This window comes from Amblyomma americanum, chromosome 7, assembly GCF_052857255.1.
Source record: "Amblyomma americanum isolate KBUSLIRL-KWMA chromosome 7, ASM5285725v1, whole genome shotgun sequence".
NCBI lineage: Eukaryota > Metazoa > Arthropoda > Arachnida > Ixodida > Ixodidae > Amblyomma > Amblyomma americanum.
The window spans coordinates 98744154-98859806 of record NC_135503.1 but is presented as its reverse complement, the minus strand read 5'-3'; the positions used below and the strand labels follow the sequence as shown (position 1 = coordinate 98859806).

Here is a 115653-nt window from a genome sequence, read left to right as displayed (position 1 = left end):
CCTAAGACGCGGCACCTTATAGCGCCTCCACTCCTGAGGCGTGGCCCTTGACGTACACCGCCGTGGCTGCGCGGCCTCGGCCTGTAGTGTTTCCACCCAGTCCGCCTGTCCTGCGACCGGCACCGGATGCCCCGCTTCATCCTCTCTCTTCGCCACATTACAACCCTTGGCGCACACCGGACAATCGTCCTACATGCTTTTCGTGCGGTTTCCACGGCCACGTGGCCAGCCTCTGTCGTCGCCGCATGGTCGCCCCTCCAGCGTTTGCGCCTTCTGCCGGCTCACCCCAGCTGCTTCGGGCTGCTCCACTTCCGGAAGCGTACGCCACCGACCAGCGTCTGTATATGACCCGTAGATCCCCGTCCCCACGTCGCCGTTCACTATCGCCTATACTCCGTCGCCCTACGTCCGCTGACGAGAAAAACTAAGTTCCGCTCTTCCAGAGGCAAGAACTGCGTGCTCTTCGAACAGTTAAAGGCCTCATTGTTCTCCCACAAGCATTCTAGTGGTGTCTGTCGACGTTCTGTCTGTGTCCCCAGAGAGGATCGCACCTTTGGCCACATGGACAGTGCGGTTTGTCATCGCTGACATTTCGTACAGTGTCAAATTCTTGGTCTTGCCGTCTTGTTCTCACGACGCGATTCTTGCGTGAGACTTCCCGTAAAAAAAAAAAAACGCCGTGATTGACTGCGCCCTCGGTGAGGCAGATTTTTCTGCATTGTGTGATGAACTGGCCGACGACCTCCATTTCGTGTGTCCGCAGAAGCTCACCGTTACTGATGACGTCCATATTGTTCCGGAGGCTTCACCACTTGTATCCCTCTCGTGTCCTGCCACGCCGGTCGTCACCGTTTTATTTACGCCGTCTTCTTCCTTTGTCCACCGCAAAAGCCTGCTGCTGCCGTCTTCTGTTCTCGAATTTCACGGAGTTTCACGATGTTTATCAACAATCCATCTCATTGCCCGCTTACCCTGCTACGTGCCGAATCTCCTCGTTCAATTCAACCTGCACACCTTCTCTCTGACCTGGATGCCCCCATGACCTCCCGCCGTTCCTCCATCAATGCTCTTCATTCCGATCCGGCACCTGATCCATTGCCCGACGCTGCTTTCCAAGCCACCATCGACGACGCTCTTCCTTCCAGCCACCGGATGCAGCTGTCAGCCCTTCTGCACACGTTTCGCTCCGCTTTCGACGTCGCCCACACTCCTCTAGGCCGGACTTCCACCGTCGCTCATCGCATAGAGACCGGTTCTCAACCGCCTTTTCGACAGCGGCCGTATCGTGTGCCAGCAGCAGAGCGCCGCGTGAATAGTGAACAAGCTGAGGACATGCTACACAGTGGTGTCATCTGTCCGTCTCACAGCTCTTGGTCTTCGTCGGTGGTACTTGTAGAAAAGAAAGATGGCTCAATCCGATTTTGTGTCGACTACCGCCGCCTCAACAAAATTACCCACAAGGACAAATACCCTCTTCCCCGCATCGACGACGCTCTTGCTTACCTCCGAGGCGTTGAGTACGTTTCTTCCCTTCACCTACGCTCCGGCTACTGGCAAGTACCGATGGCTGCTGCTGACAGAGAAAAGATAGCATTTGTTACACCCGACGGGCTCTACGAGTTGAACGTGATGCCGTTCGGTCTGTGCAACACGCCCGCCACATTCGAAAGGATCATGGATAACATCTTGCGGAAGTTCAAGTGGCAGATATGCCTCTGCTACTTGGACGACACTGTTGTCTTTTCCGCCGATTTCACAACGCACCTCGCACGCTTACGATAGGTTTTGACTTGCCTGACTGACGCCAGCCTGCATCTGAATCTCAAGAAGTGCCACTTCGCAGCTCGGAAGTTGATCATCTTGGGGCACGTCATCTCGAAGGAGGGCGTTCTCTCTGACCCAGGCAAGCTCCCTGCTGTGTCGCAATTTCCTAAACATATGTCGCTCAAGCAACTTCGAAGCTTGGTAGGTTTGTGTTCCTATTTCCGGCGCTTCGTACGCAATTTCGCGTCGATCATTGCGCCACTGACGAAGCTACTTGGCGGAAACAATGACATGTCTGTCTGGTCGGCCGAGTGCGACGAAGCGTTCACTACCCTGCGCCATCTTTTGACTTCTCCGCCAATACTCCAAAACTATGCCCCAGCAGCCCCTACCGAGTTCCATACTGATGCGACAGGCGTTGGCCTGGGAGCTGTCTTGGCTCAGCGAAAAGATGGGTTTGAAGAATACGTAAATGCGTATGCGAGTCCCGTGCTCACCAAAGCTGAATCCAACTATTCCGTCACGGAGAAGGAATGTTTAGCTATTGTATGGGCACTAACGAAATTCCGGCCCTATCTGTACGGTTGCCGGTTTGACGTCGTCACGGACCACCATGCGCTCTGCTGGTCATCGTCTATTAAATATTCATCCGGTCGCCTCGCTCGATGAGCTCTTCGCATTCAAGAGTTTGACATTCGCGTCATCTACCGTTCCGGCCGTAAGCACATGGACGCCGATGCTTTGTCTCGGTCTCCCATTCCCAGCGACGCTGCCTGCTCCTCGGCGACAGATCCCGTGCTTTCGTCTCTTACCATCGCTGATATGCCTGCGGAGAAGAGGAAAGACCCGTGGCTTGCTTCCCTAATAGACGCTGTGCATTCGTCACAAAACGTTGCGCCTTCAAGTACATCACGGCGTCAAGCTCCGCACTTTGCCCTCCGGGACGGTCTTCTATACCGCCGCAACTACATGCCTGATGGTCGGCGGTGGCTTCCTGCGATTCCCCGCCATTTACGATCTCAAATTTGCGCTTCTTGCCACACCGACCCTCAGTGTGCCCACACTGGTGTGCTGAAAACCTTCAAAAGACTTTCTCAACGTTACAATTGGTGCGGCATGTTCGCCTATGTTCGAAAATACATCCGATCCTGCATCGCCTGTCAGCGGCGGAGGACCTCCGCTCCTCGTGTGACCGGCCCATTGCAACCACTCCCTTGACCGGCACGTCATTTCGATCGCGTTGGCGTTGATCTTTACGTCCCGCTTCCCTGTACGGTCTCTGGGAACCGCTTGATTATCGTCGGCGTCGACCATCTCATCCGTTATGCGAGACAGCAGCCCTTCCTGCTGCTACTGCCCGCGAAGTTGCCATGTTCCTGCTGCATCATTTTGTTCCTCGCCACGTCGCGCCGCGCGAGATCCAAGGTGACAGAGGCCGCGTCCTTCTTTCCCACGTCATTGAAACTCCGCTTAACGAACGTCGCATGGTACATCGGATGACCACTGCCTACTATCCCTCTACTAACAGGCTAACCGAGCGCTTCAATCGTACTCTCGGAGACATGATCAAGATGTGCGTCGCAGCGGATGAGACCAACTGGGACGCTGTCCTTCCTTTCGTGACGTACGCGTACAACACCGCCACGCAGTCAACCACTGGTTTTACTCCTTTCTTCCTGTTGTATGGGCGTGAGCCGTCGTCCACGATGGATATCATCTTGCCATATACTCCTGACGCCTCCAAGTGGACGCCCCTCTCCGAAGTCGCAAAGCATGCGGAGGAATGCCTCCAGTTCGCGCGCTTTTACCTCGGCATCCCAAGGCCGCCAAAAGCATCGTCACGATAACGATAACAGGCAACACGTTTTTTTCATAGAATCTCTAGTTTCGCTCTGGGTTCCAGGCACACTGCAAGGATTATTGTCCAAAATCTGTGCCGAATACCACGGCCCTTATCGCGTCGTCCAGCAAACGTCGCCTGGGAATCACATCGTGAAGCCGCTCAACCCCTCTTCGGACTTGCGCCATCGCGGCCAAGAAACCGTCCACATCAGCCGCCTGAAGACCTACTACGACCCGCTCCTCTTGTCCTCGCCATAGGTCGCCAGGGTGGCTCCTCTTCGTTCCCGGGGCAGTTGTAGCGAACCATGACGGCTGCGCCTGATGCCGCATAGGCAGATCTCTGACCAAGCGCCGATGAAGACGAGGCACAGGTGAAAGACGAAGTTTCGCCGCGCTGCACGAGATCGCTTGGTTTTTGGACTGGCCGTCGGCGCTGCCCGCCGTCCTGCTCGCCGTTTTGTGTCGCCCGCCGTGAACTCTTTCCCCTGACCTACTTGTGCATAAACCCCCTTTCAGCTCCTTTGATATTCCGAAAAAGGAACTATTTTTGATGATTAATTTATTCCCTTTATTAGGGGGCTTTTGAAATAACCATGAAATTTAGTTCTTTTCGAACTATAATAAGATTTGGTGATGTTATTACAGCTGAGAGATTTGGAACAACAGGACTACTTCGAGCCGCCGTGATGGCTTAGAGGTTATGGTGCTCCGCTGCTGACCTGCAAGACGTGGGCCCGATCCAGGCCATGGCGGTGGCATTTAGATGGAAGTGAAATGCTAAAGGCCTGTGGTCTCTGCGTTGTCAGCGCAGGTTTTGGAAGTCCAAATTATCTGAGGCCATCCACTACGGCACCCCTCATAGCCTGCAGAGCTTCGGGATATTAAACCGTATAAAGCATAAAACCTGGAACTATTTCGTTCTGCCTTGTTGCGCTATTAGTTTCGCGTAATTTTTCCAAGTACTCCCAATCACGCATACCATGCAGCTCCAATGCACGGACACACAGCGTTTCAAGCCCGCGTTTGCTATATATCACCCTCCCCCCCCCCCCCCCCCACGGCTTCCTTTCTGGTGAGCTGGCGTATTTCTTCATACCAGCTTTGCAGATAATCGTTTAATACTCTCTAGCAGGCATCCTGCCTATACAAGATATCGACGTTCATGACCCACATTCTAGCCCTCTTTCCACATCACACCCTCCTCTCTTTCACCAGGTCTTATTTTTGGAATGAAGGCCGCATTTAATTTCACTATTGGTGAGCAATTTGCCCAGACGAAGATTAGTCCTTGCGTCATAACGTTGGTTAAGCACCTTGAAGCTCACACTACCTTGTTCACTTTGCTTCCTTCTTTTTATGTTGCCAAAAATACCATCTACCTGCCGCCTGTTTACCACTTTCTCTCGTAGTAGCTAGTTCCTTATTTCTATAGAGGGATGAGCGTCAAATGAGTATGGAAGCATTTTAAATATGTCTGTATAGCAGTAAGCACGAAAACATGAAATATCGTTTATAGCTAGGAAAATGTTAGAACAACTATGATTTAACAGACATGTAACTCCTAAATTATGTTAGCATTCAGTTTAGAGGGGCGGCATACGAAAGGGTATATGTGCTCATTACAGTAGAATTTTTCTTGACTACATATAAGGACAGTTCTTAAAGCACTATATGTCTATAACAGAGCACGGCGGAATTTCTCCACCAGGTATAAATATCACCTTCATTCAGCTTTATCATATTCAACAATTGTAGACAAAAGGTTATTTGAGCGGGAAACCTTTTATGAATGCAATTTTTTTATGTAATGTATGATTTGCTACAACATTCAATCTATCCGCAGATCTCCTGAGCAGAGTGATTCCCTTTTTTTTTCGATTAACGTTATTGCTAACGTCAGAAGAGTTCTGCTTTGATTTTCTATGGCAGCCTTAACTATAAGATGCGCTCGATGGATGCACTTTAAAAGAAAGATATTGCTACATATCAGAAGACTGGACCACTACCTCCAATATTTTCATAACAGTATTTTACAATTTTCAAGTTCTGAAAGATTTTGTTTGAGAACGTTAAACATGAAACATGGCTTGTGCATCGAAGCGCTTTGTTAAGAATTTGCTCACATGGAACAACTGTAATTTTTATTGATAGTCTCAACATTTAAATATACTCACATTTTAGACGGTAGGAAGTGAACAATGATCACTTCTTTACATAGCATAGTGCATTCCAAACAATAAAGAAGTAAAAAGAGACTAAGCTGTCCTCAAGCGCACTACCTATACGTGGCAGCGTACGCTGGCCAATCCCTCAGCTCGAGTTCCATCCATAAACATACGGAATGTTTAAGGTTGGAAATAAATGCAAATCACCTTTTTTAACACTTGCGAAGATCTTGCAATTAGTAAGATTTTAACCGAGATTTCAACCTCCTCTATTTGCTAACCTTGAGGCTTCCAGTTCCGCAATTGAAAGCCTTCTCCCAAAAATGCTAACTGCAAGTTACTATGCTTTTCAGTGGACATATACCTCCATTGCCAAAAGTAGGCATTCCGCATATTTAGTAATAAGAATTCTCTCCGGAACTTGGGCACCATACATGATTTCCCATGAAAGTGATGCCAGCTTACTCTCTTTGTCCTCGCATATAAGATTACTCGTCTTTAGAGTTTAGATGTTGGTGATTGATGGAGCAACTGTGTGGTGTCTACGTTGGAGGCTACTCCAAATTTTGGTTTTGCTAGAAATACCGTGACCAACGACGAAGTTGCTCCGATATATACAACATGGCTCATATAGTATACATCTAAGGATTGAGAGGTGAGATATAACTATTAGCATCAAGATCCTAACGTCGTTTGCGCTAGACTCACCCTTGCAAAAGGTATTATTAGCTGTCTCACACATTTTGAACTCCTCGGTGAAGGTATATTATACCCTCAACATTTAAATGAGTACTGCTATGTGTATAGACTCAGGGAACATTAAGCGAATATTAAAAAATGTGTCTACAACACAGCACGGCAATTTTTTTCCCGTGTTATAATTATTCATGCAGCTAGCGAAAACGCTCCTATCACACTGCGATGTGCATTGAACCACGTTTCATATCATTGAAGGTGTATTAAGGCTACTCTATTATCTACTAATTAGTCTACTTGGCTAAAAATAAATTATAAGCTATATTTAATATACAAGTTGGCTCTTCGTGCATCCCCGATGCGCGCCGTGAACGGTAAACGTCACGCACAACTTAACATATGACATGACATCCAATAAAATGGTTTCCTTTCGCGGAACTCAGCGATTCAAACTATAAGCCATATCTCAAATTCTTTCAAAACTGTACCTCAACATTACTTTGACATCGCCGCTCAGCATGCATTCTTCTTCAAAGCCTTTCGCCAAATGAAATGCGCATCAGAATGGCTTTAGGCAAAGACCATCCCTACTTATAGCTTAAAGTTTTACTGCACATCTGTTATGGCATGACGTGTTGCTGTGCCCCCGACTTGCATAATACAGTCGCTGTGAAGCCTTTAGAAAGCGCCACATCCATTAGGCTATCGGATCGCTTTTGCAAACATAAACAGTTGTCGATGGAACTGCGCCGGAAGGTAGATAATTTATTGACAAGTAACGAAGCATAGCTTACGTGCGTCACACCTGCCCTCCCTACCGAAAATTTCCATACAACGGAGAAAGCGGATCCATACGTACGGAATTATGGAACTACGGACTCCACAGTGTACGGGTATCCGCGTTCATCCGTACTTGACGGATTCTTATGGACCTCCGCCTGTTATGGACTCCGTACAGTTTAACTGAACGGACTCCACAGCAGTCCGTAAGCGGTGGACTCCACATATTTGTGCGGACTCCGCACTACCATGTGGAGGGCGATTCAGCCCGAATTACAAATGCACACTGTGGGAATGCAACAGCATGCATGCAGCTTTTAGCAATATGAGGCAACTATACAGTTCTATATTCGTATTGAATATTATTTGCAGAAGTAAAAATTCACAGTGAGACGGAAATATGTACAGTATATAGACAAAATTTTGTCGGATGCATATTCGAGAAAAAAAAATTATTTCTGCATGGTCTCAATATGCAGTCAGCTGGTATTTTTGCAAATGGAGCACGCATGTGCCCTCATGATCCAATGATTTTGATTGTCTTGCTTCGCCTAAAGAAATATTTTTCTGCAAACCCACATCATGCAAACGTTTCTCCATATATGACTCTACATGTATGTGTTGACATGCATGAACAGCACTCACTGCCAGTGTAAGTGCTGCTAAAATGTACAGCTAAGCAAAGTACTTTAAATATCTTTAATTCATATATGTAGCCACTCAATTTTTCAGCACTTTCAGCATGTCGCCAAGGGATCTATTTATGCTGCGCAAGCGCTCCTCCCTCGTTTTGATGCTGGGATGCTTTTCCATGTGCATCTCGAAGGCCGCTGAAAACAGTAAAAATAACTGAGTACACAAAGTTTTGGAAACTGATGCAATCTATGCGCTTTTTATGGTACTGAAAGATGAAAAAAATGGACCCTTATAATTACTTTCTACTATATTGATTCCGACTGTTTCTTGCACCATATGCTTTGAAAGGGTGACAAGTGTCGTCATCATAGCAGAGAAGGTTATTTCCCTCTGGTTAGTTACAGGTTTGTACCTACAATTATGGAATCCTCCAATAAACTTCGTATTATATGCAACTCCAAGGACCAAGTGTTAATGCATTACAGTCTCCAAAAATGTGAATGAGAAAAGAGTAACATGCAGAGAAATAATTTACAATGAATAACCTTACTTCGGAGAGCTTTGAGTTTTTCGGGCGTAAGAGCCCGCCTCTCTGGTAGCTCAGGAATTCCCTCTTTGTGCAGGAAACGGTGGCAGGGCCTACCGGTTATGCTCCTATTGTAGAGCTCTTTCATACCCCATAGAGCCTTTGCCATTTCCCGCACAAAGAGAGAGTCCTTGGGCTGTGTCTGCAGGTAAGCCCATTTCCCTCTAGGGAGGGTCACCCCACAGGCCAAGTGCACCTAAAAAAATTTTGAAGTAAGGTATGTCAGACACACTAAGAAAAAGCGCATCATCAAGTAAAATATTGGTTACTGATAATCAACAAAAACTGTTTTAATCTTCATACAGTGCTAATGCTAACCATAGTGCATGCAGCAGCTGGGCTACGATAAGGAATAAGAGGAAGTTATGACTTGTAGACCACAACAGTTCCGAAGCCTGAGGAAATGCAGGCCATCAGTGCAGCCCTAAGAATTTCCATTTTTTAATCTTGTTTACAGTTCCTCATCAGAACAGGTACAAAGTGCCTGTCTCTATGACTGCTTTCGAGCTTCTTTTACGAGTGATACGCTCATAAAAGTTCTATACAAGCACATCTCTCTTGTGAGCCATCTCCAGTTAACCCCCTAAACGAAATCAAGCGAAATATTTGTAATTCCCTGTTAGCTAGCCATAGAAGATAATGCAACAAAGTTCTTGCCACAAACAACCATTTTTCAGGCTTGTTTTCACTTCAACAAAATTTTTGTTCAGTGGAGCTGGGCTTGAAAATTCATTTTATGATAACATAGGCATAATTAACGCATACTGTAGTAACTTTTCGTACATCCACACCACTAACAACAACATATAAAATTAATGGGTGACGATTATCAGACCTGAATGTTCTTTCCAAGCTCATCCTGACTGTCAGGCTTTGTTAATTCACCTGATGGCCTGAACCTTATTCCATTCATTAAAGCTGCGAGTAAAAATGAAAATCTCCATTCTGTACCTCCTCGTTTTCTCTACCACCATTCTGTGTGTCGCCTCCTCTTGGGGCCCCTTGCCGCTCCTGGGCGATTACCGATGAAGTGGGCACATAAATCTGCGCCTGCAAAAATAAAATTGTCATTTCAGTTCCCAATTATTGTACACAGGTATTAATCAAGAACTCTGCAAGTAAAGTGCACTATTACCATTTATTTAAATTTTAATTAAAGTTCATCACGGTGTTAGGTTATTTGCTATGCAAGCAAGTTATGTGACAGCACCTTTGCAATAAGCAGACATGAGGGTTTCATATTGAGTAAAGAATGAAAAGGTAGTAGTCTAATACCCCTGCCACACTAACAAATTTCCCTTCAGTTTATTTTCATTAAAGATCCCAAATGGGGTGTTACATAAAGGGTGGGATAATGGTGCACCAGTGACAGCAGTCATAAACAATGATGGGCAAGTTATGGCAGCGATATGATAGGGAAGGCCGTCTACAGTCAGTAGCTACTCAATAAAATAATGAGTTGGTAAAGACGTTGGCACCGGCACACAGGTGCAGAACTTCGAAGAGGGTGATCGATGCGATGGGATCTGCGTGGTGGTGGTGCACAGATGTAGGGTTCTTGTCTTTAATGTCACTAAATTAATGTCATTCGGTCTCTTTTGGTCCTACATGGTAAAAAATAATGTCATTTGCAAATTATGGTAATGACAATTGGTGAAAAAAGTCTAATTAAAAGACATCAGCGCCCATAAAACGTGCTTGAAATTGTTGCGTACTGTTTCAAAAGCTGTTAAGAACATTTCTGGGCAATATTAAGGCTTCAAATATTATTTCTGGCAATTCTGCAGCACTTAAGTTTAGCCATCAAAGTCCAGCCAAGGACAGAGTCAACCGCAAATCTGAAAAATGTAAACAAACAAAATGGCTGGCATGACACGGTGGAGCGCAGATTGTTGAAATAACTTCCAAAAAAGTGAAGTGCTCAGTTACAGCTTTAAGTACTTCCCAGCCAAACGAACATCGAATGCTAGCCAACAATCTACAAAAATATCCCCATACAGAACTCGAGCATTGCTATTAGAATAACTTTTGAATTATTAGTAATAACCACTGCGGTAACAAATGTATTTTTGAGAAGATGCCAGCTATCCATCTCATCATTCTGTGTGGAGTAATTAAAAGGGTAACGTGCATCTTCTCGGGAAAACTAGTTACTGAGATAGATTACTCTATTCAAGCCCGTGACCGGCCAAAACAGAAAAAAAAATCCTTGCATGACTGCATATGTGGCTATTAAATACACAGCTCCTCATGGATTTAGATTTTCCCCTCAGAAAACAGTAGCGGTTCTGTTCTCTTTGAGACGAGGCCTACAGGCCAACCCCACAATATATCTAAACCAAACCCAATTACCTGTCAAACAAGAGCATAAATTTCTAGGGATAACTTTCGATAAAAAGCTCACTTTCTTGCCACATATAAACACCTTAAAGAAAAAAGCTTCCCAAGCCCTCAATGTGCTAAAACTACTGTCAAGAAAACGCTGGGGATCTGATAGGGCATGCCTATTACATATATATCGTTCTCTGGTTCGCTCTAAGTTAGACTATGGGTGCATAGTATATGGCTCAGCAAGACCGTCCTACATAAAACGACTAGATCCTATCCACAATCTTGGTTTAAGGTTGTCTTCTGGTGCTTACAGAACTTCACCAATAGCAAGTCTGTATGTGGAAACGAATGAACCTTCCTTAGAAGATCGAAGAACTGCACTAACTTGTACATACATCCTCAAAATCCTTTCTCACCCCAAACATCTCTGTTACTCAATCGTCACGAAATGCCCATCCAGAATACTCAACAACAAGCCTCACGCAATTAAGCCGTTGCTCTTGCGCTTCGAAGAAAAATGCCAAGCACTAAACATACTAAATGAAATTAAAAATATTGCCCCAAGATGCGAAGCGCTACCACCGTGGTACACTCTTCCCACAGTGTGTGACGTCACACTAACACGCCTCAGGAAAACTTGTACACCACACGACCAGATAATACAAGAATATCTAGCACTACAAGAAAAACACAGAAATTACACTCCATTTTATACTGACGGGTCAAAAACTCATGCTCATGTAGGAAGCGCAGTAATACAAGGAAAAAATGAAAATGCAGTACGACTTCCCTCATGTGCTATAGTTTTCACCGCGGAGTGTTATGCTATTAGTGTTGCGGTGCAGAAAATAACAAATGAAAACATCAAAAACAGCATCATCTATACAGATTCACTGAGCGTCCTTACAGCATTAAACTCTAAAAATGCCACGGAGCCACTGATTGGAAGCATCATGCATAATATAGTAAAGGTCACAACACAAAAACATGTTATAAAATTGTGCTGGGTTCCCAGTCACGTTGGCATTCAGGACAATGAGAGAGCCGACATGTGTGCTGCACAAACCAGAACCATGGAAATAAAACATGTGAATTTGCCTCCTAGGGATTACATGAAGTTAGTGCATAGCAGACTAAGAGACAAGTGGCAAGCTTCTTGGGAAAATGAAGGACACAACAAGCTGCATACCATAAAGCCCATTATAAAAGAATGGTAATCATGCCACCATAAAGAGCGTTTTATCGAAGTAATTTTATGTCGTTTACGCATAGGTCACACACACATCACCCATAACTTCTTATTAACAAAAAAAGACAAACCTGTGTGTGAAATGTGTGGTGAAGAGCTCACAGTAAATCACATTTCAATTTCTTGTTCGCATCTCGAAGAACTTAGACAAAAAGTTTTTACGGTATTTTACAATGAACACATTCCATTTCATCCCGCATTGCTTTTAGGCGAGCAAACACTCGTCGAATTTTCACTTGTTTGTAAGTTTCTAAAGAAAGCCAGTGTTTTAAATCTATTATAATGTAACCTCTGTACACTTGACATAGCATCATCTAACCTTGTGTTTGGCGCATGATAGCCATAGTTGCATATGCGCCATAAAACCCCATACAACAACAACAAGAACGACACAAGGATGACACAAACGATAAGAAAGACTGGAAAATTTTAATTATATTCGAGAAGTAACAGATCAACAGCAAAATCAATTATCCCACACAAGGCATTAACACACCTTGCATGGGAAGTGCAGCCCAGAAATAATAACTAATAAGAGGATTTTTCACCACTGCAGTGAAAGACAGGACATATTTGACAGGGCACAAAGAATGTCCTGCCAAATGGCAAATTAAATTTGGAAAGTGATACGCTACATGCCATCTTGTTTTCTAAAAACGCAACAAAAAATAATCAACACCAACCAAAAGAATGACGAACTAGATATTTCAGCTACCACACAGGAGCTTTGTTCACAATGAGGGCTGAACGAAGAACGAACACAATGCTCCGCACCAACCGTGCACGCGGCAGTCTTGCAGCAGACAACGGCACTGTCGGTTTATGACATAGCTCAGGCTGCTTCAATATGGCTGTTGCTGTCAGGGGGAGGGGCTTAGAGCTGATAGCTTTAATTGAAATTGCCACTTGAAAAGCGCAAGTCCAGCTCCGCATCTTTTTTAGGCATGCATAACAATGTTGTGGCTAGTACCTGCAATGTAAAACCACGATTTGTTGGTAGACCATGTCATGACCCCTTTAAGACGTCGACTCTACCTTTTGCCCTCACTGTGAACAAGGCTGCCGCGTGGAAGGCGAAATGTAGTTGTCTTCGCTCTTTTGGTCGGCATCATATATTTTTTGTCATGCATCATCCCGACCAGATGGGTTTCCGTCAAACTGTTGACTTCAATATATTCTAAAAACACACTGCCAATGTATGTTTCCACGAACTATAGTTAGGGCCAGTAGTTTTCTTTCGTTAAAAATATTGATTTAAATAAGAACTTGTTTCCCAACACAATCAGGCTTACTTATAACAGCCATATAGTTATAATGAACACTCAGTTATGATAAAACAACGAAAATATTACTCAGGGCAAATGGGCTGATCTTCTACCCATCACACTGGAAGACTTGTCCTACTAACTGAACAACATTCAGTGCACCAAATACCATTACCTCTCTTTTGGCACTACAAGGTAATAATGGTCGTTAACTGTATATATCATGTGTGCCACTCACTTGCACTGGTAGCCCCTGCTGTGCTGGGCTCGGACTGCTGGAGGCAGCAGCCTCTACTGCAGTTGGTGCAGCTGCAGTCAGCTCTGCCAGCCCTTCACCTGGCACGTCTCGTGCCCCAAGTGATTCTGAGCCTAGCTCAGGCTCCCTCGTGGCCGGTATGTCTGAGTTGCACACCTACAAGACAAATTAAAAATGCCCTTGTATATGCCAGTATTGAATCTCACTACACTTCACATACCTGTTGCTGTTCACTGCACTGGCAGGTTTTTCTTTTCTTCAGGTGTTCTTGCAGCTCTCCTGCACGATGAAAGCACTTTTATTCATGCCAAACAGATAGCTTCAACACCCCGTCACAAGTGAAAACAGAATAATGATGAAAACAAAACCGCAAAATCTGGAGACAAAAAATGCGATTTCTGCAACATGTTAAACTGAGTGTTCACATAATGAATACTTCTCAATTTCTGCCATTACAGATGGCCTTTGTAATCTTTTTTTTTGCACCCATAAGCAGAGACACTGTACATACCGCTTGTGTGCAACATAAGAAACAAGCCTGTTTCCAATTAAAAAAAATCCAAGAAGGCCATGAAAATAACATTTCTTCAAGCCAGTAAGTTTTCTGCTTATTTTTATCCAATTTCATACTTCAATATACACTGTATCGCATACGAATGCACTCAGCAAGACTGCATAACTGGGGTGCATAGCAGGGGAGGTGTGAAAACCGGCCAGGCAAAACTGGCCCTTGAATGCATGAATGACCTGACAAGGGAACAGAGCAGCTTAAGGTCTTCAAACCTTTTTACAAATTAACTATTGCGACTGCGCATTTCACACATCACGGGGCTTTATTTTTCTTTGAGCTCAGTTCGAGATTAAGCTCACATAGGAGAGAAATCCCTGTAGAGCAGAAAAATATGGCCGCTCATTGCGTTGGTAGTGTGCATGGTCATCTGCATTATACTGAATTAACTCTCAAGATGTCTGAACTCAAGTTGCTGTCCTAAAGGATGCCACATTAATCCCAGAGCACTTAACACTGTGCCAAAATTTCTTTTCATCTGCTGTACTGTGCTTTTTTTTTACTTCTGTGCTTATGTGACCTGCCTATAGAAAAGAAATACCCACATCAAGACTGCATGCAGTTCCCAATTACTTTATTTTAAACATTGCAAGAATTGCAGCACAGCATGGGTAATTATAATTCATTTCAGGAGCATTCACTTTATTTAGATTAAATATAAACATGTTGAAACTGCACCTTTCATGAATGAGAGAGTTCTCTTCCTGACACTCGTCTCCTTTAGGGTACTTGTGTGTAAACATAGCAACCCTATCTTTTTAGACAGGTGCGACGAAGAGAAAAACTTTTGTAATGTAAAGTTCGAAATCGCAACCTTATACAGAGCGACATTGTCAAATCCCTCAATGGCGAGAGGCGCCACTCGGCTCTTCAAGGTGCCGAGTGTCATGCATTTTATCGAGCAAAATCACTGTCATGTTCTTATACTCATGAATCACCATATCACAATCCTACATGAGATACCTACATCGCCAACTTAACCAAGTGTGCACACATGCTGTTCATACTTCCAAGCTGCCTCCCCGCTAGCGTGGTGCCAGCGCCCTAGATGGCAGCTCTTGATTTTGCCCTAGTGACATTCATGTGCAAGCAGGCTACTCCTCTCAATGGTGAATGTACTGCACTTTTCACACCTCCCATTCTAAGCACACCTTAGCATATCTGTTTGACCAGTGGGGTGAATGACAAATTACGACACAGTGCTATTCGTGAAGCTCCAATTCAACAACAAGCAGTCTTAAGGGCGACCCACATGGAGCATTTTTCTTGCAAAAAACTGGCGTCCGGCGGGGCGGCCGTTCGCAGCTGATCAAGCCGGGCTAGATATATCCGCCCGGCAGTCAGCCGCTCGCCGGAAGCGGCCAACGTGGGCTGTCAGCGCGGACCAATCAGGGTGCGACCGCGTCAGACTTCCGTCCGCTTCTACAACATGGCCGCACCTGCCGAAGCGGCCTCTCGCTTCACCACGAACTCGTCGTTACCGCTACACTGTGCCTCAGGTTCACGGCAAACAAAAGTCGCACGAAGCTTTCGCTTTGTCAGAAGGTGCCCGCAGCACAAAATTTTTGCTATGAAACGCGCCAGATTTTCAGAATTCTGGATTTGCAAAGCTGCTAGGCTTAGCCACTACACGTCGGTTGATGTCAGGAAGTGCAAGAGGTTCAAATAGGTTAACTATTTTGGTTCAGTAAGGGGTCACAAAGAATAATTCGTCCTCTTTGTCATCATGGAATCAATAGGTTAATTGTAAATGCACACCTGTTCTTTTCAGCATTTTACTAAGCATATGGAATCACGCCGTTTTTAAATCCTTGCAGCAGCGGTCTGGTGGCAGCCACCCATTTTCCGCCGCTTGTGGTGTTGCACGGCGGAAGAGCGTTGGCGTTCTGCAGTGCAAGTTCGCTCCATGTGGGTCCCCCTTTAAAAACGAGCAATGAAGTAGACCTCAGGCAAAGACAATGCCAGCACCAAACTTGATGCCCGTTTGGAAATGAGGCAAAATAGATATGTCATGTTATCTTGATTGCATCATCATTGGCTGGAAGCCGTCACTCATTCTTCTGTGCACTACACACCACCACTCATTCCACTATACACCTGCACTCATATACTACTCAAAAAGATAAAACGGAATTTCTCACAGCAAATACCGCCACAACGTTTTGAATTTTACCCACCAGAAAGTCAGCAATGAAAATATTATCAAGACCCTGAGGCAAAGAACTCAATTTCACAAGGCTCACCACCTCATTTATGATAGGGCATCTTAGTCAAAGCATGCATTGCCCCTGCCTAATGTTCTCTAAAAGCCCAAATACATGCTTGCTAAGAATAGTTGCTATAAACGTGGAACTAACAGCAGCCACGCTGACAAAGAAACACCTCAGCAAACAATGTTGGCACTGCATCTCTCATGCACCAATTTTGTTCTTGAGATGCAAACAGTTATGTGCCTCACCAATTCCTTTTATGACCACTTCTTGCAGGTCATAGTTTCGTTGGCGTTCCTGTGACAGCTTTTTTCTAAGGGACCTAATTTCCAATTGTAGGTTTTCTATTTCTTTTTTTTTTCCATCCAGTGCCCTCTTCTCCATGAGGTCTTCATCTAAAGAAGAGCTTTCTTCAAAAGAAAAGCTCAGCTTTTTGTGGCAAGCCTCCTTTTTCTGGGCCTTTTTTTGTTTTTGGCTCATAACCTGCTGAAATGAAAAGGAACATATACATCTTATTACTATCATTCTAAAGCACATTCATGGGCAAATTTCCAGTCCCATAAAAAACTAACTTCTAAGAACGAGATAAAATGGAAGAATAACCATAATTATGGTGCAATTTCTTGCTTTCAGCACACATACCATGGGGCCCACTAGAAGTACTTTCCAAACAGCATAACCAACTTGCAAGTAGTCTGCAATTGTCTGACTACAAAAAACAAGAAGTGTTGCCCAACCAACTCTGTGCATCATCCTACGCAAGGCTTTTATGCGAATGAGGTGAAGAAAATTTCTGTGACCATTTTGACTCCACATGGTTGCATCTCGACAAAACAGATAATAACATTTTAATGCCATAAACTCATTATCAACCAGTGAAGAATTTCAATTTGTGGATGATTTTGCTATTAAGAAGCAAATCAACAGGTGATGTCACTATATTTAAACACATAACTGCCTTTTAATGTCACTATTAAAGGGAAACCAGATGGGAACATTAAGTTCTGATAGATTGATAGATTAACATCTCAGGATGATGACAGTCAGAAAATTGCCTCCAAGTGAAGCACCTGTGGTAACACCCCATGCAGATTCAAGAAACTGAAGCTCGTGGCGTGCCTGCTTCGCCAGTAACAATTGGTTGAGTGGTTCGACGCACGGCCAAGCAGTCAAGAATGTGAAATACATAAAAACAGCGCAAACCAGATGATGGACAGAAAGGTGAGACAGGAATGTCACTACAGAGACTTTTACCTTGCATTCTGTGCATCCACCCTGTGTGCAGCCATGCTATGAGCATGTTTAGAATGGTATGCTTGCAACAGATTTACACTCCGTTTTGTTTGCTCGGCAGACAGTCAAGCGGTTCAGTTCTCGGTTAAGCCTTTGAACAGGCTTCTTTCCGCGCGCTTGTGGCATTCTCAAATTATAAAATGTATTGTTTTCTCCTGTACGGGCATGCTATGAAGGATAAAATCCTCACCATTGAAAAGGTGGTACGTATGCATAAACAACCAAACTCGCGAGTCTGTGATGAACCAGCGCCGGAGTCCCTCGAATACTTGAATTAGGCAGTTTCCTGAATATGCTTGGTCAAATCATTATGCTCACTCTCATGAAATGTGGAGAGGTAACATTAAATGAAAAAAACATAAAGGATGCTGTACTCACTGCCTCATTTGTAGATAAATACCTGAACCGAGCATTCAGAGAAAGGTCAGCATGTTTTGGCAGAGCTGAAATGCCACAGTCTCGTCTGCACAAGGCCAAGCGTTAATAATTGTAACGCAGTTATTCTTCATTCTTCGGTATAGGGTCCGGTTACACTAGGCCGATGCTACGGCGATCGGTTGGCTGGTCGGTATGCAAATGCCATCGCTGACGCACTAGTCTGTCAAGCTATACCGACGACGACGCCAGCAGGACCAATGACCCCGTATCGCAGTAATGTAAAAAGAGTGAACGTAGTAGGAACTGGCAGAGTGTGGTGGGGCTAGTTGATATGACATATTTTACTAAACTTAAGAACTTTAAATCTTATTGGACCTGATGCTAGCCACGGCGACATACGCGCGATGTTCGTGCACGAGCGAAGATGTGCTTTTATTCGGTGCCTGCGCATAGAACCTATCAGCGAGGCAAGCGACACGGACAGAAAAAGCCGCACGACGGTGCCACTAATCGCCGTCGCCTAGGCTTGTGCGGCCGAGCGAAAGCTTCACACCCGGTGAATAGACGGCCCGAAAGACAGCGCTTGTGTACCTTATCCACATCGAAAAAAGCAAACCGAGCGGTTGCATTTCATAACTTCACACTTTATTACTAATCAGTAAGGAACTTTCGCCATAATCTTGAATTTCGGTCAACGGTGGACCGCCGGCCCGTTTCGTGACGAGGCCTAGCGAGTACGCAGGATTCGTGTGTGCGATTTCGGCGATTGCAAAGAGCGAATTCGCGAGTTTTAGCACCTTAAATAGCTGTTGAGCTTAACTTTGGCTACAGTGCCCTCAAAGCGACGACTGCCTACATCGCAGGGTGCGAGTACAATAAAGGGGAAGTGTCGATATGTGACCCGGTGTTCACAGCATGTGCTGAAGGCAGCCGGCAGCAGCAGTCGGCGTCGACTGTGGACAACAAATCTGGTAGTTTTCATTATTTCAAGTAATGTCCAAACTTATCTTTAGCTCAAGCGCTTTAAAATCAAATACTGATGACATAAGAGGAAGCAGATGCATTCAGCGGGAAGCGCCAGTCCTATGCGAGGCGTTTCCCAAGCAGGCGACATAGCATCAGCGGTGCTTATTGCAGTGTTATCATAGTGTGTAGACGAGGAAAGCTACAATTTGCGAGCAATACTACGTAATATTTAAGATAAGGAGAGCCAACTTTGAGTTTTATGCCAAGCAGTACTGTTTGCGCACAGCTATGTAAACAATCCCAGCGCGGGGCTACATGTTGTTGTGATCATCGCATTCCTAGGCAGCAATGCGCACGCACAGTAAACGCTAAATGATGTGCTATCATTTTCAAGCACTCATCTAGACGGCGGCGACCATTCATCGGTGTGGGCAGTGAAAACATTCGAGTCGCGTAGGGATTTGCAAGCGGCTTGGTTCCTGCAAAAGGCTTCTATGAGCCGAAGGGAATGTATGTTACAAATGCACACATGCAGCGGGAAGCCGTCTCATTCGGCATTTTTCTCTGCTCCTTTCGTGCCTCAAGGTTACTCCAGTGCCACCTTGTGATAGTTTGAGTTTAATTATCAAGCCGATGAATAGCGGACAACAAACTGGTATCCAGCTACAAAACGACGCGGCTTTCACGGCGCACATCGGCGAAGGCATGCAATGCACGGCACGTGCCGCTTTTCGCATACAAAAGCACTCGACTGCTCAAAAGAAACCACACTCATAACATAAAAATAACTTGTTTATGAGCGTAAATAATAAAGCAGGGGTCCATCGATTTCTGTTTCCTCAACAATCAGAAAAGGGGTGCCACAAGCAAGTCTGCTTTCCTAAGGATTTCTCAGCTAGCGTACTAAGCTGACGGCTTCCGAAAAGAAAACACTGAAAATGTATTTTATTTGGATAAGCTCAAAAAAAAAAAGAAAAGTTTTCGAGCGACCGCCGTCTATGACGTGCATGCAAGCACCTCAACAGCGCGCAGCAGACAACGCGGGGTGCGCATGCCCTTCTAACGTCAGCGATCAGAGGTTGTTGCCAGACCAGCAAGCAGTTCGCAGAAGAAACAGAAAAAAATCATTTTCAAAATATTTGCCGCACAGAATCAACTGAAAGTTGGGGGAATTTTAATTAAACGAGTTGAGAATTAAATGCGATAAGCAGGGTATGCGTGAAAATAGGCTGTCAAGGCCCCTTTTTCTTAGTATTCCCATTCAGTGTCTCTTTACAGACAGCTTGTGCACACTGAGTATAACTCTATTATTTTCCCTGAATTCTCAAATAATTGCTGGTCTTCCAAATGTAATCTGCAACAAGAGTTGAACTCACAGATTACTGTTACATACAAGGTCTTTAATGGTCAAGGATTGATAAAACTGCCAAAGCTAGCACTAGTTCGTCGGCCAGGCTTCAGGTACCCGATTTATTCTTAGGCTACAAAGGACATTATTGTCAGGAAGGCCTGATAAGCCTCCCACCGAGGTTTGACTGGAGCCCATTAGAATAAATTACGAATACTGATCATACACAGGCTGCTTCCTTTCCTTTGCGCATCTCCCCACTCGCTTGTACTTCAATCTTTCAATCCACAATGGAGCACACAGCTAAAATAGGCAAGCAAATACATAAGATGCACTACGAAATATTCGAAAGCGAAGAACAGAGGAAAGAGCTGCTGCTAATGACACTTTTCCTGATGCAAGGTCGGCTTTGGCCAAACAGTGCCATGCTACAAAGTTGTTTCGCTTAATGAAAGTGACTGTTTACTCAAAGTGGGAAGCCCCCGGCCAGAGGAAAGCTTTTACCCACTGTATCAACAACAGGTTCCCGGCATCACTAAGAATTGAATGCCACACTTCCCACATGTGAAGCAGATGCTCCAATAACTTGGCCACTGAAGTATTGCAAATTGACAGACGGATACCTGAGCACTTTGCTGAGCAGCTTCATGAGCAGCATCATCAAACACATGCTTCGGCCACCGGATACTTCGCTTGTTCAGTTTTTTTGCCAGTTCTTCTGCCGTTGCTGCATTATAGACATCTCAATTAAACATAATACTCATGAAACTATACAACATATGAACAAAGCAGTGTACAATTAGCAGAACAATTTCAAATATTATTGTCAGCCGTGGATTTATGTAATACATGCTGGAGCAGCTTGCCATTCTATACATGAGTGATGCAAGGTTAATCTCTACCTTGAAGAAATAATTTGTGCCTATTAAGAGCTGTCCAACACCAGAATTGTGCATGCTTGAAGTGGTAATTAACATGACAAAGCTGTGATTATTTTGTTACCATGTCTTTTGTTACCATGACTATGGTGTCAGCCGACGCTTCCTTCACTGACGGCTCGTGCACCCAGTCGCTCATTACAAGTTGTAGGCCTCAGCGCCTTCCACAACTTCAGTTGTTTATGAGTAATGAAGCTTTTTCTTGACATTCAGAATTAGTGGATGCCTGAAGCAACCACGCATGGCCACAAGTCAATGTCCTGGATGCAGCTGCTTGCCCGCAGTGCGAAAGGGTCCAGCTGTTTGTTTTCTCCTCATAACGCTGCCTATCATATTTGGATAGAGTCGCTGTGTAATCTCCAGGAACCAAAGCCATTCTCTTTGCAAACAGTTAGGCTACTTGAGCACGTCACTTACAAGTAGGGGTTCGACATTTCAGATAAAACCAAAATAAACCGATAAAAGTATGCCGATTTCAGTTTTCGAAAAACGTCAGTATTCTCGGCATGCAAGGCAAAGATAGCTGGCTGTTGAAAGCGAGTTACACTCTGCCAAAGCTGAAATTAAGTAAGCAGGAAGCCAGGGGCATGATGCAACAATGACGTTGATCCCTTTGTCCTTGCCCATGGGGGACGAAATTTCCTCAATGCGTTCTGGTTCGGCATAGCAGTGGGTTTGAGACCCCTGCTAGAAGTGAAGGGAGGACAGGAACATAGAATATTTGTTTGTTAGTGGTATCTGACATTGTGCGCTTATTGTCACAATATGGTTTATGGTTTATCAGGGTTTAACATCCCAAAGCGACTCAGGCTATGAGAGACGCCGTAGTGAAGAGCTCCGGAAATTTCGACCACCTGGATTCTTTAACGTGCACTGACATCGCACAGCACACGGGCCTCTAGAATTTCGCCTCCATCGAAATTCGACCGCCGCGGCCGGGATCGAACCCGCGTCTTTCGGGCCAGCAGCCGAGCACCATAACCACTCAGCCGACGCGGCGGCTTGTGTTGTCACAATACGCGCAATGCGCCCTCCCTGATGTGTTAGCTTGTCCACTCACGCATGTTATATCTATGAGTATCGTAAGTAATCATGGCTCAACACTGCACATTTGTTGATCACGTGTTTCTTCTTATGTCTCTAGAGTAGACGAGTACAATAGGCTGACTCAGCAACGTGCGCAGTCGGGTGGGAATGACTACCGGAAAGTTGAAGTCGCGCAAGACCTGCAAGCAAAGCTGTACCCCGATAGCGACTTGTGATGAAGTCACAAAACCGCTGTCATCATGAATGCTAGCGACAGTCTGTTGCGGGTTTTCTCCAGAAAAAGCCCTGCCCAACGAAACTGCGAGGGCAAACAGCCTAGCATTTCCTGGTCTCTCCAGTTCTTGTCACGCCCGCCTGCACTCGCGAGGGGTACCCTCAAAGGCAGCTGTACCGCATGCACTAGCGTCACGCGCGCTGCGATAGTTTATAAATTTGCACACCTCCTACAAGCGTAGCAACGCGACTGCTTTCCGGATTTCTTAGTGTGGACAAAAATACTGTTGTCACTTACCAGCCAGTTCTTCTATATCGCCAGGATAATAATCTTCATCACCGCCATCCGGAGCGTCTTTGTCCCGCCAGTAGACCAACTTGTTTTTCGCCAAGTCCTTTGTAGATTTTGGGCAATAATCTTTAATTAGGCTGACTGGCACGACGGCCTTTTCACCGTCTTTATACAGCACGTATGCGAGCAACGGCTCCATAATAAAGAAATATTTGCGTAGGCTAACAAAGCAGCGCAGCTAGGGACCCCAAAAAATTGCACCTAATACCTAACACAGCTACGATGGCTAGAACCTTTGGATACTTTTGGCTTGTTATGGCCATGCTTTGAAAAGGCAATTTTTTCTAGCGCGCACGCGGAGCATATTTTAATGAATACTTATAAACTTTACAGTTCTTTTTTGCGTAGAACAAAGCCGACTGCAGGTACCCAGTGGACTTCAAATTGCTACAGTGTTTTGCACAGCGCATTTCGCGGTTGTATCCGGAGGGCGAAAGTCAAGACAATCAAGACTTCAAGAGTCAAGACCGGTCAAGTCCGATAGAGCAGTGGTCACTTTGTTGTCACCTTCTGCTGCTATTTTGTTCAATTTCTCCCATTCTAGTTTGGTATTTTTTGCCTGCCTGTTTCATTTAGTTTTTCTTAGACTACTATGGATGGGGACGTGACCAAGAAACGACGGAAGCGTTATTTCTACAAAGACGAACCGTTTGTTGTCCCGAAGACCACACTTTACAGGAGGCAGCAAGAAGTGCGGCTTCGCGCTCAGCATTGTGCCTCATCGACGTCAGCTGCCAACGACGGAGATGTCAACGGCGGAGGCGTTGTGGGCGATTTGCTGAACCTTCCAAGTGGCGAGCAACCAGCAGCAGAACAAGCGGCGCAGCCAGCCTCGCCTACTTTGAGTGCCCACGATGAGCAGGCAGGCGGCACCTCGCATGACGATGACGAAGATTTGTTCCAAACAGACGACTTTGACCGGCTTGGCGAAACACCCGAAGACAGCAGTTCTACGTCGGGAGAAACCGAAAACGACGACGGCGAACGCGAGTTTCTGGCATCGGACTTTGTCGAGCTTGAGGCAGCAGTAATTCCGGGCTCCACAACGACAAAGGCAGCCGCGATAATAATGATAATGGCGTTTGTCGTCACTCATGGACTCACTTGGGAGGCCCTGAATGATCTGCTGCGCCTCATAGATGGTCTGTTTGGCTTTAAAGGTGATGTACTTCCTCGGTCAAAGTTTGTGTTCCGAAAGCTTTGGTCGTCGCGCAAGGAAAGGCTGGTGAAGCGGATTTTTTATTGTGACACCTGTGGCAGTGTGCTTGTATCAGTGCCCGGAATGTCATCAATGAGGTGCCCGGACTGCGAGGTTAGCACGGAACTTTGTGTTCTAAAAGCTAGGGGACATTTTTTCATCATTTTAGATTTGAAAGAACAGATGAAATCTTTGCTTGCAAAATCAAAGGCTGCATTGTTTGAAAGACTTGTGAACTTAAAGGCAGTCATTCAGCAAGGAGGAGCCGCACTGTTGCAGGACATCACAAGTGGATCTATGGCCGAGGAGTTGAGGAAGAGCGGCAAAATTGGCTGGATGGATCTTACCATCACTATCAACACAGATGGAAGCCCCGTATTCAAGTCATCGTCATCATCTGTGTGGCCAATCCAGTTTTTGATTAACGAGCTGCCACCTTGCGACAGGCTAAAGAACTGCTTGATAGGTGGGCTGTGGTTCGGCCAGCACCCGTACATGAGAACCTTCTTAACCAAATTTGTTGAAGAGATCAATCAGTTTGGCAAGATCACTTGGAAGGCAGGTCATACATTGCTGTCATCAGGACTTCATGTACTGTGCTGCTGCGTGGATGCGCCAGCCCGAGCATCTGTGATCAACATGGTCCAGTTCAATGGTCTCTTCGGCTGCCCTTGGTGCTACAATTGTGCCGAGTTTCACGAAGGTATGGTTGATCAAATTTGTCATTGCATCTGGCTGAACACTTGTGCATGTATGTTAACTTAGTGGATATGCTTAATAATTTCATATCTTAATTTTGAACAGCTTGTAACATGCCCTGAAATGCATTTAGAGTGTTCTGTCTGAGCTGGCTATGACCAAAAAATGGATAAGTTGAAGCGGTGTTCAAATACTGCTAAGGAAAAACGTTGCATTTGCAGCGGTCAGTTTGTATCAAAGTTGTCAGTGCACTTTATGAAAGCTCTGGCTGCTGAAAAATTTGCCATTAGAAACATGTGATATAGATCATGTGCCACACTTCTCCGTGACAGCAGATATGAGGTGCAAAGTATTGAAGGCGGGCCTAAAATTCCCCATCTAGATACGTCATGCGAATGTCACGTGAGAGACTTATACCCAGCAAGAGTACTGTCATAAGCAAAAGTAAGGGCTTTCAGTCTGCACTCCAAACCAAACTGCACTGTATACATGTGGATGCTACCTGACGAAGTGCTCCTAGTGTCAAGATTGGCACACTGCGACGTTTTCAACAACATGAGCGTTTCGTCAGGCAGCGCCAGCATGCAGCGTGGAATATGGTTCGCACCATGGACAGTTGGATCGATTACTTTTGCTCATAATAGTTTAGTGCATAAAACATATGCAGGCATTGCTTAATTCCTGTAGATTCTGCTTTCTGCAGGCAAATAATCGAGCATGCACACTATTTCTCTCCTTTCAACAGGGGCCCAAAGGTACATGAGTGTTACAGTCGGTGAGGAGCGGACCCCAGGGGAGATGTCGAAAGACATGGAGTTTGCGGAGAAGATCAAAGATGCTGTGAATGGGCTTAAAGGGCAGTCACCACTGAATCACCTGAAACACTTTAACATTGTGTTTGGCCACACAGTGGAGTATATGCATTGTGTGCTCATTGGGGTCACGAAATGCCTTACTGACCAGTGGTTTGATTCAGCAAACTCTCAGCAACCGTTCTACATTGGTAAGTAGCGGAGAAAGTAAAAAGGCTACACTTCTACTCATTATAGCACTAAGTAACCTTAAAATTTTTTCTAATACTCTGTACTACATTGCTGAAGGGTACATTGACCTAAATTAAGCATAGGAAAAAAGAGATAACAAAGGTTGTTACTGGCTGGTACTCCTTAACCCATTCCGGTCATACCTCGGGCATCACCCGACAGTGGAAAAGTGTGCGTGTGGTTGGTATAGTCCGGCATGGCTCGGCACAGGGCTTTAAATAAATGTTTATAACCAAGCCATGATGTGGCACTCCCTTTCATTGCGAGGAGCTGGAAAGACCAAAAGAATGCTGACCATTGCAGGAGTCAGTGGGGAAGCTATACCTGACCAGAAAGGGTTAATTAACTGTTGCCGTCTAGTTCAGCTGCTGACACGATGGAGCTTAGCTTTGATGTTCAAGTTGCAGTGCTCATTCAGCTGGCTCCTCAAACAAGGTGTGGTCCTATGTCCTGCTATCAAAATTAGACATGAAAAATAACTAACTTACGGAAAAGCACTAAGGGACTTATGAGCATGAGGAGGTTCATAGTTTCACAAACAATAAAGAACAGTCTGGCATGCTTGAGTGCTCAGAAAGTTGGGTAAGCTGCATTTGTGCAGCTCGAAAAAAGGAACCTGGATATGATTTGCATGACAGCCACGCAGTGCCACTGAACGCCAGTAGGGGTTCATATTATTTGCATTGGTTGTAAGCAATCACCAACAGCTTGCAGAATGCAACTTTGGCAAAAATTTCAATTTCTTAGCATCTTGTTCATATCACTTTAAGTTTAATGCTGCACCTTCTAATTTAAACATTTCAGGCTGCATGCAAAAACAGCAGTGCAATTAATTTCTCTATCTGATATTGCATTCCATAAACATCAAAATTGGCTTTTGAGGAAAGGAAATGGCGCAGAAACTATGGGAGTGAAAGAAAGGAAGAAAGAGGGCTCCTAGTGTAGGGCTGGGGAATAATTTCGACCACCTGGGGATCTTTAACGTGCACTGATGTCGCACAGTACACGGGCGCATTTTTGCATTTCACCTCCATCGATGCGAAACGTGGCCGCCGTGGTTGGATTCGAACATGGGAACTCCGGCTCAGTAGCCGAGCACCTTAACCACTGAGACACCACGGCGGGTCTCCATAAACTTATGACAGTGGATCCAGAAAAAATTCATTTATAGAGCTTGAATTATGAGTCAAAACAAAGTGGTGTCATAATTTTCACCTTGGAATTGTGAGCTGTGCGACATAACATCTTGGTATGTTGTGCCATGCTGGAACGTAACCTAATCCAACGCCTTTCACGTTGGTTCACTTATGTTCTAATTCTGCGTCACAGCAGCCAGTGGCATCTTCTCAGCCAGTTTGTGTGAGTTTGTCTGCAGCATGTGAAGACAAAGGCAGAGATTTTTTGTTCTGTTACCCTTCTCAATGTTTTCTATGCAACGTAAGTGCCTGACGTCATTTCAGTGCCCTTTTTTTTTACAAGATGTCCTGCTGCTATGTTGAGATTTAATGCTTAAAAGGGCCCACAAAATTTGTGCATGCAGCTTCAGCTGCTATGGTTAGAAAGCTGCTTTTTAGACTAGAACAGTAAACAGTGATAAGCCATTGCCCTTGTTACGTGCACACCAGCGCCAAGTGCACAACATTTTTATTTGTGCAGGGCGCCCCGTAACAATGGCCAAAGTGGACAGAAGGCTGCTGGCAATAAAGCCACCTCATTCATTCACCCGTCTGCCACGTTCGCTCAAGGACAAGTGCCACTGGAAAGCCAGCGAATGGCGGCATTGGTTGCTTTTTTATGCCCTGCCCTGCTGCTTGGGCATACTACCTCAGCGCTACCTGAACCACTTTGCATTGCTGGTTGAAGCCATATTCACCCTACTGCTGGAAGAGCTGACATTGCAGCAAATAAATCATGCAGGTGAGGCCCAGCTGTATAATGCAGTATTAGAAGCTAGGCACCAAAAGTACTTATTGGTAGTTCAGGGAAAAAATGGGGCATCTCAAAGCAAGGAGAGCCTTGTGCTTATGGTCTGCAGGTGTTTGTCATGAACAGTTTATTGTGGTTTGTAGTATTTGTGCTGCTTCTGATTCTTTTATTCTTTGCTCTATAGATTGTGTCGTTCTTGAATATTTCACTAAAGTGGTGCCACTGCAGGATGTACTAATGTAGTCTGATATAGCTTAAGGACGAACCTGCAAATGAGACGATTCAAATTCATGACGACTCGACTGGAAAGGACTCTGCGGTCACTGCATGAAGCGCAAATGGCAATGTCAACTAGGGATATGCGAGTGAAAACTGCCTACATATCATTGCAGTTATCATCTGACAACGACTGATGGTGGTGATATCTGCATTTAATTTTGTGATGTTTTCTAGTTCATAAGATTTCCCATTGCATTTTTATTAGGCTGCTTTAATCTATACAGGCCTACTTCATTTGTCACTCAGTGTCCCTTTAAAAGTTGAGTGTTTGCATGTTGTTGCCCACTTGAGGGGTACTGAAAGCTTAATTAAATAGTCTCTTTGCTGAAAAAAAGTGCATTTTTGTTAGCCATTGATAGATACAGCCTCTAGTCTTGTGTGTGCTGTGCTTAGTGGTGGTCTTTCTCTAAGAGTTGATGTGACAGCACTCTGCAGCTGCTCAGTTTTTTTTAGGAGCATTCAGGATTGTCTATCTTAGGGTGCCTCAATGACTAGCGCTGCTTTCAGCGTGCAGTTTAGTCCAGTCTATTGACCACGATACTCTACATTTCAATTACTTTTCTGACAATCAGGATTAGTAGTTTCCAGCTGCAGTTGCATATTCTCTAAAGAATGCCGTTTAGACAGCTTGTTGTTCACCATGAGAGGTTCCCCTCTCTCTCTGTGTTCTCTCTGTTCATTGTTCTATGGCCATCCATCATTCGTTCACATTCTGCTCACGCCAAGCATGAGCCAAGTAATGCTATGCTTAAAAGGACGTTTAGAAGCTCATGGTTTCATGAGCGCCGCATAGCAGTGGGCTCAATCCTTTTTTTTTTCCAAAGTTATCTCATGTTTGTTTTTATTATTAAATACTGTTTTTCTGTTTCGAGCCTGACTCGGCCGTATGAGCTTGCATTTCCTGTAGTATGTTCCCACAGTGTTCAACATCCCTTCGCTGGTTATCAGCGTATTCTAGAAAGTACTTATCAGTTGTCCTCTTGTGGTTCACGTAATTACTTTCTTTATCTGATATTACTAATGGAACGCACCTAAATTACACGTTACATTTTTGGTATCACTAGATATTTTTACAGTGAGATGTTGGTACTATCTTGGTGCAGGCCGCCTACTAGAGGACTTCGTTTCACGGATGCCAGCACTGTATGGAGCGCGGCTGATGACATTCAACGTCCACCAGCTTCTCCACCTGGCGAAGGCTGCTAAGAACTTCGGGCCACTGTGGGCACATTCGGCATTTGTTTTTGAAACTGGGAATGGTAGGGTGCTTAGAGCAATAACATCAGCAAATGGGGCACCTGACCAGGTCATTGAAAGAATGATTATGCTGCAGCAAGTGGATTTGGCTATGGCACTTTGCACTGTTCAGGAGCAAGCCAGAAATTTCATATGCACAATGCTGGGGCACCCACTCACTCTGAATGCCACACGTGTGGGTAACTCTTATATGTTTGGAGCTTGTGATCCATTTCCCGTGCTTTCAACAGAAGAAAAAAACAGCCTTATGTTGAGCTTTGGATGCGTTCCTTCTCTTGAGGAGCATTTTCGGTTTAGTTTCCGCTCCACTGTGCTGCACAGCACAAGGTATGAGAGGGCAAAGAAGAGCAACAGTACAGCTATTTGCACAACAGAGAATGATTTCTTTGTTATAAACCGCATTTTTCAGGTTACCGAAAATGAAACCAGAGAATGCATTTTGTTGTGCACTAAGGTTGTTTGCATGGAAAGCCAGCACAAGCTACCTCCGCACATCATGGAATGCTTTCGATCTCTTTCAGGTGTTATTACTGTATTGAAACTGAAAGATATCCATGCGCCATGTGTGTTGATTGAATTTGCGGAAGAAGAGGGGCTGTACATTTGCAAGCTGCCAAACTTCATTGAGCGTGATTAAAGGCACAGTAAAGAATCTGAAGTCGTCTTTTTACCACGGGAACTGTATCTACACATTCCGGGCATTGTTAAAAACTTCGAATTATTGTCCTGTGAGGCCGATTGCCCTAATTAAATCGGATGAAACGTCCTGGCTCCCACCTTCTTTTTTTCTTAACTCAACATGGCAGGTAGGAGGAGTCAACTAAAGAGTCGGGCAGTCCCATGGCGGCTTGCCGCTCTGTCATTGGCGAAGTGACACGTAAATCAAAGAGTCCACATGCATTTTTATTTCTATGGGCATAACCTGTGCCTGTATTGTCTGTGACTGAAGCTGTTTATTCACAGAAACTTAAAAATAAGCGAAAGTGAAGCCGCCACTGGGCTGGCTAAAGGCACTTCACACGTTGGTTGACTCCGCTTACCTACAGCGTTGAGTTCAAGCAAAAGGCGGGAGCCGGGATGTTTAATCCGGTATAATTAGGGCAATCAGCCACACAGGACCATAATTCGAAGTTTCCAAGAACGCCCGGATTGTGTAGATTGAGTTCCCACAGTAAATTTAGATTCCTCTTTAGTGCACGGTGAAAATTTAAAGTAAACTGTACAGCATGGTCGAACGTTCCAAAGCAATACCTGGGCTATGAGAGGTGCTGTACAGTGTAATCCACTTATAATGATACCAGATATAACGATATATCGCTTATAACTATCAAATTCTTTAGATTTCTGAATTCTCCCATTGCCACTATATGAAAATAAACCGTATATAACGATAGAATTATTGGTGAAATAGCAGATACAATGATAGGATTCTAACCACCCAGATGGTATTTACAGTCAAACTTTTTCTGAAAGCTTGATAAAAAACAAAATCCTTTGAAGTGAACGAGGTAAAAACTCCGAACGGACTGGCATGGCGAAATCCGTGGGGGAGCGTTGCCTACGGCCTCGAGAACCAAGCACTATCGTTGACACAATAGCTGGAGGGAGGAGCTTGCTTGGCCGCTGCCGCGCAACATTGACTAAAAAATTAGTTTCCGCCCAATGTGGTTGAGAATTTACTTTTTTTTAAGTGTTCCCTTTTCTTGCACGTTCCCCGTTTTGCGCTGTCTGCATCACAGTCCTTGGCAGTGCACCAAGATGCTCTATGATGATTATGCCGATAACATTACTGCCTGTTTATCTTTTGACGGGAGCTCCGGAGGGGGTGGGGTGGCTCGCTCGGCTAACTTGGCAGAGTGCCAAGACGCTGTGCGCCCTTACATTTATGGGGTAATGCCTACATGCATGGGGGAATACATGGATGTGTTTTTTTTGCCAGTCCAGATATAACGTTAATTGGTTATAACCATCAAATTTTCTGGTTTTTCTAAATGTCGTTATAAGTGGATTGCATTGAAGTAAAGGGCACCAGAATTATTCAAGCTGTATAAAGGAAGCACCACACCCGACTTCAGTCAGTGGGCACGGCGAAGTGGCCAGGCGACGATCGCTAACTATGCGGCTTGTTTTCATCGTACAGGTCAGTTATAGCTTCTCAATCCGTAGTGATGATAGATTTTTGATTATTCTGCCGTGCCCTCACACCTGTTTAGAAATTGCATATGAGTGTTTTTGTTCTTGTAGACTTGTTCTGTGTGGGGATGTTGAGGAAAACCCGGGACCATCTGTCGAGGAAATGCTTCAGACGCTAGTGAATGGCCAACAGGCCATCAGAACTGATATTGCTGACATGATAACTCGCCTTGAAACCACAGAAAAGAGGGTTACGAGCATTGAGGTTAGGCTGGCTAGTCTGGAACAGAAATCCGAAATTATTCCTAACACGACCAGCACCACTTCTGATGTCCAAATTATTATTGATAAAATGAAAGAAGCTCAACAGATAGAACACAAAAAGCTGGTCGACTTGGAAAATCGTAGCCGGAAGCCTAACCTTATTGTTTTTGGCGTTGAAGGCAGTTCAGATGAATCAGAATCGTCCTTGCGCAGTAAGGTTATGGAAGAAATATTCGAAGATAAACTCAATGTAACGTGCATGTCCATTAGCCGCATATACAGATTTGGGAAACTTTCACCCAAAAGACCGATTAGTAAGCGCTTTGAAGATTACAGAGAAAAAGAGGCTGTTCAACGTAATGCTCGAAAGCTAAAGGGATCAGGCATGTCGGTCCAAAATGACTACTGCACAGAGACGCTCCGAAAGCGGAAGCTTCTCTGGGAAAGCGCCAAGAGCGAAAAAGATGAAGGGAAGAAAGTGAACCTATTTTATGATAAACTTCGCGTTGACGACGTCTTCTATGTATGGGATGACAACACGATGTCCCGCCTGGCACTACCGAAGAAAGCAGTTGCCTTGCCTGATAGCTAGCAAACAAAGTTGAGTGAGTTACGCATGGTTTCTTTGAACGCTAGAAGCATAGCAAATAAAACAGACGCTTTGGAGACACTTCTCATTTCGTACGATCCCCATATTTGCGTGATCACTGAGACTTGGCTGCACGACGATATAAATGATGATGAAATCGTACCACCGGGGTATCACCTGTATCGGCGTGATAGAGGCGCACGTGGTGGCGGTGTAGCAGTTGTTACGAAGGAATATGTTGATGTTACTGTCTGTGAACAAATTGCTGCGCACGAAAGTCTCTTGTTGAAACTTTGCCTTTTCGGAGTGAATTTTTTTCTGTGTGCGGTATATCGTGCTCCGGACGCTGATGACTTTTTCTTGGACCATTTATACGACCACCTCCAAGGGTTTGGCGGAAGGAATGTTGTCATCACGGGGGATTTTAACCTACCATCGATTCACTGGAGCTCCTTGAATTATGAAATTTCTAGATCACTAGATGCAGTGCTAGATATGATGTTTTATTTGAACTTAGAACAGCGTGTTCGTGAATTCACTCGTGGCACTGCGATTCTCGATCTTTTATTCACCACTGAGTTCTTTCATAGTTCTGAGGTTTCTGTAGAAGAAGGAATTTCTGACCACAAGTTGGTATTTTTGAGGTGGCTATCGCAAAACCACACTAGGCAGAAAAAAATACAAAGAGTAGTAAAAGATTTTTCCAGGGCTGATGATGTTACAATCATTGACTACTTGGATATCCTGTTTGACAACGTGGTCAATAATGTTGAAATTTCCTGGAAAAAGTTTTGCGGCGCCATCAAATTTTGTGTTAATAACTGTGTACCCTCAAGGAATCTTCGTAGCCGACGCTTCACTCCCTGGATTACCCGTGACATTATCCATACCAAACGTAAGATGAAGCGACTAAGGAGGCACCACAACACGACAACTACACGCTTCCATGAACTAAGGCAAGAGTTATTGGCAAAGGTTAGGGAATCTAGAAGTAATTACTTTGGTCATCGTCTTACTGCCTTCATAAAGAGCGATGCCAGAAAATTCTGGCGTCACCTAAATGGAAGCAAAAAGGAAATTAAGAAAATCGGAGATGCAACAATATCTGATCCCCCTGATATCGCCGAACATTTCAACGGTTACTTCCAGAGTGTATTCACTGCCGCAGAAGAATTCAGGGTTCACAGTACACACTCAGCAGGCGCGGATGATCTCGTGGTTTCTAGGGAAGGGGTCACAGCTATGCTTTTAAAACTCGATGCTAAAAAACCTTCTGGTCCTGACGATATACCGAATTCTTTTCTGCGACGGTACGCGGAACAACTATCTCCATTCTTAACAGATATCTTCAACTTATCACTTGCCACAGGGGAAATACCACATGACTGGAGGAAAGCACGTGTGGTTCCCATTTACAAAAATGGTGATCGTTTATCTGTGTCAAATTACCGCCCCATTTCAATCACGAGTACGTGCTGTAAGCTCTTTGAACACGTCATTGCCACCTACATCAGAGATTTCCTAGAAAGTCGCAACTTTCTATCACAGTATCAGCACGGTTTTAGGAAGCACATGTCAACTGTTACCCAACTTGTTTGTACTGTTCATGATTTCGCACAAGCTCTTGACATGAATGGCCAGCTGGATGCGCTGTTTTTAGACTTTTCGAAGGCCTTCGATAAAGTGCCGCATGGAAAGTTGCTGTACAAATTGGAATGCACTGGTCTTCCTTCCTGCGTTTTGCAGTGGATAAGGGCGTACCTTAGAGATAGGCAGCAGTTCGTTGAAATTATGAATTTCTCGTCAAAAACGCTTTCTGTGACTTCTGGTGTCCCCCAAGGTAGCGTCTTGGGGCCGCTATTGTTTTTGATATACATCAATGATTTGTCTGATGTCGTTCATGGTGGCGTTGCTATCCGATTGTTCGCGGATGATTGTGTGCTTTTTAAGAACATCACAGCACCAAATGACCATACAATATTGCAAGCAAACCTAGAGGCTATTCATGAGTGGTGCATTCGATGGGGAATGCAACTAAATGCACAAAAAACAGTTCTGTTGCGAGTTACAAGGAAGAAAAATATCAGCACCTATTCTTACTTGCTTAACAACAATATTATAACAGAAGTAGACACGCATAAATATCTTGGTGTGACGCTAACAAATAAACTAACTTGGTCTCCGCACATATCCGCCATTTGTTCTTCCGCTATTAGTAAGCTGTGGTCCCTAAAGAGGAAACTTAAAGGTGCACCTGTCGAAGTTAAGCTATTAGCTTAGAATGCCTGCATTAGAGCCAAGCTCGAATATGCCTCCATTGTATGGGATCCGCACAATAAGAAGGACATATTGCAGCTCGAGCGAGTCCAAAGGAAGGCTGTCCGGTTTATTTTTAGCAAATATAAAAGGCACGATTCTCCTTCCTTATTGATGCGGCAACATAGTATAGGAACATTGGAATCCCGTCGAAAAATTAGTCGGCTCGCTTTTTTGCATAACTGCGTCTCAGGTACGCTGAGGTTAAACATGCCAGACTGTGTTAAGCCACATTGCACCAGGAAAACTCGACACACACACCCTCACTCCTTGGCCCCAATTTTTGCACGAACCAATACCTATAAGCATAGTTTTTTTCCCAGGACTACCAGTGAATGGAATTCCCTGCCTTCGCACACTTTCGCAGCCTGTGACTTTGTTAAAGAACTGGAGCGTCAATTTTTGCGCTGTTAATTGTAGTTCGCTCGTTATGAATTTTTTGTGTGAAATTTGTTTCTGAACAGCTGTATGCTTGTTATATGTGTACTCATGTTATTGCCGCGGATGCCCCTCCTGCCTGTGCCATGTATATGTATGGTCTGCAGTATCTGAAAATAAATAAATAAATAAAAATAGTTTTCTTTAACACGTGCTGACAACGCATAGCACACCGCTTTTTGCACTCCACCTTCATTGGAATACGGCTGCTGCTATCAGATGAGCACTGCATGGTCGGCTCGGCTACTTATGATTTTCAGCAGTTTTACTTGCAGCTCCTAAACCGCATTGTAAACATGAGAAATATTGGTTTTGAAGTGCATATATCAGTTGTATTCAATAAACCGATCATTATGTGTATGAGTATACATTGCAAGTATATGCTTCATTTGTGTTACTTAATTGTGGTTTATGGGGTGTTTAATGGGCCATATATGAGGGATGCCATAGTGAAGGTCTCCGGAAATTTCGACCACCTGGGATTCTTTAACATGCACTGACATATAGCACAGTGCATGAGCCTCTAGCATTTTGCCTCCATCGAAATGCGACCGCCGCAGCTGGGATCAAACCCGCATCTTTCGGGTCAGCAGTCAAGCGCCTTAACCACTGCACCACCGCGGCGGCTATAAAATTAAATTGATTATATCTGGTACTAATATACTGCCATTGGAGGCTGTGGTCATTGTGCATACCTGGTCGTATGCCTTTTGCAGGAATTGCAAGCTTCAATTGTGTTCTCAACCCACTTCCACACTGTCCGTCAGTTTCCATACATAATTGACGGACTCCGCGTCGAGATTTTATGGATTCCTGTGGTCCACAAAGTCTCTCCATAACACCCATCCATAAAACTCCATCACCCGTAAAGTCATTGTCCACATGTGTCCGCAACCACCCCACGCACTCCGCAAAATCCATAACTTTCCACAGACAGTTTTGTGGAAAAATATGTGGACTCCATAAGTCCATACAGCATCCATACAAATTTTTGTGGAAATATGTGGAATCCATAAGTTTTCCATAAGGCTTCTTACGGAAATTTTCGGCAGGGTGCTGTGGCAAGAAAAGTCTATATTTCGATTAGAGTTTTGCTTTGTTGGCTGCTGCTCGATCGAACAGTGTGCTCATTTCTTGTCTCCAACGCCTGCGGCGCTGGCACAACACAGGCGTTGGCGCAATACAAATGTTTCATTAAAAAGTTTAGTGCCGAAGCTTGAAGCAGTAAGTAATATCAGGCTCAGCATATAAGCCTCAAACATGAAAGTTTAATTACGAATGAAACCGCTCACTTCGCTACTACTAAGCCCCTACACGTGTTCGGAGAGATAATGGTGCTTTTCCAACCGAAAGGAAATGTTGCAGCTCGCTCGACCTTACATTGGGCACAAAGTTGTTGAGTAGCGCAAAGTACCCGGAATGAGGCTACAAGCGTCTTAGAGGTAGAATGTGTTCACTCAATAGAGCGTAAGTGGGCTCTCCGGTTGGTATATTGCCGTTTCCCGCGAGGTATATTGTTTATGGCGCTACGACTGAACAAGCCGAATGAGATAATGAGGACAGTGGTTTATTGTTCTAAGCTGGGTACTTTTCGTTGCAGGTGGTTAAAAACCTGCTGTCTGCGTCTCTCCGCTTCATTGGAGGAAATTATTTGCTCAATAAAAGCATTCAATGCCGCTCATGCCTACATGAGCGGCCCGTAAAAAGATTCACCCCAGCGAAAGTCCTCAAGGAGCCAGAGAACGCTGCAATGCAGAGTCCTAAGACGACTCCAGTTTTGTTAACGACCGAAATATGCAGAGCCCCGCGGCATGGAAATACTTCTGCTGCTGCCGCGAAAGCTTTATGGGTATGTGAAGGCAGAAAAAAGTCGCTCACAGAAACAGACGCTCATCATTAGTTCACAATTGTGCATCTGTGAATATATCCTCAGTTGAATTCGACACAGGCGAGACCGAACTTCTTCGAACCCGAGTGCCTTAGAAAATGCTTGCGCTTCGCCGAAGTATAGCCATTCTGCTTTCGGCCTGATCAAGTAAAAGAGGAAATTTGAAGCTGTGCGGCTTGACTGCTTGTAACGGCTGGAAGTGAGTAAAAAAATTCTAGGGGAGACTTAAGCTCCACCTTAAGGATATGATGCGATAGCGTAATAAGTTAATTCCAATATATGCAAAACCAGTACCACTCCTGGCGCAGTGGTGCAGTAGTTAAGCGATGACTACTGCCCTGAGATTGCAGGTGTCGCCAGCGATGGGCCTTTTGCAACCCTGGTTGCTCCCGCCCGTTGACCAATTATTAATTTCACTGCCACCTGCCAAGGCACGTAGTTTGATCACAATCCGGTAGGCAGGTTGAGATGATGCCGCAAGGTTACGTGACCTAGGTGGCTCAGCTGCCTCCTGGGTTGCTTTTCTGGTGTTTTTCGCGCATGCTCAACGACGCCGGGTTTTCTGCGATACGAGCTCCTTAACGCTATCGTGTGAAAATAGCTGACGATTTAGCACGGCTAAGCTCGCAATATCGTGCAGTAGCACTAGTTGCTGAGGGCACTTAAGGTGCTTACATGGTAAAGCCAATGCACTGGAGACAATTATCATAACGCCTTTACCCGAAAGGTATTTGTCATGAAGACATTCACCCTTAAGCCTTTTACCAAAAGCCTTTGCAATAAAGGCATTTGGGTAAAGACCTTGGTATAGACCTAAAGGTCTCCACCAAGGTGAAGGCCTGCCAGGTGGAGACCCGGAAGACAATTAGCATGAAGGCCTTTGATTTAAGACTTTGTTAAAGGCCTAAAGGCATTCACTCAGTTGACGGTCTGTCAGCCGCGTATACCTGGCAGGTTGCCCACAACCCGGTGGCAGGTTAGCCGCTCCTGCCACAAACCAGGCTGCAGGGACGTACGTATGCACCTATGCACGTACTTATGCACGATATCGGAAAATGCGCCTAGTACGGTTTCCGCACTAAAATGGAGCTGACAGCGTTTCGCCTTGACTGCTCCTGTCAATGCTCTAGGTGCAGAGCAGATTGCTTTCAGCAATTAATGAACGCGTTCAGCTCAGGATTTTTACAGTACTGTTGCAAAAACTCTTGTGAAGTTCTTAATTAAAGGAAATAAGAGTGATGTTGCTTCAAATGAGAAAGGCAGGCACTCTTGGAGTGTTATGAAACAAAAAAGCGCGACTTTTTTGTCTGTGCGCTATCGCGTTCCATCATGTCATCGTTACAAATTTTTAAGCCTGAATTGATTAAATTCTCTCGGACTGATACTAATTGCAACTTTCGACAAAGGTATACATAAAAAAGAAGTTTAAAGTGTATCAAATGGTATCATAACTGCATGGTCTAATGTTTGGAGCAATGTACAAAGTATCAGTGAGAAATAAATCAGGCAGCACTGCTTTTGCTTGTATGATCTTTCCTCACTGAAAAAAAAAAAACTTGTTTGCGGCAAGTAAAAATTAACTAGATGAGACGTCTGTGATGAATGAGCCGTTTTACGTAATGAAGTGCATTTATTTAATTTTTGCCCTAATGAATATTGTTTTCTTTATGTCTAGCCTTAGGTGGCGTGCGTCACGAGCCCCCCTGGTCTTCCCTTCCTTCTCAGCACTGCCGCAGTAAAAGTCGGAGGAAAATTTGCTTATAGCATCACGGGCAAACCAAACGCCACGTATACAACGCATGCACAATTACGTTGCTTCAGCGCTGAGCGAAACTTTTGGAGCTGTTCGATTCATTCCTTTCCACATTGGTCGAGATGGAAAAACTAAAAACAAATTGCTTTATTGCTCAAGACAATATCGCATATATTGAACAAATAGGATTATTCCGCGAAAACCCACTGGTACGTCAGCCACGCATAGCTATGCCAAGCACTGAAGAATGGGTGAGGTACGTAAGGTAAATAAAGTTATTTGACAGCGGCTTTAAGGCATATATATGCTCCAAATCTGCATGGCCGTAGGAAAGCTGCAAAGATACGCCATGAGGTTCTGTCGGAAAAGCAGCTCCTCTATGGATCGTTATTTTGTGGCAGTACATCTTGTGAAGAACGTATTCCTTTCATGGTTTGGGAAAGGTCTTTCTGACCTCCCTTATTTTCCTATAAATTTCGATTAGCAGAGTAAAGAATCTTTTGTAGTTTCAGCTCATTAAATATTAGGTGAAAAAGGTAGTCATGAAGAGTCAGTGCTTCCGGTACTGACTGAAAAAGGCAATAAAGATCCGACTACGGGGCACTTAACGAGTCATGTGGCACGTTGTTTACAGAAAACATGACAGAAGAGACAAATATACAGTGCTTTTAACCCTGATAAGGGCGTGAGCAACGCTTCACAGATGACGCCAGGAGGCGGCGAAGAAAAGGGAGGTATATCCGGGTGGGAATAATAGAGTGGCAAACTGCTGCACTATTCTGCGGCCAAGGATCACTTGTATCTTAACGACTTTTTTGTTGTTACGAAACGTGCTTTCGGCCACACTATACGATGCGTACATATAAGAGTTTACTTCGAAATGAGGGGAATTCATATACCAAAACTAAACGAGCTTTCATTCTAATAGAAAGCTCAGTCATGGATCTTCCTTTTGCAAAAGCTGTGAAAAAGAAAAGTTCCAACTAGCGTATAAACCCTAGTGCGCAAAACCAATGTCAGATAAAAAAAATTAACACTGATTCTCCTGATGCATGGATGAAAATGAGCTCTATCCACTAGCGAGAGCCTTCTATTTCAAATTGAGCCTCATATAGAATCATATTAGATTGGACTGCTTCGAGCGAAGTTTCATTTATTCTTCCCCAGCGCTACTGTCTGATTAACTGGAAAGGATAGGAAGAGATCGGCGGAACATATTAAGCTGAGAGACCACGATAAGAATGTTTTCTTTAGCCCTGTCGCCGATGAAACAAGGGTGTCCCTGTGCTACAATGGAGGCCAATAACAACCACAACAACGTTAATAGGTTCAGCTTGGTAAAGTTTGCGGTGGCTCTCTCAATTCAGTGTTACAAGCGAAACAGCAGACAGAGAGGAAACAAATGTAGCCGTTGTCGTGTTGTTTTGCGCCCTATACCGCGTCAACCATTTCACTACTAATAATAAATTATGAAAACTACAGTGAAGTAAAAGATATACTAGGTCCCGTACATTCCATCAAGTGTTAACGCTTTGGAAAGAAGGCTGTCAGGTGAGTGCTTGTGGCAGAAGCCTGCTTTTCAATTTACAGGCTTGTGTTGACGCACACGTGTGTCCCTGAGTGCACACAAAGAATGTACTCATTCTTTTTTTTTGCTTTATTTCAAGGATGACCATTTTTAAGCATTATTTTATCAACAGAGCTTAAACATCACTCTAGGAATGAAGTTTTCCGAACGAAACAAGATCAATTTCAAATTTTAACATCCAATACCGTTGAATCCAAAATTTGTATGCTGATAATGACTAAATTGAGTGCACAATTTTTATTCAGTCACGGTCTAGATTTGCTGTAACGTGCTAAGTATATCACCACTCAATTTGGATAACGCTGTGGATTGGATTGAATTAGATAGCGCTTTGGAGCGCAGCCACCACTGTTTTTCTCATGTGCATCTATGCGATGTAGTAGGAGATAGGGCTATTCTAACATATGAACATATGTATTTCTGAGATGGCGCATTATGCGTAAGGCATCTGGTTCGCAATGAAGCGTACCGCCTGTTGCATTTATTCGCCAATAATGTTCAGAGATGTAGAAAAAGTGGTCGGGCGAGAAATTTATGCGAATCTCGACGGTGTCAAATGCACCGACTAAAAATACAGAATGCAGAAGCGGCGCTTGGAATGCTGGCAAGACTGACCGCCTGCATCCACCTGTTTTACACATTAAAGCCATTTATATGACCGTCCGTTGCTACGATCATTCATTTTCGTCTTGCTGATGCTTCAGTGAAAAACAAAAATATATCTTTTTAAGCACAAAATCCTGTCGAAATACAGATAAAATGCAACACCAGATAGGTTCCAAAAAGCACATTGTGTAGAGAATATTTCCAGCGTTCATGCCGTCCATTCGGGCCAAGATTTCTCAACCGACTCTTTCTTGAAAATTCAGTTAACACGTTCTGTAACGATGTTACTCTTCCTTAATACAGTCTCACTTCTATTCTAGCAGAGTACGCTGCTATTGTAGCAATGACATTATGCCTCCTAATGCGCTGAAAGTGAAAGCTCTAAAGAGATTTCGACTAAATTAGGAAAACTTTGCCCTTAAAGAACGCGGGCAATTGTTTACATAGGAGAGTGAATAACTCAATGGTTCTTCTGCAGTATTTCTTCTTGAAATTGTTCTTTTCTGTCTGTATTTCAGCAAAACTGCGGGAAAAGGCGAGGCCACAGCGACCGGGTTGTCAGATAGATGCGACTGCACTGTAACATTCGTTTTTAGCATGTAGTAAAGACGGCTAGAACTGTATGACGAATTCGGACGTTCCTGCTCTGGAAGACATAAGCGTGTTTACCCATCAATTAGGGAAACATTCCCAAATACTGCGAATGAACAAGTAACCAAGTCCACAAAACCTTAAGAAGGCGATAAGTTCAGCAACGAAATGTCATTGCATAACATATGATATACGGACTTATATATAGACTAAGTACTGTACACATAACTATTAATATATTATTTTCTTTCCAAAAGAACACTTCTGCAAATCTTGAATGCTATAAGGGTCCTGGCACTGGTACCGGTGATCTGAAACAGTCGAAGATGTCGCGGTTTATCCAGAAACGCTACAGACTCTCAATCATTTCGAAGGCGAAGAACACTTGAGAAAAGGTTCCTTATATTTCAAAAACCAGAAAAATACCCATAATAATTCACTTTTGTTTAGTCGTCATTCGAATGCAGTGCACGCATCAATACAGAACATTTTGTTAGAAAGCCGGGTGCCCTGACCACGCAAGCACAAGCAAAAATTGATGCGGTCCGATCAACATCAATGACGACAAAGTGACAAATAGGCCTTTCATGAAACGGGCAGCAGTAAATCGATAACTGCTACTTTAAATGAAAGAAATAACTTAAAGTACGGCCTACGCCGATTAGATAATGATGAAAGTGGTTCAGTTATATGAATAAATCAATCCTCACGTCGAATAACAGTGTTTCGTATTGAAGCCTTCAAAAGTAAGCAGAAAGTTTTGAGGAATGAAGGTGTATTGAGGAAGGAAATCAGTCAGTTGGAAAGCCTCCGGGAAAAGTCAGGAAGCGGGATTACTACAGTGCACCCCTTTACACCAATACCGCAGTGGTCTGCCCCTTCGCGTCATTAAAATTATGCTCAGAGATAGCAGCAGTCTGTCCAAAGATCCCGAGTTCAAGGTCTTTTTTACAAGATGCTAAAGAAGCTGATATTTTTTAAGCACCCGTTAACTGCACAGTACTGTGAAGGGAAAAAAATATGAGCAATATCTGCAAACGTTTTATCGTACCCTTTACATCCTGCGTTCCAAGAGATTTCCGGCCTCCGAACCAGACACCATAATTTACAGACCCTACTCTGCCTCCCTTGTAGTCCACCTGGCTCGATTCTACAAAAAAATAATTTGCCGGCTTGTCTGCATCTGGTATACGGTCGCAGTTTCAACCTGCTGTAATACGTGCATTGTGAACGAATATCTCAAATTTGTGTCAACTGCTTGCAGCACATGCATTTTGTTAGAGAGGTGCCTAGATAAGCGACGGGTAATATTTCCAGTCAAGTCAGGCAAATAACATTCTTTGAAATCAAAATTCTAGGAGCCGCCTGTAACCCCACGTAGCGCCAGTTCACCCTGCGTAATGGCAACGGAATCATTTTGAACGTAATACTGTAAGAAAACAAAGAACTGGCATGGTTTTAGAGTGGTTAGACCGAGTAGGACGTCCGAAAGCACTTGAGGCAATACCGCCTCAAAGAGAACCGCATGCAAGTTCTTATCGTCAGCCGCTCTCCGCATCCGCGCACGGGAAGTTTATGGGGAAGGGAGGGGGGGAGGAAGCGGCTCCATGCGTGGATGGAGCAGCTGCGCAAGGCCTCCGCCGCTGGCGCTCCGTCAAAAGCGAAATGTTCATGCTGCACACATGCCTCTGCTTCCTCAGCTTTGCTAGTGAAGTAGCGGTTTTGCGGTAAAAGATGGTGGCAGAGAGAGTCAGATTTAACGAGACATGTTATCGCACAACATAGCGAACTGGGCGAGTTGGTAACGCACACAAAAAATGACAACAGCGCAAGAAACTTCTCTTCTGTCCCGTTCTTTGTCCTGTGCTCATTTTTCGGGCTGTTTCAGTTTTTGCGCTAAGTTATCATAGCTAATTTCGTAAACAAATATACTCTAATATAGCATAAGTAGATAGTCCGCTGGTCAAAAAAACTAACTTTTATACATGTATAGGCCGCAAACGGCATTTCGGCAAGCACAGGTTTGTATAAAATTTACTTTTCACTTCATCCCGTACACTTTCAACACTACGTTAATTACGCACTGTTCTGAGCGTTAAATGCAACCGTTCTTATCTATTCAAAATTCTTAAGTGTCTCCGCTAAGCGAACAAAAAACAAATTTGGTGGTTTAGGTGTTTCACAAAACGACTTCGTTTTGTTGCTCGTTTTTCCCACCGATCTTCAGTACAGTCGTCTCCAACAGCAGGGAAGAGAGCAACGCGACATAGAAGAATTTATTTTTCACGCGCGTACATTGCACCAGAAGGGAAAAACGCTAGACTTTAGCAGTGATAACATAGATCTTGAGCATCAATTTCTGCTCAGTTACTTCACTTGCAGAATGCTCTACGATCTCTTACCATGTTTTCACGTGGGGGGAGCGTATATGTTGCCATGCATTCCCTTTAATTGGGAAGTTTTACCTTTCTTTCTGCTAATGGTGGCTCAAGACAAAACAATTAACTGATTACTTTTGTATGCCATAATTGGCATACAGGTCTGATAACGGGTGGAAGACGATGCCTCCAGAAAAGGCATCATTCATTTCTCTTGTATCAAAAGAGCATATTTATGCTAAAAATGAAAAATTATGGCACCCAACATTGATCTAAGCCGGAAACATGAATTGATACACCACTGTACTACAATGGAAACAGGACATCCTTTATCGTTGAATTTGCTGCCTAGTTCCGCAGTTATTCGCCACTTGCGCTACTGATTTAAAAAATGTATGATTGTCTGGCGTTATCTCGTTCCCGTGCTTCGGAATTACACGCGTGGAAATAAGGAAGTAACCGCATCGGTAGCACTGCATAGAAGACAGGACTGCAGCAAAAATATTTACCACATTATGGCGATTATCCCACAAACACCAGTGCTGGAAAACACTCTTCGGGTACACATCATTCTTACCACAAAAATGGAGTCGATGGAGTGTCAGTGGATAGGGAGGCATAGATCCAGAATTGAAAGCTTAATCACCACTCATAGGCCTGCTCGTAACTCTAGTGCGGCTACACATTCGTCAAATCAGATTCTAGTGCAACTGGTAGGGATCTAGCACTGGTGAAAAAGAATACTTCCGAAGGTACTGCTTCCTTTGCCTCTCTGCGTTTTGTAAGCTACCCACAATACTGCGAAAAACGCTACGGAACCACCTCATTTCTCTTACTCCTGCCGTCTCCCCGCCCCCCTTTGAAAAAGAAAAAAATAGAACGACGTGTCTTCCAAGCACCTACAGTGGAGACACGAGAACGGCCTGTTTCTCACATTTAGTTCAAGCCTCCTTTAAAAGGTGCAGTTCTTTTACTGTGTCTCGTGGCACAAGTGGGAGATTGGCACAGAGTGGAACAAGTGGGAACCTGGAGAAGAGGTCCGATACTTTTGCCCGCAATGGTACGCTGTTGTGCGAGTTGGTAACTGAACATTTATTTCTTCTGCGCAGCTTCTGGGAAAGCCTCTTCATATGTATTTATACGCTCGCGCAATAAATGCGTCCAGTTCCTAGTCAGCACTCCTGTGTGTCTGTTCTCTCTTTTATTCTGTGTTCCTGCATAGTACGAGCAACATAAGACAAACAAAATTCCATCGCCTAACCCAGCTTGCCGGACACAGCATTATCCCTGAAATCGCTCTGTTCATAAATAGGCGGACTCTTTTTCAGGGCTCTTTATATTGCTCGAGGTTTTACATATCTTTCTGCAGCACCGAGCCGCAAAAAGAAAAAAGAGCTTCAGCTGTGAAACAGCTCATTCTTAATACATGCGCGTAGGAAAAGGGAATTAATAAATTTAATAGAAAGAAGCCCGCCGCCTTCAATTTCCATCGTGATAAAAGAAAGTAAGGGCCGGATGGCTGTGCAATGAATTTCCCGCAGTGCAACCAATAGCATATGCCACGTGCACAAACTGTCGCTCGTAGCTTTTCTATCGATGCTGGTCCCTCTACCTGCCTCTTTTGTTCTCAACCCTGTACGTTCGGGGAAATTTCAAGAAGAGTGAAGGCATGTAAAAACTCTGGCTCTACTTTATCGAAGAATACCAAGGATAGGTTCAAAACTCACCCAAAAATTTTATTAGCATGAACCTGAAGCATCACAAACATGTGATCCCGGACAAGTGTTCGAAGAAGGGCTAAGTGCGAAGGCTCTTTATGAAAAGGCAATTAGAGAGCAAAGATATACGTGCTCACTCCATGAGAAAAATGAGCGTTGAATTTCTAGGGACATTACAGAATCACTGCGAAGTCACTTATTAACGTCTATCACAAATACAAGCTTAGGCGAGACTATTGTTCACTGAAGAATAAGGTTTCCCTATGTCATTATCATCAGCCACTTAGATGATTTTCTCGCGATAACCACCTTGCAGTTGTGCCTGTAAATATTCAGATATGTAATTTCACACAACTCATTTCATGCCATTACAAACCATCTGTTGTGTTCTCTTTATGCATTCCTTTGTGACATCCCCTAAGAAAGCCATGAAAGAACTGGAACAAGGACGGAACGGTTTGAGCGGGCGCTGAAATCTTCTGAAAAAATGCCGGTAGCCTCGAAAGAGAGACGTGAGGCATCGAGTTAGTGCAGATTTATGCGAGAAATATTTTTTCTTGAGATTCAAATGATATTTCAGGAAAAATTTGAAGTATTTTGTATATTTTTATATTATTTATTTATTGCAGTTCCCACAGCGCCAATAACATGTTTGAGCAGCCATTACCTGTGACTTTTCGGGGGTGCAGTCTACATAGCGTTCGTGTAGTTCAAATCAGTCACTGTCGGAAATGTTACACCCAAAGGTGAAAGCAGGAATTCGGGTGGTCATGGGCGGTGTGAAATATGGTCTATGCACTGAGATACAAGGATACACAACTAAATGTAATACGTTCTCCCAATCGCAGGTTACGTATAGCGCATCATACAAGGACCATAAGCGGGCGCTCTATTTGTGATCCTTCTTTAGCTGCGAATAATGCTTCAAAAATGACCAGAACACGAAAAAAAATTGGCTGTGGTTTAGCTCTGGTTAAACCTGGAGTGACGCGAGAGCTACATCTGGCCGAGTGTAACTCGCTCAGTCCAGTTGGAAAGTCAGCCTTTCGCAGCTCCGTTTCGCTGGGCGTTCCTTCTTCATCTTCGTCTCTGAACGTGGATTCATGCTCTCCCCTTCTCCGCTCCCTCCCCCCCACTCGGTTTCTCCGGCGCGCCGCGCAGCCGGCACCAGCAGCTGCCCCGCTCCACGTGACCAACAACGTGACGAACCACATGACCAGCCACGGCGCCGCCACGGAGCTCAAGGGGTGCCACGCTGAAGGCTCGAAATGCTAGCGTAGTGTAGCTCTCGCTAAAAAATCTGGAGACCAAGCGTTTAACTTTTGAGAAAAAGAAAATAAAGACAGCAGCCTCTGTTTCACAATACATGTACCGTGGTTCTTTCCCTTCCCACTGTCGAAGCTGTGGATCTTCGTAAGTATGTTTACATTTCTAGATTGATAAGTTTGCCATGACATTTGCCCATCGCTGCCAAGTCAAGAGGTTGTGAAGCTACCTGGCGAATAATCTCAGAAAATTTTACTCAGAAACCCTATGTATACAAGGAATTAAAAATGCTAAGAGAGCAGGGTGGACTGGCGGTTTTTGAGACGCGCAAATTTTCAGGGGGTTGAAATGGCTAGTGCACCACACGTTAAGACACAGCAGTTTACCACTGCAGTCGAACCAAACCTCGAAGTATCTATCACATTATTTTGTTTTACTAGTAAGCATTTGCCACTTGTTTCAGAGAGGGTGCCTTAAGTTTCTAATTGCAATAAGGTGCCTATCGGTAATGGCTAAACGGTTTACTATTAGAATTTAGTTAACTACTTTACGAGTTAACATGATCAGCCTGTTTTTTTTTATATGTTCGCCAACCCTGGTATGACTATGCCGGAAAAACCTTCACTTTACGTGAAAAACTCTGTTTCGAAAAATTAATAATCACCCTTCCTGAAACACCTGGTAGTTGCGCTCCTTTTCTGCTCATTTAGAGAGACGTTGTAGGGGAAGGCTCCCGAAAATGTCGACCAACTGGGGTTTCTTAACGTGTACCGAAATCTCACAACACGCGGGCCTCTAGCTTTTCACCTGCAACCAAATGTGACCACCGCGTTCGGGATCAAACGCTCGTCTTTTGAGTCAGCAGCAGAATTCCATAACAACTGAGCAACCAAGGTTGTTAAAGAGCTAGGTATAAATGCAACCACACATTTCATGCCAAATAAGTAGGTAGACACGTAACTCGCGCCCTGGTGTAGTGGCTGGTGCGATGGTCTAGACGTATGGAGGTCACTGTTTTGAGCCCCGGTAATAGCTGCTCTTGATTTTTGCGTCCATGGCATCAGCCGTTATACCGAGTCTACCCTGGGCATTCGCGCTACTGAGGTCCGCTGAGTTTGGCAGGTCAACGTAGGTGCATCCAAAACAAAGTGCTCGTAGGAGGCACCTTCCGGCCCGTAGGGTGCCCGGAACTTGCCCCAATCCTCTGCTATACATTAAGGGCGCTGCTGGATGGCGCCTTTGCTCACACACGCCCACGCACAAACGCACACAGAGACACACGCAGAGATACACCTCGGCTTCTTCGCTGAAAGAGGATTACGATGCTAGCGCAGTAAAAAGAGAATAGAAATTAAAGCAAGAGGAAAGCAGAAAAAAAAAAGAAATCCAGAAGTATGGCCGACTCGTGGGGAGCGCCGTCACTGTCGAGGTACCGCGAGCGACGAAAGCAGCGAAGCACACAGAGTGGGGCCAGCGATGAATCGAAGGAGATGGAATTGCAACTCTCATCTCAGGCGCGATTCATCCTAGGAAGGCCGTGCAGCAGTTATATTGCAGGGGACTCGGTGCTAAACAGCCCTCGCCTCCGCTTGAGATTTGCGACCAAGACCGCTCTCGCCGAATCTTTTAATAAGCCACTGCCCTTTTTGGCTGATTTTACTTGTGTTTTGCCCCTAATTTTTTTGTAAAGATATGATTACGTGGCGTTGTGCAACGACCGGTGTATATCACAGAGACAATGATCACAGAACATCGATCGATAGCACTTTGTCCTTTTTGTCGTGGAAGATGAGGCCATTTCTTCGCCTCAACAGCTGAAATATCACCTAAACTCAAAAACATGTTGAGAACCTAATACCGAGAAAGGAACTTCGAACGGAGGCCTCAAGATTGTGTCTTTCAACGCTGTTCTTTTTAGTTAAAGTGCTACTTACAACAAATTTAGAAAAGATATTACCTGGACCCTGTGCACGAATGTCAAGGGGCTGTGGCTAGTATTTGCATAAATACAAATAAAATGCCAGTCACAGCGCGGTTCAGCTTTCATGCCTCTTTGAAGCTCACTTTGTAGGTATCGGTGGAATGTTTGCAGTCTTCATTTAAGAGGCTGCCAACATCCTGAAAGTTAGGTAGCAATTGCACACAAAAGCAAATCGCAGATCAGCTGTCACAGGTGAAGTGTGTCTGCGTCGAATTCCATGAAAGACGTCCATTCAAATCTGTTTCGTATATATCTTCTGTCGGGAGCTGCAGAGACCCTCCTATTTACTCGAAAACAGTCTGCGCACTTAAGAGGCCGACAACAGAGCTAATTCACTCTGCCACAGCTGATGGAAATATGCGCAACTCCATCTTCGAAGCCCATTTCTCGCTCATCCTACAATACGGCGCAAATGTGTGATAAAGCCACCTACCCACAGTCCTGTACACATCCACAGTTGTAAACGCAGATTCGAATGCCTGCACATACTCTCACACAAGTAGGGTGAAACGATAATAAATTCTTAAGGATAATAGCTTGAGAATTTTGTTCAAAACACTGTTTTTATGAACTCGGTAGCTTTTAAAAGACAATAAAGCAGCGCGAAACATCCCCCATTATGGACTCGATTGGCGGATCACGCAATTAGCGTCGAAATTTTCAAAATCAGCTGAGCAGCCGATGAGTACTACAATAATTATTTACTTTGCTGCTCTCGTGTGCCGCATCGGTTTAATGTGGGTAAATTTGCTCCAGGATAAATATTTCTCACTTTATATTGTACTAGTTTTTATATGATTACGCGAATAGCTCTTCTCAAAGTGGAAACAATGATCAGCACTCGTATTTGAAACAGGCGATGAAGCACGAGTTGGCTCACGACAGGATAAAGCAAAAAAGAGGATCCTATTTGCACCTGCGCTACATAGCAAAAACCAACTATTTTTATGCGCTTCCCGAGTGACAGGGTCTTTTCCGCGAGCGTGATGAATTTTGTTCAAGCATTAGGGCATGCGATCCTAGCTATCGATGGCTGAGGGATTTTCAATTTCATTCTGGTGATCTGGTTTGGCTTCTGAATCCTAGGCATTTGCCTAAAGACCTGGTACGGCACCCAAGAGGGCTAGGTCACTTTTAAAAGGATTAGAAATAGAGCTCTGTTACAGAACGCAGATAATATTGAACGATTCATTCGGGATTTTAGTGTTCGTGCAAACCGTCGAAAGTAGCGGCGACCGCTTACTTTGGTGAACTCGCTTTGCACACGATAAGCTGCGGACGGCGACCTAGGTGGCTGGAGATGGTGCGGTGCTACTGGCGCCATATGCAGTGGAAATCTTTCGTTACTACACGCAAGTGTTCTAAGAGCTTAATGTTTTGCAAGCCATTTTGGTTACAAACTGCAGCTTCATTCCTTTCAGAGGGCACAAAGAAAATACTGGTGGAATGCCGCAGCCGCTCAAATATCTACCTGAGTAAATACATTGCCAATCACGCGCGCGAAATTCGCCAATATATTGCTTTAGGATTTTGCTTAACGACCGCGTTTTAACTTTGAAAACAGCGCCTAACGCGCAATTTTAATTATTTATTTTTTCTGCGAATGCGAAAACAGCAGGCATTATTTTCATAGAGCCATGCAGCCACTACAACACAAAACGCTTATCAGCTCCGTATTCAGGCATGCTCTATCAGCCAATATTTAAGGAGCATTGGACTTGGACAGTATTGCACCGAATTATGGCGGCCCGAATGAAGCTTTCTCCTACATCGGCATCTTGCAAGTGTCACTGAAAGGTGTAATTGGCTCACCAATTTTCTAACGGTCTTTACAAAAATATCCGTCTTCAGTAATCCTCGCAATTTCATCAAAGATTACAAAGCAGCCTTACAGCACGCTCTGTATAATAATATATGATGAAGGTATACACTAAGTAGTGACAATGAGAACGTCTTTCCTTTAACTGGCCCGATCTTGACCAAAGCAATTCGCTCTCCTTCTTACAAGTGAAGTTCCTGCCGGTCAGAAATCCTGATTTTCATTGCTGTCGGCACACCACGCTGTGGAAGTGCCTGGACAACGGCACGGCGCTCGCAGCTACGGACTTCCTTTTTCTGTCTCCATTTTTTTATCGCGAGGAATGTGTAAAGATTTTTTTGCCCCCTTTCGCACTTCCTTCATGACTCCCAGTTCTATGAGGACATCGTACGGAATTAGGTAATTCTGGTGGCAACGTTCAGCCCGCAGAGAGCTCTGCCAGGTCATCGATTGAGAGCTCGCTGTCTATTCACTCAAAAAGCACCCAGTCTCCTTCTTCGGAATCATTAATTTGCTTTAGAGGTCCTTCAAACTGTGAATTGGACTCCAAGCGGTAGCCAGCATCATTATGTCTGTGTAGCGGTGTTATCTGTGTGCTGAAAAATTCAACTCTCTCGCGACGAGCTGTTTTCAGTATATTGCCCACACGTGGCTTCTTTCATTCAAAGCTTGCGCTAGTACGTCCTGGGCTTCAGATGCTGAGTTATTTTTTAGCCTTTGTCAGTGATCGACGTGTAAGTTTTGTGGTGATAATTTGCCGTCCTTCATATATGACATCAAATAACGATCACGAAACACAGACACTGGAAAGCACTTATGCGCGGATTAGCTGGGTCTCTTGCTTATTTGGCATGTATGGTCTCGCGAACTGTTTTTACTGAAACAATGAGCGCATTGGCGTCACAAATGTTGCTGGGCCATTTCCAGACCATACTGCGATGATGCACACGCCACCTCACCCCAGAGTCGTTGTGACTACAGTCGACCCGAAGCCAATAATGAGCATCCAGATATATTAAGAGGCACAGCTTTGAGAACGAGACGTCGGACTACTTCCAGCTCAGTCAATGCATCTCGTCGACCGGGCGTACCGACAGCAGTCTTTAGCTCATTTTTATTTTCACTATCCGCAAGAAAAACAACTTCTTGACGTAACCATATATATTGGACGCCAATGTAGCTGAAAGCATGGTTTTTGAGGCATATTTCTCGTCAGATAGAGTGCAAAGATCTATTCAAGGCACTAGAGCTACAGCTGAACTGACAGCTGACCGGCTTCCTTAGTCGGTATTGACGATCCGCTTATCATTACTTGAGTACTATAAAACACTTTCCCTTCTAAGTATGCAGCAATTTGGTACCGAATGCACTGCACTATGTCCTTTTGTTCTTTATGATTTGTGCCTATTCATCTCCTAAACAGCGAACTAATATTTTCTGGCAATGCAAGCTTGCAAAATAGTGTGTGTAGTGACCAATGCACATATTTATTCATATATAAGTTCCAACAAGAGCTGTGAGAAGGCAGTGCACTAAGAAAGGGCGTAAATACAGATTAAAGCTTCGGCGGGCAGATTTTAGGGCACCAGAGAAAATTTTAATGAGGATGCATATGTATTGAGAATTTTGTGCTCATCATACTAAATCTCTTTTGGTGCACATGAGGACCTCCTGCGAGCCTTAATTAACTCCAGCATTTCAAAAATCTGATACGGCAGCGTCTAATGACAACAACCAAACACACGGGACGATTCCGAGCATGGCGAGCGTCTATCGACGATGGCGCTCTGAAACCACTTTGACGGCCTCATTTCGGAGGGAAAGCCGATCCCGGCTATCGGGCGGGCGAATTACGCTTCCAAAGTGCCGGTCTAATGACAGGCAGGAAGCGTGGGAGATCAAACGTCTTACCAAAATGGCGAATGACGCTGCTGGAGTGCAGCCTGCCGTGTGCCAAAGCTCCTCACAGAGGATGTATTTTTCGAGGGATCTTTGCTAATGATACCAGCCAAGAGGATGCAAAATGGATGTCCTTTTAACGGCGGCTCATCTAAGCGTCTTCAGCTGTGGCGTACGGAAACGTGCCGCAGATTTCTCAGAATGAGTGCATGGTTTGCTTTCTTTGGCGCACCCAATTCCTAACCTGGCGCTGGCGTGCGTGTACTGCATCTAAGATGAGCCCGTCTTCAGGCTTGGCTCTCCGGTTTCCGATCGCGCATAAGTTACGGATTACTGTTTGGACACGGCGGCTCTTCTTCCGTTGATAATAATTGGTTTTTGGGGAAAGGAAATGGCGCAGTATCTGTCTCATATATCGTTGGACACCTGAACCGCGCCGTAAGGGAAGGGACAAGGGAGGGAGTGAAAGAAGAAAGGAAGAAGGAGGTGCCGTAGTGGAGGGCTCCGGAATAATTTCGACCACCTGGGGATCATTAACGTGCACTGACATCGCACAGCAAACGGGCGCCTTGGCGTTTTTCCTCCATAAAAACGCAGCCGCCGCGGTCGGGTTCGAACCCGGGAACTCCGGATCAGTAGTCGAGCGCCCTAACCACTGAGCCACCGCGGCGGGGCTTCTTCCGTTGATTCATTTTGCTTTCTGGAGGAGGAAAGGTGGACAGTTTAACCGGCAGATGAAACCAGTTTGCTACCATGCAACGAAGGTAAGGGATGAGGGGATATAAAGGTGAGGGAGGACAGGGAGTCTAAGGGAAAGTAAAAAGAGAAAAGGCTTCGGCAAAGTCACAGCCTGTCGTGCAGGCTCGATACTCTTTAGCACCGCAGGAGGGCCTGGCAGGCCCTCACCGCTGATGATCGCCGCGGCCAGCGTCCAAAAATCTTGAACTCCGTTAGCCATCATAGGCAAGGCAAAAAACTCGCTAGCAAAATTTAAAAAAGTAGGTTACAAGACAAAGAAAACTAGCTTCTAGTCGGAAATAACCAGATCGTAAGGTGTTCTAGCACAAAATTTCAGTTATCAATATATCTGTAAGAGAACTGTATTTCACCCTTTATTCTCGCGCACTCTTTGAAGAGACGTTGCCCTAGAGCTTACCATTAGTCCTCTAGTAATGCATTAACCAATGCCGCTACAAGAAAACTTTTTTTTATTACCTGCACTGAGTTGATAAAGGTTCTTTCTTATTTTCAGCAGGTACACCCGAATGAAACACCCACCGTGTTAGCAAAGGCAGTGCTGTAAACTCAAAAGCACAGGGGACGTATTAAGGTTTTATATGACAAAACTGTTAGTGCACGTGGTCTTCGCATCATCTAACGCTATTTATCAACAATCGCACATGCTGCGTTGTCACAGAGAGAGAACGACAGTTGGATATACTATTGCGATAAAGCATCCATGCTGCATTTGATACAGAGAAAATGCAATATTGGTAAAACCTGCAGCTCGAAACATGTGCAACAGATTGAGAGCAAGGTACTAAGAAACGGTAGCGCTTGTGAAAGATTGGTTGGTTTATGGGGTTAATTGTCCCAAAGCGACTCAGGCCGGGGAGTGCACCGCATAATTTTGGCCACCTCGAGTTCTTTTAGGTGCACTGATATCGCATAGTGTACGGGCCTCAAACATTTCAAATGCAACCGCCGCGGCCGCGACCGAACCCGCGTCTTTCCGGTAAGCCGCCGAGCACCGTAACCACTGACCCGCCGCGGCGGCGAGCTGCTAAAATGAATGGACACCGGTGGCTACAACTGCTCTATTACGCATAGGACATATCGCGCCTTCGCCCTGTGCGACAGATAGTATTTTTCTCACTTGCAAAACTGTATTTATGTACGCTTAGTTTTTCACGCAAATGACTAAGTCGATCACTGAAAATGTCAAACGTGTTATACGTGTTATACGTGTTCAGCGCCAATGCCTTAACGTCCGATCCTGCTCGTGCCTCTCTGTGCGACCACTTAGTGCTTGCCATGCCGGAGAGGGAACGCAACCAGATGGCCATCACGTAATGGCTTAGCTTCAGGCGTAGGTCCTGCAAAGTGGTGACTAGACTGCCGACTACACTAGCATTGGTTGGTGGGCTTCCTTGCATGAAGAGACTGAGCAGAAATACATTATTATTGGCACTACATTGTGGTTCCCGTGATCGTGTCAAGGTACTGAGCTCACGCATTGCTTCGTTTCCACGCGGTTTCCTTGTCATCTGGCAAGCTGTGTGAAAGTTTGGTGTCTGGCATTTGCAATATACTAGACAATTGGCCGCACGACGAATGACATGAAACTAAGCTCGATGCAATTAATATCACAATCAATGACACATTTAATTCCAAGCTTCGGCGTAATTTCGCTCATCATCGTTGACGCCACAGGTCACGTGGATGAAGATGCTTTAATTCGGGAATGCTGTTGTCTCGTCGACTCAGCTTAGAAGATAATCAGTGCCGCGACGTGCAATGAGCCCCAAATGGTGATCGCGGGATCGGGAAGATTTATAGACTCCTTCTTGAATGCGACCTAATGGCTCACGAGGTACGGTTTTTGTTGGCTACTTCGGTTATTATATATATATATATTTTTAACAAGCTGGAGAATAAATCCCCGTTATTAAAAACAGGATGTTGTAACAAATGAAACCCGTGAAAAATGTTTTCGTTACTCACAGAGTGACCTTTTAGCTGCATTTTTCAGAGATGGTGGTGCGCAGGCAGAGTTAGCCCAAAGCGCGCGCCTTAACATGCCAATCATTTTATAACATCATAAGCAGAGCAGCCTCAGGCAATCTTCACGCGAAGCGTATCGTCTGGAAAAGCGCCACGCAATTTTGCGCAAACTGTAGCAACAGTGAATTTCCGCAATCTTTGCCCCTGCTTCGAGCTGGAACTGGACCACATCTGTTACTACTCCACGCCATTACGTATTTTCTCCTCTCTGGTCCACACACAGAAGGACAACAATCAAGCAGAATTATTTGTTTCCGTTCATACCTCTCTGTTGTGATAGTGTTACATGTTCCAGTAACCAACCCTTCCTCCGGATGCTTCGCCCTATGTAAACCTATTCATATTTAAGAACCGTTTTAATCGTCATACCTATAGTTCAACAAGAAAGCAGGGTTCCGAATGCATTACAAGGTATTGCACGTGCTCACAAAGGGCACTTTGCCAGAAATCGTTTTCAGGCATTGCTCAGCCATGAAAACAGCGTTTTGCCATTCGCATTCTTATCTGCACCGTGTTAGGAGAATGCACATGAAGTTATGTAGATAATTGACGTGGCAGCACTTTCTCTGTAAAGAAACCTCTTTGCAAGAGACACCGCATAGACGACACTTCCGGTACATTTGAGCAACACTGCGATTTTCGTCAAGGGCTTTGGGAGGCTTGAAAAGCCAACATCTTTTTCACCCTTTATTGGTTGAATCCATGCCAATACCTGACCACCTTTTGTTCTTACCTTGCGGCAATAAAAGCAACCCAACAGCATTCATAACTGCCAGCAACTCGTTTCCACGTTCTCGCAGCTTGGTGTGAAAGAAAAGACAATGCTTTTACTAAACCAATTCAGTGGTGTGCACCGATAACGATAATTACGACTTTATAACATCATTTGAGAGCAATTTTTTAGTGAAAATACTGGCACCTTATACACGCTGACAACTCCATCTTGCATACGCACACGTTTGGTTTTTGAAAAGCAGCTCGAACTCTCATTGTTTCTCAGTCATGCCAATTCATTGACGAAAAAGATAATATAGGTTCCATGTGACAGTTATCAGAGTGCATTTAGAATTAAGTGAAAGCACTGTCGAAAAAGGATAGCATTCTTCAGTGTAATAGCGGACTGCGTTTGCCATGTCTTAGTAAACATTTGCTCCTCGCTGGCGGCCACAGACGATATATTCCCGCCTAAAACCCCTTTTGGTATTCTAGAACCTGAGTGCATACTAATAGCCACACACATTCTATACATAATCATTGGTATTCTGGGGGAGTCACGAAGTCAAAGCCAGCGTCTGCTCAATTGTGAATGGTGTCACTTTATAACCTCAAGGAGAGACATTCGGAATAAAAAATAAATTCAAAGAAGTTTATAGGCGCTAGAATTTTGTCACAGATATTGACTGCAAGGCGGCTGAGGAATGCTCGGCAAAAGAGCGAAAAGACGCAAGCGGAATAGAGGCACGTTGGTTTTCGAACATCCTAATGCTTGAAATGCTTTCCGTTAAATGCAGTGTCAAGAAAGCAGAAGCGGCACTGTTCCCTGCAGCTGCGGTTCAGATATGAAATAGAGGTTGTCCTGTGACAAACCTGAGATGCATCACAATAAAATATATAATGAGGAATTCCTTGTGCCGGGAACATGAGGTGCTTTGGTTTGAGGCGCGCTTGGCACCCTCACTGCGCGTCTGTAAATATCGGAGAAGAAAATCGATACTGCTTGAAAGCCTGCTATGCTCTTGATGTCCTGAGGTTGCAAAGTACTTGAAGTAACGACAAGAAACTGCAAGTTAAACCGATAAAAGTAGCCGCAGATTCTTTGGAAGGCTGAGCAGTGAGGAACGCCGCCGTGTTCTATTATGAGAAATTTAATTTCGGCTCTTCGGTTAGGGACGAGCTGTAGAAGCGCAGGGTAGACTCCTCTCTTACTGGCTACAAAACGCGGCGCTAGCATGGACGCCTGAGGAACTGAGAAAGCCGCAAGACAGGTACCGAGTTTTTTCTTTTTTTGATATCAGTCCTACTAAAAATCACTTAATAGGAACTCTAGGGGGAAGAAGTTTATTCTATATGATAGATATATACAATTTAACTATGGCCTTCTTTGCAATAAATTAGTTTTCAAACTATAGCAGCTTCAAAATCTTGAGTAGAAGAAAACTGGAAGCGGAAGTTAAAACAAGGGTGGTGGCTGAAAATGAAGCTTCACATTACCTGATGCTGTTTATGCAACTTTTCTGGCTATACTGATGCATGCAGTACGACCTTTAGTGACCAAATGAAACAGTACCCAGTACGAAGAGTAATGACATGAAGTGAAGTCGACCCCTACTGTACAGTATTATTCGCTAACATAACTTTACAAGGACGCTGAACTGGGCAAGTTGGAGAGGATGAATGTTTGTAAAAAACCAGCCCTAAAGAAGAAAGGGACGGAAGCAAGGAGACCGAAACAAGCGCTTATCCGAGTTCCCTTGCTTTCGTCCCGTTCTTACTTTGAGCTGGTTTTTTACAAGCCTGAAGGTTACATTGAAAAGATACAAGCTGTCAGGGGCCAGTTCCAGAAAGAAACGCGGCCATAAACAGCCGCGAAAATGTCGGGTTGGAAATACAAGGGCATAAAAGGCATCATTACAGCACACCTTAGTAAGGCGCCTATGTGAGCTCTTACTTACAGGTTGCGATATTGCTGCCTTTGGCACAATTTTTGTTTCACTCATTGCAAGCGAGCTAAAAAAATGCAAACTACAATGAAACCACTGAGAGCCCATTGCAGACAGAATTTGGGTTCTGCTCGTAAAAAGAAATAAAACCAAACGGCACTGCAAACGAAACTGAATATTTTAGGCAATGCTCGCGGCCCCTCTGAAAGACACACAACTCACGAATTGGAGCTCTTAGTTATGACCAGACCTTAAAAGCCATATTGCGTTACCCAGAATTAACTGACCAACAAGGTTTGCTGATCAGACATATTACTGGAACCATTACGGTATCATTAAGGATGCAACGGTCTCGAAAGGTGAGGGCAAGGGTTCTCCTTACGCATGTATAGAGCCTCTGAAGTGCTATAATTACGGCGCTAAACGTCTGATCAACAAACCCCGCTGATAGGTTACGTTTGAGAAAAATCCGGATGTGTATACCCACGATCGGGATGCAGCATAAACTCCTTTCTGTGTTATAAGTATATTCTATCTTAATGCGAGCTGAAATCACGACGCTATACACGCCATTTATTAGATAGGCAAATGTCTTCTACACCAGTTCCAATGGCTTGATTGTTTGTGTGCACCATTGAATACGAGAGATTTTATTCTGGCGGCCAACTGAAGGGCAGATAGTTTAGGAAGTAATTTGGAAGTTCAGATTTTTGGAAACGCGCGAAACACGACGGACAGAGCAGAAAGAAGATGACGCCGCTGTCAACTGAATAATGTATTTAGTTAAACCGATGTTCAGTCTTGCTCTTTATTCAAATAAAGTAACCCACCGGTGTGCCTTGCATTTCATAAACGCCATGTCATGCTACTTTCCTTATACTTTCTTTAAAATGCACATTTTAAGTGTCTCAATTGGAAGAAGGTCAACGTTTGTTGTTCAATTGCTATTTTTCCCCGTCTCTCTGCACTTATTCTCTTTTTATGTTCCTTTGAATTAGACAGCGATGTCTTGCCTTGCGTGCTCCCGTTATAACAAATTACTAAATACTGCTACGAAATATGTATAACACCTGGTCGGCAGTGCGAACAGAAACAGGTTGCGTGAACATTTGCAGTGTGGAGCAGGTAACGTGGTCTGTTCCGCTGCTTTCTACCTCATCTGCTTTCACTACAGTCCGTATTGCATGCTGGAACATTAAAGAAACAAAATTGTTTTATATTTTTCTGCCCTTGCAATAAAGAAAAAAAATCCTGCAAACTTTCCGTCATCCACGCGCGAAAGGCACAGAATATCATTTGGCGAGCCCACTCAGTCTTATACCTGCGGCATCCTGTAAATCCTGCACTGTTTTGATCTTTGTGGTATATCTGGAAGACACTGTATTAATTTCTTAATTGACATACATTTTTCAAGCAAAGGCAGGGATCAATACATCTAATTGAAGCCTCTCTCTATAATCGTTGTGGCCGCACTTTTATCAACGTCGTTAGCTCTAAATATTTAGAAGCACTTTCAATTGAACATTTTTTTCTTACTCAAGTCTCACAGATTTCTCCTCCAAAGCAGCGGTAGACAGTACGCGGTAGTGGTTCCAAATGCAATTGATCCGAGGAAGGGTTGTTATTTCTTCTGAACGTTAGTAACTGCGACCATTGACACCCCGGCAAGTAACGACTGAGCCGCACTAATTAAAGCCAAACTGCACGTAAGACTCGTTCGGGCGGCGGGGCCGCGCGCACGGGAGCCTCACAAAAAACGACGCTCTCTCGGTGGCTTTCACTTTCACACTGACTTTATTTACACGGGTCGAAGTTTGACACAAAACACATGAATACAAAAGGGAACAGTGGGAAGGGGAGAAAAGAAGGCATCTCGAGCGGTTGGCCTCGGGCAGTCGGGAGAAAGAGAGATAGAGAGAGCCACTTGTGACCTTGCTCAGACCCGGCGCGAGGGCAGGTGTCGCGTTGCCCCACGTTGAGCGTCTTCCCGTTCCGTCCCTTCGGGGCCGTCTCCTATTTTCCACATCCTCCCCCGCAATGAGCTATTTCGGCTCATTGTGCACTATGTGACACGTCCCAACCTTGAAGTTCGAGAGGGAAAAGGGCTTGCACTGGTCGACGCATCTCCCCTCTGTTTGGGAGCACAATCTTGCAACCGCGCACATTACCGTCCCTTCATGGGAAGGTCTCCTTGACTCTCGCCATCGGCCACAACTGGCGGGGCGTCCGTTCGTCGCAGAGCAGCACAATAGCGCCTTCCTGTATGCTTCGCTGCTGTGTAGGCCTGGTGAAATGAGCGGACCTCAGTTCTAAGAGACACTCCCGCCTCCACCGTTTCCAAAACAAATCCACAAGTGCGACGCGGTACTTCCATTTTCTTTGCAGCGTTCCACGCGTCGACTTCGTAGAAGTGGCCGCACTCGTGAACGGCAAAGCTGTTAGCCGTCGTCCAACAAAGAAATGAGCGGGTGTTAGAGGAGCTGGCTCCCCCGCATCCGAGTGGACATATGTGAGGGGACGGGAATTTACGACCGCCTCGACCTCAGTGAGAACTGTGTGGAGGCTGTCGAAATCCAGGCTGCTTCTGCCGAGTGTTTTGCGAAGGCACGTTTTCACGGTCCGAACCATTCTTTCCCAGAAGCCGCCCCAGCAGGCCGCTCTTTCCACAATGAATCTCCAGGACATTCGGTGTTCGCTGAGATATGCCTGGACCTCTGTTCCCCTCGATGCCCGAAACATCACTGCAATGTCTTTTGACGCTCTTTTAAAGGTCAGAGCGTTATAAGAATAGATTACTTTGCACATCCCGCGTCTAGAAACAAACCTTCTGAGAGCCTTCAGGAAAGAGTTAGATGTGAGGTCTCTCACGAGCTCGAGATGGACTGCTCTGGTTGTCGCGCATGTAAAGAGAGCGATGTACGCCTTGCGAGTCACTCCATTTTCACTGCAGAATAGCGGCCCCGCGAAGTCGACACCTGCGATCTGGAAGGGGTCAGCCTTGGTGACGCGTTCAGGTGGAAGAGGGGCTACGGGTTCAGCTGCGGGACGGCAACTTTGTCTCTGGTATGGAACGCAGCGCCTGATTACCGACTTTATTGCTTGTCTTCCTCTCAGCACCCAGTAGCGCTCACGGAGGTGGCATAGGGTGTCTCGCACTCCAGCATGCAGCAAGCGCATGTGCTCGCGAGCGATGAGCAATAATGCGAACCGGTGTGCGCAAGAGATTACTACTGGATGTTTTGTTTCTTCCTCTTCGGCGCTATATTGGAGTCTACCGCCAACCCTGAGTAAACCATCAGCATCGAAATAGGGGTTGAGAGCAAGGATGGGCGATCTGTTGTCGAGTGGAGTTGGCGACTGAAGTGCGCCTATTTCCTTCGAGAAGCTTGTCATTTGTGACAGTCGAAGCCAGTAGTTCTCGGCCTCCGCCAGTTCTGGTGCTGTTAACTCTCCTTCTCGTTTCAGTGAGGGGTTCCGAGAGTTATGCAGAAAGCGCCGAATCCAGGCTGTTACGCGAATGACTCTGGTCAAGGAGCTGCTGTTTTCAATATCTGGCAAAGGCTCCGATGCTCTGCAGCTCACTGTATTGAGCACTTGCACGACTCGTTCCTCCTCTGCGCAAATCATGTTATCGATCTGTGGCAGAACAGTGGGGTACACTGTTGAAGTCTTCAGCCAATCTGGTCCGGTCCACCAGGTTTTACTGTCAATCAAGCTGGATGGCATTATGCCCCTTGTCAACAAGTCCGCGGGGTTTTCCTTTCGAGGGCAATGCCTCCAGGCTAAAGGATCCGTCAGAGATTAAATCTCTTGCACTCGGTTGGCAATGAAAGGTTTCCACCACAGAGCAGAGCTCTTTATCCAGTTCAGAGCAACAGTCGAGTCACTCCAGCAGTGGACTGAAAGAGCTGTCACATTCATCTGATGAATAAGTGTTTTGGCCAACCGAGCACCAATTAGAGCCCCCATTAGCTTCAACCGCGGCAACGACAAGCGTTTTAACGGAGCCACCCTTGACTTTGCCATCAAAAGGGATACAGTGAAGCTCCCGTCTTCATTTTTTGTCTTCACGTAAGCTACGGCACCGTAAGCTTTCGGGCTGGCATCACAGGAAACATGTAGCTCCGGCTCGGCATGTTCTCCCTTCAAGGCGACTTTGCGAGGTACTGAAATGCAGCGAAGCTCAGTAAGCTGCTGGCACCAACTGTTCCATTTCTCTAATAAGTCTGTTGGCAGCTTCTCATCCCAGTCTGTACCGCGCTCCCAAAGGGTTTGAAAGAAAATCTTCCCTGTAGTGGAGATCGGGGCGAGGAATCCGAAAGGGTCGAAAATACGCGCTGACGCTTGCAGCAACAATCTCTTAGTATCTTGCCGCGTTCTCAAGGAATCTATTAGGGTGTTCATCTCAAACACGAAGTCGTCAGCGTGAGGCCTCCATTCGACACCGAGGATCTTTGTCGTCGTGAGCTCCGGCAAGCTGCCTCGTGCGTTATCACTTTCGAATATCATCGTTGCAAGCTCTGCCGCATTCGATCGCCACTTGCGCAGATGCATGCCGGCCTTGTTCATAATGCACTGCGATTCTTCACAGATCCGCTTCGCCTCCTCTATAGTGTCAGCGCCCGTCACTAGATCGTCCACATATAGGTCATTTTTGAGTGCATTCGCAGTGCTCCGATAAATGTCCTGCATGGACCCTATATGATGTTTGAGAGTTGCCGCAAGCAAAAAGGGACTCGATGTTGCTCCGAACGGCTCTCTCGTCATACGGTACTCTTTGACAGGGGGCAGAGGTTCCGAATGCTTGGGCGCTCGTTCATACCACAGAAAACGCAGGGCGTCGCGGTCACTTTCGGCGAGCTGCACCTGGAGGATTGCCTTTTCTATGTCTGCCATGATAGCGATGCTGTGGGTTCGGATCCTGATTAGGATGTCTGAGAGATTTGGGTTCCAATTTGGTCCCGCAAACAGAACATCAATGAGCGAGAGCTGACCTTGTGCGCTCGAGGACGCGTCGAAAACAACTCTCAGCCTGGTTGTTTCACTTGTCGGTCTGACAACGCCTCGATGCGGGAGGTAATAAATAGGTCCCTTTAGGGACTCACCATTTCTGTTGACCTCCTCGGCGTGTCCGGAAACCAGGTATTCTCGCAGCGCTTGGTCGTAAGCTTGCATGATGTCGTCACTTCTCAGCAGCTTGGCCGTTAATGATCTAAGCCTCGGCGCAGCTACCCCTTTATTGTCAGCTAAATCTGAAGCATTGTGTTTCCAGGGCAGGGCCACCTGATAACGACCATCTCTGTAAGTGACGGTTTCTTGGAAGTCTTTAACAACTTCGTCTTCCTTGTTTGTGGCTTCTCTGTCGACTATCCCAAGGTGTTCCAGCTCCCAAAATGATTTCAGCTGTCTGGATAGGACGTCGTTGTCCTGTTGGGTGGTCACCAAGATGCGCATGACTCCGGTGCTTGTCGTCAAATATTTAGAAACTATACCTTGCAATGTCCCCCCAAAGATGGTCTCCACGGCAACGAGCTTGTCGCTGACACGCTTGACTTTTCCGGTGGTGACGTCCTAGTATCGGTCAGCGCCAATCAGGATACAGACGCTGGTGTTCTGTCTATGGTCGCCAGGAGCCAGATCAGCAAGCTGCAGCCCTTGGTCTGCAGCCAGGCTGGTAGCGGAGGCGTCCGGTGGTTGTAGAAAATCCCCGGAAATCTCAGGAACCTCTAGGGCCTCGACTCGAATTATGTTGTCGTTATGCCGGCTTCGTAGCCATAACTCGACTCTGTTTGCACGTTTTGATGCTTGGCTTCGTGGTCCCAAAGGTGTGAATGGCGAGACGTTCTTCGCCCACCACTCGAAGCTTAAGACGCCGGGAAACTTCTTCTTTTACGAAAGTTCTTTGGCTGCCACCGTCGAGCAGTATTCTAACCAAGGCGCGATTCTGTTTCGCTTCTGCCCAGGCTTGCGCTGTCTGCAGGAGCACACTCGGAGTGGATTTAGTCTGTGCCATCTGTAACGATGACTGCACGGTAGTCTCAAGAGGTGCAGGGACGTTTCTTGCATGAGAAGGTGTCGGCCTGTTTAACTAGCAGACGCCTGTAGCGTGCCGGGCGGAGCATTTCGCGCACTTAAGCCACTTGGCTGGTCGGCATTCTGTTGCCCTATGGTTCTTTTTCGCGCATTTAAAGCACTTGCTCTCTTTGGCCATAATTTTCCTTCTTCATTTCTAGCGGAACGCTGATCACACAGTCCTGTGGAAGGTGATTTTCTGCACCCCAAAATGAGCACTGCGACCCTCTGCCTTTTACAGCGAAGACTGCTGCGGAAGGCGTCTTTCCCGTTAAGCTTGAATCCCTCGGTTTGAGAACCATGCTCTGCGACTGGCGTCGGCTGTACTGTGCTCGTTCTCTGCTCTCCACTTCCATTCTTAAGAAATCTAGGAAATCTTGGAGTTCGTCTTGGGGACTGGCTTTAGCTGTAGCTTTCTTCCGGCAATATTCAAGCACAGCTGATCAGGAATGCTTTTCCTTAAGACAGTCAGCAACAGCACGCCGTACGTACTCGATGTCACTGCCAGTGCCTCGAGGCTTCGGACTCCCGACTGGATTTCATCATAAAGGGTCCTAAGCCTTTCCGTGTCGTGGAGGTTGTGTACCGGGCGAACACCGAGCAACCGTGACATGTGTTCTTCGATTATGACGTCTTCTTTCCCGAATCTTTCCGTCAGGGTCTTGATCGCTACTGCGTAGTTTTCATTGCTTAGGGGATAGCCCTTTGATAGCCGCGGCCGCCTTCCTGTGAGGTAACTCGTCAAGTACTGGAATTTAGCGACTGCTGAAAGAACTTCATTCTTGTGAATTGCTGATTCGAACTGATTCCAAAATCTCTGCCATGATCGCAAGTCTCTGCTGAACTTAGCGATTTCCAGCTTCGGAAGTTTGGTAGTTGCTGACGGTAGCTGGCTCGTGGTGATGCCGGTGTTCACTAAAGACTGCGAATTAGGCTCGGGAAGAGCCCCGTTACTGACGGAGTTGTCGATCTATCTTCGCTCGAGGTTTGGTTACATAGGGCTCTTTTGATGCGTGTTTTCGTGACGCTGATTTTCTCACTGAAGACAGATACGGCTGCCAATTCGGCGTCGAGTTCCTGCAGGTCTACCCTCTTCTCGATGCTCTCATTAACTGCTTTAAGCTCTTCTGATCGCTCGACAAGGAGGTAAAATTGTTCTTCCAGGTCACCGCTCTGGACTGCAGGCTATTGTAGGAGTGTGGTGGCTGCTGTGATGATCCTGTCGATCGCTTGTCGTAGCGCGGCTTGCTTCTTCTGGAGTCGTTCCATGGCGTTCTCGATCACTGTTAACTAAGTTTCCCGGGTTTCGGCACCAAAAATGTTATTTCTTCTGACCGTTAGTAACTGCGACCGTTGACACCCCGGAAATAACGACTGAGCCGCACTAATTAAAGCCAAACTGCGCGTAAGACTCGTTCAGGCGGCGGGGCCACGCGCGCGGGGAGCCTCACAAAGACGACGCTCTCTCGGTGGCTTTCACTTTCACACTGACTTTATTTACACGGGTCGAAGTTTGACACAAAACACATGAATACAAAAGGGAACAGTTGGAAGGGGAGAAAAGAAGGCATCTCGAGCGGTGTTGGCCTCGGGCAGTCGGGAGAAAGAGAGATAGAGAGAGCCACTTGTGACCTTGCTCAGACCCGGCGCGAGGGCAGGTGTCGCGTTGCCCCACGTTGAGCGTCTTCCCGTTCCGTCCCTTCGGGGCCCGTCTCCTATTTTCCACATCACGCGACACCTGCCCTCGCGCCGGGTCTGAGCAAGGTCACAAGTGGCTCTCTCTATCTCTCTTTCTCCCGAGTTCCCGAGACCAACCGCTCAAGATGCCTTCTTTTCTCCCCTTCCTACTGTTCCCTTTTGTATTCATGTGTTTTTGTGTCAAACTTCGACCCCTGTAAATAAAGTCAGTGTGAAAGTGAAAGCCACCGAGAGAGCGTCGTCTTTGTGAGGCTCACGCGCGCGCGGCCCCCGCCGCCCGAACGAGTCTTACGCGCAGTTTGGCTTTAATTAGTGCGGCCCAGTCGTTACTTGCCGGGGTGTCAACGGTCGCAGTTACTAACGTTCAGAAGAAAGAACAAGGGTGATATTATCAGAACGTGCTTTTGGAACATGAGGCACTAATGTGTAAGATTTTGAGGATTTATTTTATTAAAGGAATAAATTCTGCGAACGCACTCTCCACCTGGCCATAATAACAAAAAACAATATGGCGAATGTGCAGAGAAGCTTGTCCGTCTCTGGCGCTGTTTGCTGTCGCTTTTCGACTGTCAGGATGCGGAAAGTGAGTGAAAAGATGAAGCTTTCCTCTTCCATATGCAGTTTCCCATAACGAGCGCTAGCACTGAAGTATATATAAATTGGAGTGCTCGTGTAATCTAGTGGTTTTTTGCCACTTTAGCGAGCTGTGGATTATTATGACTTTTCTTCATTTAGCATTTCAAGTTAGCCCTGCACCCATAGGACGGTGATCTTAAATGATGCTTCCCGCTGGCTTTACTTATTTTTCCAAAAGAAGAAAACAAAACAAAAAAGCTGTGTGCTCTTAAGTCGCCCTAATGGCGGAATGCGAAAACATTAAATTTCACATTTATCGCAGCTTCTGTTGCAACTTCTATGCGTGTTAACGTCTGTTTCTTTGCAACCCTGCTAAAATCGCAACTACGGGATTGCAGTATCAATAAATAAAAAATTGTTGTTCCATCGACCGCCATGTTCGGACGGCCAGCTGCGGAAGCAGGTATCCGCTATGCTGTGGCGGTGCCGGCATTAGCAATTATCACTTTTTTATCTTACAGGTAAGACCTCTATCTACGTTTTTACCTAGAAATTAGGTTGCTGAGAACCCGGTGGGGCAGTTAGTGATGGTGGCATAAGCTCACATATTCTCTCTCGACGAATCAGTCAAATTCAAGACACCGAACATCGGCTTGGGGAGGGGGGCAGGCAGCTCAAATACCGCTGGTCAGTTTGCCACCTGCTACAGTGGGCTGGTTCTGATAACATCAGAAGATCATGCGACCTCTCGCCCGATCGGCTAATATCGTGACGCTCGACGTCAAGCTGGATTTTGGTCTGAAAAATTGTAATGCTACAGCAATAAAACTTTTTTTCAAGTGACATGCGTAAAATCCGACAGACACTAAATGCATATATTATGAATACACCGTTATGAACGCCCATGGGCGAGAAATGGAATGGTTAGAAAAAAGCAGACCTTTTTTTTACACGTTTGGTTGGAAGAATGGCCAGTGAGAATAGGCGGGCGAAAGTTGGGCTTTATGATCATTCGCCCTAGGCCAGTGTGGAACAGGGCAGAGTGTGACCAGCCTTTGGCGCAAGACTGAATATACCACAATCTATTCTTCAAGATTGGTTTTGAGAAGAAAAAACGTTTAGCTGTCATTGCCGTTAATTGGAGCATAAGATCGTTGAAAAATCACTCCGGCGTTTACGCCTAACCCTACAGTGGTAAATTGGTCAGAATTGTGTTGTCGCAAGTTTAGTAGGAAAGAGGATATGTGTAATTAAGTATAATTGTGTGACTCTATACGATATTTTCGCCCCAAACCGAATGGCGCTAACTTTTCTAGAGTGGCGATTAACCAGCTAGCCTAGCGGCAGCCATTAGTGAAACAAAACCTAGTATAACTCACTGTACGAAATGACTGTCTTGCTTACTTAGTGTGCGTACGCGACGTGCACGAGCAAGTCCTGCTCCCATAGGAGCCCCAGCCCGGCCTGTTCAAAATATAATTCTGCTCTGCAAGGAGCTCCTGGCACAGCTTCGTGTTCGTACGCACCAATGCATTACAAAGCGGCATGCTCCGCTCGCCACCACCTGTATTCACACCAGTTAACGACGTGAGATTGCGTCTGACAGTATAGGTAGCTTCGCTCTTCTCAGTGACTTCGGCCCACGGCGACCGAGAATAGGCCGTATGCACTTTCTACATATGATTCCCGCATTTCGCTTTCGTGCACAATGCTTTGAGGCCAGGACGGGAGTTTTGCGGACTAAGACATATAGAGTCAGGTACCACGAGATAGACACGTTGTGCGTTACGTGCGGAGAGGAGGAGGAAACAGCTGAACATTTGATACTTATCTGTAAAGGGCTTCACCCTACAGTGTAAAGCAGCGGGGATGATTTATCCAAGGCATTGTGGTTTAGGGATGGTGAAGGGAAAGTAGATTTTAAGCGGGTAGAGGCAACCAAGCGAAGGTCATCTGATTGGCGGCTAAAATCAAGACAAGAGTAAAATTTCTTTAGTCATGGCTAGGTAGCTTGAGCCACCGCCCTGAAAGTCCTGGGGCCAATACCCCGCACCTTCGAATGAACTTTCATTTTTCTTTCATACTATGGTGACGTCCTCTGAGGTTCTTGGGACTACTGCTGCTGGTCAATGCTGACAAAGGGTTTCGTTGTCTATGAGCTATACAATGCTTTTCCATTAAAAAAAATGCCATGCTGCCAGGAAGCCGGAATTGGCACGTGCTAGCATTCCAACTGCGGTCACATGACATCGAAACCAGAAGCAGCCATCTGGCATCCCCGCCAACCGGTTGGTTCTCTACAGTAATTTCGTCCACTGCGCCTCAGTAGAAGTGTGCGCTCTTGAACAATTACTTTACCTATACCTTTCAGGCGCTTTGTACACAATTGTGTACACAGCAAATTCATTGCTTTTTTTTTCTGAGAGCGTGCTGCACCTAGCAGTGATTTCATTACGTCAGTTTAAGTTCACATCTTTCTTGTCGCAAAATGTTCGATTTTTGTGCGATATAACGTACGCAGTACTCAATTCACAAGAGTGAGCGGGGCAGGACGCCACCCGCCATTTTTATGCGCACAGGTTTTCCCGCCAGTGATCGCATCGATTGTTATTGCTCAATGTCGAACACATAATTATCTTCAAAAACCAATGGTGTCAAACGCTCTGTCCCGTGCTTACTTTCCAAATCCAGGCATTTTGATGTTACTTTTTTTTACCATCCTTACTCATAGTACGAAATTTTGCACAAACTTACCGCGAAGGATAGAGCTTCAGAGGGTGTCGATCCGGTTCACTCGGGGGTCCCCGGAAACGATGCTCGCGATAAAGTGGCCCGAGGTTTGACTTCCAGGGCTGAGGACAGAAACGCTGCGGGCTTCTTGAGGGAGAGGGCGCACACTTTTGCAGAGCTCACACAAATACCTAGTTTGGACCGCCGCACTTACCCCCTCTCTCACCCCTTTTTTACCCACTCTCAAAAGATCCGCCCTCCCTCCGCATGCTTCCTATGCGGCCACCTTCGCGCCTCACTTCCTCAGATGATTTTCGGCTGCCCTGCTGATTTTGGCCCGTAGGAACCGCCAGCCAACTGGGAGGACTGGGAGACCCCTCTCGTCTGCAGACCCGACCTCCCAGCTTGCTGCTGTGACTCTGGCTGCCGACGTCATGACGAAAAGGGGCATGAACCTCACGGAATGGTATGGGACCGAGCGGTGGTCCAGGGTCCAAGAGGGGTCCAAACTCTCATACCTCATCAAAGATTTTCTGGCTGTCTGTCCTTGTAAAATTACCCGCTGGTCTTTCGCTCTGGAACACTGACAAATTTTCTTTCTTGAGTCACGCATATACTATTTAGATCGATTTAAAATTACTTTTGATCAAAACAAGAAACGGTGCTTGAAAGAGCTACGGCTAAACACGCAGGATGTTCGGCTACGGATATTGGCGTAGTCGCCTACTTTCACCAGCAATGCTGATCTCTTCGCGCTGTCGCAAGGTGGAATCCCACTCGCGGTGATCATTTGTTTATTTTATTTACTTCGCCCTCCGCATGCTTGACACTCTCAAGCCCCCTCGTTTGCCTTCTCCACTAGCGATGTCGAACGGCCGCAGCCTACCATCTCCTAAAGTTCCGACGGATTTGGAAATTTATTGCCGCTACATAATTGGCTCATTCGTGTCACGTGAGCTTGATGACAGCACAACTTTCTCGACCCCCACTGAATTACATAACAGAGAATGCCAGGGTTCTGCCTCGACGACAGCTTAAATACCACCGTGCAAGTATAAAGGCAACGTGTCTACGTTGTAGAGGGTATTACAACGACAGCGATTGCACTTTGGTGCACTCCGTACGAACAGGTGGGACCTCACGAAATTGCAGCCCGTGCATGTATTTCACTGAAATCGTGTTCACAAGTTAAAAAGTGTTAAAAAAAATCTCGAAATTCAAACAACCAAAGACTCCTGTAATTTTCGTCGTAGCGGCTCCTAATTACAACTGCCAATGTCTTAACTGCCGCTAACGGTTCCACTAACTGTATTCGGCAAGGTTGGATAATTGCTTATGGTAGGCAGAAATATTCTAAGAGCTCGCGTGGTTCTTTGCAGCGGGTGCTGTCGCACAACTTTGCACCACGGTACACGCACAACATGACGCTCGTTTTCACTTGCCGCTTTCAAATAGTACGCTTACGATACGGGGTAGTTTGGACGTCTGCTCCACACTCTGCTTTCATTTCTTTCTCAGCCAGCCATCCAAAAGGCTGGGAGGAGGTGACGTGTTACGTGACAGCGTAAATATGTTACGTGCCACTTTGACAGCGTAAGCTGCATTAGCTTTGTATAAGCCATTTGGGGCTACAACGGCCGCAGTAACGCATTACGCGTATCGCTAATTAAGTTGAGGTGTCCACCATAAAGCGAGGCAGTTATTGCATTCTTCCTTTCCTCAAAACTAACAGCGGATCACCACCGCTATTCAATCTGTCCTGTCGAATGTAGAGAGTGCAAGTATACGGGCGCCTTTGGCTCCATTGAAACGCTGCTGAAGAAGGGTACTGCAGCTCAGTATCCAAGCGCGCTTACCATTGAGCTGCCGGACCGGGCGAGATCTACTGGTACTGCATTGCGTAATTAGCAAACATTGCCATTAGCAGGCGCCTTCTATACAGTGACGAGCTTAGAAAGCCTCGGGTCTTGCCTCTTGGAACCGCTACAGGTTTGCCGTTTATTCTCAGTGTCCGTTCACGTTATCACTGAAGTTAGCTTTGCCAACTACGCGTACGTTGAATGCCGTTTATAACAACCACATTGCAAAACCAGGCACACAAAGAACAAGTTTTGCGAACTCTTCCTTTCTTCTTTCATTCCCTTCTTTATCCCTTCTCTTATGTCGCGGTTCAGGTGTCCGCTGATGTGTGAGACATATACTGCACCTTTCCTATCCCCAAAAACCAATTTCATATAACTGCAGTGCTGGTCATAAATCGGCGCATTTCTACTGCGAATGAAAAACTTTATTCTTAAGGATGATTCTGGCGGTGTAGATGGGTCCCTCAGTCCAGGGCCCCAGTGGCCTTTGGAGTTTTGCGAGCCCTGTCAATCAGCTTGAGCTGTTCTTCAGGTTTCGAGCAGGCTAGCGCAGCCTCCCACTGCTCCAGTGTTTTCGTGTTGTTTATTGGCACTGCCTGCGTTTTCTGACAAGCCCGTGTAACGTAATAAAGCGTTGAGTGTTCTTCACAGAGCGAGCATTTGCTGTCACTTGTTGAAGGATAGCTTTTGATTAGTAAAGTAAGATTGGCGTATGCATTAGTCGGCAGTTGTCTCTAGGCAACCGACTGCTTTCTACTAAGGTTTCTGTGGGGAGGGGGGTAGGTCCTCCTGTGGCTCGTTGGTGTTCCACGATGGCTCCATACCGTCTAGTGACTGCGTCTAGTTCACCTTCCGTGTGCGGCTCCCGGTGGGCGTATGATCGGCCATTAGCGTTAGCACGTTGATTTCCTTTGACAACCCATTGCGAAACCTGCTTTTGACTGCACACTAAGGAGCTGCATGAGGAAAACGCTTGCTATGGCGAGAGAGAGACACAAAAAGTAAATTAATGAAAAGAAAGGTGGAGAGATCGGCCGCCGGTAAGGTTACCCTGTCCTGCTGCTCCACACTAGGTAAGATGGAAAGGAAAAGTAAGAAGCAGATGTGTTTCTCAGCGGCATTCACAATAGACTGCGCCAGGGTGGCAAAACCATGATGAAAGGAAAAAATGTTTGTGCAATACACTATTTCGGCTACCCGGTTCTTCCCGCACAGTGGTATTGTCCGCATGCGAGCAGTTACAATGAACTCTCACTTAACTATTCCTGGTGCATTGCTGTGAGAACACTCTCGGCCAGCTTTCAGTGTCTCCCAATAGTTGCTCATTGCCCCCATTCATAGCTGGCCATCATAGCAGCGCGAGTGCTGCCCAGACGTCTGGATGTCCCTGTTACCAATGTATTGCCATTCTACGATGCGGGAAAAACATTTATATCCTTTTCTATGGGACATGCTTTAGCTTCTTCGTCCTTAGATAGTATTGTAATGACTCTCTTAAGCATAAGAAGGTGGGCAAGAATCAGGCTGGCAACCAGGCGATAGGCGACTAAGGTGTATGTTCTAGGAATAGCAGGGGAAAGCTATTAGTGGAGTTCGCAGAGAGAAATAATTTAAGGATGATGAATACCTTCTTCAGCAAACGAGATAACAGGAAGTGGACCTGAAAGAGCCCCAATTATGAGGCTAAGAATGAAACTGACTTCATACTATGCGCTCAACCTGGCATCGTTCAGAATGTAGACGTCCTCGAAAACGCGTGCTGTAGCGACCACAGAATGGTAAGGTGACGAATTAGCTCGTACTTGAAGAGGGAGCCGAAGAAGCTAGTAAAGAAGAAGTTCATTAACGAGTTAGCAGTAAGAGGGAAAATAGAGGAATTCAGGATATCGCTGCAGAACAGCTATTTAGCTTTAACTGAGGAACCCGATATTAATGTTCTTACAAATAACAATAATCTGGCAGATATCATTACGGAGTGCGCAGTGAAAGTAGGCGGTAGGACAGTTCGACAGGATACCGGCAAGCTATCTCAGCAGACGAAAGATCTGATTAAGAAACGTGAAACCATGAGAGCGTCTAAACCGACAGACAGAATAGAACTAGCAAAGCTATCGACCCTAATGAATAAGCACAATGTAGCCGGCATAAAGAATATTACTATGGAGAGAATCGAGCATGCTCTAAAGAAAAGAGGTAGCCTAAAAGCGGTGGAAAAGAAACTAGACATAGGTAAAAACCAGATGTATGCCTTAAGAGACAAGCAGGCAATGTAATTGGCAATATGGGTAAGATAGGTAAAGTAGCCGAAGAGGTCTACACAAAACTGTACAGTAACCAATGTAATCAGAACGTTAAAGAGAGAAACAGTAGCGCACAGTAATGCGTCATCCCGCCAGTAGTGAAAGAGGAAGTAAAGAAAGCCTTAGGAGAAATGCAAAGGGGAAAAGTGGCTGATGAGGATCAGGCAAAAGCAGATCTGTTGAAGGATGGAAGGAAGATCCTACTAGAAAAACTAGCCACCCTCTATACGCAATGCCTTATGATCTCGGCGGTACCAGAAGCTTGGAAGGACGCTATGGTTATTTTAATTCATAAGAAGGGAGAAGATAAGGAATTTAAAATTATAGACCGGTCAGCTTACTGTCCGTTCCCTGCAAGGTATTTATTAAGCTAACCGCGAATAGAGTCAGGGCAACCTTAGAATTTAATCAACCAAATAATCAGGCAGGCGTTCGCAAAGAATATTCCACAACAGATCATATTCACACTATCAATCAGGTAATAGAGAAATGCTCATAATATAACCAACCTCTATATGCAGCCTTCACTGATTACGAGAAAGCATTTAACGTCAGTGGAAACATCAACAGTCAAACAGGCATTGCGGAATCAGGGTGTAGATGATCCTTATGTCAAAATAATGGAAGATATATGTTGTCAGGACTCGGTAGAACCCCGAGGAGAGCTGAAGGTAAAACGGTTTACTGGTTAACCAGAAAAAGCCCCTGCGCACTTCAGCTTCTTCTTCTTCTTGCCTCGCGCTCGTAGACCAAGTCTTCATCTTTGGCGTCTTCTTGCATGCGGCATTTGCCCCCCTCCTCAGGAAGCATCGTCTCGATGGTAACAAACGGAAGTAGGAGGTGAAGATCGGTCCGAGTAGTATGGCTTCATACGTACAACATGGACGACGTCGACTTGTTGCTGGCGTCACTTGGATGTCGATAACCCGTCCGGCACCACCTCATACGTGACGTCGGATAAACGTCGCAGCACAACATAGGGCCCGAAGTACCGCCGTAATAATTTTTCGGAGAGTCCACGACGGCGAATAGGCTTCCAGACCCACACTTTGTCGCCAGGTTCATACTTGACATATCTTTGGCGAAGATTGTAGCGTCGTACGTCAGCCTCCTGCTGAGTTCTGATGCGCATACGCGCTAGTTGGCGAGCTTCCTCTGCGCGCTGTGCGAATTCCTCGGCGTCCTGATCGACATCGTCGCCGTCGGCATTCGGGAGCAGCATGGCATCTAGCCTAGTTGTCACTGGTCGGCAATGAAGAAGGTTGAAAGGCGTCATGCGAGTGGTGTCTTGTTGTGCCGTTTTGTACGCGAACGTGGCGTAGGGAAGAATTTCGTCCCAATTCTTGTGGTCTACGTCCACGTACATACAGAGCATGTCGGCGATTGTCTTATTGAGGCGTTCCGTCCATCCATTGGTATGGGGGTGATAGTCCGTAGCTTTACGATGACTGGTACCGCTGAGGCGGAGAACGGTTTCCAAAAGCTCGGCCGTAAAGGCAGTTCCTCGGTCAGTTATAATGAGTGCCGGAGCGCCATGCCTGAGAACAATGTTCTCAACGAAAAACCGATCTGCATCGGCGGCGGTACCCCTGGGCAGAGCCTTTGTCTCCGCGTAGCCAGTTAGATAATCAGTGGCGAAAATTATCCATTTATTCCCAACAGTAGACGTCTTAAATGGTCCCAGGAGGTCCATGCAAGTTTGCTTGAAAGGTATCTTTGGCACTTGAAGAGGGTGGAGTAGACCGGCAGGTTTTTTGAGGGGGTGATTTACGACGTTGGCGGTCGACGCACGTCCGTGCATAGTGCTTCACTGTCGCCGGTAGTTTCGGCCAGTAGTATCCGCGCTGTATTCTACCCAACTTGCGGGTGTAGCCTAGGTGGCCGGCGGTTGACTCGTCGTGACACGCTTGCAAAATTTCCGTGCGAAGAGCTGTTGGGAGGACGAGTAGATGACTGTTCCCCTCAGGACGGAAGTTCTTCTTGTAAATTACGTTGTTGCGAAGAAAGAATGACGAGAGGCTGCGGGCGAAAATCTTAGGCACATCCGTAGCTCGCTTCTCCAAGAAACCAATAAGAGGGTGCAATTCCTGGTCCTCTCTCTGTTGTTGGGCAAGAGTTACGTTATCTATGACTCCTAAAAAAGCAGTGTCTTCATCGGTCATTGTGGAGGGTCCGACTGGTGCTCGCGAAAGGCAGTCAGCATCCGCATGCTTCTTTCTGGATTTGTAAATAACCGTCATGTCGAACTTTTGAAACCGAAAGCTCCAACGCGCGAGTCTCCCTGAAGGGTCCTTTAAGTTCGTCAGCCAACAGAGAGAGTGATGGTCGCTAACGACTTGAAAGGGGCGAGCGTACAAGTAAGGGCGGAATTTCATAACCGCCCATACAACTGCAAGGCATTCTTTTTCTGTTGCCGAGTAGTTCGCTTCAGCTTTAGAGAGTCCTGCTGGCATAAGCAATCACTTTTTCCACACCGTCCTGGCGCTGCACCAATACAGCACCTAAACCCACATTGCTTGCATCGGTATGAAGCAGGGTAGGGACGTCGTCATCAAAGTGCGCCAGGACAGGTGGCGTCTGTAGGCGTCTCCGGAGTTCATTAAAAGCTTGGTGCTCTTCTTCGCCCAAGTGAAAGACAGCGTTGTCGCATGTCAGTGACGTTAATGGCCAGGCAACTCGTGAGAAGCCAGCAATAAATCGACGGTAATAGGCGCAGAGCCCCAGGAAGCGCCTAAGCGTCTTTTTGTCATTAGGTGTTGGGAACTTGGCGACAGCGGAGAGCTTTTCGGGGTCAGGCCGGACACCTTCTTGGCTAACAACGTGTCCTAAGATTTGCAGCTCCTCGTAACCAAAGTGGCACTTCTCGGGTTTTAGTGTGAGGCTCGCAGATCGTATGGCCTGAAAAACAGCTACCAAACGGCGTAGATGCTCCTCGAAGGTTGCCGAAAACACGATCAGGTCGTCAAGATACACCACGCATGTTTTCCACTTGAGTCCTGAGAGCACAGTGTCCATCAGCCTCTGAAATGTGCGCTGGTGCCGAGCATAAACCGAATGGAAGAACCTTAAACTCATACAATCCGTCAGGAGAGATGAATGCGGTCTTCTCCCGATCCCTCTTTTCTACTTCAATTTGCCAATATCCACTTTTCAAATCCATTGAAGAGAGGTAACGTGCATTTCGTAGCCGATCAAGGGAATCATCGATGCGAGGGAGGGGGTACACGTCTTTTTTGGTCACTTGATTTAGCTTGTGGTAGTCAATGCGAAATCATAAGCTGACGTCCTTTTTCTAGCAAGTACCACGGGGGAAGCCCAGAGACTCTGTGACGGCTGGATAACGTCGTCTCGAAGCATTTCGGCCTCACGCTATTTCGGAGCCACACGGTAAGGATTTTGTCGAATCGGGCGAATCGCGTCATCCGTGATAATGCGATGTTTGATCAAAGGTGTTTGGCCAACCAGCGATTCTGAAGCAAAACAGTCTCAAAAGTGATCTATGAGATCCAAAAGACGTTCCCGTTTTGAAGATGACAGATTTGGGCTCACATCGACTATGGGTTCGGGCGCCTTGCTCACTGATTCTTCCAATTGCAGCGCGAAATAGCCTTGGTCACTTGGGACGCTATCGAAGAAGGCCACAGTTGTGCCTTTCGGAATTTGCCAACGCTCGTCGCTGAAGTTTGTCAGCAGCACTTCGGCGTGCCCATTGGCCAAACTCACTAGTCCTCGAGCTATAGAAACACCTCGGCTGAGTATCAGGGTGACGGCCCGTTCGGCGACGCCATCGCCGGTATGCGCCACGTCGCGCTTCACTTTAACAAGCGAGCACGATCGCGGAGGTATTGTCATCCCCTGATTGGCAACTCGTAAGGGCATCAGTGGTACTTGCGCATAACCAAGGTCTCCATAATTTTTAGTGAAGGCAACGACGTTGTCCCGAAAGCTGATCACAGCACCATGAAGGCGCAGAAAGTCCACGCCCAAGATGAGGTCTTTGCAACAGTCTGAGAGGACAACGAAGCTGCCAACGAACACTGAGTTTTCAATTCCTATGCGGGCAGTGAACTTCCCAGTCGGTGCCAGTAGCTGACCCCCAGCACTTCTTTTTACTGGCCCAGTCCATTCGGTTTTCACTTTGCGCAGATTGTCAGCCAGGTTTTGACTAATGATTGAAAAATTCGCCCTGGTATCCACCAGAGCGTGTACCTCCAGCAGATCAATGCAAACGGCGAGGTCAGCGCTAACAACGTCGTCTGGATTGCTCGTCTCTCTCGGCATTTGCGGCGGAAGTGCGGTAAGGTCGGCGCTGTCATTTTTGTCGTCTGGGCTGCTTATCTGGTTCGGCATGTTCGGCGCTAATGTAGGCGGTATTTTCGGTGGTAGTGCCGCAGCGTCAATGTGAACAGAGGCGTCACAGTCATAGGTAGCGGTCGGCAGTTGCGGCGGTAGTGAGGGCTTTGAAACTTTTCGACTGGTTGCAACCTCCCCTCGCGTGGTTGCGGCGGTTAGTTTCCCCGGCGAGGGCTCGTGGTCCGCCGTCCGCTAACGTCAGCATCGCTACGACGCGTCGGTGAAGAATAACGCCGTGGAGATGGGGAGCGGCGGTGGAAGCCCGGTGAGTCGGCTTCCCTGCTGAGCGGCGGGTCCTCGAGTTGGGCACGGCCAGCGTCGAAATGGTGTCAAGCAGAACCAGACGGAAAGGCCTGCCCCTCTTGGCCGTAGCGGCAGTACCGAAACACATGGCCAGGTTGTCCGCAGAAGAAGCAGAGTGGTCGGCTGTCAAAAAGCGCCACAGGTCAGTTCGGCGCGTCTGAGGGCGGCCTGGACATGCCCACTGAGGCTCCTGGAAGAACCGCGTCTGCTGACGGCTCGCTGGGCTCGGTGGGGCGTGGTCTGGTGGCGGACGACGAAGGACTTCCGCATAGCTCGCGGGTTGCGGCTCCGGCTCATAGTAAGGCGCCGTGTTGACGGCCGTGCTGCTGTTGGGTTTTGGCACGTGGTATGGTTCGCAAACGGCTGCCGCGCTGTCAACTGGATGATGTTGTAAACTTGGAAGCGCAAAAAACCGGACGACGGACAGAGTAAGGGAACACAAAAAAAAAACAGGTTCATGAGCCCTACTACCAACTGTTTATTCATGCTGAGGTACAGAAGTTATATAGGAACAGAATTGTCGAGCATGCGCGTGGAAAAGGCACACAAACCGCACAATCACACAAACCGCACATCAGACATGCGCACAAGTTAATCAAAAAAAGAATCTAAAAAGGCACATTCCGATAAAAAAACGTGTACTAACGTGTCACTGACACAACGATCGGACAGCTTTCGGATATAAAAAGCCTCTAGAACGAGCCTAGCCTTATCATTGCCGCTCTTGCCTAGAACCGTGGTTTTCTCCAACCTTGCCCTACACGTGCACGAAGCAATGTGACGCACGATATTAGCACTAGTGTCTTTGTTTTCTATGTTTGTGGCATGCTCCCGTAGCCGGTCATTAATACAGCGGCCAGTTTGGCCAACGTATGAAGCTCCACATGAGAGGGGAATGCAGTACACCACTCCTATTGCACATTTGGTGTAGGCGATCCCATGTTTTTTGTGCAGCCCCTGCCGGCACAACCCATGATGCGGGAACATAGCTTAGATAGCTTATTGGGTGCTGAGAACACCAAAGGCACACGGTGCCTGCCAGCCACTTTTTTTAGGTTGTGCGTGAGTTGGTGTACGTAAGGAACCACCACCGGCGTCGAAGAAGGGGGCTCAGACCTTTTTTGTGCGCCTTTGTGCTTCTGCAGGAGGGTTTCAGCAACAGCTGAAATGACCGGGCCAGGGAAGCCTGCAGATAGAAGTCGCTCAACCTGATCATTGACACTCTGTTGCATTTTATGGGGCAAGATTTTTGAAGCGCAGACTCCAGGCAAAGCGACGCAATACCTCGTTTAACCACCTTGGAATGAGCTGAGTCTTAGCTGAGGAGCTCTTTGTTGGCTCGGGGGGAGTACATCCAGCAAATATGGTCTCGGCTGGAAATTTGCGGGATGTACTCCCCCCGAGCCAACAAAGAGCTCCTCAGCTACGACTCGGCTCATTCCAAGGTGGTTAAACGAGGTATTGCGTCGCTTTGCCTGGAGTCTGCGCTTCAAAAATCTTGCCCCCATAAAAAGCAACAGAGTGTCAATGATCATGTTGAGCGACTTCTATCTGCAGGCTTCCCTGGCCCGGTCATTTCAGCTGTTGCTGAAACCCTCCTGCAGAAGCACAAAGGCGCCCAAAAAAGGTCTGAGCCCTCTTCTTCGACGCCGGTGGTGGTTCCTTACGTACACCAACTCACGCACAACCTAAAAAAAGTGGCTGGCAGGCACCGTGTGCCTTTGGTGTTCTCAGCACCCAATAAGCTATCTAAGCTATGTCCCCGCATCATGGGTTGTGCCGGCAGGGGCTGCACAAAAAACATGGGATCGCCTACACCAAATGTGCAATAGGAGTGGTGTACTGCATTCCCCTCTCATGTGGGGCTTCATACGTTGGCCAAGCTGGCCGCTGTATTAATGACCGGCTACGGGAGCATGCCAAAAACATAGAAAACAAAGACACTAGTGCTAATATCGTGCGTCACATTGTTTCGTGCACGTGTAGGGCAAGGTTGAAGAAAACCACGGTTCTAGGCAAGAGCGGCAATGATAAGGCTAGGCTCGTTCTAGAGGCTTATTATATCCGAAAGCTGTCCGATCGTTGTGTCAGTGACACGTCATTACACGTTTTTTTATCGGAATGTGCCTTTTTAGATTCTTTTTTTGATTAACTTGTGCGCATGTCTGATGTGCGGTTTGTGTGATTGTGCGGTTTGTGTGCCTTTTCCACGCGCATGCTCGACAATTTTGTTCCTATATAACTTCTGTACCTCAGCATTAATAAACAGTTGGTAGTAGCGCTCGTGAACCTGTTTTTTTGTGTTCCCTTACTCTGTCCGTCGTCCGGTTTTTTGCGCTTCCAAGTTTACAACATGCATCACCAACTAGCCCGGCAGCTTGCTCTCCTCAACTGGATGAGACTCGTGGTATGGTGCAGACGGTGACAGAGCATGCCGGAGCTCTTTCCTAACGGCTGCTGCGACGGCCTCTGGTGACTGAACGCTCGCAGCAGTAATTCGCTGCAGCTCCTCAAGGACAATTTCTCTAATGAGGTCTCGAAGAGTGTTCCCATCGGTTGCCGTGAGTGCCGCCGTAGTCGGTGGAACATCGGTGAAGGGTCGGTCGTATTGGCGGCACCGTTCTTGGAGGGCTCGCTCTATAGCAGTAGCGTCCTTGACAAACTCATTGACGGATTGAAGCGGGTTGCGCACCAAGCCGTCAAACACCTGCTCCTTGACGCCATGCATGAGATGTCGTAGCTTCCTTTGCTCAGTCATATCGGGGTCGGCACGGCGAAAACGTCGAGCCATGTCTTCCGCAAACACAGCTACGCTTTCATTTGGCTTCTGGATGCGCACTTCAAGCAGGCGCAGTGCATTCTCTCGTCGATCAGTAGTGGCAAAAGTGTCCACCAGCTGGCGGCGGAAGCCATTACATGTGGACAAGCTGGCCTCGTGGTTTTCATAACAAGTTCTAGCAGTATCCTGAAGTGCAAAATAAACATTGCAAAGCTTCTGGTCCGCGCTCCACTGGTTGAACTTGGCCACTCGTTCAAACAGGTCGATCCAGTCTTCCACATCTTCTAACGCGTTCCCGCGGAAGCACTCCGGTACCTTGGTGTTGTGAAGAGTCACCGACGTAGGGTGGGAGGTGCCATGGCTTGGAAGACCCGGCGAACTTTGACATTTGAAGAGCCACCCGGTAGATGGTTGTACTCCGGGGAAAGGCCTAGACGTCGGCGGCTAGCGCGATGGGCAGGCGTGCCGATGTCCGGGACTCGCTGTGGACTGCCGGAAGGAGTCCTGTGCATTCCCAGCACCTCCACCAGTGTCAGGACTCGGTAGAACCCCAAGGAAAGCTGAGGGTAAAAACGGTTTACTGGTTAACCAGAAAAACTCCCTGCGCACTTCAGCTTCTTCTTCTTGCCTCGCGATCGTAGACCAAGTCTTCATCTTTGGCGTCTTCTTGCATGCGGCAATATAGAAACTGTACAGCTACGATAGTCCTCCATAAAGTCAGCAATAAAATTCGAATATGGAAGGGCGTCAGGAAAGGAGACACAATCTGGCCAATGCTCTTCAACGCCTGTTTACAGGAGGTATTCCGAGGACTGAATTAGGAACAGTTTAGGATAAGTGGTAATGAAGAAAACCTAAAGAATCTGCTTTTCGCTGATGACATTGCCTTGCTGAGTAACTCACAGGAGAGCGGTGGGTCTAAAAACTAACATGCAGAAAAATAATGTTCAATAGTCTAGCAATAGAACTGCAGTTCACAATTGTTGCTTGAAGTGGTAAAGAAATATGTCTACTTGGGACAGGCAGTGGCAGCTGATCCGGATCATGAAAGCGAAATAGCTAGAAGAATGGGGTGGAGCGCATATGGCAGGTTCTCTCAGATCATGAATAGCAGTTTACCAGTACCCCTCAAGAGAAAAGTGTACAACATCTGTATCTTACGGGCACTCATCTACGGGGCAGAAACGTGGAGTCTAACGAAAAGGGTTAACCTTAAGCTAAGGACAACGCAGCGAGCCATGGAAGGAAAATGGTTAATAATAATTGGTTTTTGGGGAAGAGAAATGGTGCAGTATGTATCTCATATACCGGCGGACACCTGAACCGCCCCGTATTGGAAGGGATAAAGAAGATAGTGAAATAAGAAAGGAAGAAAGATCTGCCGTAGTGGAGGGCTCCGGGGGAATTTTGACCACCTGGGGATCTTTAACGTGCACTGACAGCGCACAGCACACGGGCGCCTTAGCGTTTGGCCTCCATAAAAACGCAGCCGCCGCGATCGGGTTCGAACGCGGGAACTCCGGATCAGTAGCCGAGCGCCCTAACCACTGAGCCACCGCGGCGGGTTCTTGGTGTAAGTTTAAGAGACCGGAAACGGGCAGAGTGGGTGAAGAAAGAAACGCGTGTTAATGATATCCTAGTCGAAATTAAGAAGAAGAAATGGACTTAGTCAGGGCATGTGATGCGAAGTCGACAACCGCTGGTCCTTCAGGGTAACCGAGTGGATTCCAAGAAAAAGCGAGCTAAGTAAGAGGCGGCAGAAGGTTAGGCGGGTGAATGAGATTAGGATGTTGGCAGGCATACTGTGGGCGCAGCTGGCAGAGGACAGGGTTTAATTGGTTTTGGGGGAAAGGAAGGAAATGGCGCAGTATCTGTGTCATATATCGTTGGACACCTGAACCGCGCCGTAAGGGAAGGGGAAAGGAGGGAGTGAAAGAAGAAAAGAAGAAAGAGGTGCCGTAGTGGAGGGCTCCGAAATAATTTCGACCACCTGGGGATCTTTAACGTGCACTGACATCGCACAGCACACGGACGCCTTAGAGTTTTCCTCCATAAAAACGCAGCCGCCGCAGAGGAAACAAGCATCGCATAGCCCAAGTGCTCCTTAGCGTTTTTCCTCTATAAAAACGCAGCCGCCGCGCAGGAAACAGATTTAATTCGAGAGACATGGGAGAGGCTATTAGCCTGCAGTGGGTGTAGTCGGGCTGTTGTTGATGATGATCTTAAGCTGAAGTGATTATTCCAGCGCTGAGGTCAGTTGGAGAGACTGCTATACATACCTGAGAGTGATTCAGCTCAATCGGAATTGTTCAGTGAGTGCTCGGTTGCCTACGCTGTGCTTGAGAGAGGGTGCTGTCAGAAGACGGAGCCAGGTGCTGTGAGCAGAAATAACTACCTTCTTCATGCAGCGGGGGACACTGCAACGTCAGGCCTTTTGTTCCTTAAAGCATGACGATGGTTCTATGTGCATCATCATGATATCTCTAGGCTTTGTCTGGTACTAGAAAGATATCCAATAGAGCTATGGTGAGAATTGCGACAGATGACCGCAACAATGGCACCTTCCGTTTCTGAGAAGATAAAAATGCACACTTCATGAACAATGCTGGGTCTATTGAAGAGATGATGCGAGGACCTCGATGGCAGCTTTCAACATGGATTCGCCTACTTTTGGGGACAAACATAGGGACGGAAAAAAAAAATTTCATCCGGATCTTTTGCCCTTCGGCATTGGGCTACCTCACAGCGGGCATCTCATAATTATTTCTGTGATACGATGATTTAGATACAGGAGAAATAAAATCACAACCTTGACTTTGTACTGTGCTCTAATCCAAAGCCGGCCGGCGGGCTGGGATCGTTTCTTCGAGTTCGTGCTTCCAGAACACAAAAATAGTAAGTGTATGGAAACATGAAACAGAAACGAGCAAAAATAAACTGAAATATGTTTATATGGAGCATGATTTTTCTTGTCAAGAATTGTATTCGTGTTCATCTCCTGGACCTGTTGCTTAGCCATGGTTTTCATAACAAGGTTGAACCTCCAACTAGGGCGACTGATTTTTCTGAGAGACTCATTGAAGTATGTATGTGCAACTTTGGCGGTTCTGGTGTAATTTCTGGTGTCCTGACTGTTGGTCTCAGTAATCACATGCCCTTTTATAGCCTGATCTCACACCTTACTGAATATAAAGATAATAAAGATAAAAACAGCAAGAAAACACTTATCGGAGGATTAATAACGAAAATGTAGCCAATTTCAGGAGTCTAGCTATGAACGCGGATTGGAGTGCCGTCCTATCAGAAAGCGATTCATGCTTTGCGTATGCAACTTTTCAAACTATTGTTCAGTCGCTTTACAATAAGGATTTTCCGCGGCGGCCTACAACGAAACATAGAAAGTCCAGGAAACCATGCATCTCAAAAGGACGCTATTACCGCACACTAAAAAAAACGCATATTCTCAGTTTTAATTCGAAATTTCAAGAAAATCAAGAACAAGCTAGGGGCCGACATAAAGAAGGCTGGACAACAATATTATCTAAACAAGTTCTCCACCACTACATCTTCAAAGCAGAATTGGGCTCTCGTAAACGATATCCTCGGAAAAAAGTCAGTGTCCTCTCTTCCCTCAACATTAACGACATAGAATACACGGGGCAACATACTTGGCAAATAAATTAACCGAGCATTTCCTTACAGCTGGTGCAATAGAAAATGTAGATCAATTTCGTAAAGAGCCTACAAGTTACATAAAGAGGAGATACACAAATTGAATTTTCCTGGAACCATGTACTGATAATGTGATGGTAGACATAATCAACTCACTCCGAAAAAGTAGTGCCCAGGGAATGGATTACATCCTAACACGGCCAATTAAATTTGTTGCATATATTTTAGCTGCCCCACTAGCACATATCTGTAGCATCATTCTTAACTCTGGTTGGTTCCCAGAGTTGATGAAAGTCGCGCATGTAGCTATATTACAAGTGCGGTGACACCAACCTCAATTACAGACCGATTTCAGTTCTCTCTTCTTTTGCGAAGGTTTCTGAACATGTAATAAATATTCGTCTGTATAATTATCTGCCACTACATGAAATTATTGCGAAAGAGAAATATTGTTTCCAGAAAATAAAACAACAGAATCTGCTTTGCTTAATACAAAGGGACAGGTAATTGATAATATGCAAAGAACACTAGTAACAATAGGAATTTTTATCCATTTAGAGAAAGCCTTCGACTCGGCAAAACATGATATCCTTCTTCAAAAGCTAGAACGGTACGGGGTAAGAAGTCTTTCTCTTGAGATTCGCACCAGTTATTTAAAAAAATCATTTTGAAATACCACAATAAAAGCCGTATCATCCACATCAGGTGAAATTGTAGTTGGTGTACCACAGGACTCTATTTTATTACCGATACTGTTCTTTATCTATAATAACGGCATAGTGAGCATACCGCAGACTAAGAATATTATTATTTACGCACATGATACTAATGTGTTCATTTCACGAAATATTATGGTTATATTAGAAAAAGAGGCAACCGTATGGCTACAAGAACTTTTTTCATGACTGGAATCTAACCTATTGAAACTAAATGTTAAAGGGACTAAATATCTAGTATGTAGAGGCAAAAACAAGACCATTACTGAAGACTTTCAACCAATATGTCCAAATTCAATTCTAGTTCGTGAAAAGTTAATAAAATATTTAGGAATAATTTTCTAGCAGCACCTACAGTGGAATGACCATTCAGGTTATTTGGGAAGGTAAGTATCGCGGTCAGTGGGCACAATAACCCGACTACGAACACTTCTTGTTCTTGTCAGATGGAAACTACAGCTATTCTACTATATAGTGCCCTCTAATATACATTACGGGCTACATGTGTCGTGAAAAACAACACTTACTAATATAGCAAAATTATTTTCTCTGCAAAAGAGGGCAATCAGACATATGTTAAATCTTGCACACAGCCAAGACACAGGGGAGACTTTTAGAAAACATAGCTACTTAAAATACAAACAATGTATGACAAAAAAAACTGGCTATATGCATAAAGAATCAAATAAAATACAATAAACAACGCTTCAGAACACATATCTGCACACGCCTGAACAATATAACTTCCGAGCAGCTATTTTCCCTGTTTCAAAGCCCCGTATAAATTATGGGCACCAAATTTTATTTGTGATACCACTAGTTCTAAATGCTTACTCCCCGCTACTTTCTATGGCAATAAAAAAACGAAGCGACCAAAGTTATAAAAGAGCCGTGCATGATATGCCACTTTTGTCACAATGTTGTATAAATAAAGAGCTTTATTTCTTTTTTGGTAAACAATTCTCTAAAGTACTGCCAATTTCACATGCGTTTTCTTTTCTAAGTTGGTTGCTGTGAAATGCTGTGAATGTTTGTTTTATTGTGTTGTTTGTTTCTGCATAGGAGGGCAAGCGTTAGTCAGGTGTTGTATAACGCCTTTTGCCTGCTCGTCCTTGGTGTAAATATGCGTTGTAAACCAAAAAATAAACCAATAAAAAATTAAGAAGACATGGCGAGCTGTGGCAGGAGGAGTCTAATCCCTTACTTTTTCTCCCACCACTTCTTCTAGGGAAATTTCACTTGATAGAATATTGAACTGCAGTCGTAAATTGTGCCGAAGGCTGCTGATGGGAACGTTTTTCTTGTTTCAGAAATATATAAACTTTCACTCTCATGACGAAAGGTAAAGCTGGCAAAAAAGGCCCGAAGTGAATCCCAACACGAAAACTTAAGCACAGAAGCACTTAAAACGCATTTATAAAACGGAAGGACAAGTAAATAATGGCCGGCGGCGCACTATTCCTACTGGCTGCGTAATACTGCCAGCGGCAGTTTCCAGCAATCACCTCATTCATTTTCTTAAAGCTGCGCCGACAGAAACCCATGACCTTTTTTTTAGTTTTTCACGTACTTCTCTACGGTTTTTTAGTAATCATAAAGAAGCGCGGCTTCCAGCCCCTAGTGGTTACTGCGAGTGTACATTTTTTCATCCTTCTGTATTTCCAAGGGCACCCGCACTTATTCTCTTTAAGGTTGATGTCTTTACACAGGTGCAGTTTTGCTGAAGTAGACTTCTCTCGGCAGAATCATCACACGTTCTGCTGCCTTTGATATAAAATATGTATGTTGGGTCAGACCCGTGGGCACCCCTCATCCAATCTCGATAGGCACTTCGTACATATTTTGCATCGGGAAAGCCCGCAGTTCGGAATACTCGTTTGCTGACCGCAAATAGCCGGAAGCACCACTCAGGAGGTCGTTCAAACTAAGAATCATATTAGGCGAGTAAAACATCCAGTAAAATGGCAAATAGAGAGGAAAGGGAAGCAACGGTGGCGTGATGAAATATTTTCCTGAATTACTGGCTGTCCCGCATCTTGTGCGCATCTGTTTCTATGTCGCTTTTCACTTCCCACTAATGTGGCCCTCTCATGCTTAATATACATGTTTTGCTTAGCACTATGCAATTAGGTTTCCAAACACTTCAGGGTCAACGCAAAATATAATAAAACAAATGGAAAAACCGCGAGATACATTGCATATAATAAGGTATCTTACATATCAGAATCTTACGACTACAGAAAGGTGTTTCGCAAAAGCTTAATTACAAACTAGCGTGGTGACTGAACTTACACAATGGACATGTTGGCGCTGCATATGATTTCTTAGTAACTAAGATATTACAACCGCAACATATTATTCAGGGTTGTTTTTTTGGGGGAAATAAATTATAACCTTATGGCATTTTTGAATGTCTCTGTTGTGTTATGGGCGCTGTGTACTATGCGTAACCTCGTGGGTAACCTCCTGCTGACAGGGCATCGTTTTCTTTAGACAGTCAATAGTCTAAGCAACATTTATGTTCAGCAAAGGCATCCTCTCCTACTTCACCTCGTCTGACTTGAGTGTGAACGTAACTTAAGGTGCGCCTTACATTCAGAAGAAACAAGAGGCCTCAGTAGACACCTATACGCTCCTTTATGTCCAGTATCGACACAGGGTCTTCCTTTTTCTGTTTGGTATAATTTTTTCACGATCCTTTGTCTTAGACCGAGTTTAGCCCAACTGAGATTGTCTAATGCTTGCAACCGTTCCCAGGTAGTTTTTAGCCGGAAATGGCTACAGGCATCGCGTTATAAAGCTAATGCCTTTCGCTTCACAGAAGCACATCGTCTGTTGCTGCGCAGCGTTTTTTAATTATAATTTCATTTATTTCCTTTATCATTGAGGTACGACAAGAGGCTGGGGATAAACGCATATGAATGCACGACAGAAGTCCCCAGTTCTCTCGCGCAATAATGAAGAACACAAACTCTATATTTAACACATTCACAGTAAGCAATTTATTCACACAAAAATCCTGTCTAAAGAGGGAGGCACAAGTAAATACGCAGAAAGCACTGAAATTATAGTTAAGATCCCTTGGCAGATAAAAATAATGATTAGCGTACTTATGCAATAAAAGAAAGTTGATGGTGCTGAAATATACAAAGATAAATAAAATCATAAAGCAGCACATGCAATAGAACAACATACACAAATATCAAAAATAAGTAAAAACTTTGATTCTACAAGAAAACTTGAAGTAGACAAAATGCAACACACAAAATGTGCAAGTCTAGCCGTGGAGTGAAATATTTTGACTCAACAATAATTTATTCTCTTTAGAACGCCTTTTTAGAGGACATATTTAACTCCTGGTAATTTCCATCTCAGGAAAGAAAAGGTACAAATGAGGTGTCTCAACGATGAGCAAAGCCTAACAGGAGCACGATGATCAGTTAGGGTGAAAAGTTAGGCTCTTCTCTGCGTCCTTTCCTCCAGTCCAGTAAACCTCAACCCATGTGCGAATGCCTTTGACTGAGACAAAGAAAAAAGGAAAGCGCAATGTGCCCAATCGCATGGACATAGTTACGAAGTGCAAGTAAGGAAGGGTAAGAGCTACGGAAAACTTAATATGTAGAACAAACCCCGAGTTTGGGTTTAGCTAAGTTTAAAAAAAACTTCGTTTTTGGCGTTGGCAGTGGCGCTCGCTAAAAGTGGTGTGTTGTAGTTCTATCCCACAGAATTAGAGGAATGCAATGAAAATCCGCTGCGGCGGCTGAGTGGCCATGAATTCAGTTCCTGGCTTTGTTGGTGGCCACAGAGGCGGGATTCTTATGACGTCTCAAAGCGAGGAAATCTTTTTACTGAGGCTTCGGCTGGCGTACTCTTAAGAATTCCAGGTAGTTTAAATCAGTCATTTATAACATTTTACTGTTATACTTAAAATGGTATGACTTACGTAGCACTTCAGAATGGTTGAACGGGTAAATCTGGCTCCTAATAGGTTACTCGGCAGCTTTGATATGGCATATATGATACGATAACCCTCTCCTTTTTTTTGCCGTAAGCAGTTCTGGGCCCAATTGTTCCGGGTTATTTTTTTTTTCCTTTTCATGAAGATGCTTGTTAATTTCATTATTTTATGCAATTTTTTAAGCCCTTTCAGGCGATATTTCGATCCTTAGCATATATTTACTCTTTTAGAATGTTTCATTCTGCTTAGTTTTATTATTTCAGACTTTAAGCCCTGTATCCCCGTTTAGTTTATATCGTCTAGTTCGCCATGAATGACTGTTCAAAAAGACATTTTGCTTCAAGACACATTTGTAGTTTTACGAATGAAAATTTAACCAAAATGTTTCAACTGATTGAAAGAATTGTGCCGAAGCCATTATTCCTGTATAATTCGTTTTAGCATTGCAACTTGTTTGGCAATTGATCTCCCAACTGCTTGTTCCCTCCTCGAACATTTAGGTCACCGCAGTCAGTTTGGCTTCGGGGGAGAAACCAAAAGAGCCGTCAAATGTTTTGGCCAAAGCACCATCAAAGTGGAGGCCAGCGTGGAACTCAAAGTTAGTTCTTAATTAAGTTACGCCCGACTGCGTTTCCGAACTCTTTAGAACTCATTAGAGAAAGTTCACAAGTTGAAGTCGGTGAGACAATGGGGATGGGGATCAGGCACGGTGGAAAACGTACAGACATGACTGGATGCCTGCAAAGGAAAACACAACTGCTGCCACCTTGTTCTCTGCAAGAAGGGAAGTTGTGCCATGATCGACACAATGTGTGTTTTGTCTTCATTTGGATGGCTCGAACTTTTCTTTTTTTGCTCCGAAAATGCTTAGCCTCAAGGAACAGCACACGCCGCCTGCTGTTCCGCTTGGTCGGGTGATTGAAGTTCGTGCGAGAGCGAAAGTGTTAATATACAATGAACTTAACGTTGCCTGGGCAATCGCAGAGAGATCGCGCTGATAATTATTTAGAAAAGTATTTACCTTTTCAAAACCACGCCTTATTATGCTCTATAACGAATGACAACATATGAAGGATCGGTTTTTAATGTTTTATGGAATATATACATGTTCAGGATGTGCAACGCCCGCACCACCGCAATGAACGAAATACAAGCACTGGTCGCAGATCAGATGTATGAGAGGCCCCAGCGTGAGACCGTTCGCAGCACAAAAACCTACATTCGTTTCCTTGCAGTGACTTTAATCATAAAGTATTAACAGCATTTCTATTGGCATCAAACGTGCTCGTAATCCGTCTGCATTAGCAAGGGACACTCCTTTAGAAACACCTCCAAGAATTAGTTTGCGCACGTGATTTTATATTGAACCGTATGTAACGCTTCCAGCCTCTGCACCGCATTATTTGGCTAATCTTCCGCCTCCCACCAATGCGCGCACAAAGGCAGAATAAAATGTGCTTCGAAATTGGGTGTTTGGGGGGGGGGGGTGAAAAAGAAAAACATAAAATCGTTTTCTATTAGCATTGAGGTTACAACAAAACAAGCAGAAGGTAGATGAGCGTGTGGAAACCTTCAGCTCATAAAAATACAATTAGAAGGCGCTGCCGCGTGTTAAGTTGCCTATAGGCGGTGGCACTTTGTTTTGCACGCAGCGCAACGCAGCTCTGCATCAGCATGCAGGATGTTAATTCTATCGTTGCGTACACGCGTGGACGCGCCATATTTGATAGCGGTATTATAGCAGAGATTATTTATTACTTTGAGTGATGGTTTCAGCCAGTTATTTCTAGCACCCCAGATAGGCTGCCCGTGCTTAACATTGTTCGTTTCTTCTAAAATAACATTACCCGGCGTGGGCTGAATGTCGTATAAAATATTTTATATATTCATTTTCCTGTATCTGCGGGCTGTGCAACATTGAAATTTGGAACTGATAGTATGGTGCGCTAGTTTAGAAAAAAGAGTACTTGTTCATAATATAGCACACTTGTTATCTAACGCATAATTATACATGGGATAAAAACAGTTAGGAGACGAAACGCTATCCCTGCGTTCGCTATTATTTAGAGTACTACCTAAGCTAACATTATTTTTTCTGGTGATGATTAGTGGGAGAACAACATTTCAATTAATCTGTCGGTTAAAGAAAGCTGCTTACGAAGCAGCAGAAAAACAACCATGCCACCGGTGGGATCCGAACCCACGACCTCCGAATATCGCGTCCGGTGCTCTACCAACTGAGCTACTTGACGGCTGTCCAATCTGCTGCTCTCGTGGGTATTACAGGGTAAAACAGAAAATAAACGAAACCTGAGCAAAGTGTCGCAACCCAAGCACGTGACGACACTAATACGTTTGCGTTGCCGTGTATATTAGGGTTTAAGCCGCACACTGTGCACAATGTCAGAGTTGGGCTGTTGGCGTCGAGGCTGCGCGGCATCGTCCGGAAGGACTTCACATTTACCATCACTAACACGACTTAGCACTTTGTAAGGGTCCAAATAGATGCAGAGTAGTTTCTCACACATGCCTCGGCGGCGGACAGCAGCCCATACCCAGGTTTGGTCACCGGGTTTATGTCAGCCTGTCGGTGCGAAGGTTGTAGCGGCGTGTATCCGTGCTCTGCTGTTGCCCGATGTGCCCGCTCCCCAGCTCACAGGCTTCTTCAGCACGTTGGGCAAATTGTTGGGCGTCTGGGAGAGTTTGTCATCATCTGGGCACAAGAGCATGGCATCAAGCATGCTCTGGAATTCACGTCCGCACACAAGGCGAAACGGGTGAAGTGCGCCGTTCCTAGCAGGGCGGTGTTGTAGGCGAAAGTGGCATACAGCAGGACCTCAACCCAAGTTTTGTCCTGGACATCTATGTACATTGACGTCATGTCCGCAATAATCCTGTTCAATCGTTCAGTCAAGCCTTTGCTCTGCGGATGGTATGCTGTGGTCTAGTGGTGCGTTGTGCAGCTCAACCGAAAAATATGCTTCATTAACTGCGCTCTAAACGCCGTTCCTCAGACGGTAATCACGTACGAAGGGGCGCCATTTCGCAAGACTGTGTTGTGCCGAAAAACCTCCGCAACTTCGGATCTAATGTCACGAGGGATAACCTTAGTATCGGTGCAGCGAGTCAGTCTGTAGCAACTATTGTCTACTTATTGCCGCCCTGCGACAAAGGGAAAGAGCGGAGTACGTCCACTCCTATATAGTCGAGCGGAGCGCGAGGAACTTTAATGTGTTTGACAAACCCCGCCGGCTTCAGGGGTGGCGTCTTCCGGTGGTGGCAAACGAGTCGGCGACTGCAGCAGCATGCACGGGTGCGTTGTAAGTCGCAGAACGCTGCTGAAGGACCTCTTCCATTGTTGTGGCCTCGGCAAGGAAAGCAGCGACGGTCGATGGTGGGCTGCGCACGAGGCCGTCCAACAGCTGTTCTTTGACAGCACGCATCAAGTGCCGGAGTTTTGTTTCTTCGGACATGGCCGGATCTGCTTTCCAGAAGAGGCACGTCGTGTCCTCGACGTACTTCTGAACGCTTTCGTTCGGCAGCTGGATGATAGATTGTAATGCATGCTCAGGTCGTTCGCGGCAATTCACGCTGGTGTCGGTCACCAGCACGTGATGAAGGAACTCTTGCCACGAGCTTAAAACGTCTTCTCGATTTTCAAACCAGATGCCAGCACCATCTTCGAAGCTGAACTAAAGGTTGCAGAGTTTGGCTGCGCCGTCCCACTGGTTAAAAGCAGCTAAGCGTTCAAAGTTAAGGAACCAGTCCTCCACATCCTCAAAATGGTTCCCCCGGAAGGTCTTGGGAACCCGCGGAATCTGCAAGGTGTGTGCTGGCGTGGCACCGCTGATTTGTAGAGGAGTAGGAACGGCAGTCGTCAAGGCGCCACTCTATGACGGTCCAAGCTCCAGAGGCAGTCGATGGAGCCTCCTACTGAAGCGATGTACCGAAGTATCAAGCGGTACAGGCGCTACTGGCGTGACGGCTGCCTGGAGAAGTTTTTTGCATAGGCTAACGGGTACCCAGCACACACTACGAGACTTTAAAGTACTTGTTGACGAAGGGTGCTTCAATACCAGGGAGGAAGAGAGTACCCAATGTGTGTCACATAGAATAAAAGGAGAAAAAAATTCGTTGCAGGCACTTAGATATCTCTTAACTTCGGGAAGGCGAAAGCCGTTCGTGACTCATTGCACTGATTTGAATTTGAGCGGTGACGTCATGCTGCGCATGCGCACTTGTTGCTTTCCAGCAGATCACACCACCCGTCCAGCGGGCAGTTTGCTCACAGTCAAGTTGGCAGGTTGTGATCACGTGACAAGGTCACGTGTCCTAGGATGTAACGGACGGACAAGGTCACGCGACTCAAAATGTAATGGACGGACAAGGTTGCGTGACCTACAATGTAACAGACGGAGGAGAGTTGAGCCAATAAAGGTTATCGCCTTATTATGATACATTCATAAAATGGCAGAGAGTGGCTGCTGTGCTTCAACTCTGTTGTCGGGTGGACAGAGTGCCTCGTTAGCGCATGGTTTATGAAAGGCTGAACCTCCAACAGACTGGAAATATCCTAGAGGCGGCCTACCTATTCAAAACCTGGGGTTTGACATGAGCCTATACAGCGCGGTAGAGAATATTCTATGCTTTCGTCTCTCTTTACCCCCCCCCCCCCTGATGCTAGCGTACACCATAGAGCATTTGTTACGGCCGCAAACGCCCACAAACGTAGGTCCAGCGCTTGACACGGCAAGCGAGCAGGCTCAGTGAGCAGGGCATTATTCTGCCTTACAAACCGAGAACAGACAGAAGGTTCTTTTTTATCCGATAGGTCTTTTTTTTGTCTTTGCCCACCATTTCACTCTCCCCTGAATTCCGTAGCCTAGAATAGTGCCCAACCATGGATATAGGCGGAGGCCTACACAATAGGAATTCTTCGAGCTTTTGTTTAAGCTACATCTAGAAAAAATAAAGCAGTGACCTCAAGCGTTCTTCTCCGTTGCTTACTTACCTTTCTGCCTGCTTTCCAGTTCCGGTGGCGTAGTTTTCTTTCTGCGTGCTTTGCGTGGTTTGTAATTTTTCTGATACACAACTTTTTTTTACACTTTCGTCTGTCTTTACCCCAATTTTGCGTACGTCTTAGAATGGCGAGCAAAGTCACTCTTGTTTATTGAAGCCATTATTCTTCTCGCTTGCTTTACCAGAAAGCGATGATTGTTCCCTGCTGTCGAGGCTAGCAATGCCTTCCTTGCTTAGTAAACCATCTCTTCAGAAACGTCGCCTTCCTTTTGCACTCCAGTATATAGATAGTTCACTTCTACATCTTAATCGTTAGTCGAATAATTCGCCGCAGTGATAAGATTAAAGACAATAGAGAAGAAGCCCCATTTGAATAAGAGTTTATTTCCTTAATTTTTCTGCGCAGGTTGTGTGGACTGTGTTGCTCACATTTCTATTAAATGAAATATCTCTATTTTCTGACACATCCCTTACTTCACATTGCACGGTTAATTCTATATAAATGCAATCCCTTCGTCTATGGCTTAAAATGTAATCATGAAAGCAGGTGAAAGAATGTTTACGTCCATTCGGAAGCCTTGATGCGACGTTTTAAAATTTTTCAACGGTAAACTGTGAACTCGCTTCTCGAAATCTCAATTTTGCCTCGTTCGATCTCCGCTTCGAGACAGAGTATATTTCCCAATTGATTTTATTTAGTGTGATTTTGTAGCTAGTTTCTTTATTTATTGGTCTCATGACGTCTTTTCTGTGATTTCAAAACACGGACTCAATATGCATTTTTGAGTGAACTTTGCCGAGTTAGCAGATTGCATCAATTCAAATAATTTCTTTCTCTTTTAACTTTCGCACAATTCTGTAAGAAACATGTAAAAAAATAAACTTTTGTAACGGCAACAACATAGGCAAGCTATCAGCTGGGATGCAATAAGTGACGGAAGGAGTAAGCAAAGATAAGATGTCAACTTTGTGTTCGGGCGACGGCCCAGGTTTATTAGGAAAGGATTTCATCAGGACGAGAAGTGCAAGCCGAAGAACTGTACACAATTAGAACTTGGCTTGAAGGGCCTGAAGAGTGGCGGTCGTGGCGAGCAAAGGCAGCTGCGATATAGCCTACTTTGCTATTTGTTTATCATTATTCACTAATTGTGTGCGGCATTGCTGGCGTGGTCGTCGTCATCGTCTCCATGACCGCTATTACAAAAGAGGAAAAGTTCGGTATAAGAATAAAGCAACGGACAACATAGGAGCGAACACCTTTCTAGAACTAGAGGCGGAAAAGGTTATTGCGGATAAAAATGTTGCGCAAGAAGGAACACATAATAGTGATAAATTAGGGGGGAAAGGAACAGAGGCACTAGGGCGAGATGAGGGCCTCATAATGAATACCTCATTCGTTAGCACAACGCAAAGATCAGCACAAATAAAGGTGTCCTCTGATGCTCGATACGAATTCACAAAACTCAAATTTTGCGGAGGGAAGTACAACGCACCAATCTCTGTGTAAACGGCTCGTGTCTCAAGCAGGCGTTTCTAGTAGAAAAGTGAGCTGTTGTGTTTGAACGCTGTCAGATGTAGATCGAAGTTCAGCTAGAAGCCAATAAACTGTAACTACGAAAGAGCCCACATACTGTACTACATCTTCCTTTGCTTTCCTTAAGCGTCTTTTCTTTAGCGTTGATGTGCAGCTTCCGATATTTATTACCTAGGATCAGTGGCTCACGCCTTGCCCACCTGTCCCGCAAGACATAAGTTGCTAGCTAGAGATACACAATCAGTAAAATACTAGCGCTGCTTATGTGCAGAAGCAGAAAATATTACCCTAATCATTTCACTCTTCCTTTTTGGTAGCGCATAGTTTGCTGTTAATGCTTATTTATTATTTCGCAGCAATTGGGGGCAGTGGAGCTCAGCAGCATGAGCCCCGCTTTGCTTTCAGCACTGTATGTCATCAATAAATCACGTCGTATAGCAAGGCCCTTTTTTGTCATCGCGTTTATTCCATTATTGCAGTTTTTTCTGGTGTGTCTGTTCATGTTTTTTTTATTTCCCGTTTATATTGTTTCCTTCGTTCACTTCTCAGATTTATATTTTGTTCGTGCTCTTCGTCGCATCCCCGGAGAGAACAGATACCTGGCCGTATAATATCGTCTGTAGTCTCTTTCTATGTCTCGTGCACAAGTGTTCAGCAGCGATTCGACAACAGCCATTAATCTGCTGTTTTTCTTCACCCTATTTATAAAGAACATATTCCTAAACAATGCAATTGTCTTTACTACTTGCTACTGGGGATACGGTCGTCTTTTCGTCATTCTTACTATTGCGTCCCTCGGGCACGAGCACCGCAAAGCTATCTTTTCATCACATTCAGTGGAATTATATCTTTCGGTTACGCACGAGCAGAAAGTTCCCTTCTGAGTGTTTATCACGTGTGCATTCTACACTAATGTGCCATTGTTTTTGCTGTGTAGTTAAACAAAAAATGAAGAAGCAGTATGCTATCACTTTCGAGTATTTTTCGTATAAAATTACGCCACCTTCTTTCTCATTCCTCAGTGTCCCTTCAATACATGAGCCATTGTCCAGCGTTTCTTGGCGCGTGTTTGCCCTTACATCACAGTATGCATGCGCCTGCGGTAAAAGGCCGAAATATTTAAGCAAAAATTGGGACGTTCGCCCGAATAAAGGCAATAGATCACTCAGGAGACCAACAACCCGCCGTAGTCTCCTTGTAGTGGTAGTTAGTGAGCTCCACGAAACATAACGCTACTGCGCTCCAGCAGTGGTATCTAAAATAATGGGAAATAACAGAAAGATAACTACATACTACACGACAGAAACGCCATCCTCCCAGATATAAATTTTGGCCTTCTGCTTGCAGTAAGACTCTTTCCAAAAGAGGAAGGCTCACAAGTCGGAACCGAACGAAGAAAATTCCTATCTCAACATTTTTTCTTCCGGAAAGTTTTGATTCACCACATCACTTCTTATCTTTCTCGCGCACACGAGGCTCGATTTGCCTCTTGTTCCGATCCCTGCCTGCATCGTTAATTTGGTTCCGATTTTCATTCTTCTGCTCCTCTCAGCCACATCGTTAGGTTTCTAAGGTACCATGAAGTGACTCTTCCGGGCTTCCTTAGAATCTATTTGCTTAGATTTTGCTTTAGCTTTGCTTAAAGGACTGCAAACACAGCAGCGATTTCAATAGGACAGAGACTGATGCCGAGAGGTGCATGTCACGAGCAGTTAGCTTGGTCAATACAATTACAGATATAATGAGCGCATTTTGTCAGCGCTTTTAGACAGAGCACAAGACTGAGTCAGGGACACGCACACACGAGAAGCCTGGACTTCAACAGATGGTTTATTGAAAACGGTCACAACTATATGTAAAGGCGTGATCATTGATCCCGGCAGAGGAGATGCGCTTGACATAATAAAAATCAGTGCACGAAAAAAAAAACGACTTGTACATTTCAGATCATCCTTTTTTGCGGCATTCACGGAGGTATTCACGGAGGTATTTGGCCACACAAAATAAGGTAAATCTATTGAAATCTTGTCCCAAACGCGTACAGCATATTCAACATATCATTGAAGAATTGTCAACAGACATTCATTTTTTTTTACATAAGGTCGACAGTGCTCCTGTCGACCCTTTTATCCTACGTTAACAGCCCCTTCTGCTAATTTGGTAGGCATTGTTGCGATATAGCAGGTTCTGTATTTTTCCACAACCTATGCATTCTTTACGGAAACAGAAACGTCCCGTTTACCTTATCGTAAATCGAGTTCTTTGCACAGAGGCCTTAACCCTTAGGTTCTCTGGTATATAAATGTTTACAAAGCGACCTCGGAGCTTTATCTTAGGGTTGGCAGTATCCAACAATATTTTTTCTCTTTAAGTTGAATTTCGCGTGGTTATCTCCAAAAGAGGTTGTTTTTTATTGTTTTTTACACTATGTAGCAAATGTGGTGACTAATAATCCGGGAAACAATCAGTAGGCAAGAACGTCGTCCTCTTTTTTGTGAACACACATTTTACCTCCAGTAGCAACATCTATTTTTCTCAATTGCATGCGTAATGTGCACTGAAATGAAAATTATTCCCATAATCTTTCGGTTGTGTTCTTTATACGTCAAAGCATTTCAACGTTGATATCGCATGAATTACGGTACTTTTCTCGATATTTTGCGCATGCCTGCAAAAAATCAGGCGCTAGTATTTTTGTGCTGGAAAGCTAGGTTATGCCTTTCTTTATGTTTGAATATACTAATTGCGCTGAAAAATATTTTCTTGCGAAGAAAACTAAAATTGGCCTGTCAGAGCATTCTAGAAAACAGGTTCTGCATGCTATCCATACTCATAGAATTCCTCAGTTAGCAGCTGCTCTGCTTTTTTAATTTTTTCTCATCCGAAGAGATTTCGCGCTTTTTATATTTTCTGAGGTTAAGTTTCAGTTTTAGAGATTGCGAACTGTACCCAAGTAACGAAATGTCGTATCCTGAGAGCGTCCCTGTGCCTGAGATATTGATGTTGATACGGACGTTGTAGAGCTGATGTTATGTTGACAAATGTTATAGAGCTCTGCTTCTACAGCTAATAACTTTCTACAGATAAAATTAACATGTTCACTCGAAGAAAGGGTAGCAAACGTCAGTGCACCACTCTATATAGGTCCAACGTATGAGTAATAATGACCCTTTTATAGAATAAAACAGCGAAGTGGTCCCAAAGCATCCTATTTTAATGACGGTGCTGAAAACACATAGGCAAAATTTATGCGCATCGGACTGAAGACAAATAAAGGCCCCTTTCAAACTGAGATGCGCCATTACGCGCGCTTCATCTTCATCAGAGTAGTACAATTTGGATCATAAACTTAGCACTCTGGCGCCGCTCACGTGTAAGCTGTATACTAATGGTCCTGGTAGGAACCTTATTGTGCGCCAAATGTTTACTTCGACCACGTGATATTCATTTTCTCTTCGCACCTTTAGTTACTGTTTGCAAGGAAGTTTTATACCATGCTGCTATGTGCCTTTAGAATACTAAATTCTGTAGTTTACATGTCAGATTCTTGCTGTAAATGGTATGCAATTCCTCGGTATTATCCGTGAACAAGATGGACACTATTTGATTTGGGTCACTGATAAAGCGCAGCAGGTCTGTACAAACTTCTAACAGCGTAATTGGAATTAGCCTAGATGGAAATAGAAATAAATGTTTATTTTCACAAAATTTATTCATTAGTTTCGTCATAAACCTTTCGACTACGTATAAAACGAGCAGAAATAAGGGTACTGTCCTCTGTTGTAATAATAATTTCTTGCCCTTCACATATATTCACTTCTTTTGGTATCCTTCACACATTCTCAAAACAAAATTTTGTATGAAATCCAGAAATTTTTCGAAACAGTGACTTTAAGACTTCCACATAAGCTTTCGATTAAGAAAACGCAAGAAACAAACAAAATTCAGTTTACGAACATCGACTTCGAGCGCCGCTGAATTCAGCAACCGTGTTTGCGCATCATTCGCGCAGGAAAGTTCAAGCGGCAAACTATTATTTTTGAATACTTTGTTGCCTACTAGCCTTTCCTCAATATCGACTCAAAATGCAGACCTTTTTTTTTCAAATCACTTTGTTTCTTATTCTTGCGAAAAAAAATGTTGAAAGTAGCCAAGATGAAAATCGCAGAACATGCGCGAAGGAACTCCCTGCAGGAGAACTCCTTTCGGGAATTGCATCTCTGTTGCAAAACGGTCTGCTGTATCAGAAAACGGCAACCGAACACTGGACTATCGCAAACCGTTGTAACCCCACTAGACTGCTGCTCCCGTATATTCCATCGGGGGCTTCAAATGAGTACAGCAGTTCAAGATTTGTTCATTGTAACTCAAGTCTCCTTGAATTTAATGTTTTTAAAATATTCTGCGCAATGTTTTTTTGCATGTATAATTTGTGAAAGTTACTACCTTTATAAATTTTATGTTTGTACATCTCCACATACTAGCAGCTCACTGATGCTGATATGTTTGTGAACATCAGTAATTTATTTGTATAGAAGAAGGCTTTAACCATTCAACACTTTCTGGTGTTTTCGCATGCCAGCATATATAGAGCCAAAACATTCTTCAATCCGGAGTAGAATGACTTTTGCTTTATCGTCCTGTACTGCTTGATGTCCGAAATAAAACTCTAGATTGTGAGCCATTGCAGCTTTCTTAAAGGTACGAGAAAATATGGCCGTGCAAATCAGCTACAGCACGTGCCACGCAGTGCAACTGGCCGAATCTTCAACACTTTCCCCTTGGCGTCAAACAAACGGCAGTAAAGCGGAGTGTAACAAATTCAGGTGGCGAAACGGTCGAGATACGCACATGCGCGCAATGCTGTTGCCCTTTTCAACCTGTTTACGGCTCCACTTCTTTCCACAGCGCCGTTGGGCCGTTTGCTACCTACGCGGGTTATGCTGTTAAAGAATTGGCCGTTTGTACAGCCGGCCAAATATTTAGCTGGCGTGCGTAACGGCTGCGTTTTCTGTGCTCCTGCAGCTTTTGATGGAGCAAACGTACGAAATATCAAATCTGAGCACAGGCTCTCTAAGCCCGTGCTTAATACTGAGCTTTCCGAAAGTTTGGTTTGTCGTAAAGCTCAAGAGCAAAGGAAAAGGCGCCGTCGTGCCCGTTAGCTAAAGAATGGGCCGGCTTTACACATGGTTTCTGCAAACCTGGTAGAAATTTCATTTCTCTATTACGCAAGCACACTGAGGTTGTGTAGAAAACAGCTGAGTTGAATCATGGATATTATAATGCAGCAAGCAAAAAATACAGGTGCCGAAAAAATATCAGGTGGGATGAAAGGTTTCCTCAAAGTTGTTGCGAAAATATCTCTGCACAGTAACACAATTGACACTCAATAAGCGCAAAGATGAAACGCCAAAATAAGTGTCCTCTTGCTGCGAGCAGATAGTGCGTCCATTCTCCCTGCCTAAGGTTGTTTTTGTTTTCATGATATTAGACATGATGTTCAAGAATATTACAAAACGATCTTCAAATTCTAGAATATGAGAAACCAAGAACGAAGAAGGAGTCAGTCATCTTATTGCACCTGAGAAGTCGCACCGTATGTACAATCAGGACTGACAGCCTGAACAAGCTCCATTCTCGAAGGGGTCAGATCAATAAAAAATTAAAGAAGTCGGCCTATTCCTTCATGAGATATTTTTCCTACATTCATAATATTTTACCGGAAGTTGGCCTTGCAGAAACCTTTATTGTAGGTGGAGTGCACATCGAGTACTCTTTTCTTCAATATATTCACTATATTTAGATCCCATGGGCGTTAGTTTCGCAAGGTTTATTATTGTATCACGTAATCTGTAATTTTATGCTGTGCACGGGCTTCAATCTAAACGCGCTCAGTTTACGTGCAGCTATGGTGATATTTGTGAAGGTGGTCAAACAGTTAAGAAAGTAGCTAATTTTGACTTCACCTGCCCTTTTGCCTGCATGTGGAAGTTATTTTTTATTATAGAGGTGCGATATCTGCTGACTTCAGCATAAGGCATTTTGACTCGCGCCATTTTCATGAAAAATCTAGTAGTTCAAATATAATAGTTAATCGATTACCTGGGCCTAAACTATGGTTTGTTGATATAGAAACGTGTTTTATAGAGTAAAATTTTCTATGAACCAGACCCGACGAGACTTGCACATCAATTGCCGAAACTAAAACATTACATTTCAGCGTTTTGCCTTTTGCAGTTTACATTTCGGTTATGTTCGAACCTGCAAATGCACCTTAGCAAACGAAACTATTTGTGCGAGCATATAATGCTGAACTTTAATCCTTTTAGGTTCCGCTCCCCATGTCCATCCAAATAATTTGTTTCCCCGTTCATAGCCTACGAAGGTTTAAAGCACGTTATTCTACTTGTTGAAACGTAGAAAACTTCCACTGCTTATTTCCATCTGCTATCTGCACAACTCTGTAGAATGCGCATTGGTTCTCGCAGATTCGTGACAAGAGTGAGCATAAGAGCTGTAGTTCTTCGAATCCTATTTATCCTTATCATCTTCGCGCTAACTGGAAAACCCGAGTTACAATAAGGACATGGCAGACTTTGAGATAGCGATTAATCGTGAATAGAATCAATAAAATAAATTAGACACCAGAAACATTTAGCTGTTTCATCAGGCTGGTTATCCCTTCCAAATACGATCGAAATACTTATTGAAGATTCATAGTCTGTGGCCAGCAGCCAACGCTGCTTCAAGTATACTTACGCCAGACGCCGGCGTTGACGACGGAGTTGAAACTAGCGGATATTTCTGTTCATGTAGCAGTGTCCTACTTTTTCTTCTGACAGAGTTGTCCACTATACACCTCTTAATATACTGCTTAGTCCACAGGATAAAAGCTTGGAGAAGCGTAATAATCCTACTACATTGAATATTTCTCTTTTTTCCAGAGTCAGCGGTGCGGTTTGATTCCCGATCCGGTATAAAATAGGTTTCCGATGCACTTCGTCTCTCACCGTGCATTTTGGATTTTAAAATAAACCGCAGCCGAGAAAATATTCTTGGCAGAAATGCCTCTGAATAAAAAAGCACATATCCACAGCTTAGCGCCCTTAGATGCTCACCGGCACGGAAGTGCTAGTTTAGTTCCAAGAGGCGGCTTTTTACATATTTGTGTACATCCACAAACGGGGTAATGAAAGAGTACTGCACGTTTTTATCATGGTCATTGTGGAAACGACAGTATTGGGATGCACGTAGCGACATAACCAGCCTTCATGGCAGTGTTCAAGTATGGGCGGTTAACATCACATCTTTGATAAATATTATTTCCCGGGCTTGATACATATTCAAAAACATCGCAGTAATTTCAAACGTTCCAAAATTGGCACGCAGGAAGGAAATTAGTGTCACGGTAACACACTCTCAACAAGCTATGCGACTTCGCAACGACCACATTTGCGTACAGAGCGCCTCAAAGTGTTAACAATAAACTGTTCGAAAGAATTAGTTAAGCAGCAACTTCAGCACCGGCGTTCTTATAATTTCTTTGTTAATGAGAAAAGGGCGTTTCACAACCAATTGATTTGAGCAGCTTATTATGGCATCTTCGTTCTATGGATATGACATTTTCACTCTTAAGATTTTGACTTGCAAATCTGCGAATACTGTCTTATGTCTTAATATTAATGGTCTTTTTTTTTCAGAGCAGCACATAGACCTTAGAGCCGTGACAGAGTTCCTTAGAAAGCTGAGCATAAACACTGCACAAATAGACAAGCCGATATGATTCCCGTGTTTCAATATGGGATGATTTACTGACAACCCGAAAACAATCTTTCCGCGTTTCTCTGCTTCTGGTGACAATAAAGGTGCCACTGGCAGGGCTCTTTCTGAATTGCTTTTATCCCATGTTCGGTGCTATACCGCGCCGCTTATTTTGAAGGGTGCGCTTGTTGGAAGCTCACTGTGAAGGGTTGTCCTTAGCTCCTCCCTCGTCTGGTTTTTTGGATGTTTTTTCGTTTTACCTTTATTTGAATTGCTTTTACTTCCATCTAATTTTTTTACCTCTGTGGCCTTCTTTTTAAAGGAAGTACCTTTTCATGGCTTCCGTTTTCAGTTTGCTGCTCTGTTGCAGGAAGCAAGTTCACTCGCGTTTCCTTCTGCACACGACTGCTTGCTACCAGGTTCGTATGTTTCAGCGTGTATGTCGGTCGCATTCTATTCTAAGTGAAGCGGTTCATGCCCACGGCTGTTTGCAGCAGCGTTAATAATAACAATAATAATTCGTTTTTGGGGAAGGAAATGGCGCAGTATCTGTCTCATATATATCGGCAGACACCTGAACCGCGCCGTAAAGGAAGAGATAAAAGAGGGAGTGAAAGAAGAAAGGAAGAAAGAGGTGGAGTAGTGGAGGGCTCCGGAATAATTTCGACCACCTGGGGGTCTTTAACGTGCACTGATATCGCACAGCACACGGGCGCCTTAGCGTTTTGCCTCCATAAAAACGCAGCCGCCGAGGTCGGGTACCAACCCGGGAACTCCGGATCAGTAGCCAAGCGCTCTAACTTCTGAGCCACTGCACCGGGTGGAGCAGCGTTGTATGAGACGTCTTTTATCCAATCTACGTCTTTGAGGTCAGGAGACGAACACGATAACCACTGAGCCATTGCGGCGGCTCCATCATTTCAGTAAATAAGCATAAAAGATTCTAAATCGTTTGCATAACAGATTGTAACAAAGATTCATAATTACTCGAGAACTCTACCTCTACACTGAATACCTACTGCCACTACTGATCTCTCTATGGCATTCTGTTTGCAATATCCAGAACAGAATACTTCGAAGAATTGTGCCACATATCAGCACTGCCTCACTACGACCTGTTGATAATGGCATTTTCATAAAATGCACATGCAATGCCCCTTAGGCAGGGGTCTCAACAGCAGAATATTGAAGGATTTATTCTAATGCCCGCTATTACGCCAGTGCAACAAAATACCCTGAGCGAAGCCTGCTAAGTACACCGATACTAAAACGCACACAAGCCATGCAAATCCCACCAGGTATACTGCGAACCATTTCACCACAGTTTTGCGCCCATAACCTGCAGCAGACAGACGGAACAGCATACTCCAGACCTTCCATGCCACGCGCATCATCCAGAAAAACTCGAACAGCACCCTCTGGCTGCAGCTGCGCCATTTAAAAAACATACGTGAGCTTAAGACATACGCATTACTCTCACGATGAAATATTGTGTCAAATTCACTTAAGTTTTCTCTTCACGAGCAGCCCGAACAGGAGCAGTAAAGAAGTGGTTCTTTCATGCAGGTGTCCTAAATTAGCGCTGGCAGAAAAATGAACGAACGCGCTAAATGTAGCAGCTATTTCAATTAAACAATTAACGTCTTCGTCAGCAGGCGTACTCATTTCAACACATTGCGAACTGAACTGGACTCTTTTTCCCTAATAAGCGCCGAGTTACATTGGTGTTTTTGTAATGTAGGAGTCTGAGTTCAGAAGTGCATGCTCTGCCTCTAGCTCAAATTCTCTTGAAGAAATTTCTGCACGCATGAGTGGGGTTCCTGAAAAAGCCTCTCGAGACGAAATATAAGCCATCTCTTGTCGGGGTGACCTTTACTCAGCTTTCAAACAAAAGAACGCGCAGGCCAGCGGCGGCGGCGGCCAGCTGCTCGGATAACAGGGATCAACGAATCCATACGTGTGGAACGAAAAGGGAAACAGAATGCAGCTCGTAGGTTCTGCGCGGTCTTTGTACACGCTGGCCATTCGCGCCGGCAATGACTTTTATTCGGGCATGGCACAGTTAGAATTCCTCGAGTGCCGCTTGACTGCGACTATGACAAGCTTCTTGTGCCCCACTCTATAGCGCTCAACAAAATATCTTTGATGAAACGTCGCTGTCCACGATGCGCAGCGAGCTTGGTTTTATGATTTTATGAAGGTTTAACGCCCCAAAGCGACTCAGGTTTTGAGCAACGCCGTACTGAAGAGCTTCGGAAAATTCGACCGCCTGGGGCCCTTTAAAGTGCACTGACATCGCAGATTACTCGGGCCTCTATAATTTTGCCTTTCTCTAAATTCGACTGCCACGGCTGGGATCAAACTTTCGTGTCAGACGCCGAGCGTAATGAGCACTGAACAACCGCGGCGGCTGCGCACCGAGCTTGCATCTACACGAAACAAGCAATACACACCCTCTCAATGAACAGCACTCCACAGTCCGGAGAGGCGATAACACAAAGATTAAAAAAAAAATTGTAATCGACCTCAGAACGCGAGTGTCCGTTTCCGGAGATGCAAAGTAAACTGAGCTCTCACGCCGCTAACTGGCGCATAAATTCATTCCGGCCGTCATTCACAGGGTATGCTATATTTCGACCCGCGCATCTACCTTGCAACGCAAAAAAAAACAGTAGACAGCTCGCAAGGAGCAGCTTACCATCACAGGTTTCGCACTGACTGACTTTCGGCGCGTTAGGGAAGACAGCGGCACAGACATAAGCGGCATTAATCGAGACCACGATGGGCTCTGCTGTTTACAGTGCCGCTTACAAACGAGGGTAGGAAGTGTGTCGCTGCACACATAGTCTGTTCTGCACATGCAGGTCTGCTTAGATTGGCTTAGGAGACCAAATGAATAAAACGTAATCGCGTAGACTTACTGTAAATGGACGATTAAGTTGTATTTCGTTGAAAACGCAATGCACTAGAGAACACACGCCGATTACAGCGAATATCCGCGTACACAGCTGTTAGCAGCCCGAACGATTTTCCGTCGTCTCGCGGTGAAATGGGTTAAACGAAAAACAAACCCATTTCATGGTCATACCTTTCCGTTCGCCCTCTTGCCTTGTGTAGCTTGATATGGTATCCAAGACCAAAAATCTCCCCTCGCGCTTTAATATTTTTATTGTTTTCGAGAAAACAAAACCGAAACTTTACTGCTTTGTCCATAGGTGCGCATCTCCCACCGAACACTATATGCAACGGTTTCCGAACAATGATTGAAAAGTTGTATAGCATAATGTCTTTTCTGTTTCATTGTATTTTGAAAAATGCTATGGCCAGCATCAGCGTTTTATCGGCTCCAAAGCAGCAGGTATATGTTAAGGACCGAAAAAATACTGGCTTTATTATTGTTGCGTCGCAGCACTTTATCACGTGAATGCAAAGTGCAAAGGTATACATGGCAGATATTAATCGCGCAGAGGAGCATGCTCTTTGAGACTCCTCTAACCGTATTTGTAAGACATCCTTGAATTCTCACACCCGGTTTCCCTCCTTTATATTCACGATGTTTTAAAGAGGAATGTGGAATCGCTGATGAAAATATGAAAAGAAAAGTGAGTTAACCGCGCTAGATAGTAACGATCGAAAATGTAATGGAATTGTCTCGAGCAATTCCTTTAAGGGAGAGCATGTTCTTTTAAAGTAGTACAGTTTGAAGGCATCACTACTTCAGGAATAACTGCTTTTCCTCGCTTTACCTGCTAGTATTAAATATTCTTGAATTGTGTTCACAGTATACGTCACGCTATAACGAAAGGAGCTTTGCAAGGCTTCCAAAAACAATATACAGGTGGGCATTGGAGTGTCCGGACCCAAAATTTCTTTAATTCGCGAAATAGCGAAGGAGATCGAGGACTCTAGCTATGGCTGCGGTCACCCGCTGAAGTTCCCCTCGGCATGCAGGGCAAAAAAAATGACATTGTTATTGGGAGCAGTTGGGATTTTTGTACTCTAGTCTGTAGATAGTCTATAGGCCATCTATTGAAAACAGATTAAGGCTGTTATTGACTTCCGCCTATAGATAGTCATAGACCGCCTATTGACAAAAGAAAATCAAGGCAGTCATAGACTTCATTCCATAGATAGCTCTAGACCATCTACAGACAAAAGAAAATTAAGGCTCTTAAGGATTGTAGTCTATAGACAAAAAAGTAAAGTGGTTATAGACTTTAGTCTATAGATGGTCTATAGACTGTCTGTACAGGAAAAGAGATTACACTGGTTGTTCACTTTAGCCTACAGATAGTCTATAGGCTGTCTATAGACAAAGAAAAATTAGGGTTGTTTTAGACTTTAGTCTATAGATAGTCTAGACCATCGGGAACAAGTAAAAAAGAACGGATATGTCAGTATTTCCGATTGCACTACGACATTACTGGATCTGTCTGTTGACAGAAAGCCGCTGGAAACTATAGCAAAAAAACTCCGATCATAACAGAATGGATGACCGTCAATGTTACTTGTAGACATTTTCGGCTGGGTTCAAATCCAAACGTCAGCGATGTTTCTATGACAGTGCGGCCAAAGAATACGGAGCTCGTGAAAACGACGCAGTGGAGTCTGTCACCAGAGTCGACGACGCGGGCCGAGATCCAGAGTGTTGGCATCGTTCAAAAGTGTTGGAACATGCTAAAGGCTGTCTTACTGCCGCTTCGAGTAAACATAATTTTTCGATTGATAATATCGGGAGCGGATCGTCTAGCTGCCGGGTTCGCTCCGCTCTTCTCGCAAGAGCACACGCCTCACCCGGTCGTCATTAGAGCATGCTTTTAGAATGCCTGGTTTCATCGGAACGCGAATGCAATGGAATGCTTTATGCATCAGCTGATAAGAAACTTATTGGTTGCTTCTTGGCGCAGTGTCCATGAAGACGCTCTTTCTTGTGGACAATGTTTGGATGTCTTGATGCTTATTACCTCTTAGCGACTTCGGCTGCCATCTCGACCTCACATAGCATGACTTCTGGGTCCGAGCTGATTACCGCAGTCTCCGAGTGCTTTTCGGTGTTTAGCTGCCACTCTGATTCTGGCTGGAACTCAGGAGATTTTTGCTGCACTTGCACCTGGCCTGCCTTTCTTTCCCAAGCAGCGCAGGTAATTGGCCCAACATTGGAACCCTATTGGCTAAGGCCGGCCCTACAAAAGACCAGGATTGAAGCATCCTGCTGCAATATTGGGCCGATTACCTGTGATGCTTGGGTTCTTTATACATCAGGTGCGACGGCACTTACAGACTAGGATACATAAGAGACATCCCATCCGCGATGCAATGCATCCTTGTCTGGAGCTGTCTTCAGACGATCTGCTGGTCTTTATCTGAGCTCTTGTGCGGAGTGGGATACTCGAGTCTTCATTCCCTATAGTAGCTAGTAATCTCCTGGTGCGTAACCGTGCACTCGGTTCTTGCCCTCGGGGCCGATGAAGAGCACACGGCCCGGCTGGCAAGGACACCATGGGCCATTTCGTGAGCCGCCTCAATTACCCGGTGACAGGAGTGCGCAGGAGTCTAGATTAACTCTGGACTTTCTGTGTTGCTCATCTCCATCGATTATTTCGCCGGCGACTGCCGCCGTTAATATACAGCTTGCAAGCTCGTGTATTCCATCCCGCGAAAAGTTTCCTACGGCATCCTTGGAATTGCTCATCATGATTTCGCACTGGGTATCAGTGATTGCTAGCGCTATGGCTTCCTCCTCCGCTTCCTCTGCGGGACTCGCTCGGAGGATCGCGGGAGCGGATGCGAGCTTGAAAGGTCGGTCCACGACAGCGGCCACGAAGGCGCTCGTCTTTTCGTCGACGCCGTGTATTTTTTCGCACTCTGCCGCATCGACATACACAAACTCCTTTCGGTCTCCGTAACGCGCATGGAGGGCTCTCGCCCTTACCAGCCTTCTTGCGTCGTGTCGCCTCGGGTGCATGCTTTTCGGTAGCGCATTTATCACGATTTGCGCTTGTATGCGTCTGGGTATTTGCTTCGTCATCAGGAGTCTGTCCGTGGGCGTGGACACAGGCACGTGCAGCGCAGTCTTGTATGCCTGCCTAATGAGTGTGTTTGTTCTGTCTGTCTTGTATGTATTGAATTTCAGGTAGGGTGCCGTGTACACTATGTGCCTCAAGACGAAGGCCTGCTACTACTATTACTACTACTTAGCTACTCGTAATAAGAAACCTGATATGGAAAAACGAGCCGCCCATGGACGTACACGTGAACGATGCAAATATAGGCACCCTCATTTAAGAATAAATGCTTAGTTAAATGGTACATCCAGAGTTCCAGTCATTGGGCAGTGGGTTATGTTGCATGTGCCAATTTTCGAAAGCAAAATACCAGTGTTTTAAAGCTGGCTATCAATGTTTGAAAGTTGGATAGCAATGTTCGAAAGCTGGTTGCCAGTGTTTGAAAGCTGGAAAGCCAATCCGAAGCCTTTACTGGCGCATGCTTTGGAACGAACGTCAGGCCTGCGTTGGCAGATCGATCGGCCGAACGTTCGCCAAGAGCTGACCTGAAAACGGAGCCAATGTGTCGAAGTGGTAGCACTTCGCCTAAATGCCAATGTAGGACCAATGTTCTTGCCACTTTTTGCCAATGATCGCCATTGTGTTCGCTGAATGCTGTTGTGCTGCATGGGAAGTTACCGGCGATGAGGGACGTAGAAGCCCTGGACTTACACATAGAAAACACAAAAATTGGTTATGCCAGGATACACGTAGCGCCAGGTACGTTTCGCTGGCTGAGCATGTAGTGGTCACTGTATGTTTAGCAATGAGAGGCATATAGGCACCAGGCTAAGCGCCGTCTATTACTCTCTGCAGTCTGGTATCTCCGCTTGGCAAGGCGTTCCTCTCTGTGTTCGGGAGTCTCCGCAGCTACGTTCACCTTCTTACGCTCATCCTCTTATTGCTGAGTAGCCACCCAGGCAGCAAAACAGCATTGAGCGAGCACCGGGCGATCATTGGCAAAAATTGGAATACATGGTGGCCCTACATTGGCATTTAGGCAAAGCGCTACCACTTTGACACATTGGCCGCACTTTCATTTCAGGTTTGGACCAACGTTCAGCTGATCGAGCGGACAACGCAAGCCTGGCGTTCGTTCCCCGACATGGGCTAGTAAAGGCCTCGGATTGGCTTTCCATGTTTCGTACATTGGCATCCAGCCTTCGAACATTGGTGTCCAGCTTTCAAACATTGATCTCCAGCTTTCAAGCACTGGTATTGTGTTCTCGAAAATTGGCACATGCAATTTAACAACCCACTGGCCCAATGACTAAAACTGTGGATGAACCGTCCAACCTAGTAAATATTCATAAATGAGGGTGGCAAAGAATTCAGGAAAAATACCGGTTATTTCATCAAGTTACAAGGATCACGCGTTTAGTGCATGCAGCATGGCTTGAGCTACTACCAGCCATCCTGGTAATTAAAGGAAAGGAGAACCCAAGAGCATATGGTGGCAGAGGCATTGAAAAATTATTTATTTTCAAGTTGGCTGCGTGCCCCGATGAGTCAGGTTGGACAACGGAGCTCGGCAGCCTGCTGTGGCACGAGTAAGGCATCCATAGAGTGGCTAATGGAGCTGTCCTCCCGTGAACTGATCAGCCATATTGTAAGTAATGGTTGCACTCCTCTTGCACTGCATTCTAACAAATTCCTCGTCCAGCCCGCGCACGATGACCTCATGAGGCGTCGAGCCTACAAAGACAGGCAAGATGTCTTGATGAACCTAAACATGGCCGTCAGAGGACAAAAACAGAATGATTAAATAACGCTGAATTTTGTGAGACACAGTCGATGCGAAGTTACTCGGCACACATTTTACAGAATAATTTGTAACTGACACCGCATTTTTTTGCAAAAATTGAAATTTAATTTGCCTTGTACCAAATGGCTGATTTTATTTTAGTTCGCTGTGTCGCATCTCCAGTAAAGATCTTCAATGTGACAAAAACCACACAAAAACAGCCACATGACAGTCCAGAGTAATGCCTTTTCTTCACTGAGAGATAACTTAGGCAAAGGTTTAACCGTAATTTACGGATCTTCTATTGCACCAGCAAGTCTGGAAGCCAAAGAGAAACAGTACGGAACTAGTACACATACTCTTACGGACTGGTCTGCAGTGAAACACTTAGAAGTTCTGATATCAATCCTTCTTAAGTTGTACATGACAAGTGTATACCTGAACGCATCGGATGTCAGGTCACATGAATTCAAACCCACTTTTCGACAAAGGAGTCAATGTTTTGTGAATTAATCGCACCAAAGACGAAAAATAAAGTTCTTACCATTCGGGTAGATATGCACTGCGCACATCTTCAAGCCAGACATTTCGCAATGAGAGTAGGTACACAGAAGTCGTCCTCGTGCTTTGTCTCGTTCTCTTTTCCTGCCGGAAAAAATAAAGCCGCACATAGTCAAAGCAACACTTGCTCCTAAAGCCACATATCATTTCTGAACGTATCTAAAGATAAAAGAATTGCGTTACTTAAAAATAAGATATTGCAGACCAGGGTACCGCGTCGGAGCTCTCATATAGTATCAGATGTGTATTTTCCCTTGCGCATACTACGAACAGTGCTAGGTCGAGTGTGCTTCCTTTTTCGTCGCGCTGGTTGTGCGGTTGGGCGCCACTGTGCAAGACAAGGCAAGACTTGTCAGCCAGGGATTTATCGTGGTGATGCATTGCGCTGTGACGAATTTCATTTCATTTCATTTTATTACCTTAAAGGCCCCAAAAGAGGGGTGTTACATAAGGGGTGGCAACAATTAAAAGCACAGATTCACAATAAAAGGAAAGTTTTTACATTTTCAGTGAAAAGAATTGGGCAAGTGATGATGGCAACGTTGTTTGGAAGGCCGTTCCAATCTGCGGCTGCAAGAGGAAAGAAGGAATTAGAAAAAGTGACGGTGCGTGAGCGTGGACGGGCAACTTGAAGGTGATGGCTGGTGCGATGAGATATGCGTGCTGGGGGAAGAATATAAGGTGGGACGTGCATAGGGCTGTGGAAGAATTTGTGAAATAAAGACAGGCTGGCAATGCGACGGGGGAGCGATAAGGGTGATAATCCGGATGCTGTTTTTAAGGAGGAAACGCTGATGTCATAAGAGTACGATGAATGAATGAAGCGAGCAGCGCGATTTTGAACAGATTCGAGGGCATTGATGAGGTAAGCTTGATGGGGATTCCAAATGGGCGATGCAAATTCTAGTTTGGACCTGACGAATGATTTGTAAGCTAACAACTTGACATGTTTTGGAGCATGGTGAAGATGGCGCTTGAGGAAACCTAGCGTCTTGTTTGCTGACGATATTATGTTAGTAACATGCAAGCTCCAAGAAATATCGCTAGAAATTGTTATGCCTAGGTACTTGTATGACTGAACTAGTTGTACGGGAACTTCTAATATTTCGTAAGAGAAAATTATAGGATTACGGCGGCGGCTGATGGACAAAAGATTACATTTATGTGGGTTAAGTTCCATTAGCCACTTATTACACCACTCCTGAACAGCATTGAGATCATTTTGAAGAGAAGATTGGTCAGCAGTGGAGAGAATAGCACGATAAAGTACACAGTCGTCAGCGAACATGCGTATGTTAGATGTTATGTTTGAAGGCAGATCATTAATGTACACGAGAAACAGTAGTGGGCCAAGCACAGATCCCTGTGGAACGCCTGACGTTACTGGGAGTGAGTTAGAGTTCTTATTGTTAACGGAGACAAACTGCGTACGATTAGATAAAAACTCTTCAATCCACTTCAAAATATGGGGGTGCAAATTTAATTGGGAAAGTTTTATCAGGAGGCGTTTATGGGGTACTTTATAAAAGGCTTTTGCAAAATCTAGAAATACGATGTCAGTCTGTAGATTACAATCAAGATTAGCATGCAGATCGTGAATGAACGTAGCAAGTTGGGTCTCGCAGGAATAACCCCGACGAAACCCGTGCTGAGCAGGTTGAAAAAAGTTGTTCGAATCAATGAATGCCATGATATGGGTATAGATGACGTGTTCCATGATTTTGCAGGGAATACTAGTCAGAGAGATGGGACGGTAATTAAGTGGCGAGTTCTTGTTACCTGATTTGTAGACTGAAACGACCTTCCCAATTTTCCAGTCTATGAGCAGTTGACCTGTGAAGAGTGACTGAGCGAATAACAAGCACAACAGAGATGAACATATATATTTGGTATTAATCAGTAGGAGAGACCACGGTGGTGGGGGGAGGGGTGGTTGCGGGGGAAGAGTCATTTTCTTTTACACAGCTTGTGCGGTCGCTAGCAAAAATTTCCAGCTGAAAGGTGGAGACAGGAAGATCTTTGGGGGGGGGGGGGGGGGGAGGCACGAACGGCGAAGCGCGTACCTGCGCACGGGGGAAACAGCTAGGAGGAAGGAAAGAAAATCGTAAAGAAAAAATGCGCTTCGCGGGGAAGGTGGTTAGCGTACTACCTAAAAAATGCAAGGCTGGGAGAATAGTTGGGGAGATACGCGACTTGAAAGAAAGAGATAGGAAACGGTGGCCGAAACGTAAAAGAAGTTCGGAAATCTCGGATAATGAGTCATGGGCAGTTCAGAACGCAATATTTATACGAAACAAGGGTATGGGAAACGCGGAAGCGTCAAAGTATTGTTGCAAACCCAGAGGAAAAGCATCATGCCCGGCAATCGAAAACTTTGAAGCGAAAAACGTGGAACTGCGAAATGGATTTCGCCAAAACGACGCCAGACACTCGCGTATTTTGTGGGCGGCTTCCTTTTCATTATGGCTAAATATGTTATCATAAAGTAACAAAAATATAAAACAATATATGAAATATTGTGCAAGCAAATTTGCACTCTTTCATAATGTTATGTACGGTAAATGTGGCAAACAAGCTAGGTTAATTTGTCTCAAACACGATTTTTCACTAGATTTATTCTCTTGTCATCGAAGAATTCTGAAATTTTTTTGTTGGCGTAGAAGTTTTACCGCAAAAAGCAAAGACAAACAAAAACGTATTGAAATGTGATTCGCAACTATTTCCGATCCTTTTCAACAATAAAGGGAATGTTCGCAAGCAAAAAAAAAAATAATTTGCTCGCAGATAACCTAAGCCGTCAGCAAGAGCTATAACCCTGATTGCAAATACGCAACAGAACAATGAACTGCACAAAAATAAGTTGCAACATTACGATTTGCATAAAAGGAAGGAAAATGCAAATCGGAAAACACAGGGAAAGGTGCGACCACAGGGAACGGCGTACAGAAGCGTAGGAATCTCTTACCGCGTGATCACGTGGGTTTATGAAGCGACGGCCTAATATTTCGCACGTGCGCAACTTATCATTGTAAATTACGAGGCCACTGCTTCGTTTCTAGACGTTGGTAAAATTGCACATCAAGTTGACTTAGAGAATGCACTCGCTCTAAGTAATTACGTTTGATTTAGGATCTCCCTTAAGCAGACACACACTGCGCAGTGTGGCAGTGAATTTTCTAGAGTGAAGCAAAAAAGTGATTTTTAATTCAAATAAATAATGAAATCAAAGTTATTTCTTAGAAAGAGGCGCCTTCGGGCTGGTTTTGAGATACTCGCGCAAGCCGAGCGTGCAAAAATGAGTTCAAAGACATTAATTTCATGACAAATAGGCGGGTTATTATTCCCAGAAATCGAACAAAGGCTACACAGCGGGAGCTCTGTCTGTGCACTTCCAAACAAACGAATATATTTTGTTCATTAGCGGCTTGAATAAGCCATATATATTTACACGCATAATCACCATAGGGTCACGCCAGCGTGCATATGTTAATTGCTAAATTTACGGGGAGTTTTAAAAGAAATTTAGGTGGTTAGTTGCAGCCGCTTCTAGTTGCCCAGGATTGACGAAATAATTCTATATATCTGTAGTGGTTGCTCTGGAAGGCTTCGTCGTCGTTCTTATGCGACAGACCGGTTCCTCTGTGGCGGAATATGCAGAGTCCACTGACCACCACTGAAGTCATCGTCACGTCTTTGTACCGCTACAAATCAGCGAACGGAGAGAAGAAAACCCAACGGCGGCAGCACTGTTGCTATACAGCGAGGGAATGCGTTGGGAAATTTTTGTGAAGCACCATCGAACTCCGTTTGCTCCGAATGCCATTTGAAGTGCCGAATGCCATTTGACTCAAACGCCACTTAAAAGTCAGCGCTGCATAGGCATTGATAGAATTTCAGTTGTAGTAATAAAGTAATAGCACAGTGCTACTACTCTGATTATGTAAATGCTATAATGTGCTCCAGAAACATGTGTTTATGATGTCAAGAATCAACGTAAAGCATCCACTTTGGCCAT

The 115653-nt window shown here is 45.2% G+C and overlaps 2 protein-coding genes across 2 annotated transcripts; one reads left to right on the top strand and one right to left on the bottom strand.

Moving 5' to 3' along the window:
* Window positions 1–7932: 7932 nt before the first annotated feature.
* LOC144097359 (uncharacterized) lies at window positions 7933–21013 on the bottom strand. Its single transcript, XM_077630098.1, has 6 exons — window positions 20957–21013; window positions 16597–16834; window positions 13791–13849; window positions 13553–13726; window positions 9421–9519; window positions 7933–8077 (listed from the first exon to the last, which is right to left on the bottom strand). The coding sequence occupies exons 2-6, from the start codon at window positions 16826–16828 to the stop codon at window positions 8009–8011; spliced, it is 633 nt and encodes a 210-aa protein (XP_077486224.1). The 5' UTR covers window positions 16829–16834; window positions 20957–21013; the 3' UTR covers window positions 7933–8008.
* Window positions 21014–23475: 2462 nt separating this feature from the next.
* LOC144097969 (uncharacterized) lies at window positions 23476–79021 on the top strand. The gene is made up of 6 exons (XM_077630558.1): window positions 23476–24025; window positions 24251–24784; window positions 25526–25783; window positions 27480–27740; window positions 29132–29464; window positions 78996–79021. Exons 1-6 carry the CDS (start codon window positions 23476–23478, stop codon window positions 79019–79021), a joined length of 1962 nt encoding a protein of 653 aa, XP_077486684.1.
* The last annotated feature ends 36632 nt before the right edge of the window (window positions 79022–115653 follow it).

Excerpts from the sequence above, each read along its gene's own strand:
- LOC144097359 (XM_077630098.1), bottom strand. The coding sequence starts at position 16,828 with ATGAGCCAAAAACAAAAAAAGGCCCAGAAAAAGGAGGCTTGCCACAAA. Across the intron at positions 9,520-13,552 it reads AGCAGGGGCTACCAGTGCAA|GCGCAGATTTATGTGCCCAC; the intron begins GTGAGTGGCACA and ends TTATTTTTGCAG. Across the intron at positions 8,078-9,420 it reads GTGGTAGAGAAAACGAGGAG|CGGCCTTCGAGATGCACATG; the intron begins GTACAGAATGGA and ends TACTGTTTTCAG.
- LOC144097969 (XM_077630558.1), top strand. The coding sequence starts at position 23,476 with ATGGATGGGGACGTGACCAAGAAACGACGGAAGCGTTATTTCTACAAA. Across the intron at positions 27,741-29,131 it reads GCAGCAAATAAATCATGCAG|GCCGCCTACTAGAGGACTTC; the intron begins GTGAGGCCCAGC and ends ATCTTGGTGCAG. Across the intron at positions 29,465-78,995 it reads TCTGAATGCCACACGTGTGG|GAGGGTTTCAGCAACAGCTG; the intron begins GTAACTCTTATA and ends GTGCTTCTGCAG.